The sequence below is a fragment of the Myxine glutinosa genome, chromosome 6 (genome assembly GCF_964187855.1).
Source record: "Myxine glutinosa chromosome 6, kmMyxGlut1.1, whole genome shotgun sequence".
In the NCBI taxonomy this organism is placed as follows: domain Eukaryota; kingdom Metazoa; phylum Chordata; class Myxini; order Myxiniformes; family Myxinidae; genus Myxine; species Myxine glutinosa.
Genome location: NC_136266.1, coordinates 122944810 through 123088988, shown reverse-complemented (window position 1 = coordinate 123088988; position 144179 = coordinate 122944810). Strand labels below are relative to the sequence as shown.

Here is a 144179-nt window from a genome sequence, read left to right as displayed (position 1 = left end):
GTTGTACAGATCATTTTTACACTTCTGGTGGTACCTCAGTTTTCCTTCCTTTTGAGCCTCCTTCATACGTTCCACAACAGTAACATTTTCGACAGTTTCTGCTTGTTTCAATAAAGTTGAGTATCCCTTTGGAGTTGCCTGTATGAGCCTTTCAGCTGGTGTATCCGAGCGTGCACGGCTGATGCTAATGATGCACAGGTGGAGTAACGTCTTCATCCATATTGCTAGTGATCTTCAGCTGATCAGTGAGCTGGTGATCTTCATCTTGGCTTCCGCTCGCTCTTTTGTATATTTTGTTTCACGTTTGTATCTTTCACGAGCCTCGATTCAGTATACAAAAAAAAAAGAAAAAAAAAGAAAAGACTCCATGTCCTGCAAAGTAGAAAATGAGATATATTTAGAAATTATTTTTCCACAAAGGAGTGTCTGTGGTGAAATATAAATGTTAACAATCAACTCAGAATCATGAAAAACCCTTATTTGACCCCTCATAAGTTACTTAAGGGCCGATAAAAAAAAATAAAAATTCTCGAAAATAATTTTTCGGTACCCGAATTCAACAGCTTTGTTTCTGGGTTTCCCACGGGAGTTGAACGTCAACATTTTAACACATGTTATTACACACCTTTACAAACATATTGGTGAAGAAATTTTTTGGTAACAATTTAGTTAACAGATTTTCATATGTTTCCCTTACTACCAGGGAAGAAGTGGGAGAGATGGAGGAGGAAAATGAAGAAGGTGCGGTAGTGGAGGTTGCAGGCGCACAAAATGGTGGCGCCTCACACATGGCAGCGGGAGCCCAGCCCGCTGCACCAGTGAATATGGACCTATTTATGGCGCAAATATGGGCCTATATGGTAAAGTCGGACCATAAAATGAATGAAGTGGGAAACCAAATTGGCGGATTAAAAAATGATTTGGGAAGCCAAATTGGGGGATTGAGGAAAGAGATAGGAGAAATGAGGGCCGATAGTGAGGGAATGGAAAATAGGATGGGGGAGCAATTGGGAAGTCAAATTGAAGGGTTTGGGAACAGAATGGGTGACAGTATAGAAAGAATGGGGGAGACCATTGATCGCATGTTGAGCGAGGAGGGTCGCATTTGTATGCGATGAGGTAGCGCGATTTGAGGAGCATGAGGGAAGCAAGCCAGAGCAGAGCACGGTTAAAATGACTGGTATCGAAATCGCGACCCGGGGTATGGGGAAGCCGGCGACCACCAAAGTAGAAGAGGAAATTTTATTCGCGCCAGCGGCCGTCAAGAAAAAAGAAAATGAAATAATCGTAGTTGCAATTGGAATTCAAGAGATGGTGGACATAGAAAAGCACTCGTTGAAGGAAAAGATGGAGTATGCACAAAGTCCGTGTTCGCATCATGATGCTGTACTTCTTTACCAAAATGAAAGTTTGCAGCTGGTGCATGTGGAGAAGAGGATCCCGAAGGTAAGCCGGGCTGTATATGGTGCGAAAAGGTTTGGCGTGAAAGGATTTTTCGCATGCTTGGGATCCAGACGGCACCCGGGTGTTCGTGGAAGGTCCTTTGTGTGCTGTGTAAAAGTGAGGTGTATGAAAGGAAATGGCGCGCGTGTGCGAATGGCGCCGGAGCGCGAGTATGAAACCGAGAGTGAGGGAGAATGCACAAGGGAGTGTATGTGTGAGGGTGAGAGTGATACAGAGAGTGAGATGGATGAGGAGCGTGTGCGAGGATGCACACCTGAGTTGGTTGTGGAGAGTGTGCGGGGATGCACACCAGAGCGCGTGATTGGGTGTGCAGCAGGGGATTGCACACACATGGGTAGGTGTGCGCTGAGTGGGTATGTGCAAGAGTGCACACCCACGAGTGTTACGGAGTACATAACGGGAGAGAGTGCGCCAGGGTTTGCGTGAGAGAGGTGTGTAACAGAGTGTGTGAGTGTGCCTGGGTGGTGTGCACGAGAGAGTGCAGTATTAGAGTGTGTGGAATGTATGAGAGGCGTTGGAGCGCTGTGTTTTGGAAGTGAGAAAAGGAACGCGTGGTGTGAGAAGGCGACTCGAGAATCGATGCTGACTGGGGCAGCGGTTAGGCCGACGTATAGCCGACGCGAACCCTCAGTACGTGACGGGCATGGTGTGCCACGGGAGGCGGCGGGGATCGTTGCCGCGGCGCTCTCGCAAGGAGCGCCGTGCACAATTCGCGCCAGGCCCCGCCCTGTACAGTCGGTACCGCGCTTTGTTAGGCAAAGCAATCGGCCCGGTTCGAGGGGAAGGAGAAGTGTTCGGAGCGGCGCCCCCTTTCGGTGGCGGCGCTCCGGCCGGGGAAGGCTGGGCCATCGTGCTTGGGAATGCAAAGCGTTGCGCCGAGATGGTGCCTGGAGCCTTGGCCCGACAAAACCTCCTCCCCTGAATCCGAATGCCGGACGGACCCAACCTGAAGGAGACAGACCACCCATATGCATCGCTCGGCTTTGCGAAACTGAGCAGTCAAAATGCATTGACGCACCGAAGAGGCTCATAGTGTAAAGGACGATTGGCGGTAGTGATTGGAAATGATGCCCGGTGTGGAGGGATTGTAATCCTACCATCCCTCACTTGGGCAGAGGAGCTATAGATTTATGGGGTTTGGTGGTACAAACTAGCCAGGGAGGGTTAGGATAATGTTAGGGATCTCGAGATGACCATAGGTGACTGAGACTTAAGTAGTGACTTGATACAAGTCATGGGGACGTAGTCAGATTAGTTGGTTGATAATGACGTGGGAGTGCTTAGTATAAGGGATGACGGGGAGCACTAATATTAGAAGGGAGTAGATAGCTTAAATGATGCTGTGTGTGTGTGATTGTGGGAATCACCATGTGCATGAGAATCTTTGGGGTGAGAGTGATGAAATGAGGAATTGAGAGACAATGCTTGGGAAGGATGTGTGTGTGTGTAAAAGTGAATAGATGGTGTGGAGTGAGTGGAGTGTGGAATACGTGGAGTGGAGTGTATGGTGCGAAGGAGTGAATGGGGGAAGGATGGACCCCTTCACGAGTACCCGGGGAGGGTAGTTTAAAAGTAGGTAGAGGGAGTAGGTAAATTTGGTTGGATATTGACATCTGTGGTGTGGAAAGTAGCAGAGTACTGCTTGGATGGGTGCATTAGTGTGTGGAATGGCTGGGCATGTGGCCTGTTAGTGCGTATGGTTGGTTGAGCACTCCGCCACTGGTAGTCTGTCGGCCAGGTGAGGCTGCAGGTAGGCTCTGGGAGGCAGGTAGAGTCAGTGTTCAGTTCAAGTAGAGTTCAGCGGGGCCCGAGGATCCTAAGGAAGAGGACCTGGGTAGCCCAATGCCAGAGAGGGCATCGAGGGGGTAAGTGCCAGGGAGAGCCTTCCCCAGGTTAGGGTAGTGTGAAGGAGTTAGGTAAGCTCGGGTGGCAACGTTCAGTGGCGGAGATGCGCAGGTAAGTCGGACCTGCTATGGGAGCCACACGACCCAGCCCCAGAATTGTGCGAGGGCACAGTATAGAAACATCGGGGGAGTGAGACCCCAAAATTGGGAGCGCGCCACAGTATGGTCAATGGGAATCGGTTTTTAGAACTACATAGTGTAAGATGGCCAATTGGTTTGGCAGGGCAAGACCCCGGGTAGAGTAAATGGTTATTGTCATTTAGAAGATAGTTAGGAGAAAATCTCTTCGCACCATCCGCATCCGCTCACCGAGGGTGATAAGACTCCACACCATGTTTTGCAAACATTTGGAATGAAAGACGCATCTTGACATGGGGGAGACATTGTGGTTATTCCATCTCTTCCTCCTTAGGAGGGATTGATGAAAAATATGGATTAGGGGATGGGAAAGACAAGACGTAGAGACGAATTGTAAATTGTGTAAATACGGGGTAGGGGCAAGGGTAGAGTAGGTGACATGGGGGGTGACGAACGCTAGGGACGAGCTTTCTCGGCTCGCTCTCCCGCGCCCCTCACCTTGCATTACCTTGTATTGATGTGTACCCTTGCACCCTTGCCCCTGCTGATCTGCTTTGTCTTCCTTCCCCACTCATGGACCATGTTCTTTTGTGTCCGAGGCGAGTGTGCAGGTGTCCGCAGTTGTGCGCCCGCACCCTTGCTGCCTCCTGCCTGCACTGATGCACCATATGGACCACACGTTCTGTGGCCTGGCACCACTTATGGACCACACGTTCTGTGGCCTGGCCCCTCTGTTGGGACCGACCATTGTTGCCAGCGGTATCTGGCTTGCGGACCACTGTTTTGAGTGGCATCTATGCCCAGCAGTGGACCACCTGAGTTGGCCCTGCTGGCCATATAAATAATAAAAAGCGGATGCGGTGTGTGCTCTTTTTATTAATTGAAATAACATCAAGCAAGAAGACAGCCAGAAGCATTGGCCCAGCAGAGCAAGCGCAAGAAGAAGACATCATTTATTATTTCTGAAATGTCTGCTTTTGTGCATTTTCATGGATGGTGCTTTTTGTGCATTTATGGCACTTTATGGTGCATTTTATGGGTACATATGGTATGGTGTATCGGTGCAGTGCATGGCAATGGCATTTCCCCTTCTTAAAAGCTCTTCTTTTCCCACAAAAGACAGGTCCTGGGTTGCAGTTTGTAAATAATTAGTGTCTTGTAAATAATGCTCCCCACAGGCTCTATGTTTAGTTTGAAGACCATTCCGTAATTCGGTTAATCGTGGGAATGAGTCAGTTAGGGAGGATGCAACGCAGCAGGTGGGACATATCTAGTGTTAAAACTGTCGCACTCAGGGTGAGGTTAAAAGTAGAGGGTAACCCCACCTAAGTGTCACACTAAGTTAAAAGATAGCCCTTTTGTTTCGGCCCGGGCCGAGCCTGGAAAAAGGGAGGGTGCAGTGTTGCGGTTTTGAGAACCCACACTTGTATATAAACTCTTGTAAATATCCCATTATTAAAAGGTTAAAGGTAGCACCCCTAGTTAGGCCCAAAGCAACACGTAGGCCACCATAGAACTTCAGTTATTTCATTAGTATGTGTTTTAGATAAGGCCGTGTTTCCAATAGTTGAATCTGCGTTGTGTCAATTAAATAAGGAGTAGGCTCCATTCCGTACATTTTGCGACCTCCCTCTCCAAGCGACGCCATTACACACCCCTACAGTCGGTGCCTATGTCTCTCTCAATTTGTTACGCGCCTTTGTTAGCAGCGTTCGCTGCCTTGAGCTGAAGCTCGCTCAAATGCCGCCATAAGCCATGCGGTAAGGCCCGAGAAAGGGGGGCGGAATGGCAAGAAGAAGGTGTGGCCACGTCATCCAGTCATCAAAGGCGTGGCCAGTAAGCCCTCACCAGCCAACCAGGGCTGAAGGAACATCGCTGGCAGGCGAGGCAGTTTGGCTCGCGGAGCGTTTCGCTGGTCGCGTTATATAAGCACGAACGCAAAGCCCTTTCACAGGACTCTCGCGAAGCACTCGAGTGGAAGGTTGGCATTTGATGGGACACGGACTTGGTTGAGAGAGCGCTGGTTGTAAGAGACTTGTTGAAGAAGGGCGCGCTTGTATTAGAGAACATTGGAGAGGGTGCGTTTGGCACGAGCGTGCATTTATTACGTACACCACAGGACACCAGCTTCCCCCCGCTATATGAACTGTCCGGTCGCGTTCAACCATACGGGAGCTGCCTGCCTGGTTTCGCCCGCTGGACCGGAGCCTGGCCCCATCGCCGGACCTTCCATCTACCTGTTCCATCTACAATCAGTGACAATCCCCGTGTGTGTGTATGTTTGTCTGGGGTATTAAGCATAAGACTGTTCTAAGACTGCCCTGTGTTCTGCTTCTTCTTCTTCCTATCTTGCACATTCTTTTGTTTCTTCTTCTTGTAAATTGTAATAAACCCATCTTTGTTCTTCCTACCTTCTGGTTTCCTCTCCATCCGATCGCATCCGTCCTTTCTATCATTGGGTAAACATGGCACGATTGGAAATGCTCAGGATCGGGTCTAGTCACATGGTTAACAGCCCGAGTCGCAGGTCGCTATCCGCTCGGCATTTCCACCAATAGCCGTGGTTCGGGCCGGAGTTATTTCCCTGCTTTACGGTCGGGTTAGTAATTAGGTATTTGGGACTAAATTGACCAATCACCCTCCCTAATACCTACCGGAAGGAGTGTATACCCCCAGGAATCGGGTCGGCCAGATAACAAGACAAGGTAATTAACCCCCCCTTGATAAGGGGAGCACTGACGTCCGAGATCCGTAACAATATATATAAGTTCAAAACACACTTGGTCACAAGTATGCCGCACTGACTGGGTCCTCAGTCGAGGTCCTCAGCATCATCCCGTTTCGGCCCTTCAACCTAGATACAGTCGGCTAAGGTGGGCCAGCAGGGGCACATACACATCCACATGCAGCAACTACACCTGGATGCGTACATATCCCCACCCCCAGCCAGTGCGAATGCAGACTACACCAGCAAAACTGCCTCCACTCCCAGAATCAACAGCCCCTCATCGACTCACTCACACAACAAAAAAACAACAAAATAAAACAACCGACCACCACCCTTACAATATGCACCACTCAAAAAAAACACATTCATGCAAAACCACACCCACGGATGCAACCAAGACACCCACTCTTGCAACACCCACTCCTGCAACACACACACACACACACACACACACACACACACCATTCACACATCTCCATTTCTCTTCCGTGCTCAGTCACTACCCCTTTAGACTGAAATGAACCACCCCCCACAACTTCAACCTACACCATTTGACGTGCCTCCATAAACGTCCTCCATATCCAAAATGAGCCTTTCAAGGAAACCTGGGCCACTTTGTCACACATCCTCCTTCTTTCTGTCCCACACACTCCAAGCCAAGCAAGAAATGTAGAAAAGGAATTGCCAATATACCCTCTACACCCCACCTCAAATGGCTGACAAGAAACTCGCCAACCCTTCTCCCGACACTCTGCCTCCAGCTCATTGTACTTTCCTCTCGTGCACCTCCTCCATGTTCTCTTCCCAAGGTACAGACAATTCCCCTAAGATGATCCTGTCTTGTTGCACCTGACCAGATGACAATGTCCGGCCGCAACCTTGTCACACAGATCTCCTCTGGGAATACCTATTGTGGCTTTAGGTCTGCCACCACCTGCCAATCACAAGCATCTGACAAGCCTCTTGCTTTCCACCTCTTCCTCTTTCCACCTCTTACCACTTGGCCCTCTTTGACAAACATCACCTCTCCGCCATCAGTCTCCTTCTCCACTCTTCTCTCTCTCGATCTCAGCACCTCTTGTTGCACCATCTGCACTACCACCCCCAGCCCCTGATCATGCCGCCACTTGTATTGTCCTGCTGCCAATGCAACTGAACATGCACTCAGTGCGTGCTGCACCATTCCCAAACATCCACACAAATAACATTTCTCCTCCTGCAACAACTCCCACAATCTCAAGATTACTGGTGATGGAAGCACATCATACGTTGCCCGCAACAGCAAACTCAACAATATTAGCTCCATCCTCCAAATCTCTTGCCACTTCAACATCCTCACCCGCACACCTTCCCACCTCGTCCAAGCACCTTGCTGTGCCTGACCGACTGCTTTCACATATCTCCCCTCCTCTTCCTTTCTTCTAGCCTCTCTCTCAACTATCTTCCTCCTCTCTTTCACACATGCCTTTCCCCATCGCTCATGCTTCATCCACCCCAAGCCATGCTTCCCATGCTGTACCATCCCCACAACCTCCTCCTGTTGCAACCGCTCCTCCATCTCATCCAACTCTGCTCTTGCATTCCACTTCAGACTTCCCTTCTTCTCTGGGAGAGCATTCTTTACCACTGAATTACTTGAATCCCGCAACATCATGAACTCCCGCACTCTCACCACCTTAAACTCCTCGGTTGATGATGTCAAGGGAAACTGGAGTTTTCCACCCTGACCATAAAAGGCAATGTTCGTCAAACAGCGTGGCACTCCCAACCACCTCTTCACAAACCCACTCACCACAACCTCCATCCTCTCTACCTGCCCAATCACAATATCATACATTATCAATGACCACAATACTCGTGGCATCAATACAAACTTCCAACACCATACCTTCAACCTATCTGGCAAACCACATCCATCAATTCTCTTTAAACCTCTCAAAAGCTTGTTTCTCACCTTCTCCACCCTTCCCACATAATTTAACTCCACTGTATACCATCCTCCCGAACTCCTCACAGGGGCCTCTGTCAATGATGGAACCTCCTCTGGGCCTTTCCTGCCCTACGTGTTCAGTGCGTGCCATACGGGACGAAGGATAAATCACAGGTCTCACGAACAGGTCTCTACCTGATCTCTATATCACTCTGTGGGGAAATGGATCTATATTATGGGATTTGTAACTTGTAGTAATTTCTCGTTAACTTGTAGTAACCTTTGCTAACGATAATAGTAACCACAGCTAATTCCTTTGTGTGCGCAGCGCTTTGAATTCGCGCGAGTGAATATAATTAATTATGCGCAAACTCCCTCGGGCTTCGCGCGACTTCTGACAATGCCTGGTTTCTGTCAAATTCTTGGTACAATTACTTTCTTAGGGGAGTGAACTCTCCGGGCGGCAGGAATTCTGCTGGGACGCTGATAACGTTGTACCAACACCGTAACGGGGTGGTAAATATCTCAGTAACAGACCTTATTGCCTTTGTCTTGGTTTTTCTATCGCGGGTCAGATTGTAAATGAAAGACAGATCAAACGTTGATGATTTGCTCATATCTGATCGTCGGTTGCTTATATATCCGTGCACGGCACGTTTTCATTTGGAGTTTTCATGCGAGGCGACGAGCGATTGAGTTCTGGCTCGTCATGATGATTCTCCGTGGCTGTGTTGATTGAACAATAAACCTGAACCGGAGAACTGAATTTGACTGGACTCGTCGGGAAACCGTCTTCGGGCGAGCGGGACCGGCTCTATCCAGCAACTCTACCCCAAAATTCATAATGTGTATATATATATATATATATATATATATATATATATATATATATATATATATATATATATATATATATATATATATATATATATACATATACATACATATATATATATATATATATATATACATATATATATATATATATATATACATATATATATATATATATATATATATATATATATATATACATATATATATATATATATATTGTTGCGGATATGAGGACTGTATATTTTTTTGATTGTGTGAATTATTATTATTGTTTATTCTGCGCCTCCTGCCTCCGGAGCTGTGTAAAGGTCAAAGGGCATCCCATAATTAGTCCATAAAGCATCCACACCACAGCCAATCATAGAATACCCCTGTTCAATAGTTATATCTTATTCTGTGTTTTAGGGTAAGGCTGTGTCTCCCATTAATTGAAATACTCCATTGCACCAGTGAAAGAGATAGATTCCCTTCAATTCCCATTCCCAAAACCTCCATTCCCCCTTTTCGTCGATTGGAAATTACCTCCCCTCCAATAACCGCCATTGACCACGAGGCAGGGTCGGAGAAGAAGGGCGTGTCTCCACCTCGTCATAGAGGGGAGGAGTGAGCCAGCCCCGAACAACCAACCAAGCACGAGGGTTTGGTTTGAGAGGGCGGAGGAAGAGCGATCGGGGAGGTTCGAAAAGGTTCAAGGGTGGGGCTATATATAACCCATGGGAGACGCCCCCACCTCAGATGAGTTCTGAGTGCTGCAAAGAGACGAGCTTCAGAGAGAAGTGCGCGAGGAGGGAAGAGAAGCGAGAAGGAAGCCTTGAGACAAGTGCGACAGAAGCGCGGGGGAAGCCTTTAACACAAGTGCGCGAGAGAAGCGCGGGGGAAGCCTTGAGAGAAGTGCACGACGTCACCCTGCTCGCTCCCAGCCTGATGAGGCCCGGCTTGCTGTGCACCCTGCCAAGCCTTCCAGCTTGTGTTCCGAGCTGAACCTTCCTCCCGGTCCAGCCAATCGTTCCTGCCTCCATTCCCCATTCGTGTGAGTCCGTCTTTGTTTGTTCTGTCCCAGGGTTAATTAAGACTTTAATAGATAAGCTAGCAATTTTCACTGTGTCACATTTCCTCTTCTGTATTTTATTTTCTTATCCTTCCTTCTTCCTTGGTTTCTTTCAATTGTGTAAATAGTAAATAAATTATATTTGTATTTCTTACCCTTTGTCTTTCTTTCTTCTTTACATCCTTCGTTTTAGTCTTTTCCCCATTGAATATCTGTGGCGCGATTCGGCCAACGTTCAGGAATCGGGTTAGTCGGGGTAACTGTTCGGGCGTGGCGGCCATCCGCTCGGCAAACAACATCCTCGCCGCGGTCCCGTAACAATATATATATATATATATACAGTGGTACCTCGGCTTACGAGTGCCCCAACGTACGAGTTTTTCGGGATACGAGCCGTCGCTCGGGCGGTTTGTTGCTTTGGGATACGAGCCGAGATCCGATGTACGAGCTCAAAAAATTTATTTTTTTGAATTTTCCGGTTGTGGCTTCCGGTTCCGGTCACGCGGTTATCTTGCCGTGAAAGCATCTCTGCTTGGATATAAAACACGCAATCGTCGAAATACATGAGCGAGGAATCTCCTTGCTCCAGCCGGTGACGTCATCGGCGGGGATCCCCGCCTCCAGAGTGGCTGGTCACGTGACCGCCAAAGCGTGTCGCGCGTGCGGGTATAATGAGCTACACCTGTGGATCACGTGACCACGGAAGCACGCCTCGCTTGAGAGGCATGGCTTTCGGTTTGCGTTTTGCTTTATAAGGCGCGATAAATGGGCTTTTGAGTGTTAGCGGTTCATGGCGTTGACGGTTCATGGCGGTTCATGGCGGTTGACGGTTCATGACGGTTCATGACGGTTCATGGCGTTGACGGTCAAAAACCCATTACATCAATTTTACCAGGCACTGTACAGTAAGTACAGTGGACACCAAATGCACGGTGGAAGGCTAGAAGTAGAAGATCGTCCAAGACAAGTGAGAATAAGCCATACTTTGGAGGAGATGACGTCATTCGCTGGTCCGATAACCAAAGATGTGGTATAAAAAACCAGGTGAGCTAACAATGCAGCAATGAAGGAATTCGGCCAAGGCACCGGCACACAACGACCTACCTACATCGAAAGACTCAATGCCAATGGTGACAGAAGCCAAGACGGCCGGCTTAAACACCGCCGAAAGACCACGGTGTACCAACTTACGATGCAGAACATCTTGCACTTAATATGATGACAACAGGTGCCATCCTCTGACGTACCATTACAGGTACAGGTACAGTACACGTGAGCACAGAGCAAAAGTTCACTGAAACCGAGATTAAGAAAAAAGAAAAAACACCTCGTGGTCCGTGCTCGATATCCGAGTTTCAATCTTTTCAAACACATGATGCTCTAGGTCACGGTATCTCCTGCGAGCTGCTTCTCCTTCAACCACACAAACAACAACTTCTCCATATCTTCATGGATAGAGGTCCGGAGCTTTGAAATAATCGTAACGCCCTTGGCTGGCGTTATAGCCTTTATGGACTCCTTCTGCTTCAAAATCGTACATATCGTAGAAGGAGTACGATCGTACTGCCTCGCCAAGTCGACAACACGCACACCTCACCTGGCATGCTCTTCTCCTCTGCTTAATAAAACCAGTTTATTTCTTTACATTCTCTTGTATTATGTACAGTATATACGAGGTCGTGCTTGTTTATACATTATTTGTTATTTATAAAGTACATTTTTGTTATTTAAAAGCACCTAACAAAAAAAATTGGTGTTTTTTTTTTGAGGCTGGAACGGATTAATAGCATTTCAATGCATTTGAATGGGAAAATTTGCTTTGACTTACGAGCGATTTGGCTTACGAGCTCCGTCACGGAACGGATTAAACTCGTAAGCCGAGGTACCACTGTATATATATATATATATATATATATATATATATATATTGTTGTGGATATGAGAATGTTTTTTTCTTTTTGTTGTTGTAGTGTAAATTGTTGTAAAATATCGCCCTCCCTGCTCCAGTGTTGTATAAAGGTCAAAGGGCGTTCCCGTAGTTAGTTCCATAAAGCATACATGGAGGACACCATAATACCCCTGTTCAGTTGTTTATTTCCTTATTATGTGTATTAGGGTAAGGCCTTGTCTTCCATTAAGATGACACTCCATTGCACCAAGTGAAATAAGATAGATCCCCCCTTTCATTCCTATTCCCAAAACCTCCATTTCCAACTGCGTCATTGCCAAGCCTCAATTGCCAATTACATCCCCTCCAAGCCTCAATTACCAACTGCACTGGGCAGTTTGTCAGGTTTGCTACAGCTGTGGGTTGTTGGTTTCGCCCCAAAACCGCCATTAAGCATGTGCTCCGCTCGGGGAAGAAGGGCGTGCCCACCCATCGTCATCAAGAGTGGAGTCAGAGGGCCTGTGCCCACCAATCAGGGCCGAAGCGAGCTCACCGAGGGGCGTGTCCTGAAGGCCGGCGGCTTGATCGCCTGAGGCGCTATAAAAGCGTGCGAGCAAGAGAGAAGGGTGTGGTTGGACCAAAAGGGAGACGTGCAAAGAGTGTGGTTGGACAGGGAGACATGCAAGAGTTGAGTTGAGTACGAGAAGAGTTGAGTAAGGGATCCCTAAAAGAGCAGCTCCAGCCACCGCAAGTTCAGCCACAGCCACAGCAGCTTCAGCCACAGCAGCTTGGGGGCCTTGACGGCAGTTTTGAGCAGGGCCGCGAAGGAACGGCGGCTGCTAAACGCGCCAATCGGAAGAGGAACGGCGGCTGTTAAACGCGCCGATCGAGAAGGAACGGCAGCTGCTAAACGCGCCGATCGGAAGAGGAACGGCGGCTGTTAAACGCGCCGATCGAGAAAGGGCGGCGGCTGCTAATCCCCGACCCAACCGTGCTGCGGGTCCAGCTGAACCTTCCTCCCCCTCCAGCCATCCACCTCCTGCCATTCCTATCATCATTCCCCGCGTCAGTCTGTCTTTGTTTGTTCTGTCCCTGGGTAATAATTAAGACTGTAGGTAAGCTAATAATTGCACTGTGTCTGATTCTTCTGTATATTGTTTTATTATCCTTCCTTCTCCTTGGTTACTTTGAGCGTGTAAATAGTAGGAATAAATTTAGTAGTATTTCAACCTTTTGGTCTTCTTCTTCTTCTTCTTCACCTCCGTGTCGCCTTTGTCTTTTCCCTATTGAATACCTGTGGCGCGATCCGGCCAACGTTCGGGAATCGGGTTAGTCGGGGTAACTGTTAGGGCCGCGGGGCCATCCGCTCGGCAAACCAACATCTTATCCGCTGTCCGTAACAATATATATATATATATATATATATATATATATATATATATATATATATATATATATATATATATATATATATATATATTGTAACGATTTTGAGAAGTGTAACGGGTTTTGAGAAGTGTAACGGGTTTTGAGGAGTGTAACAATTTTGGAGGAAGGGTAACGGATGTGAAGAGTATGGTTTTGGTATGGTAACATCCTGGTAATGTAAATAATGGTCGCAGCCGTCCTCCTAATTAATTTCATAGAACATACACGCAGGTCACGATATATCTTTTAAATAGGGTATTTCCTTATTCCATGTAGGCTAAGTATGTGTTTTCCACTAGATTGACTTTGCATTGTATCAAACAAAATAAGCGTAGGCCCTTCCAATTTCCCCAAAACCTCCCTTCCAATTGCCTTCCGCATTTTGGCTGGTTTTCTTCAAACCACCATTGTCCACGAGGTAAGGTTGGGGAAGAAAGGCGTGTCTCCACCTCGTCATAAGAAGCAAGGAGTGAACCAGCCCTAACAGCCAATCAACACCGCGGTGAGTGACCCGGTAGGCGCGCCCTCGGAGTCGGCGGCTTGATTTCGCTGGAGGTGATAAAAGCGACTGCAGGGGACTGCTTTACCAGTCCAGATGAGAGATGACTGGAGATGACCTGGAAGAGGAGCGCAATCCACCGCAAGCCCTACCTACCTACCTACCTACCTACCTGCCTGCCTGCAATACCCCCCTGTCGTTGGAGAGACGCGCTGAACGGAGGGAGACGGCTCCACCCCAGGAAGAGGAGCAGGTGTGCCGAGCCAGCGCGTGACGGCCGCGGATACGCGACGGAGGTTTTCCCGCCAAAACCGCGAGGGGTGCTGCGGCCTCCGACCTTGCCTTCCTCTCAAGCAATCAACCTCGAGCCATTACCTGCCTGCAATATCCATCGTGTGAGTGTGAACGTCCTGTCCTACTCGTTTGTCTTGGGGATTAAGTAAATGAAATAGAATAAGTTAACAATGCACTGTGTGACTGCTCTTTTCCATCTATTGCTGTAAATAATATTGGTCGCTCTAAAATATTGCTTGTGTGTGTATAATAAATCTGTTCTTCCTCCAAACTCTGTCTTTCTTCTCTCTTCTTCTCTTTCGGTCGCTTTAGAGGTTTCCCAATTGAATATCTGTAGCGCGATTAGTCAACGTTCGGTTGGAATCGGGTTCTAATCGGGGAGTAACTGTTCGGACGCGGTTAAATACACCACCGCTCGGTAAAATAACATCCAAAAACCGTGTCCGTAACAATTGGTGTCGAGGAGTGGGATTCGGACCCGGGACTAAATTTGTTAGGCCCAAATTTAAAAAAAAAAAAAAAAAAAAAAAATCTTGGTCAAAATTACGAGCTGCCAAAATTGTGTTGTTTTATAAAACCCGAATTTTGAGATCGCGCCATGGACAATCAAGGCGATCGGATGTCGGTGGGGGAGATAGACGGGTTAGGGGTAACCCAGGAACCAGGGGAAATGTATGTGGAAGAAAGGGAGGAGGAGAGCAATGAGGAGGCGGTTGAGGGAGTAGCAGGCGTGCAAAATGGCGTCCTCGCGCACGTGGGTGTAGCGGCACCAAATTTTGCCACGCCCGCGACAGTAGCAGCGCCGCCGTTGGATTCGGACCTTTTGTTGCTACAAATCGGTGCCCTTATGGACAAAATGAGGGACGAAGCAAGGGCTGATAGTGCGAAAATGGAAAGCAGAATGATGGGGGTAATGAGGGACGAAGCGAGGGGTACCGGTGAGGGGTTAGACAATAATTTTAAGGAGTTAGACAAGAAATTAATGGGGTTAGAAAATAGGATGGAGGACAAATTGCGGGAAATGGGGGAACAATCCGCCCGGGAAATCGAACAGATGGGGAACCAGATGGAGGAAATACGAAGAGGGATGAGTGAGGAGGTCTCGGGGCTACGCGAGGAGGTAAAGCGAGGCGAAAAGCGTATCGAGAAAGAGGTGAGAAATAATACGGTAAAGTTACAGGGGGGAATAGAAGATCTGACGAAAGGAGTAGAACAGCTGACGGTGGGACAAAAAGAACTAGCGGACCAAGTGGAAAAGAACACTGCAATCATCGGGGGTTTAAAAGCGACACAAAAGGACATTAAAAATGAATTAATAGCGACACAAAAGGAATGTCAAATGGTACATGAGGGATTGACGAAGAGGTTGGAAGAGGTGACAGAAGTAATGGAGACGAAGGACCGGGAGGTAAGGACGCACGTAGAAACGGTCACGGTAGCCTTAGAGGACGAACTTGAGGAGACGCACCGGGAAATAAAAGAGGTTAAACAAAAATTAGAGGAAGTGGGAGAAGAGGTGAGTGAAATTAAGAAGGGACGGACAGAAACTAAGAGAGAAATCCGGGAGGAGGTGATGGAATGTGTACAAGGTCTGTGTTCAAATCATGATGCGGTGCTCACTAACCAAATAAAAAGTTTGCAGGTGGCAGAGAAGGTGCGACGAGGTACGGAGGTGAGTGGCAATGTACATGATGTGAGGGGAGATTCAGTCGGCTTGGGGATTGGTTTGGATCCGGGTGTTCGTGAAAGGCCGTTGGTGAGGTGTGTGACAGGACAGGTGTGCGAAAAAAGGGGTGTGCGAGAATGTCCGACCATGGGGTGTGTGAGGAAAAAGTGCACGCCGAGGAGTGAGTGTGCCGTCAAGAGTGAATTGGTCAAAGCGCGTGTGCGAGGGAGCACAGGGAAGCGCGGTGTGGTGAGTGTTACGGAGGAAGTAACGAAAAAGTGTGCGCGGGAGGACGCGCGAGAAAGGTGTGTAACGGACGGGTGCATGGGGAAAGCGCATGCTGTCAAGAGTAAGGGAGAATGCATGCCTGTGGTGAGTGTTACGGAGGAAGTAACGAAGAAGTGTGCGCGGGAGGATGCGCGAGAAAGGTGTGTAACGGACGGGTGCATGGGGAAAGCGCATGCTGTCAAGAGTAAGGGTGAGTGCGCGACTGAGAGTGGAGGTGAGAGTAGTGAGAGTGAAACGGAGCGTGAGCTGGTTGTGATAGGTGAGCGAGGATGTACACCTGGGATGGAAGGATGCACACCTGGAATGGTAGAGCGTGAGTGGGAATGCACGCTGGAATTGGTAGTGAGACACGTGGTTGGGTGTGCGGGTGAGAGCACACCTGTGATTGTCACAAAGGAGGTGACCGAGGAGGGGGCGCGAAGCGGTGTATTGGTGAGGTGTGCGAGCAACGAATGTGTGCCAAAGTGTTCGGTGGTCAGGTGTGTGACCAAGTCGGTGAGCGGAGTGAGTGTACCGAGGTGTGAAAGAAAAGGTACGAGGAGAATGGGAACGGCTGCATGTATGAGCAAGAAAGAGGTAGCGTATGCATGTAAGCCTGCAGGTGAAGCGTCGACGGTAACCGGGTTAAAGGTTAGGTCGACTTTTAGCCGGATCGGGCCCTCGGTGCGTGCCGGGCTTCGCGTGCCGCGAGAACCAGCGGAGATCCGAGCCACGGCGGGTTCGAAAGGACCGCCGTGCGCGATCCACGCTGGGCCTCGCGTGGAGCGGCCGCGTCCGGGCTCCACAAGGCGGAGCGGGCAGCTCGATAGGAAGGGTCGTCATGGCGACCACCTTCTATTGAGACGTGCCGGCAGGTCGAGATCGGGACATTGGATGGCTCCACGCCGAAGTGGTGCATGGGATCTCGGCCCGGGTAAGCCTCCGTCCCTGCCCCGAATGCGGGACGTATCCAGCCGCTGGAAAAAAAAAAAAAAAACGACCCGCGTTCATTGCTCGGCTGTACGAAGCCGGGCTGTAGATGTGAATTGGCGCACCGAGAGGATGTAATAAGTAGACGGGTGATGTGAATTGGCGCACCGAGAGGATGTAATAAGTAGACGGGTGATGGTGATAGTGATAGTAGTGATTTGAAACGAAATTTAGAAAAGTGAATAGAATTGGCAGTAAATGGAAAATTTTTGAATTGTTGGATTTGGACGAGCGAAATTGGTAGTGAGAGACCCCCGATGTGGTGGGATGGCAAATCCACCATCCCTCACAGGTGGGGGCAAATGCGCAATAGTTTATGGGGTGGCTATGACAACCGAGCCAGGGAGGGCTTGGATAATGATAGGGATCTAGCGAAGATGACCTTAGGTAACGATAAGGTTAGTTAGTGACTGATACCTGTAGTGGGGACGCAGGTAGGTTAGTGTGGTTGATAATGACGTGGGAGCGCAATAGTTTAAAGGGACGACTGGGAAGCGCAAGTTTCAGAGGGGAGGAGTTAGCTGAGATGATGCCGTGTGTGGGAGTGATTGAACAGGTGTGATTGCACAGGTGTGCAACTGAACAGGTGTATGGAGCCATTTTAGCCGGAGTGTATATGGAGCAGTGTATGAGTGAGTGATGGTGATTGTGTATTGTGATGACCAAGTGGTCCAGGAAGAAAGGAGGGTGCAGGTGGCACCAGGTGAGATTGCACAGGTGTGCAACGACAGGTGAATGGAGGGCAGGTGTATGGAATAAATGGTATGGAGTATTGGAATGGATGGTCGTGGAGTGAGTATGGTGGAAATTGTGGAGTGGAGTGGATGGTGCGAAGGTGTGAATGGGGGAAGAGTGGACCCCCATCACGGATACCCGGGGCGGGTAGTGTAAGTGTTAGGTAGAGGGTATAGGTAAATTGTAGTTGGATATTGGCATCTGTGGTGCGGGTGACAGAATGGTATGTGGATGGGTGCGTTGGTGTTGTGGAAATGGCTGGGCGTGTAGCCTGTTAGTGTGTGTAGTTGGTTTGGGCACTCCACCACTGTAAGGATGTCGGCCAGGTGAGGCCGCAGGTGGGCTCTGGGAGCCGGTAGTAGTTGTGTGGATGGGGCCCGAGGATCCGGAGGACGGACCCGGGTAGCCCAGTGCCAGAGGGCACCAAGGGGTGACAGAGCCAGGAGAGGGGCTGTCCCCAGTTAGTTAGGTTAGGGTGAGGAGCTAGGTAAGCTCGGGTGGCAACTACAGTGGTGGAGGTGTGCAGGTGGGTAGACCTGTTGGGAGACGTACACGTCGCAGCCCAGAAATTGTGCTAGAGCACCGGGAGATGAATCGGGGGAGTGAGACCCCAAAATTGAGGAGCACCACAGTTTGGCCAATGGGAATTGGTTATTAGAACCCATAGTGTAAGTTGGCCAATGGATTGGCAGGGAAAGACCCCGGGTAGTGTAAAGTGTGTTAAAGTCATTTAGAGGATAGTTAGGATGAAGGATCTCCTCACACCATCTGCATCCACTCACCTGAGGTGACGGGTACTCCACACCATGCCATGTTTTGATTATTTTTTATGATGCAAATGTTTGGATTGTGAGACGCATCATGACGTGGGTGTGACATTGTGCTTTGATGTTCCATCTCTGCCTCCTTATGAGGATTGATGATGAATTTGATGATGGCAAATTTTGAAGTAGAGGGATTGTGGTGACGAATTTGGTATAAGGGAAATATGGGGAAGACGTGACAGTAGTGACGAATTTGTAAATGGGTAGATTTTGTAAATATGGGGTAAGAGCAAGGGTAGTGTAGGTGACAGGGGGGTGACGTACGGTAGGGACGAGCTTTCTCACTTCGCCCTCCGTACGCATTTCACCTTGCATTGCCTTGTTTGACGTGTACCCTTGTGACCTTACCCCTCGCTCAATTGTCTTTCTTTTGTCTCCCACATGACCTGTGCGCCATTGGGTGCCGAGGGGAGCGTGCGTGAGGTGGCCATTGTGCGCCCGAGATTCCCAGAACCAGCACGCATTGCGTTGATGTACCACTTTATGGACCGCTGTTCGGCGGCCAAGTACCACTTGATGGACCCCAGGTTCTGGGGCAGGGCACCTCTGTTGGAAACCGGCCATAGTGGCCAGGGAATCTTGCTTGCGGACCTCGGTAAGGTGGCACCTATGCCAAACAGGTGGACCACCCTTAGTTGGCCCTTGAGGCCCTAAATAAAAATGGACACAAGTTGTGTTTTTTTTAGTATGTCCAAATAGGCCGCATGAAGCCAGAAGACGTCAGGAAGAACATCGGCCCAGCAGAGAAGGAGAAGACCACCACCAGTTGTTTTGTTGTGTTTATTATGAACCATGGTAACCGCACCGGATGGTGTTTTTGGGTGCTTTGTGGTGTTTGGGTGCTTTTGGGTGCTTTGGTGGTATTGGTACTGGTGCATCGATGCAATGCGTGCTGTCTCCTCCCTCCCAACAGGAATTTCTTTCTCTTGTTCCCTAAAAAGAAAAAGAAAAAAACACACAGGTCCTGGGTTGCGTTGTAAATAAGAAATCACGTCATTGTAAATAATGCTCCCCACCGTAAATGTATAGTTTCAGAATAATTCCGTAATTCGGTTAGCTGTGGGCTTGAGTCTGTTAGACAGGATGCAATGCAATAGGGGGACATACTTATTTGTGTTTTAAAATTGTCACACTCAGGGTCAGGTTAATTGTAGAGGGAATTACACCTACATGTCACACTCAGTTAAGTCTAGTAGGCCCGAGGACGTGCCTGAAGAAAGGAGGGTGCAGTGTAACGATTTTGAGAAGTGTAACGGGTTTTGAGAAGTGTAACGGGTTTTGAGGAGTGTAACAATTTTGGAGGAAGGGTAACGGATGTGAAGAGTATGGTTTTGGTATGGTAACATCCTGGTAATGTAAATAATGGTCGCAGCCGTCCTCCTAATTAATTTCATAGAACATACACGCAGGTCACGATATATCTTTTAAATAGGGTATTTCCTTATTCCATGTAGGCTAAGTATGTGTTTTCCACTAGATTGACTTTGCATTGTATCAAACAAAATAAGCGTAGGCCCTTCCAATTTCCCCAAAACCTCCCTTCCAATTGCCTTCCGCATTTTGGCTGGTTTTCTTCAAACCACCATTGTCCACGAGGTAAGGTTGGGGAAGAAAGGCGTGTCTCCACCTCGTCATAAGAAGCAAGGAGTGAACCAGCCCTAACAGCCAATCAACACCGCGGTGAGTGACCCGGTAGGCGCGCCCTCGGAGTCGGCGGCTTGATTTCGCTGGAGGTGATAAAAGCGACTGCAGGGGACTGCTTTACCAGTCCAGATGAGAGATGACTGGAGATGACCTGGAAGAGGAGCGCAATCCACCGCAAGCCCTACCTACCTACCTACCTACCTGCCTGCCTGCAATACCCCCCTGTCGTTGGAGAGACGCGCTGAACGGAGGGAGACGGCTCCACCCCAGGAAGAGGAGCAGGTGTGCCGAGCCAGCGCGTGACGGCCGCGGATACGCGACGGAGGTTTTCCCGCCAAAACCGCGAGGGGTGCTGCGGCCTCCGACCTTGCCTTCCTCTCAAGCAATCAACCTCGAGCCATTACCTGCCTGCAATATCCATCGTGTGAGTGTGAACGTCCTGTCCTACTCGTTTGTCTTGGGGATTAAGTAAATGAAATAGAATAAGTTAACAATGCACTGTGTGACTGCTCTTTTCCATCTATTGCTGTAAATAATATTGGTCGCTCTAAAATATTGCTTGTGTGTGTATAATAAATCTGTTCTTCCTCCAAACTCTGTCTTTCTTCTCTCTTCTTCTCTTTCGGTCGCTTTAGAGGTTTCCCAATTGAATATCTGTAGCGCGATTAGTCAACGTTCGGTTGGAATCGGGTTCTAATCGGGGAGTAACTGTTCGGACGCGGTTAAATACACCACCGCTCGGTAAAATAACATCCAAAAACCGTGTCCGTAACAATATATATATTGTTATGAATTTTGGGGTAGACCTGTGGAGTCGACCAAACCACCTGTGGAGGTGTGGGAACGGTGCAGCATGCACTGAGTGCGTGTTCAGTAGCATTGGCAACAGGACAATACAGGTGGCGACATGATCAGGTGCTGGCGGTGGTGGTGCAGATGGTGCAACAAGAGGTGCTGAGGTCGAGAGAAAGAAGACTGGAGAAGGAGACTGATGGGGGAGAGGTGTGGTTTGTCAAAGAGGGCCAAGTGGTAAGAGGTGGAAAGAGGAGGAGGTGGAAAGCAAGAGGGCTGTCAGATGCTTGTGATTGGCAGGTGGTGGCAGACCTAAAGCCACAATTGGTATTCCCAGAGGAGATCTGTGTGACAAGGTTGCGGCCTGACATTGTCATTTGGTCAGGTGCAACAAGACAGGTCATCTTAGGGGAATTGTCGGTACCTTGGGAAGAGAACATGGAGGTGGTGCACGAGAGGAAGAGAGTAAAGTACAGTGAGCTGCAGGCAGATTGCCGGGAGAAGGGTTGGCGAGTTCCGTGTCAGCCATTTGAGGTGGGGTGTGGAGGGTATATTGGCAATTCCTTTTCTGCATTTCTTGCTAGGCTGGGATTGTGTGGGACAGAAAGAAGGAGGATGTGGGACAAGGTGGCCCAGGTTGCCTTGAAAGGCTCATTTTGGATATGGGGGAAGTTTATGGAGGCACATCGAACGATGTAGGTTGGTTGTGTGTGTTTTTTTTGTTTGTTTTTTTTTGTTACGATTATTAGACCCTACCGGTGTACACCGGAGGGGACTATAGGTTTGCACGCCGTCCCTCCGTCTGTCAGTCAGTCCGTCAGTTTGTCAGTCGGTCACGCAAAGAACAGTTTTCCGGACTTTTTTCTAAACGCTTAAAGCTAATGATTTCACACTTGGCACATGGTTTCGTTATGATAAGTTACAGATCAAGTTCGAACTTCACGACGTTTCGATCATTTTTGACAAAGTTATAGCACTTTGAACTTTGGGAATTCTGATCATTCTGATGATCCTTAACTCAGTGCCATTTTAAGTTTTAATTTCCTTTAAAAAAGATTTTCTCTGCAATAATAGGACCGATTGAGATCAAATTTTCACCGGAGGCGCGACTCGGTCTGTAGAATATTTTAATCGTAATTATGACATCACAGATCACGTGGTTCGACTGCCATATTGTGTTTCGTGAAAACACGAAAACCCTTTTTCTCTGCAACGGCTGAACAGATCGAGGCCAAACTTTGCAGGCAGAATCGCATACCCATGACGAACAAAAAGGTCAGCGATCATGACGTCATGCGTCACATGGTTTCAGAGTTATGACGTTTTTAATCATGAACCTTTTAAACTGAGCTCCTCCCTCATTTTTGATCCAATCGAGGGGAAACTTCACAGATCTGTTCAGCATGTCAGTCTACTAAAATGTCCTTTTGGAATTTGCGATAGGGCACGTGGTTTGGCAGATATCGTTAATTAAACGAAAATATTTTTAAAAAATGGATATTTCTTGTTTATTCTGGAGTTCTCCTCAAGCCGCACCACGCGCCCTCAGCCTTGTCTCACGAATGTCAAAAGTGCGACACAGCATGCGCTTCCGGGAGGGGCGGAGCCAAGCCGAGCAACATATATATACACATCGATCATTGATCGTGAACCGGAAAATATAATAAATTACTGATATTTAGCGACTCGAAAGGTTCTTTATCAACAACATATTTTGTCGTGCTTCTGCTGACCTGTCTGCAAGGTGCATAAATAGAAGTCCAGAGTGCGAATCACAGGTGAGCCCGTCCTGAGGTAATTAGCGATAGGGAACGATGCAGAAACTGTGGGTAAATAACCCTTGGCATTCGGTAATTTCCCCAACAGTTTTCTGGACAACAGACTGCCGGTAGGGGACATGTATTGCAGCCCAATACTCAGAATGCTTTTTATTTCTTATTTTGTGTATATGAGTGAGTGGGTGAGGGTGTGTGTTTTTGCATGGATTAATTTCTGCATGAGTGTGTGTTTTTGTATGTTGAGTGGTGTATGTTGTAAGGGTAGGTGGTTGGTTGGTTGGTGTTGTGTGTGTGTGTGTGTGTGTGTGTTTGTGTGTGTGTGTGTGTGTGTGTATGGGTGTGTATGTGTGTGTATGAATGATCTGGTGTGTTTTGTTGGTGAGTGGTGAAGGGTATAAAGGTGGGTGTTTGAGTTTTACACCATGTTTGTTTGGTCCTGTGGCTTCTGGATGCGGAGGTGTTGTTGTTGTTGTTGTTGTTGTACTCTGCGTTCGCACTGGCTGGGGGTGGGGGTATGTACGCATCCAGGTGTCGTTGCTGCATGTGGATGTGTATGTGCCCCTGCTGGCCCACCTTAGCTGACCGTATCGACGTTGAAGGGCCGAAACGGGATGATGCTGAGGACCTCAACTGAGGACCCGGTCAGTGCGGCACACTTGTCACCAGGTATATATATTGTTGTAGTTTTGCAATAAAGAACACCCCCTCTAGTTAATTACACGACAACATGTAGCCTGCAGTAGTCAGTTATTTCTTATTAAAGGTAAAGATTAGCTCCCTTCCCATTGTGTAGTAATTAAAGCAAATTTTCGTTGAGTTCAGGCATGATTCAAACCTTTGTATGGTGGAAGGAAGATGCTGGTTCATGTGCAAGGAGGCATGGCTGCAAGCACAGTCCACGTGATCAACCCGACTGTGGTAGGCATGGCTAAAAGAACCGCCCACGTCACCAGCAGGTAACCAATGAGAGGGTGTGGACACGTCACCGACAAGCAGCCAATGAGAGGTCGTGGATGCGTAAGCAGCCAATGAGAGATAGTGGACATCGCTCTTGTCATTGTATGGCGCAAGCGACACCATGCGGGTGCCGGAGGTACGAATACCGCACGCCTGTCCTTGGAGGACCGACGCAGCACCGACCCCTTCATGTCCCCATGGTGCACAACTTATTTGGGGCTCGCATCCACTATCGGTCCCACTGACCACTACCCCGGTCGGTGTCGATGCCACTGGACCACTTTATACAGGCCTTTCCCGACCCTGAGCTTCAGCAACAGCCGGCCATGTGGTGCCTACAAACCCTGAGCCAGGCGGCCGACGCTGCGGCCGTTGGGAAGTGGCGAGACCCCTGGCCCGGGGGGCTGGGGGCGAGCACCACTTGGTAGCAGTTAGGCAGGTTGGGCCCATACCTAGTGGCGGGTCCCTGAGAGGATCCGCCCCTGAGAGGGGCCCGGACCTGGAGGACATGGTCCAGAGGCGAGTGCACCAGCGGTTAGCGGGGTCTGGACCATGGCAGGTGGCTCTTGCGATGGCATGTGGTGGGCCACAACCAAATACCTCAACTTGGAACTATAGGGGGGGGGGGGGTAATTTGGAATTTCGTAGGCACGCACCTTACCAGGTGAGGTGTTATAACTGTGGCCGGTTGGGTCATCGTGCGTGGGACCCGGCACCCGGTTTAAAAGGTCACCCCAGCACCTGGGACCACCAACTCCACTCCACATGGATCGGATTAGCCGACCCCAAACCCCATCCCCCCCCCCCCCAGGGCCCAGCAAATTACCCCCTTAGGGAGGGGCTCATAGCTTAGAGGACTGGGGCAGAATCGCAGGTACCCCCCTGTGGGAGAGTGGTGGTGTGACCATTCCCCACGGGGGGGGGGGGGCATGAACATTAGTTTAGGGGGATAGCATTGTTGGTCCCACGGTGGGGGCCAGCAATGGTTACTTCCATGGGGGCACCAAAACTCTAGCTGAGGGAGGGCTAGGATAATGGTTAGGGATCTAGAGAGACCATCGGGACTGAGATTTAAGTAGTGACCATGAACTGTAGAGGGGACATAGAGAGTTTAGGTGATGGTTAAAAAAGGGTGTGTGCATAGTTTAAAGGGACAACGAGGGAAGCACGAGCTATAGGGGAAATCAGTTAAATAGATGATGCAGTGTGTGAGAGTATAAATTGACTTGTGTGGTGGTAAAAATAATTGTTTTGAGTGGAATACATGGTGTGGAATGGATGGTGTGAAAATAATTGGTGTGGAATGCATGGTGTGGAATGCATGATGCGACGGATTGAATGGGGGGACTGGAACCCATTCCCGGAGGCCCAGAGGGGTAGTGTAAAGTTAGATAGAGGGTGAAGGTAAATTATCATGGATATTGACACTTGTGGTGCTGATTGTGGAATGTAGTGTTTTGTGAGGTGCAGGAGGCAATAGAATGACTGGGTGTGTGGCTTGGTGGGTAGATAGTTGACTGAGGCACCCCGCCGGTCACAGAGAGCTCGTCGGCCAGGTAAGTCCATAGGTAGACTCAGGGAACCAGTTAAATTAGTGTGTGAGTGGGGTCTGAGGATCCAGGGAAAGGAATCGGGTTGCCAAATGGCAAGGTTGGCATCAGGTGGGAAGTGCCGAGGAGGGCCTTCCCCAGATAGGTTAGGGTGAGGAGTAGGCAAGCTTGGGAGCATTAGAGGGGGACGTGGGAGACAAGACGTAGAGACGAATTGTAAATACAAGGAGGAATAGGGTAGTGTCGTAGGCGGTGGGGGTACGTACGGTTAGCCGAGCTCTAGCTCACTTTGCCGGCATTCCTCTCACCCATTCCGTTACCTTTATTTTGCATGTGCCACCATGCCCTTTCCTTGTGCTCGTTACGCTTTGTCTTCCCTCCCCGATCCAGGACCATCATGAGAACTCACCTTGCGGTCGCAGCGTCTTGCTGCCATCCATCACCCATTATGGAACACTAGCTCTGTGGACACACATTTGGACCACCTGTCAAGTGGCCCTGCTCATGAAATACACTGTAAATGGCCCATGTGTGGAAATGTGAAAAATTAGATGGCCTATGATCTTGCAATGAATGGCCTGTATCCCGGTCAGGGCCAGCCGGTTTTGTGAGGAAGCCTACCAAGGCAAGAACCACAAGATTATTCCAGCAACAAGTGCCTCAATTCTTTATTCTTTGAGTCCAGGTACTGGGTCATAGTTTTTATAAAGAAATCGTGTTTAGTGTGTTAAATGTAAAAATGTTGCCCACCGGATATGTGTTTAGTTTCAAAATTCGGGCAATAAGCAAACAGTATAAGGTTGTGGGTGTGAATCTGTTCGGTAGTTTCTCAACGCATTAGGAGGGACATATTTAGTTTTAAAATGTCACACACATTGGGGTTAGAGTTTAAAATATTGAGGAATCACATCTACGTGTCACACTAATGGTAATGTTAAATGAATGCCCAGCTCCCCCAGCCGTTCCTCATGTGGACGACTCGGGAAGAGTCTGGGTGAGAGGAGGGGGGCAGTATTGTAGTTTTGCAATAAAGATAACCCCTTCTACTTAATTACACGACAACATGTAGCCTGCAGTAGTCAGTTATTTCTTATTAAATGTAAAGATTAGCTCCCTTCCCATTGTGTAATAATTAAAGCAAATATGTGTTGAGTTTAGGCAGGGTTCAAACCTTCGTATAGTGGAAGGAAGACGCTGGATCATGTGCAAGGAGGCGTGGCTACAAGCACAGTCCACGTGATCAACCCGACTGAGGTAGGCATGGCTAAAGGAACCGCCCACGTCACCAGCAGGTAACCAATGAGAGGGTGTGGGCACGTCACCAACGAGCAACCAATGAGAGGTCGTGGACGCGTAAGCAGCCAATGAGAGATAGTGGACATGCAAACAACCAATGAGAGATCGTGTATACGCAAACAACCAATGAGAGATCGTGGACACGCAAACAACCAATGAGAGATCGTGGATACGCAAACAACCAATGAAAGGTCGTGGACACGTAAAACAACCAATCAGGTCTGGACACTTATCTAACAAACTTCACTGGCAATCTACCAGTATTGCCTCGGCCAATGGGAGCCTGTGGAACATTCTAGGGAGGTTTTTCGACCAGATATAAACCACGTGTCCATCGCACGTTTCTCTCTCTGCTCGCTCTCGCTGCCCTCTCATCGTATGACCTTCGAGCTGGCTGTCCTCCGTGCTGGTTTGTCCTTCCTGCGCTCGACCTTCGTTTCTCGTGGTGTCAACCATGCTGGTTCGTCCTTCGTCCTTCCTGCGCTGAATTCATTCGTCCTGGATCGTCGTTCGTGCTGGTTTGTCCTTCCTTCGCTGAATTCATTTGTCCTGGATCATCGTTCGTGCTAACTTGAAAGTGGCGGTTCGTTCTGCGGACCTTCTTCAAGCTGCGCGTCCTGAACGGGCCGTGAGCTACATGCAGAAGCTGGCAAACCCAAGTCTGCAACTGCACGTTGCTCGGTACGAGTTTAACCTGTGTGATTCATTAAGAGTGTGTGTGTAAGGCGCCTTTTGGGATTTAGATAGATAAGAATTGATAAGCCTGCCTCTCGTCCTTTTTCTGTGAATCTATATATATAAAACACAGTTTGTTTGTGTGTTACCTATAGACTCCTAAACGGAGAGGCTGACGTGCTTGATATTTGGCATAGACATGGCCATTGAGCCTGGGAAGGACATGGCCTACCTAAAAATATTTGACGAGATCCATATTTTTTTATTCATATTTACCTCAGTGCATTTCAGCGAGGTACATCATACACGGAATTCTCAGCCTGTGCCAGAGGAGCTCGCTGATTCGCTCAGAGCGATCACGTGATGTTCCATCCTCGCCGCCAGACCACTGAACTGAAAATATATAGAATGACCATTGCCATTCACACCACACAGGTGGAGATGTAGCTACCGGGCGCCATCTTGGTTAGCACGACTCGACCGACTCGCTTCGCGGATCTCATTTGTTTTGAACGTGCCCCAGATTTTAAAAGCCAGACAACTGTTAAAATGCCATTTTGTGCGGCAATAAACTGCTCCAATCAGTTACGGAAGGGTTGTGGAAAGACGTTTCACAGCTGTTTCAATGATATTTAATTCATATCGCACAAAATCGACAAAAATCGACACAAAAACACGATCGCACAAAAGGTGAAAAAACGCAATCGCTTTTCGCTCTGAATTACGTGCAAACGCATGATGGAAATCACCATCGCCCAGCATCGATTGCTACACCTTTCACCGAGTATGAGCGTTCTATATATTTTCAATTCAGTGCGCCAGACTTGCTCACATACTTGATTTTTGGCATAGACGTGGCCATTGGGCCTGGGAAGGACATGGCCTACCTAAAAATGACCTCTGATGACGAGATCCATATTTTTTACTCATATTTTACTTAGCGCATTCCAGTGAGGAACATTACACATTGAATCTCAGCCTGAGCTGCAATGTCTTTGTTGACTGGCCCTCCCCTTCCCCCCCCCCTCCCCTTCCTCCTCCCCCCTCCCCTTCCTCCTCCCCCCTCTCCCTCCCCCTTCCCCCTCCATCCTCCCCTTCCCCCCTCCCCTTCCCCCCTTTCCCCCTCCCCTTCCCCCTCCGTCATCCCCTTCCCCTCCTCCCCTTCCTCCTTTTCCCTCCCCCCTCCCCTTCTCCCCTCCCCACCCCTTCTCCCCTCCCCTTCCCCATTCCCTTCCCCATTCCCTTCCCCCCTCCCTCCTCCCCATCCCCCCTCCCCTTCCCCTCCCCCCTCCCCTCTCCCCTCCCCTTCCCCATTCCCTTCCCCATTCCCTTCCCCCCTCCCTCCTCCCCATCCCCCCTCCCCTTCCCCTCCCCCCTCCCCTTCCCCCTCCCTTCCCCCCTCCCCTTCCCCCTCCCTCCTCTCCGTTCCCCTCCCCTTCCCCCTCCCCCTCGTTCCCCTCCCCTCCCCCGCCCGGCAATGCCGGGTACTTCTGCTAGTCATAAATAAAAGACGTGTACATTTTTGTTTCCTTTCATCCTGTTCGTGTACGTCTTTTCCTCCATTGGCCCAGCATAGGCCGAACCGAGTTGACTTTAATCAGGCCCATATATCACGCAGGATAATGCCGCGACCCACACCGTGTGATCTGCTCGGCGCACCATAAGGTGTGGGAACGCGAAGGTTCAATCACCGGTCTTCCTAACCACCCGGTCTTGAAGGTATTTGGGTAGTGACCAATAACCCTTCACCCGTGGTTGGGGGTTTGGCAATTGAAGTTGCTTCACAACCCGTCGACCGCGAGTTTAGTCACGGCGGCCTGTGGACCCGGTGTCTCTGAGGGTAACCGGGGACTCCCCCCCCCCCCCCCCCCCCTTAGTACGTCGACAGAACCGGGGTTCCGCAACAATATACATATATATATGTATATACACATACACAAATATGTGTGTGTGTGTGTGTGTGTGTGTGTGTGTGTGTGAGGGATTTCTTAGGCTCATGGGGGGAGTAGGACCCATTCCCCCCCCCCCTCAAAGCTAAGGTCAGACTGCCTCGATCTGAGAAGCAGTTATTGAACAGCCTTCATCTCAACTTTGTGATGGAATTCTTTATCTTGCCACCAGTATGTGTTGCAGGGACAGCCTGTGTGACAAAGGACATGTTTAAGTTTCCTTGTTCTTCGGTAAACGTATCTAAAGACAAATGTAGACTGAAATTCTCTTAGTTTGTCTGGTGGATGGCTTTGTAGTGTTATTTCTTGAAACAGCACTACTGGCTTATGTGCTGACATTCTTCTCATATATGAATGATCTTATCCTAATAAACCTCTAGCATTTCACTTGGTCAGAGTATTGAGATTCCTGGATGAAGGGATTCAGGAAATCCACGAGATATATATATATATACATATATACAAGGCGTTTCAAAAAAAAGGTAATCCGAATTCAAGGGGTTAATATGCAAAGGTTATTTATTTTAACAATTTACATGTGGTAAACTAATTAAGAGGAGATCCTCAGCTTTCCATTGATACCTTCCATGCATCATTGCTGTCACACATGACCGAGTACATGTTCATTGAAAATGACAAGTTCAAATCGCATTTTTACAAGTTTGGCTAATCGATGCAAGTCAGGATAATTGGTGCAAAATGAACGTCAGATGTGAACTTTTCTCAGGAATGATTGGCCTTTATGCACCCACACCTTCAACATGTCCACATCCCCTTTCAACACAAAGCTCACAGCGGTGGAGCATGCCCTGAACTGCTCGTCTCACCATAGCCGGGTCATTGCGCAAAGCATCCACTTCATGTCGAATACGGCCCTGCAATTCATATAATTTATATATACACAAAGAATTAAGTTAAGCACCCCTACACAACGAATTAAGGTAAGCACCCCCTAATATATATTCTTTGTGTATATGTATACATTGGCATATATTCTAAGGTATGTGAGATCAAATAATGATTGGTATGACATTAGCAATTATCCATTGATGAAATTGAGTGATCAAAGTGAAAAAAAGTGATTGGTTGAGTCAGTGATCCGATCACGTGGGTCCTACACACGTTATTGACGCAAAGATCGCTAGAGGTCTTCTCAGAACAATGACTGTACGTTAGAAAACATAAACGTCATCCACACTGTCCGTGATGGACCTATAGCTCCATACTTAAATTGAGGTGAAAATATGCCTAAAATTCCCAAAAAATTTCACCTTAAATTATTCAGAATAAAATATTGAAAACGGCATGATTGTTATGTTTTTATGTGACCATAATATCACTTCTCCAGAAAATATAGCAATATCATGGGTATATTACACTGTTTTGACGACAACAAACTTGTAATGTGCGAGGTTGTAAAAAAACGGGGGGGGTGCTTAACTTAATTCTTTGTGTATATATAATTTGTTGCGGTCGTGGGCGGTTGTCAAATCCCCACTTCTGGCAACAATTTGTTGTGGGAGCCGGGTTCAAGTACGACCGCCGAAGTATGAGGGACTGGGGGGGGGGGGTCCAAATTTAAGGTGCACACGTCACCGAAGACGGCAATCGAACCCTCACTTTACCACACCTTCTGGATGCCGAGCGGTTTTGCACGGTGTGGAAAGTGGCGTTACCCCCACGAGATTTATGGACCTGAGTCTAGCCAAATTCGGTCTCGGATCATGCTAGGCCAATTGGTGAAAGGACGTACCTAACAGGTTGGAAAGGAATCAAATGTACAGCCTTTTATTCAAAAGGCACAGAGAAACAGCGACGAAGATACACCTTAACAATGCTTACCTATCATAATAAAGCCCACTGGCGCCTTCACTCTCTGACACACACATTCAGGGAATAACATTGGTTAAAGGGCATACCGATGTACGTGCTGGGATTCCTCACAATTGGCCATGGGGTCTGGTGTGCGCGGCTCGCAGTTCGATGACGTCAGGTCCGCAGGACGAACCGCCGCCTCGAAGTTGGCACGGACAAACGCAGCACAGGTAGATGAACTTCAGCGCAGGTGAGTCGTGTAGAAATTGCCAACGCTTGCGGGTCAGCCGGATGGCGCAAATGAACGGCGCAGATGCGATGGGTGTCGGGCGTCGAACAAAGGCCAAACACGTACCGTGGAAGAAACGAAAAGGCAAGTGAAGTCTCAACGTGGGCATGGCAAAAAGGGCAAGAGCTCAGGTGTGTCCTCGCAAAGTCCAATAAAACAAGAGAACCCAGGTGTGTCCTCCGTGAAGTCCCGAAAGCAAGAGAACCCAGGTGTGTCCTCCATGAAGTCCCGAAAGCAAGAGAATCATGTCGTCCACGAGGCAAAGAGAGAACTGAGCAGGAGGTCGTCGACGTGGCGAAATCCCAGGCAAAAGAGAATAAAATTGCGATCCGCGTGAGCTTTTACCAGATCCGCCCATGCCCCTCAAAATGTTCCACAGCCTCCCATTGGCTGAGGCTTATCGCATCATGGCGACGGGTTCCTGGCTCACCATTGGTCCATTTGGCTACGTGGTCCATTTGGCTACGGCTTTCTGCACATCTTGTGTTATGGCTTCCCTTAACCACACAAGGGTTTGATATTCTGCCTAACTCAACGCATATTTGGTCTTTTTTTACTACTCAATGGGAAAGGGCTAATCTTTACATTCAATAAGAAATAACTGACTACTGCAGGCTACATGTCGTGCAATTGACTATAGAGAGTTTGCCTTTATGGTACAACTGCAACACTACCCCCTTCTCTCACCAAGACTTGACGCGAGTCGTCCACATGGAGCGGCTGGGGTGAGCTGGCATTCTTTTAAACATTACTTTTAGTGCGACACGTAGATGTGATTCCCCTAACATTTTAAACTCTAATCCCAGTGTGCGACTTTTTTTTTCTTTTTTTTTTTACATTTAAATGTACATTTTTAAACTAAATATGTCCCTCCTAATGCGTTGAGAAACTACCTAACAGATTCACACCCACAACCTTATACTGTTCACGTATTGCCGGAATTTTGAAAGTAAACACATAACCGGTGGGCAACATTTTTACATTTTACACTACACACAATTTATTTAACAAAAACTATGACCCAGGACCTGGACTTGAGGAATAAAACTTGGAGAATTTGATGCTGGAGTCATCTTCTTGTTTCTTTCCTTGGTAGGCGGGCTATCAAAAACGGCTGGCCCTGACCGGCATACAGGCAATTTGAAGATCAGGGCCATCTAAATCTTCACAATTGCACACATGGATCACTTTTTATTTCTTGAGCAGGGCCACTCGAATCGTGGTCCAAATGCGTGGCGTCAGTGCCACTCAACAGGTGATCCATGTGTGGAAAGATGATGAGGCAGCCAAGAGGTGCAACCATGGAGATGGGTGTGGCCACAGAGCCAGTGGTCCGTAATGAGTGAGTGATGGGATGATCGGAGTAAGTGATGGATGGCAGCAAGATGCTGCGACCGCAAGGTGAGTCCTCGTGATGGTCCTGGATTGGGGAGGAAGAGAAGACGCAACGAGCAAAAAGGAAAAGACACGGTGGCACATGCAAAACACAGGTATGACAAGCGGGTGAGAGGACCACTGGCAGAGTGAAGTCGAGCCTGGCCCTACCCGTTCATGCCTCCCCCCGTTAACTGCACAACCCTAGCCCTCCTTGTATTTACAATTCGTCTCTACGTCTCGTCTCCCCCGTCCCCTCTTTATTCCAAATTCGTCCCCAAATCCCCCCAGGTTCTCCCAGGAAGGAAAGGCGGAATAAACACAATGTTTCGTACTCACGTCGTGATGCATCTCACCAATCAAACATTGAGTCCCGTGGTGCGAAATCCATCCCCTAGTGGATGGCTGTGGATGGTGTGAAGGGGTCTTCACAAAATTCTAACGACACTAACATCATTACACATTTTAATCTCCCCGGGTCGTACCCTGCCAATCGGCCTTCTTTAAACTATGTGGTTCTAAGAACCAGAATTCCCATTGCCCACACTGTGGTGGCGTGGTTTCCTCCTGAATTTGGGTCTAAACCAACCATTTTTCAACCTGTGCCCTCAAACATTTCAGGGCTGGGTCGTGTGGCTCCACCAGCAGGTCTACCTACCTGCACCCCTCCGTTCACTGGAGCTGCCTGCTCCTCACTCTAACCTACCTGGGGAAGGCCCTCCCTGGCGCTTACCCCCTGATGCCCACCTTGCATTGGGCAACCCGGGTCCTTTCCCTGGATCCTTGGGCCCCACTCACTCTAACCTAACTGGCTCCCTGAGCCTACCTGTGGCCTTACCTGGCCGACGAGCTCCCAGTGACGGAGTGCCCCAAATAACTATTTGTAGTAATTAAGCCACACGCCCAGCCATTCCACCGCCTCCTGTACCTTCCAAAAAAAAAAAAAAAATTCCACAATCAGCACCACAGGTGTCAATATCTATGCAATTTACCTGTACCCTCTATCTAACTTTAAATGACCCACCCGGGCTTTCGTGAATGGGTTCCACTCCCCCCATTCAATCCTTCACACCATGCATTCCACACCATGCATCCCACACCATTTATTCTCACACCAAATATTTTCACACCAGAACACAATTCCATTCACACTTACACACTCAGCATCATTCTTCCAACTAATTTCCCCTATAACTCGTGCTTCCCTCGTCGTCCCTTTAAACTATGCACACCCTTTTTGTTAGCAACCACTAAACTCTCTACGTCCCCACTTCTGTTCATTGTAACTACTTAAATCTTGACCCTATTGTCTCTAGATCCCTAGTCATTATCCTAGGCCTCCCTCATCTAGTGCTTCGGTGCCCCCATGGAGCAACCATTGCTGGCCCCTCCATGGGCCTAACAATGCTATCCCCCTAAACTAATGCTAATGGGCCCCGTGCACGTGGGGAATGGTCTCTCCACCATACCCCCACATGGGGGGCACATACTTCCCCCAGTTCTCTAAACTATGATCCCCTCCCTGTGGAGGTACCTGGTCGTGGCTCGGCCTCTAAGGGCCGAGCGATCCATGCGGGTGGTTGGTTGCCTGTATGGGGTGATATCCGGCCAGCATTGATGATCCGAGGGGGGGGGGGGAAATGGTGGGCCCAGGTGCCGGGGTCCATCCCTGCACGGGGCCCTGCAGTCCCACGCACGATGACCCAACCGGCCACGGTTACAAAACCTCACCTGGTAAGGTGCTTGCCTTCGACACTTCAAATTACCCCTCAAAACCCGCCGATCGCTCTTGCCATGGTGCGGCGCCAACAATACCGTGCGGGTGCCGGAGATATGAATCCCGCACACCGGTTCTTGCGAGACCGACACCGCATTGATTCCCTCCAGTACCCACGGTGTACCACTCGTCGGGGGCTCGCGTAATCTATTCGTCCCACTAAGCACTACCCCGGTCGGCGTCAATGCCTGAGCCGCATCATTTCTCGCACTCCATTTCGTACTTGCACACTGTGGTGTGCACACTCTCTCCACACACTCCGTACCCGCACACACCGGTGCACATACTCTCTCCACACACTCCATAATCGCACACACCAGTGCGCAAACTCTCCACACACTCCGTAATTGCACACACCGGTGTGCACACACTCTCCACACACTCCGTAATCGCACACACCGGTGCGCACACTCTCTCCACACACTCTGTAATCGCACACACCGGTGCACACACTTTCTCCACACACTCCTTCTCATTCGTTTAGTCGGGCGTGACATAGGTGACATAGTCACATTTCATACATCTCATTTAGGGTGACATAGTCACTTTTTCGGTCTTCGAGGCCGGCCGATAGGCACAGTGTGACCAGAAGGGACGTGGTTCTCCTGACCGCGTGGCCCTCGACTCGGTGGGGTTTGTCCGCACAACGTGGGCGCATCAGGATGAACTTTAGCCGGGGAGCGTTTGGGTGCGTGGCGCCTTTGGGCGCCCCGGTCTGATACTGCCGCCCACGCGCAGAACAACTTGTGAGTGCACGTGGGTCCCGGCGGTCCCACTGGCCTAGCGCTACCATGTTTAGACAGCGAGATCCGTCCCCGGGCACCGGTACCTACTCCCGGAAGTCGAGAGATCAGCGGCGCCAGGCACGGTAGGACACCCGCGGAGCCCCGGTGGACCAGGGGCGCGCGAGCCTACGCGTTAGCGTGCTACGGCGGAATCAACGGCTTCGGCCACGGCCGGGCCGATACTCGGCCCGGTCGCACCGGAAATGAACTGGTTCGACGCCCACGCTAGAGGGGTCGTGGGCGACTGAGATGTGTTAACAAATTAATTAATTAATTTGAGATGTCCGATTCCTAGTGTTTGGAAATTTGGAAGAGCTTGACCCTAGCCTTTCCCTTGCGAGGGCAAGGAGGAACTTAACACTTGACACTTAAGCTTAGTTTGAAGTACACCCTGCCAGCGCTCCCGGTGGGACGGCAGGGCAACCAGAAGGGACGAGGTTCTCCTGACCACGTGGCCCTCGATCTGGGAAGCGAGAGGCGTTCCATTAGTGGACGCGCCCATCATGCCCGACTTTTGGGCGGCCCCGGCAGGCCGTTTGTTTTGACGTTCCGTGACAGGCCCCGGACCCCCACCTCAGGGCCGACCGGGCGACCGGAATGAATCCCGGTGTCCCGATCCGAACCTTCAGAGCGGGCCGGCTGCACTTTCCGTCCCTGCGGTCCCAAATACCGGAACCACCCGCATACCACTTTATTCGACAAAATGAGGTGCGGCCTACAGCCTTAGAAAACCAACCCTATATAAGTCAATACCTCCAACGAGAGGGTGGTGGGAGGGTGATGGCAGGGTGATGGCAGGGTGATGGCAGGGTGATGGGAGGGTGATGGCAGGGTGATGGCAGGGTGATGGGGGAGGGTGATGGGGCCTCCCTATAGAAGTCAGTACCTCCAACGACACAGGCGCGCATTCGTGCCGCGTGACGTGGTGACGTCATCACACTTTCACCTCAAAAGACCCATTTGATATAAGTTAATATTCTGATATAAGCTTTAGAAAACCAACCCTATATATATACTATATATATACTAGCCGAAACCCGTGGAACATCCACGGAAGGGAGGATGTGGTGTATGGATAGAGTGTACCATTATGGATGGCATAGGGGATTTGCTTGTCCGAGTAAGAGTTAGGAAGAAAGATGAGAATGAAGAGTGCGTATATGAACAACGATCGCCGACACCGGCACAAATGCATGCTCTGGATTGTCCACTCGGTGGACGGCTTGCTTTCGCCTTCGCCTGTCCAATCAGCGGACGGCTGGCTTCGCCTTCGCCCAGCAGACGCCAATACGATGGCGTCGTAAGATGGCGTCGTATCGGCAGTTAATCGGATGCTTTTGGGCCCTAACATCGGCTAATTCAGATTTTTCGAGTATGGCTGTACGTGATAAATAAAGAGCGCGGTTCGTAGATCGTAAATCCATTAGTGCCGTGGGCATCGGGTCACTGGGTGCGGCGTAAAAGGGATAACAAAGTCGAGTCCTTACGCTATTATTATTATTATTATTATTATTATTATATATATATATATATATATATATATATATATATATGTATATTAGGATATATATATATACATACATACATACATATTTTCTCGCCCCCGGGGTTAAGACCCCAAGAGGATGAATGGCTGAAAGGACCTTTGCTCCGAGGTGTATACCCAACTTGGCGGTATGAAGGTTCGAAGTCTTACCTGATCGTAAACAAATGCAGGAATTAATCCAAACTCACAAACACATAGATGTGGCAGCAAAATGCACAATACAAGAAAAGTAAGATTTGACGAATAATTATTTAATAAAATAAAAGCAAATAACAATGAAAGGTGAGGTAAAAACTAAAATTCCAAAATGAGACATCTACACTCAGACTCACATATGAACAAGGGGAAATCAAAAGTAAAAGAAAATATATAATGCTTTGGTAATCGGCCTGCACTCGTCGGGCAGACATTGGCTGGTAAGGTTGTTAAGGCTTGCTGATCGCTCATCGCCTCCAAACCACTGCGCGGGAAATGCACAAAATGGCGCAATGTCATGATCCTCAACATCCAGAGGAAACACAACGTGGACCCAGATTTGTGTCTGTAGTTGTACTGTGTCGTGTCTGTACCATGTCCGTGCTGTGTCGATGTCCCACCCCAGTGGAATGGGGAGGGAGGGGTGGTGGCCAGGTGAGAATCCGTCGCCAGCTGGTGAACTAACACAGGTGTTTGATTAACTGCTTAAAGCACTTGTGCACATGTGCTGGCAGCTGGGTACAGATGGTTTTGCAGTTTCTTCTGCTGAATCATGGGGTGGAGACCTCAATCATCCTCTCTCGATCGTGGCAGATAACCACAAGATCTAGCCATCTTATTATTCGAAAATTATTCGCCGTTTAAGTTAAATTGTACGGCGATATAACCATAGACAGTCCGGATTTGGTGGTCGACTTCATGGTATGACGTGACAGCTAATCGTGAAGAAGAAGATTTCAACTTTTAATCACAAAGTTACCCACTTTTTAAATTGGAAATAGACATATCAAATTTTGTATGGTATCTAGGTATAGATTAGCGTCGAGGTGGTCTGAGCATTTGGGTTCGCCTTTAAATAACACAACAAATTCAAGATTCCTGGTTATACCTTCATATGTAAGGACAGAGCACGTTGAAATTGAGGTGGATGTCGGGTGTCTTCAAGTTTGGTGTTCCCTTCAATGAAATTGAATGTAATGCTGAACTGGAAAGGAATATTATCAAAGTCCCTTGCACTATGGAAACTGTTACGATCATAAATTTCTTTAATCCCTGCCAACCAATTATCTATAATAACTCCAGGAGGTCCTAATTGCAAAGGGGTAATTTGGTGTGGTGACTTCAACAGCCACAATATTCTATGGGGTTCCAAATTCACTGACAAAAATTGTCAATGCATTGAAAATATAATCGATGAAACTGACCTAGTGTGGGAGCTGTGCTCGCACGATAAAGCCAGACAAAATGGACGACACAGGAACGAAGTTTCACCGAGCTATTTATTTAGCTCAAAACAAAAGAACTCAAAAGCACACTGAATCCGCCCCTCAAACGGGCGGCAATTTATATCGCAAACTGAACAAACAAAAGCCACGCCTCTCAGGCAGGGCGTGGTATGCAAAATAGGTAAGTCACGCCTCTCGATGGGGCGTGGTATGCAAGGCAAGTGTTCGCCCGAGAAGGGCAAGTCTGGACACACCCGGGCGAGTCCGGACACGTGACCGCTCGCCGGTTGCGTCATCGGCGGGTGCACGGTAATTGTGTCATGCTTCCGGTAACCGCAACACGCGCCCCCCCAGAATTAACCTGCACCGGGAGAGTCAGTTTGAGGGGGGTCCTGATGACCCAGCCAAAACGACCCCTGGTGATTCGTGTGGGGGTGGTAGGTGGCGTGGCGGTGGACGGACGGGCGGGGGGCTTGGTTGACGGGGGACGGCCGCGTCGTGGAGGAAGGGCCAACCGTGGAGGTTGGTCGAGGTCCAAATGGGCCGGCTTGAGGCGTTCCACGGAGATGCGGTCCGGCTTGCCGCCGATGTTGACGATGAATGACTTGTCGTCCCTCTGCAGGACCCGGACAGGTCCATCGTACGGCGGCCGGAGCGGTCCCCGGTGTGCGTCGTGCCGGATAAAAACGTACTCCGCAGTGCGAAGTGCTGGGGGGACGTGGGGTTGGGGGCAGCCATGGTGGAACGTGGGCACGGGGGCAAATCTCCTGGCGGCCTCCTGGAGGTCCGAGCGTTGGCGAGCCGCGGACCAGGGGCCGGTGGCGTCAAGGATGAATTCAACCGGCACGCGCAGTGGCTGGCCATAGACCATCTCGGTGGTGGAAGCCTGGAGGTCCTCTTTAGGGGCCGTTCGGAGGCCCAATATGACCCACGGGAGCCTGTCGGCCCAACCGTCGTCCTGGAGGCTGGCCCTGAGAGCGGCCTTCATCGAGAGGTGGAACCGCTCGCACAAGCCGTTGGCTTGGGGGTGGTAGGCCGTGGTGCGGTGAAGCTTGACCCCCAAGGCCTGGGCGACCGCGCCCCAAAGCTCGGAGGCGAATTGCGGGCCTCTGTCGGAGGAGATGTCCGAGGGCGTGCCGAAACGGGCAATCCAGGTGCCAATGAAGGCCTGCGCCACGTCGGCAGATGTTGTTGATGCCAGCGGGATGGCCTCTGGCCACCTGGTGGTCCTGTCCACCATCGTGAGGAGGTGGGTGAAGCCCCGCGAGGAGGGAAGGGGTCCCACCAGGTCCACATTGACGTGGTCGAAGCACCGCGCGGGCACGTCGAATGGTGCCAATGGGGCCTGGGTGTGCTGGTGGACCTTCGCGTGCTGGCAGGCGACACAGGCATTGGCCCAGTCGCGGACGTCCTTCCGGAGCCTGTGCCAGACGAACTTTGCTGCCACGATCTTCTGTGATGCTTTCCGGCCCGAGTGGGAAAGGCCGTGGAGGGCATCAAAAATGTGCCACTGCCATCTGGTGGGCACGATGGGGCGAGGTTGGCCCAGGGAAACATCGCACAGGAGAACTGTGCCTGTGTCCTCGAAGGGGACGTCGGCCAACCGCAGGCCTGTGTCCGCTGTCCGGAGGGCTTGCACCACGGGGTCGGCGGTCTGGTCGGCCGCCATGCGGGCGAAGTCCACTCCCAGGTGGACGGCTTTCACGCCGGACTGGGAGAGGCAATCGGCCACAGCATTGTCCTTGCCCGCGACATGCCGGATGTCCGTCGTAAATTCGGACACGGCGGAGAGGTGGCGCTGCTGGCGGGCCGACCACGGCTCCATAACCTTGGCCATAGCGAAGACCAGGGGTTTGTGGTCCACAAACGCCGTGAACGGGCGGCCCTCCAAAAGATGGCGGAAATGGCGAACAGCCAGGTAAAGGCCGAGAAGCTCACGGTCGAAAGCGCTATACTTGCGCTCGTTAGGGCGAAGCTGCCAGCTGAAGAAGGCCAGCGGTTGCCAAGCCCCGTTCACCCACTGTTCATGCACGGCGCCCACCGCGTAGTCGGAAGCGTCCGTGGTGAGGGCGATGGGTGCGTCGAGCGCCGGGTGCGCCAGCATGGTTCCGTTGGCGAGAGCCAGCTTAGCGCCTGTGAATGCCGCGTCCATCTCTGTGGTCCAGGCGACGTCGTGCTTGGCCGGCTTGCCCCGGAGGGCTTCAAACAGGGGGCGCATGAGTTGGGCGGCGCGAGGCACGAACCGGTGGTAGAAATTTACCATCCCCAAAAATTCCTGTAGGGCCTTGATGGAGCGGGGGCACGGGAAACTTATGACTGCCTCCACCTTGGTAGGCAGCGGGACGGCCCCGTGCTTCGTGATGCGGTGCCCCAGGAAGTCGACGGCCGTTACGCCAAACTGGCATTTCGCCGGGTTGATGATGAGGCCGTGCTGGCCGAGGCGTTCGAAAATCGTGCGCAGGTGGACGAGGTGCTCCGCACGGGAAGTGCTGGCGATGAGAATGTCATCCAGGTAGACGAACAGAAAGGTGAGATCACGCAGCACACTGTCCATCAGCCGCTGGAAGGCCTGGGCCGCGTTCTTAAGGCCGAATGGCATTCGGAGGAACTCAAAGAGGCCAAAATGTGTAATTACAGCCATCTTCGGAACGTCGGCCGGCCGGACAGGTACCTAGTGGTAGCCCCGAATAAGGTTGACCTTGGAGAAGATCACCCCGCCCTGCCAAACGGGCGGAAAAGTCCTGTATGTGTGGTATCGGGTACCGGTCGGGGATGGTGGCATCGTTGAGGCGGCGGTAATCGCCGCATGGTCGCCATCCGCCACCCGGTTTGGGCACGATGTGCAGGGGCGAGGCCCACGCGCTATTCGAGCGTCGCACAATGCCCAATCGCTCCAGCGCATCGAATTCCACCTTCGCCACGGCGTGTTTGGCCGGGTCGAGGCGGCGAGCCCTGGTGTAGCCCGGGGGACCTGTGGTCGGGATGTGGTGTTCGACGCCGTGCTTGATGGTGACGGCCGAAAACGTCGGCTGCATGAGGGCGGGAAACTCGGCGAGTAGGCGGGTGAACTCGTCCACGGCCGGGAGCGCGCAGGCTAGCTTGGTCGGAGCGGAGCCGCTCAATGAGCAAGCGAGCGAGCTGAAGGTCTCCACGTTGATGAGCCGATGCCGTTTGACGTCGACCAAAAGCCCATGCGCACAAAGAAAATCTGCACCCAGCAAGGCCATGGGCACGTTCGCCGTGATGAAGTCCCACCTGAAGCGCTGGCCCCCGAAGCAGAATGCGACGCTGCGCAAACCGAAGGTGCGGATGGAGGAACCGTTTGCGGAGACCTAAGGCGGGGCCGCATAGCGCGGCCTGTTTGTCCTGCACCGAGGCGGGTATCAAGCTCAGCTGAGTGCCGGTGTCACACAAAAAACGCCGCCCGGACTCCGTGTCCGTGATAAACAGAAGGCTGCCTGAATGGCCGACGCTCATGGCAGGCAGCGAGCGCCGGACTGGTCATTTCCCGACCTGCTGAAAGTGCACGGTGGGCGGCACGCTCTGGCCTTCTGCCCGAACCTGGCGTGGTAATAGCACATGGTCCGCTCTGGTGGAGGCGCCGGCGGTCGCGTTGGGTTCGGTCGATGGGGCGTCGCGGCGGCCGTCAGTGGCGCGGACTTGGCCGGTGGAGGCGCCGGTCGTGGCGAGGGCGTTGCCTCGGTCGGCCCAGGGTCCCAGGCGGCCGCTCCGACATGTCGCCTGGCCGAGAAAAATTTATCGGCCTCCTTGGCCAGGGCGCGAGGGTCCGTGATGGGCGAATTGGCCAAAGTTAACCGTACCTGCCCGGGTAGCCGCTGGAGGAACAGCTCGCGGAAGAGGAAGTCCGGGCTGTGGTCACCGAGAAGAGCAAGCATGTGGTCCATGCTTTCGGATGGACGGGCCTCACCCAGGTCCGGGAGGTGTAGTAGTTGTTGTGCGCGTTCAGTCTCCGTGAGTCCAAACGCACCGAGAAGTAGGACTTTGAGCGCGCCGTATTTGTCGGCGTTCGGCAGGTGCTGGAGGAAGCTCAGGACCCGGGCAGCGGAGGAGGCGGTGAGTGCAGAGACCACATGGTGGTATTGCGTCGTGTCCTCCGTAATTTTCTGCAGGGCGAATTGAGAAGCCGCTTGAGCAAACCAATCGGCCGCGTGCGACTCCCAGAAGCCCGGGAGCTTCAAAGCTGCAGCTGACTCCATCGCCGTGTTCTTAGAAAGGGGTCACCGATTGTGGGAGCTGTGCTCGCACGATAAAGCCAGACAAAATGGACGACACAGGAACTAAGTTTCACCGAGCTATTTATTTAGCTCAAAACCAAAGAACTCAAAAGCACACTGAATCCGCCCCTCGAACGGGCGGCAATTTATATCGCAAACTGAACACACAAAAGCCACGCCTCTCAGGCGGGGCATGGTATGCAAAATAGGTAAGTCACGCCTCTCGACGGGGCGTGGTATGCAAGGCAAGTGTTCACCCGAGAAGGGCAAGTCTGGACACGCCCGGGCGAGTCCAGACACGTGACCGCTCGCCGGTTGCGTCATCAGCCGGTGCACGGTAATTGTGTCATGCTTCCGGTAACCGCGACACTAGTACTTTTAAAATGATGGTATTGGGACCTTTATCAATCCATTCCCTGTACAGTCTTCCCCACTTTACCTCACCTTTGTCTCCACGTCTGCAGCAGCGAGGTGCAAATGGAGGGTTAACAATGCCAGAAGGCCTGCTCTCCAAAGAGTAAGTAAACAAGTATAGATACATTCAAAGTACACCAATCCATGCCAATATAAATAAATATCCTCCAGCGCGGTATTGCCGGGGCACCTTTGCCGCCCAGCGATAACGTCATGCAGCACATAGAGACAGTATTGGGAGGGAGACAACAACAACAACAACAACAGGCATTTTAAGGCCATTTTCCCTGCAAGAGCGGGGGTTAGCCTTGCGGTCCCCATGACAATCTTCTCCATTTTGCCCTATTTTCTGCATCTCCCCCTGTTAACCCCCTTGCCCGCATTTCTTCTTCGACCATCTTTAGCCAAGTCTTTCTCGGTCTTCCCCGTCCTCTACTTCCTTCTACATTCATTTCCATCACTCTTCTCAACCAGTCACTTTCATCCTTCTTCAACACGTCACCAAACCATCTCAAACTGTTTCTCTTCACAGCATCCATCACAGGCTCTATTCCCATCATATTTCGTAAATCATTTTTTGTCTTCCTTTCTCTCAACGATACTCCACACATCCACCGAACCATTCGCATTTCCACCCTTTCCAGCCTTCGTTGTTGCTCTATGTTCATTACCCATGTCTCGCTCCCATAAATCATAACACTTCTCACACATGCAGCATACACCTTTCCCTTCAGCTTCAACGACACTCCCCTCCTCGTCAGCACGCCACTCAGTTCCCGAAACTTCTTCCATGCACATCTCACTCCAGCAACCGTTGCCGAGTCTGATCCGCCTTCTCCATTCAGCATGTCTCCTAGGTAACAAAATGTTTTCACACCTTCCAGCTTCATGTCTCCAAGATCCAACTGAACATTTCCTCCATCTGCAGCTCCCTCTGTGCACACCTTACACTTGAATGTAGCTGCCACACTGGTTAATGCCCCTCTCCAACCACTAAATTTTTGATGAACCCACTCAGCGCACATTGTACATTGAATGGAATTCACTCAGACACCCTTCCTGCACACAGTACACGGCCACTTCCCAGTTCTTTCCACCTCACCACATGCTTTACCACTTGCCAGCACCTTAGTTTTTCCGATATTCACCTTCAGACCTTTTGTCTCCATACATTCCTTCCACTTGTTCATCTTCTCCTTCAGTCCATCCATACTTTCTGCAATCAACACCAGATCATCTGCATACAACAACTCCAACGGTAAACCCTCCTTTACGTTCCGAGCCAGCACATCCATCACAGCTACAAATAGTAGCGGACTTAGTACCGACCCCTGATGCACTCCCACCTTCACCTCAAACTCACCACTGTTCCCGTCCTTCGGCCTTACAGCTGTGCGTGCTCTTTTGTACATTGCCATCACTACTCTGATCAACCATTCCTCCACTCCTCACTTCCTCAATGCCCATGTCACTACTTCACGTGGAACCCTATCGAATGCTTTCTCCAGATCAATAAACCCAAGAAACAACTTCTTCCTCTTCTCCATGTACTGCCTTCTCCTGCTACTGCCTAACAATAAAAAGCACGTCTGTCGTTCCTCTTCCTGGCATAAATCCAAACTGCATTTGGTCAATCTTCACTTTCTTCCTTATCCTCCTCTCCAACACCCTTTCCAATACCTTCATTCCATGCTCCAATAACTTTATCACTCGATACGAGCCGCAGTCCAGAGGGTCACCTTTCCCCTTGTATAGAGGGACGAGTGTACTCAGTTCCCAAACCACTGGAATGCGGCCTTCTTTCACCACCAGATTGCAGATCTCTGTCATTCTCTTCACACCCCAATTTCTCGCTGCCTTCAACATATCTCCCACAACTCCCGTTGGCCCTCCCGCTTTTCTACTCTTCATTGCTTTTATCGCTTCCTCAACTTCCTTCTCGGTTATCTTCTCTGCCATTCCTAAAACTGTGTTACTCTCTATGTTGCCATCCCATTCATTCTCTGCATTCAACAGTATTTCCATATATCTCTTCCATCTTCCTTTAATTCCAGCTCTGTACACAATGATTTGTCCCACTTCATCCTTCAAGCAACTCACCCCCATCACATCACACCTCTCTTTCACTATCTGCTTTGCAATCCTGAATACCGCTCTCTGACCCTATTCCAAATCCAAGCGTTCTCCGAACATTTTCTCTACAACCTCTTTCTTTGCAGCCTTCTTGGCTGCCTTATAACTTTCATGCTCTGCCTTTTCTTCTCCCATACCCTTCGCCTTCTGCCACTCCTTGAACTTCTTCCTCTTCTCGTCAATCTTCTTTCCAACTTCATCATCCCACCACCATGTTTCCGAGTGCCTCGGTGGTCCTTTTGTCCATCCACATACCTCACCAACGGCTCCCAACAGACTATCTTTCATTGACATCCAACCACTTTCAAGCTCAACCACATCATCCTCTACCATACTCAGCCTCTTTTAATGCCTCCCTCACCGTCACCTCTTTCAACCTCCAGACCTTCATTCTCGGTTGGTACTTCACCCGCCAGTATTGGGAGGGAGAGGTGTACAATAATTGATTGATTCATTGCATAATTAAAATCAACAATAAATGATGATAAAATAATTTCTTAATCAATTGGCTAATAGCATACCTAAACCACCAGTGTTTCATCCGAAGCTGTAACTTTTTGAAAATTAATTAAATCGGTCATTTATTGGAAAAAAATAATTAATTAATCAATAAATAATAAATCGATTAATTGATTTATCAAAAAACAAAAAATACAGTTTTTGCCAAAGCACTTGTTCACTATTGTGCCAAAATTTCAGCCTCCTGGCTCAAAGGATGCCTAAGATATCACCCGGAAAAACAAACAAACAAGAAGACATCAAGCAGAGCATGATACTTGCAAAATCCACCCCCACTCCCACATAAAGGTTGCCATTGATACACAAATTGTCCATTTCATCAAGTTTAAAATTGATGATCTTGATCAAAGCTCGGGTCCATAGGATGAAAAGTGACGATTTTTCAGATGAAAATTGATGATTTTAGAAATGTGACCTAAAGTTGACCTTTTGACCTCAAAAATAGTTGGTTTCCCAATTCAGTAAGGGACTATGCAAATGCTGTTAAAGTTTCAAGTAAATCGGATGAAAATTGATGATTTTTACAGATGAAAATTGATGATTTTGTAAGTTTGACCTTGAGTTGACCTTCGACCTTTTGAACTAAAAAATATTTTGTTCCCCAATGTAATGACTCAATATACAAATGCTGTTCAAATTTCAAGTCAATCGGATGAAAAATGGAGATTTTAGAAATTTGATCTCCATATGACCTTTGACCTCAAAATCAACAGGCTTCTCAATTGTGACGACCTCTACAACTTGGTGAAGTTTTGTGATGATCGGTTTAGAATTGTGACCTGTAGACAAGTGACAAACAAACAACAAGACGTCATGCAGAGCACGATACTTGCAAAATCCACCCCATCCCCCCCCACCACCCACGCCAAAAAAGATTGCCATTGATCCATTAAATTGTCCATTTAATCAAGATTAAAATTGACGATCTTGATCAAAGCTCTGATTAATAGGATGAAAAGTGACGATATTTCAGATGAATATTGATGATTTTAGAAGTTTCACCTTCAGTTGACGTTTGACCTCAAAAATAGTTTGTTTCCCAATTCAGTGAGGCACTATGCAAAAGCTGTTATATTTTCAAGTCAATCAGATGAAAATTGATGATTTTGGAAGTATGACCTTGAGTTGACCTTTGACCTTTTGACCTCAAAAATAGTTGGTTTCCCCATTTAGTTCCTCAATGCGCAAATGCTGTTCAATTTTCAAGTCAATCGATGAAAATTGACGGTTTTTCAGATGAAAATTTATGATTTTGGAAGTTTGACCTTGAGTTCACCTTTGACCTCTTGACCTCAAAAATAGTTGCAAAATCATCAATTCAAAAACCGTCAAGACTTTTTTAACTAAACTAAAGTTTAAACCTAAACTAAACTAAAGTAAAAACTAAACTAAACGAAATGGGGGTAACTCAACATGCAAATGCTGTTCCATTATCAAGTCAATCAGATGAAAATAGATGGTTTTTCAGATGATAATTGATGATTTTGGAAGTTTGACCTTGAGTTGACCTTTGATCTTTTGACCTCAAAAGTAGTTGGTTTTCCTATTTAGTGACTCAATGTGCAAATGCTGTTCAATTTTCAAGTCAATCGGATGAAAAATGGCGATTTCAAAAATGTGACCTCCAGATGACCTTTGACCTTTGACCTCAATCAATAGGCTTCTCAATTGTGACCACCTCTGCAACCTGGTGATGTTTCGCGCCGATCGGTTTAGAATGGTGACCTGTAGGCCGGTGACAAACAAACAGACAAACAGATGAAAAATCGGTCAGAGCCCGAGGAGTTGCCAGAATTAAAAATATGGCGGCCGAACCATGTGACCGATGACGTCATCATTATTTGTTTTCTAAACTAATTTATTCCGAGATTATGCTTAAGAAATTTCATCTTGATCGGATGAAGTTTTGTACTTGTCGAATTATGATGTCATAATGGAGGCACCTATGACATCATCAGTAACATATTTTATTGCCCATGGAGAGTTCTTTACAATGAGCCATGTCTCAATTTTTTCTATTCATCACTTTCGGAGATATAGTGGTGCAAATTTTTTAGGTTTTTCCAAGATGGCGGCCGAACCACGTGACCGATGACGTCATCATTATTTTTTTTCTGCACCAGTTTATGCCGATATGGTGCTCAAGAAATTGCATCTTGATTGGATGAAATTTTGTATTTGTCGAATTATCAAATTATGATGTCATAATGGAGGCCTTGGGCCTATAAAGTTAAAAATTCGGCACAGTCTATTCCACAGCAACGAGATTATGCTGAAGAAATTTCATCTTGATCGGATGAAGTTTTGTACTTGTCGAATTATGACATCATAATTGAGGCACCTATGACATCATCATTGACATATTTTATTCCCCATGGAGAGTTCTTTACAATGAGCCATGTCTCAATTTTTTCTATTCAGCACTTTCAGAGATATAGAGGTGCAAAGTTTTTCGGTTTTTCCAAGATCATATATACAGAGAAAATCATATTTCTTCTGTGAGGGAAAAGAGACAGACAGATGAAAAATCACTCATAGAGTGACACTTGGCAAAACAGCACAAAGTAGCATGGCACTCAGTAGAGCATCCTTTCAACCTCAAAAATAATTCGTGGTTGAATTCAGTGACCTGATATGCAAATCGTCTTCAAAGTTTAAGTTAATCGGATGAAAATTGACAATTTTAGAAATTTGGCCTATGCTGATCTCAAAAATTGTTAGTGGTTGAATTCAGTGAGCTGATATGAAAATCACATTCAAATTCCAAGTCAATCGGATGAAAATTGAGGATTTTAGAAATTTGAAATTGTTGTTGACCTTTGGCCTATGTTGACCTTTTTGCCTATGCTGATCTCAAAAATAGTTAGTGGTTGAATTCAGTTCGCCGATATGTTAATCCTCTTCAAATCTCAAGCCAATCGGATGAAAATTGAGGATTTTAGAAATTGGAAAAGAATGGTTGACCTTTGGCCTATGTTGACCTTTTGGCCTACGCTGATCTCAAAAGTAGTTAGTGGTTGAATTCAGTTAGCCGATATGAAAATCACATTCAAATTCCCAGTCAATCGGATGAAAATTGAGGATTTTAGAAATTTAAAAAAAATGGTTGACCTTTGGCCTATGTTGACCTTTTGGCCTACGCTGATCTCAAAAATAGTTAGTGGTTGAATTCAGTTAGCCGATATGAAAATCACATTCAAATTCCAAGTCAATCGGATGAAAATTGAGGATTTTAGAAATTGAAAAAAAAAAAAAATAAGTTGACCTTTGGCCTATGTTGACCTTTTGACATTTTGACCTCAAAAATATATAGGATTTTGTCGGACCACGAACTCTACCATTTGGTGAAGTTTCGTGAAGATCGGTTTCAAATTGTGACCTGTAGGCAAGTATAAGTGAGCGGACAGCCAAACACACAAACACACACAAACAGAAACACACACAAACACACACAAACCGGAGTGATCAACATATTTGCAAAAAAATGTTTGTTTTTTTTTGCCAAGTAACAAACGAACGAAGTAACGAACCCCGAACAAGAACGAACAAGTGAGAACAAGTTACCCTAAGTAAGTTTGAGGCAATACAATACCCTCTCCTCTGGCGGGGGTAACAAGCTGGATAATGTCTGGTCTCAATTTGGATTTTAGACTGCTTGTCCTTAGCGCATGCGCAGTTAAAAGTATCGCAAAAGTGCATACTCCGACCTTCCCGGAAGCTGATACCTGATTGCTCATTGGCCAATTGGTGCAATGTGAACAACTGAAGCCACATGGCGGCCATGATACCATTCCCATTCATAAAACGTGAGGGCAGGGAATGTGTAAGGAGCTGGCTGGAGTATTTTTCATCAAGGAAGTTTTGTTGTCATGAAAGTATGAAAAACTGCATCGAAGATCGCTGCAACTTTCGTTTCGCTTCGACATATGTAACTAATACGGTAAAGCCGAAGTAGATTTATTTCAGAATTTTCAACAGGTAAAATATATCGTTTTGCTTTGAAAGTGTCAGGAATATTTTTGACCCAATTCAAGACAAACATTGTTTGAAAATTTCACACCGTGTTCCCGCCGAAGAGGTCACATCCGTTTTGAGCGTGTATGGGAGTGGTAAAATGGTGGACGTGCGGCGTCAAGCCGTAAAGCGGAAGAGCTATCCAGATATTACAGTAGAGATCAGTGGTTTCAACATGTAATACTATATGTCATTGCCATGCAATTGGCATACATTTCATAAACATTGTGAGCGTAGTTACACAATATTACAGAAACGGAAGTCGTCAACCAACGAACTCCGAAGACGGAAGTGTGATTGATAAACAACAACAACAAGAACCTCTTGGCGATCTAGCCATCGAGACTTTATTTTTATGAGGTGAGCATTTCGGGGCTTTCGGCCCAAGTTAAACGCATTGCATTCGTGATAAGACGAGACCATACAGTATTAGTTCTCTAACTTCTTAATAACAACGTTGTTCGGGGAAAGTTGACGTGCCTTGTGCAACATCGAGTATCATTCCTAGAATACTTCGTAAATGGCAGTGGTTGAGGCTGAGCCTGGGGCATTACTGAAGGGATCCCGTGCAAACTGAAGCCATATTTGTTTGTTGAAATGTTGGGCTTCATGGAAATTGTAATGTTTGTTATGCTTATTGCTTGATATATTTGGAACAGTTGTGTGGCAGGAATAACAACAGGACCTTTTGATATTGCTAGATGCAGTTTGGAGCTCGGCATGGTTGTGATGGCGGATGGCGTGTGGTTGAACCACAAGATGAATGGCATGGTAACAAAGTGCAGGTACGTGTTGTTGATTTTTCGAGAGGGTTCGGTTAATCCTGTTGGTTGTTGTCTCATTTAACGAGTGTTGGAAGGTGAACACTGAACAGCTAGATACTCCTCCTCCTCCTCCTCCTCCTCCTCCTCCTCCTCCTCCTCCCTCCTCCTCCCTCCTCCTCCCTCCTGATCTTTCAATCTGTGCATAGGCATCGGCGCTGCGGTTTGCCGCTGTGCAGCATGCACAACACCATTGGCTGCCAGGTATATTTTGATTTGATAGACCCCAGATAGGATACCTAAAGTATCAATGATATCGGCAAAGTCTCATAGCTCTGGGGTGACCGATTCACCATCCGCTGACTGGACTCCACCAGAGAACTCAGCCGAACTGATGGATAATGGTTTCTTCAGCTGTGTTTAGCAAACCATCCACCTTGTTTTGTCATAACACGTCTACAACGTTTTGAAATATTGTGCTATATATTTTTTGGGGCCCCGAAAGGGAGGTTGCAGCGAAACCCTTAGTGTTGCCGCGTACAAAAACATGGGTACACGACAAGAACACGGGTACTCCATGTTCAATGAACCTAACGCCTCATCTCAGATCACCAATTTGAATTCAGACCAGGTCACTCCACCTTGCACTTGCTGTTTCTACTTACCCAACAATTTCATGGAGGCCCTCGATGTCAAACGCGAGATTGGTGGCATCTCTCTGGACATATCTCGTGTTGTTGATTTATTTCATGGCATCCTGCCTTGCTCGCCAAACTGTTTGCCTATGACATCCAAGGCCAACTTCACACATGGCTTAATGACTTCCTCTACTCTCATAACCAACTTGTGGCCCGCAATGGAATCCTTTCATCTCCTCTCCCTGTCAAGGCTATCGTACTCCTAGGCAGTGTTCTGGGCCCAGTCCTATTCCTGATCTTCAACGATGATCTCTCTTTACTTTCTGAGAAATCCTCTATATATTTGCTGATGACTCCACCCTCTGCCATGACATCTCTCATCCTTCAGACAGTCAGGCTAAAGCCTCCTCCCTCTCTTCAGTCCTTGAAAAAATCACCATCTGGTCAAACACTTGGAATATGTCCTTCAATCCTGACAAATCTCACACTCTCACTATCTCTCTCCAAAAGGTCCGTCTGGCAAACCCTCCCATCTACTTTTTTAACAATCCAGATGATGAAGTTCAGTCATTCAAACTCCTGGGTCTCACTTACTAGCAGCCATGATCTTTCTTGGGCAAAGCACATTTCAACGTTTGTCTCCAAAGCCAGTCGTGGACTGGACATCCTCCATCGTACAAAGTCCTTCCTTGGCACACCTGAACTTTCATCCATCTACAAGGCCTTGATCTACAGCTTCATGGAGTACTGCTCTCCCCTCTGGGCTGGCTCCCCTGCCTCGCACCTTGCTCAGCTTGATGCCATGGAAACCAAGGCCTTCAAGATCATTGGAATCTCCCACGATTAGGGGGAGTCTATGGGCCTATCACTTCATCATCGCCGACAGGTAGTTGGTCTCTCTGCCTTCTACCGCCTCCTTTCTGGTCTTGCACACTTTGGTCTTTTCATGCTTTCTCCCTCTTACGCCTCCCCTTAGGTTTCTGTAGGACACACATGGTTCACCATCAACCCCCTTCTGGTGCAACTACCTAAATCCAGGACACTGCTCACCTCCATTCATTCGTTTCTCTCTTTTCCCACCTTGTGGACCCAACTTCCACATTCTCTTCATTCTCATTCTTTCCTCCATGTCTTCAAGACAGCTGGTCACCACTATCTCAGGTCATCCCCAATCCAAAACCATGATCCTTCCTACCCTCATTGACCTCACCCCACCCCAATCCCTCCTCAATCCAAATTTCCAGCTTTCCTTCCTTGGAGTTTCCTTCTGTATCTATCTTCTCCACCACATGCATCATCTTATCTAATATCCAGCCATGCATTCTCTCCTGCCCCGCATTCCTCCCCACACCCATTGTTTATCCAAGTCTCTGTATATATTGGCCTCACACTCTGCTGTTAGTGTTTCCCCTCTTTCTCCTCTTTTCCTTTTGCATCCTGATCCAATCAGTGTTCACTAGTTCAGTTCACTAGCTCTTCCATGAGCCTCGACTATGTACACATAAAAGGTAGAAACTAGAATGGCACTCCGTGAAGCGCAAACCTCCGCTTGGCCGAAAAGTTTGTTTTGCATCCCACTGATAGACCGGATCTGGATCCAGACCTGAACCAAAATCTAATCGGCTTGTTCTTGTCACCTATCCAACTCACCCACCTTGTTTTGTCATAACTCGGCCACAACTTTTTGAGATATCGTGCTCTATATATTGTTTGGGACCCATTTCTCAATGGCGAAGGAATCGCTTAAAAAATGATAGTATCTAGATCCGTATCCAGATTTTCATCCAATTCTAATCAATTCTTCCCTGTCACACACCCAACCTGCTCAACACATTTCATCCGAATCTGTCCACAACTTTTTGAGACATCCTTCACACAAACAAATAGGCAGGGGTGAAAACATAACTTCCGTCCATCACAGATGGGTGGAGGTCATTATTACTGGTACTCTGAACAAGTTTCATATTCCTTTGCTAACCCACAGTGGTCACTGCATTAGCAGTACAGCCATCACCCCCAGCAGTGATGCATGCACATGCCATTGGTTTGGGCCTCCATGACTTTACTAGAGGCTGGGATGTGGATGTTTTTGCCAATATGTCAGTGCATTTCCCTCTGGTGCACATTGTTATGCACTTGTGTGGACAATTGTTCTGGCATGTTTTTACCCTGCGTGAGCGAAGCGAAAGGCATTGTTAAGAAATTGGTATAACCTCCCCAAACCCCGGTTACGGTGCACCTCAGAGTCTGGAGCAGGAACACGGCAGAACTATTTGTTATCTTGCGGTTTCTAATAAACCATGGTAAAACCACACCAATGCAATTGCAGAACAAAACAAGTAATTGTATTAAGAACTCTCACATACTCAATTAAAAAAAAAAAAAACCACCGTTTAGAGGCCATTTTTCCCCGCAAAGCGGGGGTTGGCCTTTTTGGGGACCGTGGTTGTTGTTGTTTTTTTTGGTCCCCTTTTTGAAGCAATGTTTTACGGCCGGATGCCCTTCCTGACGCCAACCCTTTTTGTCACCTTTTTACGACAAGCAGGGAATTACCAGTGAACTGGTACTCAAATTTGCCGACCTCGGAAGGATGACAGGCTGAGTCAACCCCCCTGGCGTTAATTCAGCGATCGACCGGGATTCGAACCCAGGATCCTTGGATCCTAAGCTGGCACCCTAGCCGCTAGCCCAACACCAGGGCTGCTCAATAATACTCAATACTCAACTCAATAAACACATACTCAATAATAACTCTATTTAAGAAAGTACAATGAAAATGTCATTTGCATCAAATTAACAATACATATGATGGTACCATCATTCCCCAATGCTCTCAAAGCAATAAACTCGCGATACGCCCAACGTGAGTGGAATGTAACCTTCCCCAAAGTCCGTGCACGGATCTCCACGCTGGTTGAAGCCGTGCAGAATGACGAGAACAGGCAGGTATCGGCACGACGGCGAACGAGGAGTTGCAAGGTGAGAGGTCGCGGAATTGAGCCGATATGTAAACCAACGGCGCTCCAGAGGTTGATATGGAAATCCCAACGACACGACAAGATGCACCAAGTGGACAGCCTCTTCTTCTTTGAGCAAAATGGCGTATAGGCCTGTAACGGAGGCGCTTGATTTCTCCAACGACAACTCACACTTAGTGATAAACCCTGAGACGCAGGTTTCATTGCACTCGCAATATAGGACGATGTCGTGGGCAATCCCTCCCCTGGGAAGCCTCAACTCATTCGCGACCAATATCAAAAAAGTCCGCTCGCAGCCTTGACGCGATTCACGGCTGTATTTCTGTCATCGCCGTTCTCCTCCTCCTCCTCCTCCACCTTCCGGTTCTTTGCCGCATTTTTCTTTTTCCTCCACAAACATTTCTTTTTACCTTTTACTGAAGTCATCTTTATTTCACACAAAAATCTAAACAACAATATTACCTGAAACTAAAAATCCTACAAGTATATAATAACAACAAAGGCGGAAGTGACGGATCCGTAACACTCCCCACCTTCAAGGAAGAAATTTTGAACATGGTGAAAACTTTCTTTCCATACAAAAAGTATCTTTAACACCCAAAAGTAATACCCACACCCAATAGTGGGGCAGCTTAGCAAAACCATTGTGCAAATTGTGATAAAAGCACCAAAATTGGTACACATGTAGACTGACATATTACAAACAGATATAGATATTGGGCCATCTCAAATTTGGGCCTAGGCACCAATGGTTGCCAATTTCCAAAATGGCGCTTATGCTAATTAATCAGAACTAAATTCGGAAATTCTGTGTGTGCAGACCTGCCAATATCAGAGGAACTAGCTGACAACAATTGAGTATATTTGGCATTCTAAGCTTTTGCATTATTGTGCAAAGTGATTGTCAAGTAATTAGGGGCACTTACATGATTGTTATAATAGTTATTGGATAAAATAACAACAAACAATCTGTAGAAGATGTCTCATTATTATGCATCTATTTTATGATTTCTGAGGTTACAAGCAATATTGTTTTAGTTCAACATTGTCATTGTTATAAATGAAATATCAGTCATTAGAATTACAATTTATTCAAAATTGTTAAAATTGAAAGGATCATACATAAACATAAACATAGCCATGACATACTAGTAACTAAAGCAATTGCATGTTGAGGAACAAACTGATGGATATTTGTAACATTTATCAGATGAAACGTTTCTGTCAAAGTCTGTTTCTTCTACAGATATACCGCCAAAGTTGCTGTCGCAATTCCCAGGAACTCAATTTTGTGAGCACTCCCCTTCACACAAACACAGAGCAATGCATTCAAGTGCAGCCTTTTTGCATTTGCATCGGCTCACACAACCTTTCTTGCACTTGCATGAGATTAGCTTATAACAGGTGTTGACCGCCTCAGGTAGTTTTGTCCAATATGGCTCGTACATCCCACCCTCAGTCTTGACTCAGCCCCAGCTGGTCGGTGGAGGTAGGTCTGGTGCTGATACCAGTGTCTGGCCCCATACATGACCTCCCTGGTAGGCAGCTCTCTTGACATGCTCCTCCAGCGCTACCTTGGTTGGTGGAATCAGATGAACTTTGTTCTTCTTTGCAAAGAGTTTATTTCTTGCCTTGTCAATGTCAATGCATGTACTGGTTCTGTCGTAGAGCAGGATAACAAACCTTTCGATGGTGCACATGACATCTTCTGATATATCACTTGGCGCAGAAGATAGCTTTAGTAGTGCAGCTGTGAGTTCTGGTAACACGCTCCAGATTGCCCAGGCACTTTTCTTACCATGCCCTGCGAAACTCGACACTGTATCGCATCCAGTCAGGGCATGGAACATTGGCAATGCCTGTGATTTCTCTGGTCCTAGTACAGCTGCTATTTCGTGGGCTGCCAGGTACCGAAAAGACTTGGCAGTTCCGAATGCTAACCACAGTTCATCTTCTGATGCAAACCCCTGGGCTACTGAGAAGGCCAACACCACAACGTCGGTGTCTACTGTCCGAATCACTATTTTATGGTGGCCGTGCCTGACTGCATGGGCTGCATGCAACATCATGCGACTATCTGCTTCTTCGTGGTTGCATGGGGTGAGTGATGCTACATCTGATAGCGCTGGCTTGCTGAAAATGGCTTCCCCATTAGTAATGACCAGTTGTTTGTTGTCGTTATCAAACCACTTATACAGAACTTCAGAGAGAAAATTGAACAGATCTACCTTGTTGCTATCTACTCTGAGAAAGTTCTGCCAGTTTCTCGGTATGGTTGTTCCAGCCATCACACGTCTTCGCACTCCTGTCCCACGCTTTGCTCTTGCACTTGCTTTCAGAGAATTTGCATGGTAGCTGTCCCACACCAAGTCCAGGCAAGATGCAGTTTGAAGCTTTGTAGACATATATGGAATGAATATCTGTTGAGCATATTCATCGAAGTTCTTGGCTGCAGCTGGCTTCAGCATCTGAACGATGACAGCTCCATCAAGAACTATGCTCGTGGCAGCAGGACGGTCAGACTGGACATCAGAGATGGCTTCCAAGCATGTGAGTAGATCACTTTTCGTACCAAGGTGGAGACTTCCTCCATCAGAGAGTGACGGAGGACATGCCTGATTCTCATGTCGAAATAATTCATCAAGGTTTCCGTCTCTCGTCTGACAGCTTATGTACAGCCGAGAGAAAAGTTGTAAGTCATTCTTGAGTGAGACTACCTGCTGTTTCCCCTTGCTGACACTTCTGGGAGCCGACTTACTGAACACCTTCAGGTTGTTTCGATGAATGGTGTCATAAATAGGCTTGGTTCTTTCCACCAGACATTCTTTGGTAAAAGCCTGGAACTGCTCTTGGCCAATCCTCTTAACATTCTGAACTGCCTGAACTGCAACGGGGGCTGCGATGTCCTTTGTATCAAGGACAACCAGATCCATACTTTCTTCCTCAAAGGGGTGCCAAGCTCTTCCATGATGCTGACAAGAGATTGGACATCTTTGGTGAATGCAGTCTGCACGCTTGGTGTCTGGTCATGATGACGAGTGTCCACTAGCCTCCTCCAGTTCTCATTCTCAAGTTGGAATTCTTCTATGATCCGGGCAACTTCTGGCCCCACAATCATCCACCGGCGCAGGGCACTGGGGTCATCAGTGAAGCCAACTGCTCCACCATCTCCTTTGATGCAGGCATTATTTTGTTCATGTGCCTGGTCAATTGCGATGGTAGAAAACACTTTCTTCGTCTTCTGCACAGTGAAACTACCTTCCTGGAATTTCCTGGCTACATGTGGGTGCTTTGTTGGAAGTTCAGCCATGTCCCTCAGGTGAACAGGGATCTACCTGGCATAATTAGTGTGGTCTAAAGCATGAAACCAGGAGGCCAATTCTGTCAGGGCATCAAGATACATCGCGAATGATGCTTGTCGCAGAGAACGCACAAAGACCAGAACCAAAACCTCCAGTTCCAGTACAGTTGCCCAGTACTTAAACTGTGGAATGTCTTCTTTCTGACGGCACCAATCATCGAAGTTCAGGATATCTTGTGCATCGTCTGCTTTTCTCGTACAGTAATGGTCATATGCACGATGTTGCAAGATGTATAATGCTGCTGCGGTGATTTGGTGAACTCTCCTTGTTCGAGCGACGTGCACTGCTCGCAGGAATGAGTCAGCTGTCCCCTGGCGTTGTAATCTCAGCTTGCACAAGAGCATTCGCCCAGCCACTCCCTTGCAGCCAGTCCCCCAATGTCTTCAGAGCTGCCATCTCGATGTGGAGTCCCCCAAACATCACTACCAACTTATCTTCGCCATAGTCCTCCGGCCACGTCCACTGAATTTGCTTGGCTAAGGCAAATAACGGCTGATCAAAGGCAACAACTGGTATCTGCCCAGGATTCAGATGCTGCACGGCTTTCGTCACAACATCCATTGAATGCCGGATCATTGCAACTGTGTGAGCACTGTCCAGAAACAATGGTAGCAGAGCATTGTGGCAGACGACTCGAGCTTCTGGTGGCTGGCGACTGGCATGAAATGCAGCCCAAGATGTGTTATCGTGTGTCTCATTCTCGTCTTCCAGGACTTGTTTTGTATTGTGTAGCCACACATTTTCATCTTCTGTATGTTTCCGCAACTGGCTGGAGTCACTTCAGTTCAGTGATGTTAATCTAGCAGCTGGGACAGAGGACATCTTAACATTGCTGGTGACAGGGGGAACATCGGTGTAGTACTGTGGCAAGTGGCCGATTGTCTTGGAGCTTGCATTTACCAATCCTTCATTGATGACAACACTTCGATCCACACCTTCACCAGTATAAGAGGGGTGCTGAAAAATGGATATGGAAGTACCATGGAATGACCATGTAGAAATAGGTAGCAAACCTATTTATACTAACTAATTCAATTGTAGTTATCTATTGTGGTACCAAATGAAATAATAGGCACTCCCTAAACAGTCTTGGACTTTTAAAAGCACATTAGCATCCACGGTCGACCCACTGTCTTCCCCAGTACATCATATATAGAAAAGAAAAGTGACTGCTGGTGGCCATTTTGGAAAATGGCTGCTATAGCCACCATGGGCAAAATGTGAGGTGGCCCAATATCCAAATCTGTTCATATTATAAGTGTCTTTATGTGTGGCAAGTGTGTTGCTTTTATCACAAAATGCACAATCCTTATAAATATCTAAGTTAAGCTGCTCCACTACAACAACTACAAATCAAAACTATGGGTGATCAAATCCCGTAAGCCAAAAATATTCCAAACAACGCACAGGAATACTCATGGTTGATTCACTCTGGATAAAGCATCGGCGACTACATTGTCTCTGTCCTTTACATGCCTAATTTCCAAGTTGAACTCTTGCAAAGACAAGCTCCATCTCATCAACCTCTGATTTTTATTTTTCAATTTTTGAATGAAGGTTAAGGGGTTGTGATCAGTGAAAACCTTTTTGGAAAGGTAGTAGTTCCCAGATACACCTCATAATGCTGTAGAGCTAGTAGGAGAGCGAGGGTCTCTTTTTCCACAGTGGCATAATTTTTCTGATGTTTGTCAAACATCCTCGAATAGTAACACACCGGGTGATCCACTCCATCCTCATCTTCCTGTAATAGAACTGCCCCAGCCCCCACATCACTTGCATCAATGGCCAACTTGAAAGGTACTTGAAAATCCGGCGATGCAAGGACAGGAGAGCTCATCAATATCGCTTTGACGTGGGCAAAGGCAGCCTGGCATTTGTCATCCCAAACAAACTTGCTTCCTTTCCTCAGCAAATTCGTTAAAGGGGCTGCCACATCAGAAAAATTCTTGCAGAACCGCCGGTACCAACCGGCCATACCCAATAATCTTATAAGCTCCTTTTTCCCTTTTGGAATTTGGAAGTGGTCAATGGCTTAAATCTTGGCTGTCATTGGTTGCACTTGACCCTGACCAGACTACATGGCCGAGGAACACCACCTGTGCTTTTACAATCTCACTCTTGGCCAAGTTGATGGTCAACCTTGCCTCGGTCAATTTCTTGAAGAATGCATGAATTTGTTTAAGATGATCTTCCATTGTCATGGTGTGGATGATGACATCATCCAGATAAGCCTCCACCCCCTCAAGTTCTGCAATAAGCTTATTTATTAGTTGTTGAAACATAGCAGGACCATTTTTCAACCCAAAGGGAAGAACCTTGTACTGATACAACCCATTTGGTGTGACAATGGCCGAAATTTCCATTGCCCGATCGGTAAGAGGAATCTGCCAATACCCCTTCAGCAAGTCAAATTTGCTTACAAATTTAGCTGGGCCTATTCTATCAATACAGTCATCAATCCTCGGGATGGGATACGAATCTGTCTTTGTTACTGCATTAACCCGTTTTATATCCGTACATCAGCGAAAACTGCGATCGGGTTTTGGAACCAACACACATGGTGAGCTCCATTCACTGCTGCTTGGTTCGATTATGTCATTCTCCAACATATACTGAACCTCCTTCTGTTAGATAATCCATCTTAACAGGGTTCATCCGGTAGGGGTGTTGTTTCACGGGAGTGGCCTCCTCCACATCAATATCATGACATACCAGATCGGTATGACCAGGTACATCTGTGAACAAATGTGCAAACTCAGAAATTAGGTTGGATAATTGTCCTTGTTGTGCCCTCGTCAAATGACCTAATTTCTGGTCTAGGTTCCTTAACACTTCAGTGTTCGTCAATCTGGGGCAAGCCTGTTCATCAATCCTATTGAACTTCACACTGGCCTCAAACTCTGGATTAGCTTACACCCCGACTACAGGTGAGACAGGAGCCGTGTTTTTTTCCACAGGCCTCCTCTCATAATATTTCTTCAGTTGGTTAACGCGACACAGCTGCTGCTTTTTCCGTCAGTCGGGAGTTGTCACCACATAATCCGTTTCATTGACCCTCCTTTCAATGGCATAGGGACCAAAATACCTAGCCTGTAGCAGATGACCTGGAGCTGGAAGCAACACCAGCACTCCATCCTCAGGACTGAAATTTCTTATTTGAGAAGTCTTATCATGTCTCACTTTCATTTTGTCCTGTGCTGCTTTCAAGTTTCCTCTCGCTACTTCACAAGCCTTAGCCAATCTGTGCCTAACAGTTGTCACATACTCTGACACAGTTGATTGCGACTCCTCTTGTAGCCACTGTTCCTTCACCAGTTTCAAAGGTCCTTGAATCGTGTGTCAAAACACGAGTTCAAAAGGACTGAATCCCAATGACTCCTGAACAGATTCCCTCGTAGCAAACAAGAATAAGGGTATTCCCTCGTCCCAATCCTTGTCACATTCAAAGCAGTAAGTTCTGATCATATTGTTTAATGTCTGGTGAAACCTTTCCAAGGCCCCTTGGCTCTCGGGATGGTAAGTACTCGACCTCACTTGCTTCACTCCCAACAGGTGTACCACTTGCTGAAAAAGCTTTGACATGAAGTTGGAACCCTGATCAGACTGGATGGCCTTAGGTAGGCCAACCAGGGTAAAAAATTTCATCAAGGCCTTCGCAATAACTGTCGCAGTAATTTTCCAAAGAGGCACCACTTCTGGGAACCTAGTAGAAGCACACATGATGGTCAGCATATACTGATGACCAGCTTTAGTTTTAGGTAAAGGACCTACACAGTCATTAATGACCCGGCTGAATGGTTCTTCGAAAGCTGGACTCGGTTTTAATGGCGCTGAAGGGGTTTTCTGATTAGGTTTGCCCACCAGCTGAAAAGAATGACAAGATTTACAGAATTCCGCCACATCATGTCAATTTTAGGGAATTATATCCCGGATGAGCCCCCAATTTCTGTTACGTATTACTTCCCCAAACCACGGTTACGGTGCACCTCAGAGTCTGGAGCGGGAACACGGCAGAAAGATTTGTTATTTTGCGTTTTCTAATAAACCATGGTAAAACCACACCAATGCAATTGTTGAACAAAACAAGTAATTGTACTAAGAACTCTCACATACACAATAATAACACTAATAAAGAAAGTACAATGAAAATGTCACTTGCATCAAATGAACAATACATATGATGGTACCATCATTCCCCAATGCTCTCAAAGCAATAAACTCATGATACGCCCAACATCAGTGGAATGTAACCTTCCCGAAAGTCCGTGCACAGATCTTCACGCTGGTTGAAGCCGTGCAGAACGACGAGAACAGGCAGGTATCGGCATAACGGCGAACGAGGAGTTGCGAAGTGAGAGGTCGATATGGGAATTGAGCCGATATGTAAACCAATGGCGCTCTACACGGTGAGGTTTATATGGAAATCCCAACGACACGAAAAGATACACCAAGTGGACAGCCTCTTCTTCTTCGAGCAAAATTGTGTATAGGCCCGTAATGGAGGCGCTTGATTTCTCCAATGATGACTCGCACTTAGTGATAAACCCTGAGACGCAGGTTTCATTGCACTCGCAATATAGGACGATGTCGTGGGCAATCCCTCCCCTGGGAAACCTCAACTCATTTGCGACCAATATCAAAAAAGTCCGCTCGCAGTCTTGACGCGATTCACGGCTGTATCTCTATCATCGCCGTTCTTCTTCTCCTCCTCCTCCTCCTCCTCCTCCACCCCCTCCTTCTCCTCCTCCTCCTCCTTCTCCTCCTCCTCCACCTTCCAGTTCTTTGCCGCATTTTCTTTTTCCTCCACAAACATTTCTTTTTACCTTTTACTAAATCATCTCCATTTCACACAAAAATCTTAACAACAATATTACCTGAAATAAAAACCCTACAAATATACAGTATAATAACAACAAAGGCGGAAGTGACGGATCCCTACCATTCACTTTGTCTGTCTATCTGTCTATATGTGCGTCCACTAACATCAATTCATAATCGAGGAACAAGTTGATGTAAATTGAATGTTATATTTACCTATGCCACTAAAGGTTGGATGGAGGTTATGTTTTCACCGTTTGTCTGTTTGTTTGTTTGTTTGGGAACAATATATCTCAAAAAGTTGTGGACAGATTCGGATGAAATTTGGCAGAGAGGTAGCATACAGTCACGTGAAAAAGTAAGTACACCCCATGTAAAGTTTTGACTTTTTCAACATATTTCAACATACAGCTATTTGATCTTCATTTCAACAATATTGATAGATAAAGGTGATATAATATAACAAATATCATGAAACATTTACATTTTGTAGTCTATTGTATAATTTAAATAAACATAAATGCAAATTTCGCATGTGGAAAAAGTAAGTACACCCCTACATTTATCACTACTTCAAATACCTGAAATTAGAATCAGCTGCACCAGCTCAGGTGAAAATGATTAGAACATCGTTAGAGAGGATCTTGGAGGAACCTGTCGTATTTAAACCTCAGACATTTAGTTTGGTTTGCTCTTTGTTGTTGAAGTGTGCGGCGTCACCATGCCTAGATCAAAAGAGCGCTCTGAGGCCTTCAGAAAGAAGGTTATAGATGCCTACGAGTCTGGGAAGGGATTTAAAAAGATCTCCAAACAATTTGAAATCAATCATTCGACTATCCGGAAGATCATCTACAAGTGGAGAATATTCCAAACAACTGCCAACTTGTTCATGCTAGGCCGCTCCAGCAAGTTCAGTCCGAGAGCAGACCGCAAGATGCTGAAAAAAGTCTCTAAGAACCCCAGAATGCCATCACGGGACCTAAGGGTAGCTCTTGCCACTGTTGATGTCAAAGTGCACGAGTCTACCATTAGAAAGAGGCTGCACAAATTTGATCTACATGGGAGGTGTGCCAGGAGGAAACCTTTGCTATCCAGAAAGAACATCAGGGCAAGACTAAAGTTTGCCAATGAACATCTAGGCAAAGACCAGCACTTCTGGAACAATATGCTCTGGACAGATGAGTCAAAGGTGGAGATATTTGGCCACAGTACCAGAAGACATGTTTGGCGAAAACCAAAGACAGCATTTGACCACAAGAACCTGATACCAACTGCAAAGCATGGTGGTGGAAATATTATGGTTTGGGGCAGCTTTGCTGCTTCAGGGCCTAGGCAGCTCACCATCATATAACCCACTATGAATTCTTCATTCTACCAGAGGGTGCTTGAGGATAATGTGAGGCCATCTGTCGGAAAGTTGAAGCTCAACCGAAGATGGACCTTGCAACATGACAATGACCCTAAACATGCCAGTAAATCCACCAAGGAATGGCTGAAAAGAACAGTCGATGTCAGAGACTGGTACACAGTTATAAGAAACGCCTACTTGAGGTTGTTTCTGCCAAAGGGGGCAATACCACCTTAGAGCCAAGGGTGTACTTACTTTTTCCACATGCGAAATTTGCATTTTTGTTTATTTAAATTATACAATGGACTACAAAATGTAAATGTTTCATGATATTTGTTATATTATATCACCTTTGTCTGTCAATATTGTTGAAATGAAGATCAAATAGCTGTATGTTGAAATATGTTGAAAAAGTCAAAACTTTACATGGGGTGTACTTACTTTTTCACGTGACTGTATGTGACAAGGAAGAATCTATTAGATTTTGATGAAGATCCGGATTCGGATCTGGCTAATATAATTTTTTAAGTGATTCTTCACCATTTTGAGATCGGGCCAAAAACGATACATGGCAGAATATCTCAAAAAGTTGTGGACAGATTTGGACGAAACCTGGTGGACTGGTTGGTTGTGTGACAACGACTAATTGATTCGATTTTGGTGAAGATCTGAATATGGATTCGGATATGAGAATTATTTAAAATTTTGAAGTGATTCTTCACCATTGAGAGATAGGGCAAAAACCAACATATATTAGGATATCTCAAAACGTTATGGATGGATTTGGACGAAACTTGGTGGAGAGGTTGTGTGTGACAAGGAAGAATCCATTCAATTTCGGTGAAGATCCAGATCCAGATCCGGTTATATAATTTTTTAAGTGATTCTTCACCATTGGGAGATAGGGCCAAAAACGATATTTAAAAAAAAGCATCCTCCTGTAATTCACCAAATGTCCGTCCGTCTGTCTGTCCGTTCAAAGGTACCGCAAAAACGGCTGAACCGGTCGCAACGATATTTTGGGTGGGTAATCCTAGGACCCCCTGGAGTAAAATAGGCTATATTGTTTTTACAAGTTTTCTAATTTTCCAGTTTCTCCAAACACGATGGAATAATATATACCGATATGAACAGTGATGTGGCTTTTGTTGAAATTATACGTACCAGGAGAGAGTAGATCAACTCCTGACGAACTCTTCCTATATAAACGTGCGGCTCCGAAGTAACACGGCAGCGTGTACAAAGCGACTGAGAAACAGGTGTAGCGGCCGCTTCCGTGTTAAAGATTCGGCGCGCACTCTTCACACATAAATGTGTGATTGAGAAAGACGTGTAGCGGCTGCTTCCGTTTTGCAGAATTCAATCTTTTTTCAAAATGGGCGGCATGTACTGTTTAGATTTTGATGATTTGCGTGTGACATGATTCAACGGATGTTTATATGAATCATTTAAAATATAAAAAGCCTTCAATTTCTGATGTTTTGCCTTTTCATTTGGGCTTCCCAATTGAAGCTCCCGCCCATAGGGCAGGTACCGTTGCTAGTATATATAATAGATAGGGATATATAGCAGGATATCTCAAAAAGTTGTGGACGGATGATTTTGTTTAAATGTGATTCTGTATTGTTATTTTCTGGTATATCCTGGGATACAAAACGTAAACTGTTCACCTGGTGGAGGTATGCTCTCTATTGAGTGCCGTTCTAGTTTGAACATGAATCGGAAGACAAACATGTTTTCAGGCTAACTAGAAAAAGAAAAAAAAAAAGCAGTACTTTGGCTCTGAATTTGCACTGATAATATTTTTTTACTCTGTTTGCCTGTCTGGTTGTATGGGGTACTACATCAGCAGCACAGCTGTTCTCCCAGCAACGACACACCCAGCAGCCATAGGCTGCACACAAAATAATAATCATTGTAATGTTTAGCATTATCTCTAAGTTGTTTATTTTTCTTTTGTATACCTTTATTTTAGTTGAAGTTCAGTATTGATGCTCCTTCGGCGACCACATCCACATTCCTTCCTCCAAAGCCCATCATCATTGAAAAGTTGGGGACATGCAGGAGGACCAACATGATGGCTTCCAGCACGAGTCCAAGGCCCTGTCTAAGTGGCTTCTCGGTGTTGTCGATGGAGCACCTTGAGGAGGCCGCTCTCCTCGCTCAGCGCGACCTTCGGCACCAGCGACTTGAAGCACATTGTAACAAATATAGATCTGACCTGAAGGCTGAAACAATAAATATTTCCTTCGATGAACCTCAAGCAAACCAAAAGGTTCACCTTGATGAAAAACAGGTTAGATGCCTTCTGCACTTCGCGACGATGTCAATTTGTTTATCTGTGTGATGAAAACAGTGCTTAGTACAAAAAAAAACTTTTCAATTTAGAAGAGTAATTATTTGTTTTTGAAGCAGACCTGTTGGTTTTAAATATCTTATTTCTATAACAGGTTGTGACAAGAAGTGCAGGTTTTCAGGTGAATCGTAAATTGATTGGTCTGATACACTCAGCATCACTCCCATCGCTGGATCCTGGTTCAGGAAAATCTTCAGTTGAGAGCAACACAGTACTTGAGATGCGTCGACTGCAGATGGTATTGCTGGAGTATGTGCAGCAAGTGGAAGAGCTAGTGCATTGTGGTGAGGCAACATTCCATCTGAGGATTGTGATATTGCCCTGGACCAATTTACACTCATTATTAATGTTTTTTTGTAATACTGACCTGATGCTTATTGAGGAGGTTATGTATATATATATTGTTGCGGATCTCAAACGTCGGCCTTTCCCCTTACCAAGGGGGGATTAATCCCCTTGTCTTTTATCTAGCCGACGCGATCCGGAGTTATTGCGTTCCTTCCGGTCAGCGCTGAATAGGGTGGTATGCCGAATTAGTCCTATTACGTAATTACCAGCGCCTCCCGGGAAGCAAGGAAAGAACCCCACCCGAACCACGGTTTTAGTGGACACGCCGAGTGATAGCGAGCCGCGATTCGGGCCGTTAACAGGAACTAACCCGATTTGAGCGGTTCCTAATCGTGCCATGTTTACCCAATGGAGAAATCACTAAAAGGGTCGAATCAAGAGGAAAAAAGGAAGAACAATTGATTTATTAATTATTTCCACAGGAAGAAGGAGAAGTACAGAATACACAGGGCAGCCTTAATAACAGTCTTAACTTATCCCAGGACAAACGGGCCCGCACACACACACACACACTCACACGGCACGGGGATATAGATGGTTAGGGTTGATGGTCCAGGGAAGATGCCCACAGCTCGCTCCGGTCCCCGACTCACCCCGCGAAGAAGATGGTAGGACGAAGAGGGTAGAGCAGCCGGCGGCGTTCCTCGCGTGTCGTCGACGCGGAGCGGACAATTATGTGGGGGGATCGGTAAGCTGGGCTGGCGGTTACGGTGCGGCTCATGGCCACGTACGTAATAGAAATACCAGCGCTTTATATGCGCTTCCAGCATGCCCAAAGCCAAATCCTCAACGAGTTCTTGCAATCAAAGTTCCCCCAGCGAGTCCTTCCACCAATGCCAAACGTGACAATCCTTATGCAAAGTGCAAATACTCTCAAGTCCTGGACAGTCCTCTTCATGCGAGCGAGCTCAATCCTCTCACAAACCCCCTCGCTCATCAGTCCCTCTTGAAGGCCTTTGCATGCGCGATTATATAGCGCCGCCCAGCGAACCCTCTCGAATGTCCCAGCCACGTTCTCACCACGCCCCTTAGGCCATGCCCACGGAGCCCTGGTTGGTTGTTGGGGTCTTACTGGCTCCGCCCTTGATGTCTGCTTGACGTGGCCACACCCCCAACCTCGCGCTCTGCCCCTTTTCCAGGCCTTACCTCGTGGCATTTGGCTGGTTTGAGCATCCTAATGCGAGGGGGAATGGGGCGCAGACTGGATGGGCGCAATGGGGAATGGGGCGCAGACTGGATGGTGCCCAACGAGGTCGATTGGAGGGTGAGCTGCAAAATGAACGGGGCCTACTCTTATTTATTTATTTTACACAACGCAGGTATCACTATTGGAAATGTCCTTATCTCACATATACTATGAAATAACTAACGTTCTAAGGTGGCCTACGTGTTGCATGTGGACTAACTATGCGGGCAAAACCTATAACCTTTATTAATCAAATATGTACACTTTCTCAGAACCGCAATATATATATATATATATATATATATATATATATATATATATATATATATATATATATATATTGTTACGGATTCGGAGCGGCACTCCCGTTACCAAGGGGGGGTTATTCCCCTTGTCCTATAAGCTGGCCGTCTCCGTTCCTGGAAACTATAACGCTCCTTTGCGGGGGGTTGAGATTGGCCAGGGTGATTGGTCAATGGGTTCCCAAATACCTTTGCCAATCCCTCCGCAAAGCAGGGATATAATTCCCTGCTCGGACCCGGACAAGATGGAGTTTGCCGAGCGGTTAGCAGTCCGAAATCCGAGCCGTTAGCAAACACTAACCCGATCCTGAGCGTTGGCCAAATCGTGCCACGTATATTCAATTGAAGGAAACAGACTAAGGCGATCGAATGGAGAAGGAACCAAAGTGAAAGGAAGAACACAGAATTTATTATACAATACTAGAAGAGGAAATGAAAGGTAATGTACAGTTGAAGAGGAAGAAGCAGTAACACAGGGCAGCCTTATACAGTCTTATATAACACTCCCAAGACAATACCCTAACCTGAACCCTAACCCTAACAGACTTACACGAAAGGGAAAAGGTGGAAAGGAAGAGAAGGTTCATGCAGATGGCAGGGAAGGAAGGATGGCACAGGCATCGAGGTCCCGCTCCAGGTGCATGCTCCACTCTGGTCCACGTTTTGGTTCGCGGCGAAACCCGGCAAGCAGCGTGATTATTATCGTCGTGGTAGCGGACCGACCCTCTCTCTCTCTCTCTTTGCTCTTGCTCATCTGCTCTTACCATCCACTGGGCTCATCTGGCTCTCTCGTTCTCCCGGGCACATCCCCTGGAAGTAGTCCGCGGCGGTGCTTATATCGGGCTTTTACGTATCAAGCCGCTGCTTTTAGGACACACCCACCCGTGAGCTCGCCTCGGCCCTGATTGGTCGCGAGGGCTCCCAGACTCCGCCCCTTGATGGTGCGTTGATGGACCACGCCTTCGTTCCTGGCGCTCCTCCCCCTTCTTCTCCAACTCGGCCGCGTGGCTTATGGCTGCTTGCGGGATAGAAAACCACTCGCACCGCTTTTGAAAGGAACTTTGGGGCCTACTCTTATTTAATTAATACAACGCAGATTCAACTATTGGGAACAGATCCTTACCTGAAACACATACTAATGAGATAACTGAAGAAGGTCCTATGGTGTCCTACGTGTTGCTTGTGGACTAACTATGGGTGCTCCAATTACCTTTACAAAGGGAATATTTACAAGTTATTATTTTACAAAGTGAAGGTTCTAAAAACCTTAACAATATATATATATATATATATATATATATATATATATATATATATATGTATGTATGTATGTATGTATGTATGTATGTATGTATGTATGTATGTATGTATGTATGTATGTATGTATGTATGTATATATATATATATATATATATATATATATATACTGACACACTTTGAAAACGCAAAACGGACTTTGGATGCAATAATATGACAAACAACCAGTGGATCTGAAAGGCGTTTACTATGGAAGGAAAACAGGTTAATCAGTCGACAAACCACAAAAGAATATTGTCCTGACAGCAATCCCATAAGATGTCACACGTCAACAAACAGTCCCACCCTCCACCTCAAAGTCAGTATCTGTTGTGTCCACCATTTGCACTTGCACAAGTCTGATAGTGGCATCAGGGATGTTCCTCCACTCATTCTGTAATTCCTGACCCAACGCAGCAACGTTGTGTGGTGGCGGCTGACGTCGGCGTACACGTCGCCCAAACTCATCCCAAAGGTGCTCGATAGGGTTTACGTCTGGGAACAAAGCTGGCCAATTGTTAGGGTTAGTTGTTAGGGTTAGGGTTTGGGTTATACAAAGTTGCGGTTTCAAAGTGTGTCAGGTTGCGTTTTCAAATTGTGTCAGTATATATATATATATATATATATATATATATATATATATATATATATATATATATATATATATATATATATTGGCTCAGCTCGCTGCGCTTGCCTCATCAAGCGTCGTTACTGAGGAACAGGCTCATTTTAGCTGAGGATAATGACTGTACCTGAGTTGCTGTGTTGTCATGATTTACACCAATCATAATACAAACAATTATTTTGCACAAATGTATTTGTTGTGTTTGTGATATGACATTTTTATAGGCAATTTAGGTTGAAGATTTAGGTTGAATGTTTTTTTTTCAACAAAGAACCCCTCAGCACATACATAGGGGAGGGGTAGGTGCAGACTGGAAAGTTGGGACGATTACACCTCACCACAAAGTAATTTAAAACACCTCACCACCAAGTAATTTAAAACACCTGACAGCCATAAAACAGGAAATAAAAACACCTCACCACCACAAAATTAAAAACACCTCACTGCCATAAAACACGTAATAAAACACCTCACGGCCATGAAATTAAAAACACCTCACAGCCATAAACACATAATAAAAACACCTCACAGCCACAAAATTGAAAACACCTCACAGCCATAAAACACATAATAAAAACACCTCACAGCCATAAAACACATAATAAAAACACCTCACCACCACAAAATTAAAAACACCTCACAGCCATAAAACACGTAATAAAAACACCTCACCACCACAAAATTAAAAACACCTCACCACCACGAAATTAAAAACACCTCACCACCACGAAATTCAAAAGACCTCACAGCCATAAAACACGTAATAAAAACACCTCACCACCACAAAATTAAAAACACCTCACAGCCATAAAACACGTAATAAAAACACCTCACCACCACAAAATTAAAAACACCTCACAGCCATAAAACACGTAATAAAAACACCTCACCACCACAAAATTAAAAACACCTCACCACCACGAAATTAAAAACACCTCACCACCACGAAATTCAAAACACCTCACAGCCATAAAACACGTAATAAAAACACCTCACCACCACAAAATTAAAAACACCTCACAGCCATAAAACACGTAATAAAAACACCTCACCACCACAAAATTAAAAACACCTCACAGCCGTAAAAACACGGAATAAAAACACCTCACAACCACGAAATTAAAAACACCTCACCACCACGAAATTAAAAACACACCACCACAAAATTAAAAACACCTCACAGCCATAAAATACGTAATAAAAACACCTCACAGCCGTAAAACACGTAATAAAAACACCTCACAGCCAAAAAATGAAAAACACCTCACCACCACGAAATTAAAAACACTTCACAGCCACAAAATTTAAAACCCCTCACAGCCAAGAAACACAAAATTAAAAACACCTCACAGCCACGAAATTAAAAACACCTCACCACCACGTCATTTAAAAACACTTCACCACCACGTCATTTAAAAACGCCTCACCACCACGTAATTCAAAACACCTCATCACCAACTAATTCAAAACACCTCACCACCACATAATTAAAAACACCTCACCACCACGTAATTATAAATACCTCACCAACACGTGATTTAAAAACACCTCACCACCACGTAATTATAAATACCTCACCACCACGTGATTCAAAACCACCACCACGTTATTAAAAACACTTCACAACCACCGAAACAAAAGTTTGAGGCAGTCATTAAGTGACAACACAGACACTGCCCAGATGTGTAGAATGTAGATATATAATATAGATAAATGACTGTACCCGAGTTGCCGTTTTGTCATGGTTTGCACCAATCATAATTCAAACAATTATAATGCACAAATGTATTTGTAATATACGTGATATTACCTTTTATAAACAATTGAAGTTGAAAAAAAAAAAATTCCAAAAAAAAAAAACAATTGGAAATTTTTTCAAAGGAAATACCCTTAGGATATACCGACGGGAGATATATGTGCATACCAGAAGTTTGGCACGATTTCACAAAAGTTTGAGGGAGTAGTTCAGTGACAAAACACAGACACTGCACAGATATATATATATATATATATATATATATATATATATATATATATATATATATATATATATATATATATATATATATATATATATATATGTACTAGCTTCCCCAGCGTCGTTACTGGGGAACGGGCTTATTTTATCTGAGGATAATGACTGTACCTGAGTTGCTGTTTTTCATGATTTACATCAATCATAATACAAACAATTATTTTGCACAAATTTATTTGTAGTAAGCAATTTAGGTGTTTTTTTTTTTTTGTTTGTTTTTTGTATACTGAATCGAGGCTCGTGAAAGAGCTGACATTTACTTCACAAACAAATCAACCAGACAAACAAAATATATAAAAAGAGGGAGCGGAAGACAAGAGAATGGGAAGCACACAAACACTTGAGAGCACACAACATTTAAGAGCAGGGAGATGTGTGGGAGGGAGAGGGCTTGGGGGGAGGAGGCGTGGGAAGGGGGGGGGGGGTGGGAGAACTATAAAACACAAGGACACCAAGGACTTCCAGGACAGAAGTTGGTATTTCAAAAAGTGGAATTGGGGTGAAATTATCGGGGATAGAAAAGATCAAGGTTTTGGATGGGGGAAGATAAGAGATGGTGGTGAACAGCTGTTTTAAAGACCTGGAGGGTGGAGTGGGATTGAAGAGAGTGAGGGAGTTTGTTCCAGAGGTGGGAGAAAAGAGGAATGAAGGAGTGAAGGTGAGCAGAGAGTCTTGATTTTGGCAGTTTAACCATAAGAGGGTTGCAGGCAGATCTTGTGCGACCTGTAGGAATATTTGCGGGACAGAGCCCAGAGAGAGCTGGTGGGGCAAGGCCAGAGAGGAGTCGGTAGAAGACGGAAAGACCACCAACCTGCCTGCGGTGAGCGAGTGAGAGGCCCTTGGAGTTAGCTTCATCGCGGGAGATTCCAATGATTCCGAATGAATGATTCTTCCAGGTTGAAAATATATTGTTGCGGTTTTTAGAACCTTCACTTTTTAAAATAATAAGCCTTGTAAATAATTCCCTGTAAATATCCCCATCTTCCAAAGGTCAAAGGTAGCACCCTAGTTAGTCCATATTGCAACACGTAGGACACCATAGGAACCTTTCAGTTATTGTCCCCCGTCGCACAGCGTAGCGAAAGGGGGACTATGGCTTTCCCCTCAGTTCGTGTGTCCGTTGCTTGCGTGTTTGCGTGCGTGCGTGCGTAAGCGAAGGACCGCATTCGAATTTGGTGTGTGGGTGCAACCCACGTCAAAATCCAAGATGGCCGCCGCCATGTATGTCTGATGCCATGTATGTCTTAACCTTGTTAGATGAATATCTTGAAAAATAAGCGAAGTACCAACTTCTAATCTGGTGTGTGGGTGTATCTAGGCATAAGGAAGAACGCTATTGAAAATTGGGTCGCCACGTCAAAATCCAAGATGGCCGCCGCCATGTATGTCTGAACCTTGTGAGATGAATATCTTGAAAAATAAGCGAAGTACCAACTTCTAATTTGGTGTGTGGGTGTATCTCAGCATAAGGAAGGACGCTATTGAAAATTGGGTCGCCACGTCAAAATCAAAGATGGCCGCCGCCATGTATGTCTGAACCTTGTGAGATGAATATCTTGAAAAATAAGTGAAGTACCAACTTCTAATTTGGTGTGTGGGTGTATCTCGGCAAAAGGAAGAACGCTATTGAAAGTGGGGTGCCACGTCAAAATCCAAGATGGCCGCCACCATATATATGTCTGAACCTTGTGAGCGAAATATCTTGAAAAATAAGCGAAGTACCAACTTCTAATCTGGTGTGTGGGTGTATCTAGGCACAAGCAACAACGCTGTTCAAAATTGGGTCGCCACGTCAAAATCCAAGATGGCCGCCACCATGTATATGTCTGAAACTTGTGAGCGTAATATCTTGAAAAATAAGAAAAGTACCAACTTCTAATCTGGTTTTTGGGTGTATCTAGGCACAAGGACGTACGCTATTGAAAATTGGGTCGCCACGTCAAAATCCAAGATGGCCGCCACCATATATATGTCTGAACCTTGTGAGCGAAATATCTTGAAAAATAAGCGAAGTACCAACTTCTAATCTGGTGTGTGGGTGTATCTTGGCATAAGGAAGAACACTATTGTAAATTGGGTCGCCACGTCAAAATCCAAGATAGCCGCCACCATATATATGTCTGAACCTTGTGAGCGAAATATCTTGAAAAATAAGCGAAGTACCAACTTCTAATCTGGTGTGTGGGTGTATCTAGGCATAAGGAAGAACGCTATTGAAAATTGGGTGGCCACGTCAAAATCCAAGATGGCCGCCTCCATGTATGTCTGAACCTTGTGAGCGAAATATCATATCATAGCATGTTTTCTGCGTCTTCCACTTTGTCAACTCACATCACTTCACCGACGGGGGACCTAGGCGTAACGCTTGTTTCATTAGTATGTGTTTCAGGTAAGGCTCTGTTTCCAATAGTTTGACTCTGCGTTGCATTAATCAAATAATATAAGCCCCTTGTTCAATCCCTTTCATTTTGCGGCTTGCCTCCCTCCAAATTGTGTTCCTTTGCTTGCCAGTAGCGTTCGCTGCCTGGCTCAAGGCGCCATTAACCATGCGGTCAGAGCGGAGCAAAAGGGGGAGGAGTTATCAGAGCGAGGCGTAGCCCTGTTAAGGGCGGAGTCGGTGAGCCCTCGCGACCAACCAGGGCCGAGGCGAGCTTATCGGTGGGTGTGTCCTAAAAGCCCGCGGCTTGATACGCGAGCGCCTGATATAAGCGCTCGCATGGGACTACTTACAGAGATGAGACGGGAGCGAGAGAGAGCTGGCGTGAGAGCTGCGTGCACGAACAACTTCTAGCTGGGACTTCTGCCGAACATCAGCGCGTCAGGAATGTTCAAAGCCTCCCTCCCCGATTTATGAACCCCAATAACTAAGGTCCGCTCGCGTTCAACAATCAATGAACAACGCTGCCTGCCGGGTTTCGCCGCGGAGTGGAGCGTGGACCGGAGTGGAGCGTGAACCGGGGCCGGAGCGGAGCGTGAACCGGGGCCGAAGCCAACGCTGGCCCATCTGCTTGGACCTTCCTTCCTGCTATTCCCCTTTCGTGTAAGTCTGTTTGTGTTGTCCTGGGCGTGTTAATTAAGACTGTGTAAGCTTGCCCTGTGTCCTTTTGCTCTTCTTCTTGTACATGCCCTTCTTTCATTTCCTCTTTTATTAGTATAGTAATAAACCATATTTGTTCTTCCTTACTTTGGTTTCTTCTGTCCGATCGTCTTCGTGTTTTCTCCATTGAGTACCTGTGGCACGATTAGAACCGCTCAGAATCGGGTTAGTCTTTTTGCTAACGGCTTGAATCGCGAATTGCTAAACCGCTCGGCAATTTCCACCTGTCCGTGGTTCGAGCAGGAGTTATTTCCCTGCTTCGTGGAGGGATTGGCATGCAGGTATTTGGGACTCCATCTTGACCAATCACCCTGGCCAGTCTCGCCGGCGGGGAGCGTTATAGTTTTCCATGGTCGAGGGATGGCCAGCTTAAAAGACAAGGGGATTAACCCCCCCTTGGCAAGGGGAGCGCCGACCCCCGAATCCGCAACAATATTTATATAATTCAAAAAAGAACACCTCAGCACATACATACGGGAGGGGTAGGTGCAGACTGGAAGTTTGGGACGACTACACCTCACCACCACGTAATTCAAAACACCTCACCACCACCTAATTTAAAACACCGCACCACCAAGTAATTCAAAACGCCTCATCACCAAGTAATTCAAAACACCTCACCACCACATAATTAAAAACACCTCACCACCAAGTAATTCAAAACACCTCACCATCACGTAATTCAAAACCACCACCACGTTATTAAAAACACTTCACAACCACAGAAACAAAAGTTTCAGGGAGTAGTTCAGTGACAAAAGACACTGCCCAGATATGTAGCTATGTAGATAAATGACTGTACCTGAGTTGCTGTTTTGTCATGGTTTACACCAATCATAATTCAAACAATCATAATCCATAAATGTTTTTGTAATATACGTGATATTACATTTTATAAACAATTGAAGTTGAAAACTTAAGTTGAAAAAAAATAATTCCCCCCCAAAAAAAAAAAATCGGAAAGTTTTTCAAAGAAAATACCCTTAGGACATACCGATGGGAGAGATAGGTGCATACCAGAAGTTTGGTACAATTTCACAAAAGTTTGAGGGAGTAGTTCAGTGACAACACGGGACAGGACAACACAGACACTGCACAGATATATATATTGTTACGGTTCTCCGCCGCCCTTCTTCCCCTTACCATGGGGGGATTAATCCCCTTGTTCTTTCTGGGCTTGGCGGAACCGAGACTTGAAACGTCCCTTCCGGGCAAACGCAAAGTAAGGTTTCGGGACCAAATGTTACGCTCGTACCTAAATCCCTGCGCCGCCACGGAAGTGAGGAAGCAAGCCTCGCACGAGCCACGTGTGGTTTGCGTACGCCGAGCGGATTGAGTACCACGTGGTCCGTGCAGTTTAGTAGTGGAACCCGATTCGAGCGGTCCGATTCGTACCACGCTTAGCCAATGAAGAAACCACAGGAACGATCGAATGGAAGAAAGGAAGAACACAGGTTTAATTATTCCCACACGTATATACAGTGATCGGGATGCAGAGACACAGGGCAGCACTTAATCAGTCTTATCTTATCCCCCGGATTCGGGCCCGTCTCACTCACACAGGGAATTGCAGATGGGTAGATGTTCAGCCAAACGCGTTGACGTGGTCGTCCAGGAACGGCCCCGTCCAGCCCTCCACAGCCCCAGCACGTCCCGCGAAGATGGCAGCAGGCGATGGAAGGAACCTCGTAGCGCGTCTCCCGAACAAAGGCAGCCGATGAGGTGGAACGGCAAATGCGGGACTCTCAGCGTGGCTGGCGATTACATAGCCGTTCTCACTCGCGCGACTTAATGCACTGTATATCGATCAGCCTCCAACTCAACCGAGCGTCACTTATAAAAGCGCGTATTTCGGTTCATGCACGTCTTGCTTCGTCCGCATATCTTTCACAGTTCTCTGACGCTCACAACTCCTCTTCCACGATTCCTCCAAGTTGGTTAGTGCATGCGAGTTCTTCCTGGGCAGTCCTATCGAGTCCCTTCAGGCAGCAGTCCTTTGTTCAACGAGTCCTTTGCTCATCAGTCCTTTGCTCATCAGTCCTTTGCTCATCAGTCCTTTGCTCATCAGTCCTTTGGTGCAAGTCCTCCCGGGGGCTTTGTGCAATGGGTTATATAGCTACACCCCCGAACCTTCTGGAACCTTCTCGAACCTTCTTACCACGCCCTGTGACGCAGCGCCGCCACTACCACCTCTGAGCCCTGATTGGTGGCTCGTGCTTACCGTCAGCGCTTCTGCCGCCCCTCCTTCGGCTCCGCCCCGATCCTCCTAGCCTGCCTCGTGTTAATTCGCTCAAAATGAACCAAAGTTAGCACAAAGGGGCATGAGGCTAGGGAAGCTGGAAAGTCGGTAGAAGTAGGGCCTATTCTCCTGACTACTCAACGCAGAACTAACATAGGAAAAGGACTAAGCTCACAAATACTAAGACATAACTACACTATCGCGAGGCTACATGTCGCTTGTGTGACTAACTATGAGGGGGAAATTTTAACCTTTACTATACTCGCTGTACAAACTCAAAACCGCAACAATATATATATATATATATATATATATATATATATATATATATATATATATATATATATATATACAGTGGAACCTTGACTTACGAGTGCCCCAACTTACGAGTTTTTCGAGATACGAGCCGTCGCTCGGGCGGTTTATTGCTTTGAGATGCGAGCCGAGATCCGAGTTACGAGCTTTCGCCACCCGGTCACGTGGTTATCTTGCCGTGCAAGTACAGTATCTCTGTCGTATAGCGCTGCATTTTTGTTTTCGCATTTTGGTTATTTCGAGTTTACGCCGCCAGGTGGGTTCTGGTCACGTGGTTATCTTGCCGTGCAAGTACAGTACGTATCTCTGTCGTATAGCGCTGCATTTTTGTTTTCGCATTTTGGTTATTTCGAGTTTACGCCGACAGGTGGGTTCTGGTCACGTGGTTATCTTGCCGTGCAAGTACAGTACGTATCTCTGTCGTATAGCGCTGCATTTTTGTTTTCGCATTTTGGTTATTTCGGAAAATTTCTTAGTTTTAACCATGGGGCCTAAGAAAGTGAGTGGCAAGTGCAGTGCTGAGAAGAAGAAGAGGATGATGTGCTTGGATATAAAACACGCAATCGTCGAAAAACATGAGCGAGGTGTCGAGGAGGACGTATATAACGGCAGAGGAGAAGAGCATGCCAGGCCACAACTTGTGGATATAAAACACGCAATCGTCGTGTTTTATATAAAACTTGTGCTTGGAAATAAAACACGCAATCGTCGAAAAACATGAGCGAGGTGCCGAGGAGGACGTATATAACGGCAGAGGAGAAGAGCATGCCAGGCCACAACTTGTTCAGAGTGCCGGCGATAGCTCGCCTTCTCTTTGTGGAAAACACGGTGAGATCCTTAACATCCAACAACTAATGGGACGCAAACGGGGCGCCCAGTTTAGCGGTACACCCATTGATGAATCACCCTGCCTGTGATTCACCCATGACAGGTTATAGCTGGGTCGGGATTCAAACCCAGGCTGGACAGTTTAGACTTTAGAGTCAAGTGTGCGTACCTCCAGTCCAGGCCATCCTGCCAACTTGTATGCTGCATACAGGTGAAATATAAAGCGCGAGATATTTTTATATATACTGTATATTTAAAAAAAAAATTGGTGTGGTTTTTGGCGGGCTGGAACGGATTAATAGCATTTCAATGCATTTCAATGGGGAAATTTGATTTGAGATACGAGCAATTTGAGTTACGAGCTCGGTCACGGAACGAATTAAACTCGTAAGTCAAGGTTCCACTGTATATATATATGTATATATATATATATATATCACTTGTAATACAAGCATATTACGAGAGATAATTGTACTTTTACATCAAATACAAGGATATTGGGAGCCAATGGACTTTATGAACACAGTATCTGGAATTGGAACCTGGGATCCCAGCATCACTGAGTACTTGGATGATAATGTTGAAGAGGTGCAACAAAAGGTTTCCTCTTGTCCTGTATTTGAGTCAGACATGACAAAGGACAGTTCGCTCGACCCCCGGGAGGTGCAGCGGAGATGTGTGCAGAAACGGGAGGCAGCAGCACGAGGAGCGCGCGTGTTGTATATGCTGCAGCAGCAGGTGAATGACTTCCGCCAGCAATAATTTGTGAACCGCCATACCTGTAGCCGCTAGTGTGATTTTACCAACAAAACTTCCGTTGCTTTTTAGATAAGGGAAATTCAGGAGGAAATCAACAATTTGGGGCCTCAAGCAATCAAGCCTACGAAGAAGGTGTGGTGATATTTTATTTTAGTGTACTGGCTATGATGATTGTGTTTAAACCAGAACAAAATTAATCAAACTCACATTCAAAACGCAATGACACGTTGTAAATGAAATCCGGTCATCACCATAGGACCTCCAATCGCCAGACGTCTTCTTCTGGACCATAGTTAAAGGCAAGGACCAGTTGCTGCTTGAAGGTCGAATGATACCCAGCTTGAGCATATGGGCAAACTCTGCTGTTGCAATTGCATAACGATCCGGAGCTAGTCATGGTCGAGCTGTGACTGGAGGGCCACGCGTGTCAATGTAGGGAGTAGTGGAGTGTTTGACCGCCACTTCATTATAGGTTTGCCGAGTTATTTCTGGGTATTGTTAAAGGATGGCGTCATAACTGGCCATATGGTCAGACTTAATAAACATTGGATTGACAGAAGGCGAGATATTGACGCGCGAGGTGATACCTTTAACACACAGATTTGTGGTGTATGTAAATGCAGCTGGTTTACGTTTGTCCATAACCGCTGGGGGTAAAACGATAACCTCAGCTCCAGTGTCAACTAAAAACTGGGTGCCGGTGTTCCTGCCACTGATGAAAACTAAGCGACTAGGTTGTTGGTCGCCAAACTGACTAGTCACTGCTACTCGCTGTTTGTGACGTTTCCTGACTGCAAAACAGGGCGGGCTGTGAAAACTGGAAGACTGAACACGCATGTGTGAATTCTCCCCAAATTGCCAATGATACCACCAAGCACACCCTGCATGTTGCTGTGCTCCGGGACTACGGCATTGTTGTGCGTCAGTCTCCTGCATGTTGCTATGGGTCGGTCTACGACCATTCTCCTACTTAATATGACATATAAGAGTCTGCACGTGTCCATTTCGGTTTCAAGTTGTTGCATGTCGAATGTAGCTGGTGCAGCCACTGCACTCGCTAACTAGGATGTGACGGCACTGATGGAGGATGTGGATGGCGTAGCGACTTTGATGACCTTATCAGCTATATCCGCGAGTTGCTTGGTATTCACTGAATCATTGGTTGAAACAATGATACACTGAACATTGATTGGCAATCGTTGGACAAACAGCTGCTTGAGTATGTTATGCTCTCGAGTATTCTCGCCCACCAATTGTCGCATCCTTCGTAGCAATTGAGAAGGCTTACGTTCCCCCAGCTCAGAAGTTATACTTCTATTTCATAACATAGATATTAGGAAAATGAAAGAAAAAAAGAAAGTCACTCCAAAGGTTTGAACAGGAGTGTAGACATGGACTTAACGGTGTTTGTTTTGTTAAAACGTGTCTCTGCGTTAACATAAACCATTTTTGTTGTTTGACTTTTGACCTTTCAGTAATTAAAGTTTTTATTCGGTGCATTAAATATGCTTGATGAACAACAGCTATAATTAAGTGATGAATGTGGACCTTTTGTTTAAGTTTTTTTTTTTTTTTTTTGGTATTTATTCATAAGCTTGTATGCCGTATTTAGTGGATCTTTGAATCCTCAAGCAAAATAAATGAAACAATTGACACTCGTATGTTTTGTCTCTAGAGCCGTGCAAAGATACGACTTTCAGCAGTTCACCGTGGGGCTGTCAGAGCCTTGCGAATGTTTTCTAGGCAAGTGTCCGATGGAGGTGTAAGGACCGGCTTCCCTCCACAGAGCCGAGAACTGGGGGAGCTGATTAGACAGCTATCAATGTGCTCAGCCCGGCTGGAACCCGACCAGCATGTTGTGGCTTCTATCATGGCAGAGATTGAGGTGAGATTACAGGTTGAACAATGCTGTAGAAAAATATGTATGCTCCATATGACAATTCTGACCATGAATAAATCCTATTTATGCACCATTTGAATTAATCATTTTGATGTAATTTGATAGGAGCTCAGTAAGGTGTTGGAGCAGCTGGATGAAGTTCTGAAACAAAAGACGTTTTCCCTTTCACGTAAAGATCTTAGGAAGAGGCAGCAGAAGACACCTACCACACATAGGGTGACAACCTCGAGGCTCAGGGAGACGCCCGCGAGTGGTTAGTGCCTGCAGAGACCCACTGCTTCGCACACTCATCACTGCAGTGGTGTGTCACATTGCAAGGCCTATTTTTTGGGAAAGAGGAAGCGACGGCTGCAATGGCCACTGGAATCGTCACTAGGTGGAATAATTGATAGGTGGAATAGTGGAGCGTAACAAAATATTCCCTTATGCATACTTAATTATGCATGTTTATGAATTGACAAGGAAAGTTTAGCTATTTTACCCGGGTACTTCCGGGTTCCGTTGCGAGAGGACGCTGGCGTTGCATATTCGCCGCTTCTCCGACTGGATGGATGTACAGGGTCTGCTTCTACCTTTCTGACCTGACATCTCACACCTGTCCTGCCTTTTCACACCCGCACGTGCCGCGTGTTCTCCGGCTGGATAACGGAATCTGCTTTTGATGGTACGGAATACGGAATTCGAAAGGCCCGCTCCCGTTGATTGTGGCCGTGGCCTTGTTTGCCGGTGGCCTTGTGGCCTTGTTTGCCGCTGTGGTCTTGATTAGCGGCTGCAGTCGTTTGCCGCTGCGTTTGCCGCTTTGCCTCCTCGACCTTGGCCTCGTACTCGTCCCTTCGCTCCTGCCTGGCATGGCTCTGAAGTACTCCGCCGCAAGGCTTCTTCTGCTCAATACCCGCTCCACCCCATCATGCATCTCTGCCATCAAATCAAATGGACTCCTCCGACGACCCAGGTACATTCACCGTGGCTCCGGTCGCAAGTTTGTTTATTTGCAATCAGGTCACTCCATCCCCGTCCTCTGGTCGGCTCAGCGCACTCTCACTCTTCGTCCCAGCGCACCTGGTCACAGCAACCCACACGATCGCACCTCTTGCCTACGAACCCTGGCTAAATCACCTGAATTCATCCCTGCTGTTCAAAACAACATCAAGCTCACCCTGTTCAACACCCGGTCCCTCAACAATAAATGCCTCATCCTGAACGAATACATCCTGGATAACAAACTGGACTTTCTCTGTCTCACCGAAACCTGGCAACAACCTCTGGACTACTACACACTCAACCTCACCACACCCAATGGATATTCCTACGTCAATAAACCACGCTCGGAGGGCCGAGGTGGTGGAATTGCCGTTATCCACCGTCAAGACATCAAGACCAACCTCATCTCCATCTCATCTGCTCCATCATTTGAACACCTGGCTTTAAAACTCTCTGGTCACACGCAGTCAGTCATGGCTGTCGTCTATCGCCCTCCCAAACCACACCCATCATTCCTGTCTGACTTCTCCTACTTTCTGACCCAGCTATGTTCCCTCTCCCCCTCAATCCTCCTCCTTGGTGATTTCAATATCCACATGGACTCCACTGACTCCACAATAACCACTGACTTCACTGATTTACTCACCTGCTTTAACCTCACTCAACATGTCGACTTTCCTACCCATATCCGTGGTCACATTTTGGACCTTGTCTGCTCCACTGGATTAAATTTGCACCATCTCTATGGCTCCGACCTCACCCTCTCTGACCACTTAGCCATCACTCTGACCATCAACATCCCCGCCCCAACACCAAGGCATTATCGCACAATCAACTTCCGTAAGCTAAACGCTCTTTCACCTACCTCATTCTCATCCACCCTCTCTGAAAAAATGTCCACTTCTCCCTTCATTGACCTCCACACCCCTTCCGACCTCACTGACTACTACAACCACACTCTCTCCTCCTGCCTTGACCAGCTTGCGCCTGTAAAAACCAAAACAGTTTCTTTCACCCATTCTGCTCCCTGGTTTACCCCTGAACTCCACCTGATGAAAACTCGTGCTCGCCAACTTGAAAGACTCCGCAATAAAACGGGTCTCACAGTTCACTCCCAAGCCTACAAGGACCACATACAACACTACAAAGATGCCCTCTCCCGCGCCCGCTCTGCCTACTACTCTCAAATTATCCACTCTGGCTCCGGAAACCCAAAAGCACTCTTCTCGACAATAAACAAACTCCTCCGCCCCCTGAACACCACCACCCAGTCATTCACAGTAGACAACTGCATCTCCTTCCTCTCTTTCTTCCAACGCAAAATTGACAACATCTACAACAGCTTGACCACCGCCGCACCCGCTCCCCCTCCAACCACCTGCCCCCCCTTGTCCTGCCATCCCCTGTCTCGGTTCTCCCCAATCTCTCCTACTGACCTCTCTGAACTCCTCATAGGAATGAAAACTGCCACCTGCACTCTTGACCCCATCCCCTCCAGCTTTGTCAAAGCCTCCCTCCCTGCTCTCTCTCCACTTATCATTGCAACAATAAACTCCTCCCTGTCTACAGGCATCGTCCCACCTTCCCTCAAAATTGCTGCTGTTACCCCCATTCTAAAAAAACCTGGTCTAAACCCTGACACCCTAAACAACTTCAGACCCATCTCCAACCTACCCTTTCTGTCAAAAGTTTTGGAACGCGCTGTAGCCACTCAACTCAAACATCATCTCTCTGCCAATAACTTGTATGAAACATTCCAATCCGGATTCCGCTCCAACCACAGTACTGAAACTGCTCTCCTCAAAATCACCAACGACCTTCTCCTCTCCTCTGACGCTGGCAACCTCAACATTCTCGTCCTCCTCGACCTCAGCGCTGCCTTTGACACCATCGATCACACTATCCTCCTCACCCGACTTGAATCCACCTTTAACGTCACCGGCACTGCCCTCTCTTGGATTAAATCATACCTCTCTGACAGATGCCAGTTCATCTCCATCAATAACTGCAAATCCCCCACTGCTCCCCTCCCCCAAGGTGTCCCCCAAGGTTCAGTTCTTGGCCCCCTCCTCTTCATCCTTTACCTGTCCCCGCTCGGTCACTTAATCCGCCGTCATGGTCTCCAATTCCACTGCTTCGCCGATGACATCCAGCTTTTCATCTCCACCAAGTCCGTCTCCACCGACACCCACTCTATCCTGACAAACTGCATCACTGAAATAAAATCCTGGCTTCAAATCAACTTCCTCAAGCTTAACTGTGATAAATCTGAAATAATCATCATTGGCCCAAAAACGCTCACAAAATCCACCCATAACTTTGCCCTCAACATCGACGGTATCCCAGTATCCACCTCCCCTCACATCCGGAATCTTGGCGTCATCTTTGACCAAACCCTTTCCTTCGACAAATACACTAAACAGATCACAAAGTCAGCCTTCTTTCACCTGAAAAACATTGCCCGTCTCCGCTCATCCCTCTCCTCCACGGCTGCAGAAACCCTCATCCACGCCTTCATCACCTCCCGTCTGGACTACTGCAATAGCCTCCTCTATGGTTCACCCTCAAAAATCACCAATAAACTCCAATACATTCAGAACTCCGCTGCCCGTCTACTCACTCATTCCCGGACCCGTGACCACATCACCCCCGTCCTTTACAAGCTTCACTGGCTCCCCATCCCCCAGAGAATCCAGTACAAAATCCTCCTCTTGACATACAAAGCCCTCCATAACCTGGCCCCATCCTACCTGGCTGACCTCCTCTCCAGACACACTCCCACCCGCAACCTCCGCTCTGCTGGTACCAACCTCCTGACCCCCTCCATCCGGACCAAATTCAGATCCTGGGGGGACAGGGCCTTCTCCATCGCTGCTCCCACCCTCTGGAACTCACTACCTCACACCATCAGAGACTCCTCCTCACTCACCACATTCAAAACATCACTAAAGACCCACCTGTTCAACGCTGCATTCAACATTCAACCCACAGCATTTAACCCCTGACTATCTCTTCTCCTTCTCCCTCCTTTTGCTTTAAATATTTCCCTATTGATTCTTGTCTTGTCTTTTTGATTCTTGTCTTATATATATGCCGTATATCGCTGCTGTTTGTTTTCTTGATTCTTGTCTTTTTGCAATTGTTGTTTTCATGTATTGTTATGCATTATGTTTTCCACTCTGTCAAAGTGCCTTTGGGCTTCTGGAAAAGCGCTATACAAAATAAATGAATTATTATTATTATTATTACCATTTAAAGTCCTTGTAACTTCTTAAATTTGAAATACATTTTGGATTAAAAAACAAAACAAGACCGATAGTCCAATAACGGCATAGCCGGGCTTGTGATACCTTAGTTGAAGAGGATAGTATGACCTGGGTGGGGATACCAGTTAGCAAATAATGTAAGTATTAATTTTTTGGACTTCAAATATAGACAGCCGGTTCGTGAACAACTTGGGTAAAAAAAAAATGAAAGTCAAATGGCAAATGATGAACCAATAAATTCCACATTCCTGTGCCACGTTCAGTCGAATGTCAGGCATTGGCAGAACGTTGTCTATATTCTCATTCCAAACAGCGTCATTCATCATTTCAATCTCAAATTAATACTATGGTATCAGTATATTAAAATATAATGTTAAATATCGATTGTATTGAGATATCAAACCAGCAAAATGTCGTCATCCGTTCACTTCCGGATTCGGGAGCAAGGTCCGTGTCGATCACATTTCAAAATCATAATTGTATGGACGAATTTCTGAAACCTCCTACCCACCTTACGACAACCACTGGGATCCCAAAACATTCCACACAATGTTTTTATATTTTCTTTTCGTAAAATATGCAACTGTAATGGTTACTAAACACTGTTGCACTATCACATTGTCATGTGACCAGATCCTTAGCTCTGATTGCTGTACGTTTGTGGGGACATACGGACAGAAAAACGCTGTCCAAGATGCCATTGCCCTCCAGGCTACGCCGTAATAATTTTTTTGGACGAAATCCACCTTAATCTCCACTTTGCAATTTATGCATGGAATTGATCAAAAGCGACTTATAGCAGATAAAAGAATGTATGGAAACCCATCAATGATTTGAGTCACCAATCACAGCCGGCTCTGGTATAAGATGCCTCCACATGTTGGAGAGATTGGTTTGGGACCATCAATGAATGCATCTCTTGGTCTGTGTTGCTCTGGTCCTCTGGAAGGACATTTAGGATCTGAGCTCATGTGGCTTTGTTGAATCCTGATCTCCTTGATGAAGACCAAACCTCGTGTTCCTTGTGGTTTTGTGTTTTCTGCTTTGTGTTTTGTAGTTGTTGCTTCCTTTTAAACAGCAATTGGGGCTTTGTGGTTAAAACAATTGCTTTCACGATTTTGATTTTTAACTCAACTGGATTACTGTCCAGTTGAGTTCATCACATACTGAACCCTCCGGCGTCCGTCGTCTGTCGTCGTCGTCGTCTGTCGTCGTCGTCGTCGTCGTCATCTGTTGTCCGTTAACTTTTCGACGTTAACACTCCAGCGTCCACAAATATCAACCGATTCTGATCAAACTTGACATGCAGCATCCTTACCCCAAGGACCAGGTTGTTATTACATTTCAGCCCGATCCGTTGAAAAATGGCGGACTTAGGCGACCATTTTGTTTTTGGTCATGAAAACGACGTTAACACTCTAGCGTCCACAAATATTAACAGATTTTAATCAAACTTAGAATGTTTAACCCTCACCACACAAGGTAGGTTGCTATTGCATTCCAACCCGATCCGTCACAAAATGGCCGTCACAGGCCGCCATATTGTTTTCAGCTCCGAAACGACGTTAAGATGTTTCCTTTTATCTACACAACTATATTTCTGCAACATTGTTGCAAAGTGTAACATTGTATCAATTGTAAAACAAGGACAAGTATAAGGACACAAGGACCTTAAAATTATTACACAAGGTTGTTGGCTTTTCATTTAAGTCAAATCTAGTACACACAACTGACCTACTTTAAAGTTGTCCAGTCAGTTCAGTTGAGTTCTGCTTCCCTGGAAGCTCTAGTTTATTGTCCCCCGTCGCAGCGCAGAGTGAAAGGGGGCTATGGTTTTCCCCTCCGTCCGTGTGTGCATGCGTAAGCGAAGGACCGAATTCTAATTTGGTGTGTGGGTGCAACTAGGCATATGGAAGAACCCTATTGAAAATTAGGGCGCTACGTCAAAATTCAAAGATGGCTGTCACCATATCTAAACCTTGTGAGCGCGATATCTTGAAAAGTAAATGTCAACCTTGTGAGCGGAATATCTTGAAAAATAAATGAACTACTAACTTCTAATCCGGTGTGTGGGTGTATCGAGGCATAAGGAAGAACGCTATTGAAAATTGGGTCGCCACGTCAAAATCCAAGATGGCCGCCACCATATATATGTCTGAACCTTGTGAGCGAAAAATATCTTGAAAAATAACCGAAGTACCAACTTCTAATCTGGTGTGTGGGTGTATCTACGCATATGGAAGAACGCTATTGAAAATTGGGTCGCCATGTCAAAATCCAAGATGGCCGCCGCCATTTATGTCTGAACCTGTGTTCCTGGATGTCTTTTTGTTGAATGTGTTTTAATGAATGTTTCCCCCTGTACTGTCTTTCCCTCGCGGTCCCCCTGTACTGTCTTTCCCTCGCGGTCCCCCTGTGCTGTGTTCCTGGATGTCTTTTTGGTGAATGTGTTTTAATGAATGTTTCCCCCTGTACTGTCTTTCCCTTGCGGTCCCCCTGTACTGTCTTTCCCTCGCGGTCCCCCTGTGCTGTGTTCCTGGATGTCTTTTTGTTGAATGTGTTTTAATGAATGTTTCCCCCTGTACTGTCTTTCCCTCGCGGTCCCCCTGTGCTGTGTTCCTGGATGTCTTTTTGTTGAATGTGTTTTAATGAATGTTTCCCCCTGTACTGTCTTTCCCTCGCGGTCCCCCTGTACTGTGTTCCTGGATGTTTTTTTGTTGAATGTGTTTTAAGGAATGTTTCCCCCTGTACTGTCTTTCCCTCGCGGTCCCCCTGTGCTGTGTTCCTGGATGTCTTTTTGTTGAATGTGTTTTAATGAATGTTTCCCCCTGTACTGTCTTTCCCTCACGGTCCCCCTGTGCTGTGTTCCTGGATGTCTTTTAGTTGAATGTGTTTTAATGAATGTTTCCCCCTGTACTGTCTTTCCCTCGCGGTCCCCCTGTGCTGTGTTCCTGGATGTCTTTTAGTTGAATGTGTTTTAATGAATGTTTCCCCCTGTACTGTCTTTCCCTCACGGTCCCCCTGTGCTGTGTTCCTGGATGTCTGTTTGTTGAATGTGTTTTAATAAATGTTTCCCCCTGTACTGTCTTTCCCTCGCGATCCCCCTTTGCTGCGTTCCTGGATGTCTTTTTGTTGAATGTGTTTTAATGAATGTTTCCCCCTGTACTGTCTTTCCCTCACGGTCCCCCTGTACTGTGTTCCTGGATGTCTTTTTGTTGAATGTGTTTTAATGAATGTTTCCCCCTGTACTGTCTTTCCCTCGCGGTCCCCCTGTTGTACTGTGTTCCTGGATGTCTTTTTGTTGAATGTGTTTTAATGAATGTTTCCCCCTGTACTGTCTTTCCCTCGTGGTCCCCCTGTGCTGTGTTCCTGGATGTCTTTTTGTTGAATGTGTTTTAATGAATGTTTCCCCCTGTACTGTCTTTCCCTCGTGGTCCCCCTGTGCTGTGTTCCTGGATGTCTTTTTGTTGAATGTGTTTTAATGAATGTTTCCCCCTGTACTGTCTTTCCCTCGCGGTCCCCCTGTGCTGTGTTCCTGGATGTTTTTTTGTTGAATGTGTTTTAATGAATGTTTCCCCCTGTACTGTCTTTCCCTCGCGGTCCCCTTGTGCTGTGTTCCTGGATGTCTTTTTGTTGAATGTGTTTTAATGAATGTTTCCCCCTGTACTGTCTTTCCCTCGTGGTCCCCCTGTACTGTGTTCCTCGATGTCTTTTTGGGGAATGTGTTTTAATGAATGTTTCCCCCTGTACTGTCTTTCCCTCGTGGTCCCCCTGTGCTGTCTTTCCCTCGTGGTTGTCAGCTCTTTCACGAGCCTCGATTCAGTATTTAAAAAAAACAAACAAAAAAAAAACCTTGTGAGCGGAATATCTTGAAATACAAGCATTCTGAGTATTGCGCTGCAATACATGTCCCCTACCGGCAGTCTGTCGTCCGGAAAACTGTTGGGGAAATTACCAAGGGTTATTTATCCACAGGTTCTGAATCGTTCCCAATCGCTAATTACCTCAGGACAGGCTCACCTGTGATTCACACTCGGGACTTCGATTTATACACCTTGCAGACAGGTCAGCAGAAGCACGAGAAAATAAGTTGTTGATAAAGAACCTTTCGAGTCGCTAAATATCAGTAATTTATTATATTTTCCGGTTCACGATCAATTATCGATGTGTATATATATGTTGCTCGGCTTGGCTCCGCCCTTCCGGAAAGCGTGCGCTGTGTCGCGCTGTTGACGTTCGCGAGACGAGGCTGAGGGCGCGCGGTGCGGCTTGAGGAGAACTCTAGAATAAACAAGAGATATCCATTTATTTTCGTTTAATTAACGATATCTGCCAAACCACGTGCCCTATCGCAAATTCCAAAAGGACATTTTAGTAGATTGACATGCTGAACAGATCTGTGAAGTTTCCCCTCGATTGGATCAAAAATGAGGGAGCGGCTCGGTTTTAAAGGTTCATGCTTAAAAACGTCATAACTCTGAAACCATGTGACGCATGACGTCATGCTGACTTTTTTGTTTGTCATGGGTATGCGATTCTGCCTGCAAAGTTTGGCCTTAATCTGTTCAGCCGTTGCAGAGAAAAAGGGGTTTTCGTGTTTTCACGAAAAACAATATGGCGGCCGAGCCACGTGACCCGTGACGTCATAATTACCATTAAAATATTCTGCAGACCGAGTCCCTCCTATGGTGAAAATTTGATCTCAATCGGTCCTATTATTCCAGAGAAAATCTTTTTTAAAGGAAATTAAAACTTAAAATGGCACTGAGTTAAGGATCATCAGAATTCCCAAAGTTCAAAGTGCCATAACTTTGTTAAAAATGATCGAAACGTCGTGAAGTTCGAACTTGATCTGTAACTTATCATGAGGAAACCATGTGCCAAGTTTGAAATCATTAGCATGAAGAGTTTTGAAAAAGAAGTCCGGAAAACTGTTCTTTGCGTGACGGACTGACGGACGGAGGGACGGCGTGCAAACCTATAGTCCACTCCGGTGTACACCGGTAGGGGACTAATAAGCGAAGTACCAACTTCTAATCTGGTGTGTGGGTGTATCTAGGCATAAGGAAGAACGCTATTGAAAATTGGGTCGCCACGTCAAAATACAAGATGGCCGCCACCATATATATGTCTGAACCTTGTGAGCGAAATATCTTGAAAAATAAACGAACTACTAACTTCTAATCTGGTGTGTGGGTGTATCTACGCATAAGGAAGAACGCTATTGAAAATTGGGTCGCCATGTCAAAATCCAACATGGCCGCCTTGCGTCTTCCACTTTGTCAACTCACATCACTTCACCGACGGGGGACCTAGGCGTAACGCTTGTTATTATTATTACTACCTAAAATAATTGTTTCCCTAATAATATCATATATGACAACTGGATGTATTATTCTTTATGTTACAACTAAGTTATAGATAACCCATCCAACTTCCAGCAGTCAATAACCGTAATGCTCTTTTTGGATGCCATTAATACAGGCGCTGACCACGTCATTACAGATCACGATATTCCTCACCGACTGGGATCAAATCTTGAAAAGGATGTTGTTTCTCTTGAAGCCACGGAGCTTCAGTGTGGCACCTTCCAGAGTGATTCGCGGACACTTATTAAACGGGCAGTCCGATTCCAACCTTTGGCCACAGGCACGGTGACACGACCAGCACCTGAGGTAAGAGTGTTTAATTCACATTTTACACCTTCATGCTCTATACTCTCTACTTTATTTATCTACTAGTACGAATATAAAAGGCCATAAAAAATGAGGGGTTAGAGTTATTTTATTTGACGGTACAGCCTCGTGAGCGTGCCAAAGTCTGAAGCCTCGGCCTAGCGTTAGTTGTGCTTATATCTTCTTTATTTGACACACTACAGATGTAAATGAACACTAATTGTTAAACTCTGTGTGTTGCACAAAGCTTACAGTGGATTTTACCTCCCCGTGCCTTGTATTTATTGGTATTTTTTTTTTTAAACACTTCTGTAGACCCACCCTTGAGGCTCGGTTTGCAAGTCACTGTCTACAATTCCAATAGAAGAAACATAATTACTCTTTTATAGAGAATGTTTTTCGAATTTTTTTAATCCTCAAAAATAGACCGTAGTGAACACACATTTCTGTTAAAAGATTGACCGTTAAAACCATACTCAAATCGTCTTTATGAAGGAGACAGACAAATACACACTGTTTTTTTAGATAAGGGTATCTTATCTATCTACTACTGAGATTGTATTATAATGTATCGCCGGCTTCGCTGGTCCATTTTTGTCATACTCCCAGCAATCTTTTCAATTTGTGTAGTGATTCATTTTTGTGGTTTTTCCATCAACCCATGATTTTTTTCCAATCACCAATATTAGCCATTTGCTTGGCAATGTGATTCATTATATTGTTTAATGACCAGACACGATGGCATAATGGTTAGATCATCCGTTTTGAGTCTGGGTGTGTCCGATTCGATTATAACTTTAAAAATAGGGGCTATACACCTGGGCGCTCACCTGTAGAATAAAGCAGTATACTTAGACTGTAGGGCAAGCCCATTTAAGATGTTATTTCATAGTCCCCTCATTGGCAGAGGCCAAAAACCTCTGTCAAATGTATGAAAAAATATAATAATCGCAAAATCGTTTTGTTCTCTCAATAAACATCCCTTCCCTTCTTGAAAATCAATAAAATAAAAGCTTTATTTGGTCTCGGAATATCTGTTAAAATCGGCTATAAATAACCCTGCATCGACGAAATGAACCAATCACAAAGCAGTTATAGCATCCTCGTTCGCGACTGAAGAATACTTGACAACAACAGGGCGGACGACGCCACTTCCGCGAAAGCCGTGGTAGCTGATAAAAACAGATGTTTCATTCATTTTTCTTCAGTAAATGAAGTCGTTCTGAAACCATTTACCGATACAACTTGGTCCAGAGCATTGGAATGTGCTCAGGTTTGGAAGAGTTCTGACGGAGAAAAGGCCAAAATCGCCACCAATTTCATAAGTTCCATCGGCAGTAGCTCGGACTGTGTGCAATTAGATCTAACCAGTACGACAGCTACGACTACGAGTACGAGTGATCCGAAGCTTCATAATGCTCGATTCCATCGGCGATGCCGGTGTTCCCTGTGATCAAACAATCGAACAAACTGTGAACAAGGACTCAAAAACGCACGGTGGCATTAGAGGGTTCACGGTGAACAAAGGAGCTGTCAATAGATGGACAACTGGCCACCATGAACGTACCGCCATAACAAGACAATGTGAGGAAATGGCCGGCAAAAGTCAACGAGCAGTTATGAGAAAGGATCTGACAGTGAGTCGCATGACGCGAGATGAGGAAGATGTGAACCGCATCATCGAGACAACTTCAAATCTAACTAACCCATTTGAAGAGTCGGAAATGGCATCAAGTGAAGTAGTACATCTCACGTCCGGTGTTGTGTCATCATCTGAAGTGTCAAATGATCTCCTGACGACCGAAGAAAAGGGAGATGCTGCCTTTCTTCATTATTGCCAAGAAAGGCTCCAGAACGAGGAGAAATCTATCCAAGACACTCTCCCAAAAGCAAAGCTCAAAACGTTCACTGAGATGTCAAAGACAGTGGTCTCAAGTGTGAGAGGGAAAGAGGTTGCCTTGAAGAGTGACAGGGACCTTTTTGCCAGACTTGTGATCATTGGCAAGGTGAGGTGTGTGAACCTCCAGAACATGATGACCTACTCACTTGGGCCTTTGCCTCTTCCAATAGCAAAAAGTGATGGTTGCTTGGTCAAAACCAACAAGGCAAAGCTCCTTCATATGTTAGAAGAGGTAAAAGTGCCAGAAACTGGTGAGATACCACTGGGGCCTCAAAAATGTGGTGTTTGGATTGTGGATGGCATGGCGCTTCTTCAACAACTAAACCAGAAGAATATGCCACAGACCTTTGGGCAGCTTGCTGTTAAAATACTGAAGCACCTGGTCAACATCAGCTTCTTGAACAAATCTCAGTGTATGCACTTTGTAACTGACACCTACCCTGAAGTCAGCATTAAAAATGCAGAGCACAAAAGAAGAGCTCTGCCAGTGGATCACAAAAAATAAAGATCGCAAAACCAGAACAAAAAATTCCTAGGCAATGGAAAAAATTCCTCGCAAACGGCCACAACAAGCATCAGCTGGTGAAATTCCTTGTGGCAGAATGGAAGAGATGCAAGGCAGACCAGCTCAAAGGAATTCACTTGGTTGTAGCCCATGAAGACAAATGTCATTCAATTTGTACAGACACAGACGGAACTGTCAAGTTTGAAGCAATAGAAGAATTATCCTGTGATCACGAGGAAGCAGATACTCGCATGCTATTACACGCCAAGTACATAGCTGCTACAAGTAACAGCCCACCAGTTATCATCAGGAGCCCAGATACAGATGTATTTGTGATCGCCTTGGGACTTACTAATCAAATCAGTTCACCGCTGTACTTTTATACTGGTAGAGAGGACAAAGTGCGCACAATTGATGTCAGTGCTGTTCAGCAGGAGTTAGGAGATGAACTGACGGAAGCTCTCATCGGATTCCACTGTTTCACCGGTTGTGATTCGGTCAGTTCCTTTTATGGAAAGGGGAAACAAAGAGCATTTAAACTACTGCAGAAGAATCCCACCCTTATAGAGTCATTCAAGGAACTTGGTACATCTTATGACATATCTGAAGAGATGGTCAGTCGTCTGGAAGAGTTTGTATGCCTACTGTATGGGCAGAAGGAAATTACTTCAGTAAATGAAGTGAGATATCTCATGTTGAAGACAGCAACCAGAACTGAAAGTGTCATGCCCCCAAACCAGGACTCCCTCAAAAAGCACATCCAGAGAGCTAACTATCAAGCCAGCATCTACAAGAAAAGCCTGGTGCAACACCAGGATCTGCCATCTCCTCCAGGCAATGGTTGGAAGATGGATGGCAATGAGCTCACAATTGACTGGATGGACCTAGCTCCAGCTCCTGAAAGTGTTCTAGAACTTGCATTCTGCAGATGTAGGGGATCAAAGTGTAAACCTCCAAATGCTGATGAGTCATGCTGTATCTCTCTTGGACTGAGATGTACAGATCTGTGCCAGTGCAAGAAATGTGAGAACATTCAGCTCCCAACAGACATTGAAGAGACAGAAGACCCTGACAATGGTGAAGGTGATGATGAGGAATATGGAGAGGACCTGTAAGTTCGCAAGTAAGGTGCTCAAGTATAAAAGAATATAATACAAACATAAAGTGTATGCTACTCTATATATGACAAGGCAATTTCACCTAGTATATTTTACTAAATAAATTGGTAATAACATGATCAGACAAGTTATGTCGCTTTTTTGTGCAGATTTTTGATTGGGTTTAATGATCTGAATGCGTTTTCATGAACTGTCCATTACAAAATTATAATAATCTTTGGTTAGGTTAATCCATCCAGGACGAACCCCATGTATTAGTGGTTTGGTGAAATAACTGTTACAGTCATAAACATCATACATACATGAGCAGAAAGAGCAAAAAAAAATACAAACTTTGAGCCCATTTTTGTCACAGTGCGAGATATAGTTCATTCACAGCTATATTTCTTAATGTGAATAGCACTAAATCATCAAATTGGCAACAATGGAACATTCAAAATCACTATTTTTCTATTCAAATTGGCAATTTTATAATTAAATTTATGTTTATATTTTCATTTCTAATAACCTACATCCCTTTGTAAATACTTTAATAGTGCAAGAAAAAATATATATTGCCAATTTGACTAATTAATAGATTATATAATTAATGTGCACTAAAAAAATAGGGAACAATGCATTTTCTTCCTTGCTAACTATTGACAATTCAATTTATAAAGTTTATTTCCAATGCCAATGAGGAGACTACGAAAATATTTATCCAAGACATTAATAAGCCATCGCCCCACTGTCTAACTACACTGACTAAAGGTATTTTAAACAGTATCGCAGTATTTTAAACCATTTCCAAATGGTTGCTCGGAGACAGTGCAGCATGGAGAATCATGCTAACATAATCATAAGACTTCAGACAACCAAAAACACCCATCTATTTTGGGGCAATCACTGACCCCAACCTTCCTCACCCCTCCTCCCCCCCCCCCCCCCCCCCCCCGCTCCTCTCGCCGTAGACACCCTTGGACCCAGATTTTTCTAATACTGTTAACACACTTTGATACATCACGTGTGATGAAGGTTGTGATCAAGTTTCATTGAAATTGGGTGTGTAGTTTTGGAGAGGACAGCAAATACCTACTTTGGGGGTCACACCTGGGCCCACTTTGACCCCCGGTGGACCTCCTTACACTCCGATTTGATTTCTCTATGCCATGAATAAACTTGAGTTGCAACATACCATTACGTTTATGGGGGTACGTGAAAGAATCCCATAGGAAAGGTAGGACTGTATAATTATAGCGTGGACTTTGGACGCATAGCAGAAATCTCGATGTACTTAAGTAGGGAAGCTGTAGCTTAATATTGTTTAGATGTCTTCACACGAGGAGTGAAGCAGTGAGAATTAGTATAGGGATTAAGGTTAGTTTTCCCCATTGTGTGATTTCCCCCTGTGATCAATCCCTAACATTTTGTAGCAGCGCCGCCCTTAAATTACAACCAGTTACGGCTCTTAAATTACAACCTGAACACTCGCGGCAAGTAAGCCCGCCCACATGAACACTTACGGCAAAAGGCCACGCCCCTGGAGTGACGAGGGCAGGGGGTGACGTCAGCGAGAAGCTTCGAGACCTGAGAGAGCAGAGCTGGATGAGCAGGACACTGGCGATTCTTTTGAGGGAGATTGATTGTGTGCTCTTTTGAGGAGAACTGTTCTCTTATGGTGATCGCGGAGCGTTGACTGTTGGCTCATAAGGGGGCTGGAGGCCATGCTGCCCTCCATAATAGATGGTGGAGAATGCCAAGGAGGCCGTCCTGTCTGCTAGCCTCACGCCGGTGGTGACTTCAAACTCAGCGCTGCCGCCATTTTGAGCGCTTCCCGCACGGGTGGCTCAAGGCTCCAATAGCCATTGGCATGGAAAAGGGCCCATTTGAGGCCAACTATAAGTACCGGACAGCCAAAAGGGATTTTATTTTATCATTCCCCTTGTCTGTTTTTGAGTCTGTGTGTGGAGGTACCTCAGTTAGGAATTAGTTTACCTCAGAATTCATTTTATTCTTCGGGGTTATTTTCATTAAATTAATATTTGTTGAATTTACTGTCGTGTTTGTGTGTTTTCTGGTTTTGGAATAAACCCGTGTGTTCCGTTCAGGTAAACGCCTCGCATCCTTCCATCTCGCACGCGCAATAACCACCATTTTTGGCTGTTGCCTCGGGAGTAAGACTGATTAGGCTATCCGTCATCCAGCAGTCTTAATCGCTGGTGATAGAACAATACCAAATATAATTTGTGCCAAGTTTGGTCACAATCCGATCAGCAGTTTCAGAGAAGAAGTTGTAAGTGCTTACAGACGGACGGACGGATGAGCGCCATCCCATAAGCTTCCCGGAACTACGTTCCAGGTGAGCTAAAATGGGACATGCTGCTTTCGTGGTGAGAGGAAAGCAACGTTACAATGATGGCATCCATAGTGCCGATGCAAATTTCATCACTTCCCCCAAGCTCAGCACTGCTGAGTCAGCAGATGTTATTCTGTAATCAAGTCCGGTGTTGTCTCCTGTATTTGTCTGTATCTGTGCGTTTGATCAATATTGCAGCCTCTCCACAAGCCTTAGACCACATAGAAATGTGTATTTTTTTAAACCGAAAACTCACATTGACAGTCTTGTGCTGATAAATCGATCATAAAGAGGACGGCACAGGGGCAAATAATTTATATCATTGTCCTATTTTGAAAGTGAAAAGTTGAAATGAAGGATGAAGTTTTGTGATCATTTTCCCTCATTAAGTGGTTTCTCATTGTTTGTGGCAATTCAAAGCTACATTTTTAGTACTTTTTAAGTTGAAAATTTTAAATCTCCTCAACCGTTTCATTAAATAGAGGTTACGTTTTGGAGAAGCTGTCCACGCTATCAAAGTTAAGTAATTTTTCCCGTTTGTATTTTTGTCAAAACTGTATTTTATTTGACGGTGTGTGTACCTACTTTGGAACCGGTTTGTACCCCGGTTTAGAATAGGTACACCATATCCCTGTGTGTCGTAAGAGGCAACTAAAAGGGTTGGCATCAGGGAGGGCATCCAGCCATAAAAACATTGCCTCAAAAAGGGAACCATGACAATTACAACTACATATGGGCAGGGTACAGCCCAAAGTACCCCGTGGGAGACCGCACTCCCTCTCGTCAAAAGTCAAGGTGGGGAACCCGATGGAAGCAAGGTTGGAAATCACCCCATTTATGACGACGTCTGATGCCCGACGTGGAGATCGGTTTCTGAGGTTTGGGACATGGAATGTAGGGTCAATGACAGGGAGATCAGGAGAAGTGGTGGAAGTATTGGTCAGAAGAAGAGTGGACATATGTTGTGTGCAGGCGACGAGATGGAAGGGAAGTGGTGTGAAAATGGTGAAGGGTAGACGGGGACAGAAATACAAGTTTGTGTGGCAAGGGTGCCCAGAAGGCATGCATGGTGTTGGTGTCCTGTTTTCTGAGGAGTTTGTAGACAGTGTGGTGAGTGTGGTGTGACGAGCGTGAGTGAAAGGTTGATGATGGTTAAAATGACGATTGGAAAGCTCTTGGTGAATGTCATCTCGGGATATGCTCCGCAGGTCGGTCGGAGCGATGAAGAGAAGGACAAGTTCTGGTGTGCAAGAGAGAAGCTGATGGAAAACGCGAAAGATGAGGAAGTTGTTGTGGTAGGAGGAGACCTAAATGGACATGTGCGATGGAGTATGGACGGTTTTGAGGGAGTTCATGGGGGTTACGGCTTTGGTGTGAGGGATGGAGACGGTGAAAGGACTTTGGAGTTTGCTGATGGAGCTGATTTGTTGATTTGTAAACCTCAGTTCCAGAAAGAGGATAATAAGCTTGTCACATACACGTCAGGTGGGTCGACGACAACCATTGACGACCTGATGGTGCGTAGGTGAGATAGGGGGCACCTCCGGGACACAAAGGTGATCCCGGGGCAGGAGGCTGTTTCACAGCACCACTTGGTGTCTGCGACATAAGGGTGAAAGGTGCGAGGAGAGCTTGGCGGGTGAAGTACCAGCCGAGAATGAAGGTGTGGAGGTTGAAAGAGGTGACAGTGAGGGAGGCATTAAAAGAGAGGCTGAGTATGGTAGAGGATGGTGTGGTTGAGCTTGAAAGTAGTTGGATGTCAATGAAACATAGTCTATTGGGAGCCGTTAGTGAGGTATGTGGATGGACAAACGGACCACCGAGGCACTTGGAAACATGGTGGTGGGATGATGAGGTTGGAAAGAGGATTGACGAGAAGAGGAAGAAGTTCAAGGAGTGGCAGAAGCCGAAGGGTACGGGGGCAGAAAAGGCAGAGCATGAAAGTTATAAGGCAGCCAAGAAGGCTGCAAAGAAAGAGGTAGCAAAGGCGCAGGAGGCATTCAGGAAAATGTTCGGAGAATGCTTGGATTGGGAAGAGGGTCAGAGAGCGGTATTCAGGAGAGGTGAAAGCAGATAGCGAAAGAGAGGTGTGATGTGATGGGGGTGAGTTGCTTGAAGGATGAAGTGGGACAAATCGTTGTGGATCAAGATGGAATTAAAGGAAGATGGAAGAGATATATGGAAATGCTGTTGAATGCAGAGAATGAATGGGATGGCGACATAGAGTGTAACCCAGTTTTAGGACCGGCAGAGAAGATAACTGAGAAGGAAGTTGAGGAAACGATAAAAGCAATGAAGAGTAGAAAAGCGGGAGGGCCGACGGGAGTTGTGGGAGGTATGTTGAAGGCAGCAGGAAGTTGGGGTGTGAAGAGAATGACAGAGATCTGCAATCTGGTGGTGAAAAAAGGCCGCATTCCAGTGGATTGGGAACTGAGTACCCTCGTCCCTCTATACAAGGGGAAAGGTGACCCTCTGGACTGTGGCTCGTATTGAGCGATAAAGTTATTGGAGCATGGAATGAAGGTATTGGAAAGGATGTTGGAGAGGAGGATAAGTAAGAAAGTGAAGATTGAGGAAATGCAGTTTGGATTTATGCCAGGAAGAGGAATGACAGATGCACTTTTTATTGTAAGGCAGTTGCAGGAGAAGTAGATGGAGAAGAGGAAGAAGTTGTTTCTTGGGTTTGTTGATCTGGAGAAAGCATTCGATAGGGTTCCACGCGAAGTAGTGACATGGCCATTGAGGAAGTTAGGAGTGGAGGAATGGTTGATCAGAGTAGTAATGGCAATGTACGAAAGAGCGTGCACAGCTGTAAGAACGAAGGACGGGAACAGTGGTGAGTTTGAGGTAAAGGTGGGAGTGCATCAGGGGTCGGTACTAAGTCCACTACTATTTGTAGCTGTGATGGAGGTGCTGGCTTGGAACGTAAAGGAGGGTTTGCCGTGGGAGTTGTTGTATCTGGTGTTGATTGCAGAAAGTATGGATGGACTGAAGGAGAAGATGAACAAGTGGAAGGGATGTATGGAAACAAAAGGTTTGAAGGTGAATATCGGAAAGACGAAGGTGGTGGCAAGTGGTAAAGCATGTGGTAAGGTGGAAAGAACTGGGAGGTGGCCGTGTGATGTGTGCAGGAACGGTGTCGGAGTGAACTCCATTCAATGTACAATGTGCACTGAGTTAACTCCATTCAATGTACAATGTGCGCTGAGTGGGTTCATCAAAAATGTAGTGGTTTGAGAGGGTCATTAACCAGTGTGGCAGCTACATTCAAGTGTAAGTTGTGCACAGAGGGAGCTGCAGATGGAGGAAATGTTGAGTTGGATCTTGGAGATGGCGTGAAGCTGGAAGGTGTGAAAACATTTTGCTACCTCAGAGACATGCTGAATGGAGTAGGTGTATCAGACTTGGCAACGGTTGCTCGAGTTAGATGTGCATGGAAGAAGTTTTGGGAACTGGTTGGCGTGCTGACGAGGAGGGGAGTGTCGTTGAAGCTGAAGGGAAAGGTGTATCCTGCATGTGTGAGAAGTGTTATGATTTATGGGAGCGAGACATGGGTCATGAACAAAGAGCAGCAACGAAGGCTGAAAGCGTGGAAATGCGATTGGTTCGGTGGATGTGTGGAGTATCGTTGAGAGAGAGGAAGACAAATGATGAATTGCGAAAGATGATGGGAATATAGCCTGTGATGGATGCTGTGAAGATAAACAGGTTGAGATGGTTTGGTCATGTGTTGAGGAAGGATGAACGTGACTGGTTGAGAAGAGTGATGGAAATGAATGTAGAAGGAAGTAGAGGACGGGGAAGACCGAGTGAGACTTGGCTGAAGATGGTGGAAGAAGAAATGTGGGCAAGGGGGTTAACAAGGGGAGATGCAGAAAATAGGGCAAAATGGAGAAGAGTTTCATGGGGACCGCAAGGCTAACCCCTGCTCTAGCAGGGAAAATGGCCTTAAAATACCTGTTGTTTGTTTGTTGTACCTACTTTGGAAGATTCTCAGTGTAAATCATTCATACCTGTATAAAATCATCGGTTATTTTGTGCCGCGATTTTTGTGGCCTGGTACTTTAAGTTTCCTACCTTGATGCTCTGTTTTCTCTCAGCGGTCGATTGTTGTTCATTTACTTTCGTTCTCTCAGTTTTTCCCAGTCTTTACACCCCATACTTCCTTGTTTAAAATCTTAACTCAAAAAAAAAAATCCTTCTTTGCTCTTGTTCGTTCGTTCGTTCATTCTTCGACCACGTGTTTCACCCCCCATTTCCACAGATAGTTTTGACGGTTTAGTTTTAAAATGTTTAAACTTTCCCCTGAAGTGCTGTATTCTGTCGTATATTATAACAAATTTTTCTTCTTCTTCTTCTTTAAAAGGTTGCTTTCAACTTGCTCACCAAATCTCTTCATTTCAAATAAAAATTCCATCTCTTACAATTCTTCCTTCCTACATTCCCTAAACTCACCTGAATTCCACCCCTCCTCCAACGTTTGCAAACGGATCTCTGACTCCAAAATCACAAGAAACTCATTTTGCAATAAATGTTCGCTTCCCATTAATCGTACAACACTTTCTAAAATCCAAAACTCACCCCTCCCCTCCTAATCTTCCCCATCACCCATCCCTTTCGAATCTCCCCCCCCCCCCTTGCCCCTTTGCTCCTAAACTCCCCCCTCACCCCTCCCCTCATAAACTCCCCCTTCACCCCCCCCCCCTCCTAATCTCCCCCATCAACCTTCCCTTTCAAATCTCCCCCCATGCCCCTTCCCTCCTAAACTCCCCCCTTGCCCCTCCACTCCCAAACTCCCCCCTTGCACCTCCCCTCCTGATCTCCCCCATCACCAATCCCTTTCAAATCTACCCCCATGCCCCTTCCCTCCTAAACTCCCCCCTCACCTCTCCCCTCCTAAACTCCCCCCTTACCCCTCCCCTCGAAAACTTCCCCCTCACTCCTCCCCTTCAAATCTCCCCACCCTCCTTTTTTTCTCCAATTCTCCCCTCTCACCCCTCCTCCTCAAAGCGTCCTCCCCACTTCCTCTCCCTTACAACTCTCACCTCCATCTCCCCCAACCTTCTTCCTTGCTCTGCCCCCCACCCACCTCAAACAACACCTCACTGTGCCTCACCCAATCACCATCAAACCTTTTGTCCACCTCATCCTTCCCTTTCTCCTAGCTATTCTGAAATCTCTGACACACTATCAACAGCTCTCCCTACCTTTTCCTCCTCTTCCAAATCTTACCCTACCCCTCCCCCCCCCCTGTTCTGTATCCAATGCTCCCCCTTCCTCTTCATTAACGGGTTGGACCTCAAACATCCGGGGCCTTCGCTCAAACTTGACTGATCTCTCCATGCAGGTTGCTTCTGACAAACCAGATGTGATCTGCTTAACAGAAGCTTTCCTCCTTCATGATGTCTCTGATTCCTTAATATCTCTCCCGGGTTACTCCCTCCTCCGGTATGATAGACCTGAGCCTCGTCCTAGAGGTGGGGTTGCTATATTTATCAAAAACTCTCTTCCTCACTCTCCCTGCACTGCCCTCTCTCCACCTCACCTCCCCATGAGTGGAGTACCTCTGGCTATGGCTTCCCCTTCGCTCCCACCTTTTGTTCATATGTGTGTTGTACTGTCCACCAAACAGTGATGACTCCATCTACATCTCGCTGTCTGATAATAGGGACCAACTTCTATCTACTCATCCCAACTCTCTCTTCCTCATATGTGGTGATTTCAATTGTCATCATGCCAATTGGCTGGGTGTGGGTACGTCTCTCACCAGCCACGGCTCCTCAGCAAAGGACTTCTGTGACTCATTGGGACTTTTTTTTTTTTTTTTTTTTTTTTAATGAAACGAGGCTCGTGAAAGAGCTAACATTTATTTCACAAACAAATCAACCAGACAAACAAAATGTATAAAAAGAGGGAGCGGAAGACATGATGGGGAGAGAAGGGGAAGCACACAAACACAACATTTGAGAGCAGGGAAAAGTGTGGGAGGGAGAGGGCTTGGGGGGAGGAGGCGTGGGAAGGGGGGGGGGGGGGGGGGGAGAGGTATAAAACACAAGGGGACCGAAATTAGCGGGGGTAGAAAAGATCAAGGTTTTGGATGGGGGAGGATAAGAGATGGTGGTGAACAGCTGTTTTAAAGACCTGGAGGGTGGAGTGGGATTGAAGAGAGTGAGGGAGTTTGTTCCAGAAGCGGGAGAAAAGAGGAATGAAGGAGTGAAGGTGAGCAGAAAGTCTTGATTTTGGCAGTTTAACCATAAGAGGGTTGCAGGCAGATCTTGTGCGACCTGTAGGAATATTTGGGGGACAGAGCCCAGAGAGGGCTGGGGGGGCAAGGCCAGAGAGGAGTCGGTAGAAGACGGAAAGACCACCAACCTGCCTGCGGTGAGTGAGTGAAAGGCCCTTGGAGTTAGCTTCATCGCGAGAGATTCCAATGATTCTGAACGCTTTGGTTTCAACAGCGTGAAGACGGGCTAGGTGTGAGGCAGGAGCACCAGACCAGAGGGGAGAGCAGTATTCCATAGAGCTGCGGATGAAAGCCTTGTATGTGGTGAGGAGAGCTCAGGTGTGCCAAGGAAGGACTTCGCACGACGGAGGATGCCCAGTCGGCGACTGGCTTTGGAGGCCAGATTTGAAATGTGGTTTTCCCAGGAAAGATCATGGCAAATAGTGAGACCCAAAAGCTTGAGTGACAGAACTTCTTGGAGAGGATTATTCAGAAAGTGGATGGGAGGGTTTTCCAGTCGGTCTTTTCGGAGAGACATCGTAAGAGTGTGAGATTTTTCAGGATTGAAAGACATGTTCCATTTGTTTGCCCAGTCTGTGATTTTGTCCAGGTCTGCAGAGAGTGAGGAGGCTGCAGACTGCCGATCTGAGGGATGAGGAATGGAGCGACAGAGAGTAGAGTCGTCAGCAAAGAGATAGAGAGGATTTTCAAGAGAGTCAGAGAGATCATTGATGAAGACCAGAAAAAGCACAGGGCCCAGAACACTACCTTGGGGAACTCCAGCCTGAACAGGAAGAGGAGATGAGAGAAACCCATTTAGGGCCACACGTTGACTACGACCAGAGAGGAAGTCCGCCAGCCATGCGTGGAGATTTCCATGGATACCAAAGGAGGAGAGTTTGGTGAGCAGAGCAAGCAGGGTGCCAGACCGTATCGAAGGCACGTGAAATGTCAAGGGAGACAGCTCTAATTTCCTGTTTGGCGTTGAGGACCTCTATCCATTGTTGAGAAAGCAGAAGCAGCATGTCCAGAGTCGAGTGACCAGGTCTGAAACCAAATTGATGATCAGAGATCAAGCCATTGGAGAAGAGGAAAGATTTCATATCTGAAGCCATGATGGATTCCATGACTTTGCTGATAATTGGGAGAAGGCTGATTGGTCTGTAGTTGCTGGGATCTGTTTTTGCACCTTTTTTGTGCAAAGCGGTGATGTTAGCTGATTTCCAAGCAGAGACTGACACAATCTGTCAATTTCCGGACGCGGATCTCAGTCAACGGAGCATCTTCTCTTATAGACTTGGTAATGACTAACTTCCCTGCAAATGTCTGCTGCTCTTCTTCTGCTCCAATTGGCCCATCTGATCATATGCCTGTTAAAGTGGACATCTCTCTGGCCATTCTCAGAGAGCTTCCTCAGCGTCGACGAGTCTGGCATTTCACTCAGGCCATTTGGCACGGTCTTCAAGCAGCCATCAATCATCTGGACTGGTCTCCCACCTCTACCGCCTCTGACATCAACTCATCCTGGGAATTCTTCCAAAGTAAATTGCTCTCTCATGCACAGATTTATCCCATCTCGTTTTCAGTTGTCATACCCTTCCTCCCATCCATGGTACATGGAATCTTGTGGTGAGGCAGTTGCCCTGAAACAACTTGCCTTCGCCTCCTGGAAGGCAAATCCAAAGAAAGGAAATGTCATTTCCTTTCACAAAGCCTGAAACAAGTGTGTGTCCACCCTAAGGAGAGCCAGGAAACAATATCTCTCCACTCCCATGACTGAACTCTCAAACCATCTCCCTCTTCGAAATCCTGGTGGCGTCTGGTCAAATGTGTTTCTGGTGTTTGTTCCTCCTCCATCCCCTCCCTTACCTCAAACAGCTAGACAGCTGACTCCGCACGTGATAAAGCTGAATGCCTCAACTCTGTGTTTGCCTCAAAAACTTGTGTCCCAAACCCATCCCTCTCTGTACCCACCGTACCCAGTCGTACCCAGCTACTCCTGCACTATGTGTCCTTTTCTCCTGACAAGATGGAGAAGTTTCTGTCAATCCTCGACTCTGATTCTGCAACTGGACCAGATGGCATCAGCCCACGGGTCCTAAAATCCTGCTCTGCCGTTCTTTCACTCCCTCTCTCTGTTCTCTTCACCCTCTCTTTTGCTCAAGGTCATCTGCCATCAGCTTGGAAATCAGCCAACATCACCGCGTTAGACAAAAAAGGTGCAAAAACAGATCCTTGCAACGACAGACCACTCAGCCTTCTCCCAATTATCAGCAAAGTCATGGAATCCATCATTGCTTCGGATATCAAATCTTTCCTCTTCTCCAATGGCTTGATCTCTGATCATCAATTTGGTTTCAGACCAGGTCATTCTACTCTGTACATGCTGCTTCTGCTGTCTCAACAATGGATGGAGGTCCTCAATGTCAAACAGGAAATTAGAGCTGTCTCACTTGACATATCGTGTGCCTTCGATACGGTCTGCCACCTCGCTCTGCTCACCAAACTCTCATGGTATCCATGGAAATCTCCACGCATGGCTTGCAGACTTCCTCTCTAGTCGTAGTCAACGTGTGGCCCTGAATGGGTTTCTCTCATCTCCCCTTCCTGTTCAGGCTGGAGTTCCCCAAGGCAGTGTTCTGGGCCCTGTGCTTTTTCTGGTCTTCATCAGTGATCTCTCTGACTCTCTTGAAAATCCTCTATATCTCTTTTCTGATGACTCCACTCTCTGCCACTCCATTCCTCATGCCTCAGATCGGCAGTCTGCAGCTTCCTCACTCTCTGCAGATCTGGACAAAATCACAGACTGGTCAAACAAGTGGAACATGTCTTTCAATCCTGACAATTCTCACACTCTTACTATGTCTCTCCGAAAAGACCGACTGGACAACCCTCCCATCTACTTTCTCAACAATCCTCTCCAAGAAGTTGTGTTACTCAAGCTCTTGCATCTCACTATCTGCCATGATCTTTCCTGGGAAAACCACATTTCCAATCTAGCCTCCAAAGCCAGTCGCCGACTGGTCATCCTCCGTTGTGCGAAGTCCTGCCTTGGCACACCTGAGCTCCGCACCACATACAAGGCTTTCATCCGCAGCTCAATGGAACACTGTTCTCCCTTTTCGGCTGGTGCTCTTGCCTCATACCTAGCTCGTCTTCACGCTGGTGAAACCAAAGCTTTCAGAATTATTGGAATCTCCCGCGATGTAGCTAACTCCGAGGGCCTTTCACTCACTCACCGCAGGCAGGTAAGTGCTTTTTCTGTCTCCTACCGACTCCTATCTGGCCTAGCTCCCTCAGCTCTATCTGTGCGCTGTCCCCCAAATATTCCTACAGGTCGCACAAGATCTGCCAGTAACCATCTTCTGGTGAAATTGCCAAAATCAAGACTCTCTGCTCACCTTCACTCCTTCATTCCTCTTTACTCCCGCCTCTGGAACAAACTCCCTCACTGTCCTCAATCCCACTCCTCCCTCCAGTTCTTTAAAGCAGCTGTTCACCACCATCTCTTGTCTTCCCCCATCCAAAACCTTGATCTCTTCTACCCCCGTTAATTCACCCCAGATCCACTTTTTTTTTTGGAAATCCCGACTTCTTTCTTTCCTGGAAGTTCTGGCAGTGTCCATGTGTTTTATACCATTGACATTTCGTTTTATATTTTTCTTTCTTTCTTTTTTTTGCTATTGTTGGGGCTGTACTCATTGTTGTTTTGGTTTCTTGTGTTGAGTGGCATCTTTGATTACTCCCACCAGGGAGTAATGCATTCATTCGTATCCGTGTGTGTGTGTGTTCGTGTGTTTGTGAACAAGATATCTGGAAAAGTTCTGAACGGATTTGGATGAAAGTTGGTGGGATGATTGCCCTTGGGATAAGGAAGACTTGATTAGTTTTTGGTGAAGCTCAGGATATTATTCCCGATCCAGGAATTTTTTGAGGGTTTTTTTTTGCCATTGGAAGTTAGGGCTCTTTTTTTAAACATTATCTTCTATATATTCTATATTTAACATTGTGATATGAAAATCGTTTTCATATTTGTTGTAAATGTAGTTTAAACTCGTGGTTATGCGTTGGAGCGGTGTATTTTTTTAGCAGCGTCGTCTTCAATGTTCATTTTTTCTTTTTCTAATAAAGACATATTCTGTCATTTTCAAACCACCAAAGTGTGTATTAGGTTTCCCCGTTTAATAAAATGTATCGTTTGATACGTATAATGCTTTAAAACTGTTATTTTTTTATTTATTTTTTTTACCTCAGAAGAGATGTCAAAATTTATCTCAGCGAATGTCATTCTCTCTCTCTGTACCCAATATTTGATGAACTTATAAAGACTTAGTTCCAGATTTGTCAATGGCTGAGGTATATTAACAAACGAATAAAACAGATTTGGCAAAATTCCAACTTTTTTTTGAAAGATCGCATATTCACCCAGGGTTGTGAGAGGCTGAAGAAGAAGAAACCTCGCATGGGCTTCCCAGACCAAATAAATAAATCTGGTTCTGGCTCTGCGATTTTCAGGCTTATTACTCCCGCCAGGGAGTAACGCATTCGATCGTTTCCGTGTGTGTGTGTTTGTGAGCAAGATATCTGGAAAAGATATCTGGCAAGATATCTGAAACGGATTTGGATGAAAGTTGGTGGGATGATTGCCCTTGGGATAAGGAAGAATTGATTAGTTTTTGGTGAAGCTCAGGATATTATTCCGGATCCAGGAATTTTTTGGGGAAATTTTTTTGGGAAAGATTTTTTCTGTTTTACTGCATTAAAGCTTTTATTCTTATTCTTAAATGATGTTTTTCTCCTCTAATTCCGAGATATATCAAAATAAATTCTCTGACAGTTCGGGCTTACTTTCTTTTTCATTTATTGTGTTGGGGAGAGGGGATGTTAAACAAAACGTATTATTCCAACTAAACCCACGGTGGGAGTATGCGCTCCACTGAGTGGCTTTCTATTTCACACCTGTCTTTGGAAAATATTGCTAGCTGGGTTACGGATACCCTCTCTGGTTTGTTTTCTTCATGTTTGCTTACAAATTGGATTTGGTCATCTGTTGCAGTTTTTACATTTTCGGCCAATCCTACAGTTATCATTCTGTGCACTTGGTTGAGCTCCATCGGGCCACTGCCTCCTCCTTGTCTCGGCAGGTACATTCTTGAGATGCATTGATTTTTGTCAAACATATTTTCGATGGGGAAGAGTTTCCTTGTTTTGATATCCAGTTTATTGATTTCTAATTGTGGCCAGTTTATTGTCCCCCGTCGCACCACGGAGCGAAAGGGGGACTATGGTTTTCCCCTCCGTCCGTGTGTCCGTGTGTCCGTCCGTCCGTCCGTGCGTGCAGGCGTGCGTGCGGCTGTGCATGAGTGCATGCATAAGCGAAGGACCGCATTCAAATTTGGTGTGTGGGTGCAACCCACGTCAAAATCCAAGATGGCCACCGCCATGTATGTCTGATGCCATGTATGTCTGAACCTTGTGAGCTGAATATCTTGAAAAATAAGCGAAGTACCAACTTCTAATCTGGTGTGTGGGTATATCTAGGCACAAGGAAGAAAGCTCTTGAAAATTGGGTCGCCACGTCAAAATCCAAGATGGCCACCGCCATGTATGTCTGAACCTTGTGAGATGAATATCTTGAAAAATAAGCGAAGTACCAACTTCTAATTTGGTGGTGGGTGTATCTCGGCATAAGGAAGAACTCTATTGAAAATTGGGTCGCCACGTCAAAATCCAAGATGGCCGCCACCATATATATGTCTGAACCTTGTGAGCGAAATATCTTGAAAAATAAGCGAAGTACCAACTTCTAATTTGGTGTCTGGGTGTATCTCGGCATAAGGAAGAACGCTATTGAAAATTGGGTGGCCACGTCAAAATCCAAGATGGCCGCCACCATATATATGTCTGAACATTGTGAGCGAAATATCTTGAAAAATAAGCGAAGTACCAACTTATAATCTGGTGTGTGAGTGTATCTCGGCATAAGGAAGAACGCCATTGAAAATTGGGTCGCCACGTCAAAATCCAAGATGGCCGCCACCATATATATGTCTGAACATTGTGAGCGAAATATCTTGAAAAATAAGCGAAGTACCAACTTATAATCTGGTGTGTGGGTGTATTTAGGCACAAGGAAGAACCCTATTGAAAATTGGGTCGCCACGTCAAAATCCAAGATGGCCGCCGCCATGTATGTCTGAACCTTGTGAGCGGAATATCTTGAAAAATAAGCGAAGTACCAACTTATAATCTGGTGTGTGGGTGTATTTAGGCACAAGGAAGAACCCTATTGAAAATTGGGTCGCCACGTCAAAATCCAAGATGGCCGCCTTGCGTCTTCCACTTTGTCAACTCGCATCACTTCACCGACGGGGGACCTCGGCGTAACGCATGTTATTTCACAGCTGTACTGGAATACTGGTATTACGAGTTGGTTTATGGCTTTGATCTTGTTCCTTGGAGAAGGGTATGTTTTCAGGATCAGCCTCATTCTACACAGGTATTCTTTGGTAATTGTTTTGTGCATTTGTTTGTGACATATTTGACGACCCTCTTCTACTCCGAGGTATTTGCTTTGTTTTTCTACCTCCTGTATTGTTGTATTTGTGTCAATATTTATGTGTTGTCCGTTTTTGTTGGTCTACCTCATATTAATGTGCACTTGTCACACTTATCCAGGCAAAATTCCATATAAATATCTTCAGAGTACTGTTTCACTAATTTGAGTTCTGCCAATTTCTGTCGTTTGGTGCAAAGAGTTTGAAATCATCCATGTATAGTAGATGCGTCACCTTTTTGTCTCTTTGGGCATTCTCTTATTTGATGCCAGGGTGTTTCCATGTCCTTGCTCATTAATGAGATTGCTCAGTGGGTCCAGGGGCAGGCAAAACAGGAGGGATGAAAATCTGTCTCCCTGGAAGATTCTTTGATATATCTTCACTCCTGGTATTTCAATTTTTCCTTCCAAATGCTCTCACATTAATGTGGTATTCCAAAGCTCCATTACTTTCTCTATCAGTTTTGTTATTTGGGGGTTGATCTTGTACAATTGCATACATTGTATCATCTATGAATAAAAAAACCACCTTTAGAGGCCATTTTTCCCCGCAAAGCGGGGGTTGGCCTTTTTCGGGAACCGTGGTTGTTGTTGTTTTTCGGTCCCCTTTTTGAAGCGATGTTTTACGGCCGGATGCCCTTCCTGACGCCAACCCTTTTTGCCGCCTTTAACGACAAACAGGGAATTACCAGTGAACTGGTACTCAATTAGCCGACCTCGGAAGGATGACAGGCTGAGTCAACCCCCCTGGCGTTAATTCAGCAATCGACCGGGATTCGAACCCAGGATCCATTGGATCCTAAGCCGGCACCCTAGCCGCTAGCCCAACACCAGGGTTCATCTATCTATGAATCATCTATCATCATCATCTATGTATCATCTATGAATGTGGGACACTATTTTGTGGATTATTTTGTTCTTCTTGTATTGCAATTTTGTGAGTTTGGCTTTGTTAGGAGGTGGTCCATTGATCCATAGCATTCTCTTTACATCTCTTCTGTTCTGCTTCTAGACCTCCTTCTGTTATGTAATGGTATATCATTTCTGTGATTATTCCCTTCAGGAATTTGTATGCTGTTGGCAGTCAGGTTATTCGTCAATACTTGTGAGCTAATTGGTTCTCTTCAGACTTTGGGATGAGGAAGGTGTTATCTACTGTGAGGAACTCTTCCAAGATCTCCTCCCTTTAGATAAGTTTGTTGAACGCTCGAGTGTAGTGATTGTGGAGAGCAACTTGTTGCTTTAAAGCAGAAGTTTGGAATTCCATCCGGGTCTGGGCTTTTAAAGTTTGGCATTTTTTCTAGTTGTTGTTTAATTTTTTCTTCATTAAATATTACTGGAGGCATTTTCTTTATATGGTTTTGTTTGTTTTCTTCCAAGTTTTGAATCCAATACGCCTCTTTGTTGTGTTATTTTGGGTCCTCATAGATTCCTTTCCAGAAATTTTCAAGTTTATCTTTCTCAGGGGGGGATTTGACACGTTTTGCTACTGTTTTCCTAGTTTGCAGTATAATTTTTCCAGGTTATTTTCAAACATGCGGTTTTGTTCTCTCGTTTTGTTGACTTCGCCATAGTTTATTTATTTATTTTACTCTTTTTTTTGCGATCATCACTAATTTGAGTTTGCTTTCAGCAGCCTTTAACTCTCTGTCTTTATTTCCAATTTTGTATGTGTTTTTTAAAATATTTTTTAGATTTTCTCATTTGCTTTAGGCTTTGATTTCCCCTTATAACTCGCTGTATTTGTCCCGTTTCTTTTCCCAGTTGCTCCCTTTGTGCTTCTAGCCTCTGTTTCCGTGGTGGTGATTGCTCTCTGTCTGTATGGGCTGGTTTGCTCTTCTTGCGATGTTGTTTTCTTCTTACTTTTATTGTATAAGCAGTGCTACTGCAAAGCTCATGATGTTGAGTTCCTTAATAGGGATGATTCTGGGACCAATCTTCTGAGTGCTTTGTTGATTCTCCCAAACAGCATTTTTTCCATCAGTTGTTTTCTCTCTCGTTATCGTTGAGAGAGAGGAAGACAAATGATGAATTGCGAAAGATGATGGGAATAGAGCCTGTGATTGATGCTGTGAAGAGGAACAGGTTGAGATGGTTTGGTCATGTGTTGAGGAAGGATGAAAGTGACTGGTTGAGAAGAGTGATGGAAATGAATGTAGAAGGAAGTAGAGGACGGGGAAGACCGAGAAAGACTTGGCTAAAGATGGTGGAAGAAGAAATGCGGGCAAGGGGGTTAACAAGGAGAGATGCAGAAAATAGGGCAAAATGGAGAAGATTGTCATGGGGACCGCAAGGCTAACCCCCACTCTAGCAGGGAAAATGGCCTTAAAATGCATGTTGTTGTTGTAGTTGTTTTCTCTCTTGTATAGTTGTGGTCTTTCCCTGAATGGTGTCACACTCATCTCCACTATTTTGTGTGCCAGCTCTTCTTCCAGCCTTTTCTGGTCCTCGTCATCCTGATCATCCTGCTCTCCTTCACCGATATGTTCCCCTCTGTCCTTCTGCCTGTTGTCATCTGCCATCCTCGTTTTCATCTCCTCCAAATGTGTGGATGTTTTCACTCGGTCCACGACTGTAAATCGGGTCTGTTCCCTCTCCCCCCTCTGTCTCACCTCATCTTCACTGCTGGGTCCCCAGTGATTGTTTTTTTTTCGCGTTCCAAACACTTGTTTCATTGCACCAAAACCATACACTGCCCTTCCTGCGATCCATTGCTGCAATCCATTGTGTCCTCTTTTCCACCATCTCTCTGTCCACTCCCTGGTGAGTGCTTGGCTCCCATCCTTCTCATATCTTCTTCTGCTTGTGTTCTGGTCTTCACTGCTATCTCTTTTTTTCCATTTCGAAATTTATGTGCTATTGAAACAAATCTTTCAAATTTGTTGGATGGCACCATCTCTGCCCTGGTGGTGTATCTGGTCTTCATCAGGTGGTCCATGAATCTGGCTCCCCTACTGGTCATCTCCCACTGTTCATGTCATGAATAGACTTTACAGTAGTAAGTGGCCGCCTTCTCTTCTATGCTCCAACGTTCATTTTTTTAGGTTTCTTTTGTTGAGCTTCATTTTTGAGACAGGTAGCACCTCCACAGCCTCTAGGCTTGGTGCAAATCCCTGTCCCCTTGTGAGTTGGCCTTTCTTCTCACTAGAGGAGGTGCATGCTTCATTCTTTGCAGCAAGCATTCCTCCTGCTCGGTGCCGCCCCACAGCTTGAGTATAAGGGGTCTGTGTCCCATAATTTGTTTTACTTTTCTTTACTTCCAACACAAATTCATTTGAAAAAGACTTTTTTCCTTCCCCCAGCCCTTTCCCACCCCCTCCCAGGCACAACGGTAACAATTTTTCACCCGCCCGGTTTCATTGAAGACTTTTCCCCTCCTACTGCCTTCCTTCTTCCCCCGCCCTACCTCGGTTCATCGGTAGAGTTTTCCAATCTCTGTAGATATGATCGTTCAAGGCTGCACATAACATGTCCGATACAGGCTGTTCCCCCACCCCTCGGGTGTGTGTGTCTGTGTGTGTGCGTGCGTGCATGTGTGTTTCTGAGCTCGCAAACCAGGACCATCATCTAGAGTGGTGGTTGTCTCAAAGCTCTTTTGTTGTTCATCTATAACCTGCAAATTATTTAAAAGGATTGATGCAGCAAGATGCTGTCCTTTATATTCCATGATCATTGGTTAGCCAAAGAGATGATAAGGCTGTGTAGCCGGTGATGTTGCCGAAAAATAAAAAGCTATGATGAGGGATCTCGAGAGACAGTTCTGCATGTAATGACCGTGTGTTTTGAATATTTATTTTAAATGTATTGGGGATTGAGCGCTCCACAGACAGCACCTCCATTTGCTCTTTCACACCTCAAAAGGTGTATTTGGCTTCATATAGTAGTTCACATGTCAACATGACGACTGTATGATTTTTCAGGATGAAATTGTGGGTGGCATAAGGTGGAACTGTTCAACCAATGGGTGGATGGGAATTTACACACAGACATACAGACAGACAGACGGACAGGCGGGCATACAAGTGTATTATATAGACTAGTGGTTACCTGCGGAAAATCTGAGCAATGTAAAATGTGACTTCAAATCCTCAAGTCCCCTTTCTCCCCCACTATTTTCATTCTAATGATGAATCATGACTATTTTCGTTGTAATGACAACGTGCATTGTTCAGTTTTCAACGTGTTGATTTATTTTTAAAATACACATAAACTCAAAGGTGATAAGTGTACAAAAGTGGATGTGTACATTTCATATAACTTGGTGTACGTGTACATTTCAAAATGTATGTATACAAAACATCTTTGAGGTGTACTTGCACATAATATCTTCTAAAAAGAAGAACTTAAAAAAAATCTCGGGAATTTCCCTGGCTTCTCGATAAATTTATTATGTATGCAGGCATTTCACTACTAACCCGCTTTTCGTCACATCTTTGTTATTTTTAGGTGTTTATACAAATTTGTAACTTTTCTATTTATTTGCTGTTTGTACTATTAAACTTACGACTTATGTGATGCGATGTTTATTGCCATTTCGCCCCTGAAGTTAAATATGCGTTGCAGTTTGCCAATCAGTGAGAGTCCAAATGTCTATCGGTCAAAGTTTACGATCGTTAGCTCATTGTGCTTTCTGTTGACAGGAGGGAAGTAAGTATTTTAACGCCAGTTCCAGAAAGCAGGCCATCTGTGTTGAACGTGCACCACCTGTATGCAATGCATCATATGACTCCACCAAGTCAAATAACATCGCAGAGAGGTAAACAACAACAACATGCATTTTAAGGCCATTTTCCCTGCTAGAGCAGGGGTTAGCCTTGCGGTCCCCATGACACTCTTCTCCATTTTGCCCTATTTTCTGCATCTCCCCTTGTTAACCCCCTTGCCCGCATTTCTTCTTCCACCATCTTTAGCCAAGTCTTTCTCGGTCTTCCCCGTCCTCTACTTCCTTCTACATTCATTTCCATCACTCTTCTCAACCAGTCACTTTCATCCTTCCTCAACACATGACCAAACCATCTCAACCTGTGCCTCTTCACAGCATCAATCACAGGCTCTATTCCCATCATCTTTCGCAATTCATCATTTGTCTTCCTCTCTCTCAACAATACTCCGCACATCCACCGAACCATTCGCATTTCCACCCTTTCCAGCCTTCGTTGCTGCTCTACATTCATGACCCATGTCTCGCTCCCATAAATCATAACACTTCTCACACATGCAGCATACACCTTTCCCTTCAGCTTCAACGACACTCCCCTCCTCATCAGCATGCCACTCAGTTCCCGAAACTTCTTCCATGCACATCTCACTCGAGCAACCGTTGCCGAGTCTGATCCACCTTCTCCATTCAGCATGTCTCCGAGGTAGCAAAATGTTTTCACACCTTCCAGCTTCATGCCGTCTCCAAGATCCAACTCAACATTTCCTCCATCTGCAGCTCCCTCTGTGCACACCTTACATTTGAATGTAGCTGCCACACTGGTTAATGACCCTCTCAGACCACTACATTTTTGATGAACCCACTCAGCGCACATTGTACATTGAATGATGAATTCAATTTGATGATGCCGAGAGGTAAACACACCATATAAATTGTACTCCATTGTATACATTGGAAATTTTGGATGGAGTGTCCAGCCTGGATTCTTGATCTTTGTCAGATTTATCTTCTAATGTTCACTTAAGGCTGTGTGTAGTGAGTAGTTAGTTCAAAATCAGCTCACCTCAGTGCAGCAAGCGAGGCTGCTCTTGGCCGACCCCTTGTCCCACTCTGAACAAAGTACGACTAGGTCAGTCCCCCCTAACCGCCACAACACCTACAAGCCCAAGCTGCTCATTCTCTACCCACCAACAATGCCACCATGTCACTCACTCTCTCGGAAGCCTTTTCCAGACTTCAACATGGGCAGAGATCTTTAAGAGGCGTTTCAGAAGCTTTAGAATAGGCGCCACGGCATCAATGCTGTGGGCCGACTTCCATCGCTGCTGGTAATGCCCCAAGGATTTGGGGCCGGAAATGGATTTTTGGAGCCAAGGATTTTGCCGGAAATGCCCCAAAGTGTTCATTTGCCTTTTCAATTGATTTTCTTGATGCTCTGTTCTAAAAATTTCTTGCAAGACCCTTTGTCACAAATAAATTTGCTTTACTTCACTCGCATTAATTCATTTCACAAAGAAATTGTTCAAATGAGAAATATTGTTCCATTAAATACTCTAAAAGTCTAAATTGAATTAAGTTGTGGTTCTTATTGACATTTCTTCGGTTTCAAAAAATTGCTATGATCCCCACTAGGCCATGACATGTCAGGTCAAATGCCAGTTGGGCCACACAGCGAACAAAGTTGGGAAACACTGAACTAGAGCAAGGGAGGACACAGGTGTTAAATAAGCTTAATACAGATGCTAACTCTCAATCACCGAAATAGAAGGGAGAATTGAGGAAGAAGCAGAAATGGAACAAAAATAAAAAAGACAAGTATAGATATATTCAAAGTACGTACACCAACCCCATGCCAAATAAATAAATATCCTCCAGCGTGGTATTGCTGGGCCACTTTGGTGCCCGGCGATACTGCCATGCAGCACATGGAGATGGTATTGGGAGGGGGAGGTGTACAATAATTATTGATTGATTAATTGCGCAATTAAAATCAATTAATAGTAATTGTAAAATAATTTCTTAATCAATTGGCTAATAGCATACCTCAATTACCAGTGTTTCATCTGAAGCTGTAACTTTTTGAAAATAAATTACATTGGTTAATCAAAATTTAAATAATTCATTGATTAATCAATAAATCAAAAATATCCTTTATAGCCACATCATTTGGTCATTGTCATGTCCAAATATCAGCTTCCTAACTCAAAAGGTGCCTGAGATATTGCCCAGATGAGAAAGAAAATAAACAAGTACTTAATAAATCGGTAATTAACGAATCAGTTAATTGCTTAATCAAAAAGCAATAAATACCATTTTTGCCAAAACACATGCTCACTATTGTGCCAAAATTTCAGCTTCCTAGTTCAAAGGATGCCTGAGATATCGCCCGGACAAACAAGAAAACAAGAAAGAAAGAAAACGAGAAAAAAACTGGAGTGAAAACTGAGTACTCCCTTTCAGCGCACGTCATCGCTGGGCCCCCTTCAGTGCCCGGCAATGACGTGATGCAGCGCCTGGAGATGGAATAGGAAAGGAGCGGTGTACAATCAAACAATCAAAACAAAGAGAGTGAGGAGGGAGTTTCTGGAAACCCGATAACGTGTAAACCCAGAAAGAGATTGGCTTATGGAGAGTTAATGACGATAGAAAAGATTGTATGGATGGGGGATGACTTGAGGAGGATGTCAACAGTAATATTGAAGCCCGAGAGCCGTGGTTCCTAACCTGGGGGCCATGGCCCCCTGGGGGGCGGGGGGCATGGTGTATTTCTCAGGGGGCCATGGGGTAATTTGAACCACACTAAAAATTAAATATTGTTTTGTTTATGCTGTCCATAGTGTTGCTACTGATAATATTAAAATCTCATATCAAACATGCATCATTCGAGCGACGTTGCTTTGTTTGCTTCTTCCAAAAACGATGTAGTTGGGAGCCAGTAAGGAACAGAAAAAAACGTTGTTTTTTTATCATTATTATTATTTATTTTTTTTGTTTTGTTTTGTATACAAGATTGAGGCTCGTGAAAGAGCTAACATTAATCACACAAAAAGTCAAACCGACACACAAAACACAAAATAAGGGAAGTGGTAGACAAGATGGGGAGAGATGTGGAAGGACACAAACACAACATTTAAGAGCAAGGACATCGAGAGAACTGTGGGAGGGAGAGGGCCTGGGGGGGAGGTGGGAGAGGTATAAAACATATGGACACTGCAAGGACTTCCAGGAAAGAAGTTGTAATTTCAAAAAAGTGTATCTGGGGTAAAAATTAGCGGGGGTAGAAAAGATCAAGGTTTTGGATGGGGGAAGATAAGAGATGGTGGTGAACAGCTGTTTTAAAGACCTGGAGGGAGGGGTGGGATTGAAGGGAGTGGGGGAGTTTGTTCCAGAGGCGGGAGAAAACGGGAATGAAAGAGTGAAGGTGAGCAGAAAGTCTTGATTTTGGCAGTTTAACCAGAAGAGGGTTGCTGGCAGATCTTGTGCGACCTGTAGGAATATTTGGGGGACAGAGCACAGAGAGAGCTGGGGGGCAAGGCCGGAGAGGAGTCGGTAGAAAACAGAAAGACCACCAACCTGCCTGCGGTGAGTGAGTGAAAGGCCCTTGGAGTTAGCTTCATTCCCAGGAGATTCCAATGATTCTGAAAGCTTTGGTTTCAACAGCGTGAAGCGGAGCTAGGTGTGAGGCAGGAGCACCGGCACAGAGGGGGGAACAGTATTCCATTGAGCTGCGGATGAAAGCCTTGCATGTGGTGAGGAGCTCAGGTGTGCCAAGGATGCGCCAAACCAACACACACATGCGCCAAACCAACACACACACATGCGCCAAACCAACACACAAACATGCGCAAACCAACACACACACACACACACATGTGTGAAACCAACACACACATGCGCCAAACCAACACACGTGCGCCAAACCAACACACACATGCGCCATAACCAACACAGACATGCGCCAAACCAGCACACACATGCGCCAAACCAACACACACATGCGCCAAACCAACACACACACATGCGCCAAACCAACACACACACATGCGCCAAGCCAACACACACATGCGCCAAGCCAACACACACATGCGCCAAGCCAACACACACATGCGCCAAACCAACACATGCGCCAAACCAACACACATGCGCCAAACCAACACACACATGCGCCAAACCAACACATACATGCGCCAAACCAACACACATGCGCCAAACCAACACACACACATGCGCCAAACCAACACACACATGTGCCAAACCAACACACACATGCGCCAAACCAACACACATGTGCCAAACCAACACACATGCGCCAAACCAACACACACATGCGCCAAACCAACACACACATGCGCCAAACCAACACACACACATGCGCCAAACCAACACCGACATGCGCTACACCAACACACACATGCGCCAAACCAACACACTCATGCGCCAAACCAACACAGACATGCTCCAAACCAACACACACATGCGCCAAACCAACACACACATGCGCCAAACCAACACACATGCGCCAAACCAACACACACATGCGCCAAACCAACACATACATGCGCCAAACCAACACACACATGCGCCAAACCAACACACACACATGCGCCAAACCAACACACATGCGCCAAACCAACACACACATGTGCCAAACCAACACACACATGCGCCAAACCAACACACATGCGCCACACCAACACACACATGCGCCAAACCAACACACACATGCGCCAAACCAACACAGACATGCGCCAAACCAACACACACATGCGCCAAACCAACACAGACATGCTCCAAACCAACAAACACATGCGCCAAACCAACACACACATGCGCCAAACCAACACACACATGCGCCAAACCAACACACACATGCGCCAAACCAACACACACACGCGCCAAACCAACACACACATGCGTCAAACCAACACACACATGCGTCAAACCAACACACACATGCGCCAAACCAACACACTCATGCGCCAAACGAACACACACATGCGCCAAACGAACACACACATGCGCCAAACGAACACACACATGCGCCAAACCAACACACACATGCGCCAAACAACACACACATGCGCCAAACAACACACACATGCGCCAAACCAACACACATATGCGCCAAACCAACACACACACATGTGCCAAACCAACACACACACATGTGCCAAACCAATACACACATGCGCCAAACCAACACACACATGTGCCAAACCAACACACACATGCGCCAAACCAACACACATGCGCGAAACCAACACACACATGCGCCAAACCAACACACACATGCACCAAACCAACACACACATGTGCCAAACCAACACACACACATGCGCCAAACCAACACCGACATGCGCCACACCAACACACACATGCGCCAAACCAACACAGACATGCGCCAAACCAACACAGACATGCGCCAAACCAACACAGACATGCGCCAAACTAACACAGACATGCGCCAAACCAACACACACATGCGCCAAACCAACACACACATGCGCCAAACCAACACACATGCGCCAAACCAACACACACATGCGCCAAACCAACACACACATGCGCCAAACCAACACACACATGCGCCAAACCAACACACATGCGCCAAACCAACACACACATGCGCCAAACCTACACACACATGCGCCAAACCTACACACACATGCGCCAAACCTACACACACATGCTATGGAACTAAATGTTCATTTTGGCTACTTGGAATTCCTCATTTTCTGTGTAATAATTTACCAATTCTTATACAAACAAAATACCCAATTAAAGGAAAAAACACCTCTCAGAATGCACCACAGAGCATCTCGCAATCAAAATTTTTTTGTGGGGCATGAACCCAGACCCCTCTAGCCTGCTTACACACGCTCCGCCGCTCGACCCTCGCGAAAGGAAGGGGGGTGCCGGGGATATGCTCTGGGAGCCAAGGGGGCTATAACACAAACACACAAACCAACACATACATGTGCCAAACCAACACACATGCGACAAACCAACACACACATGCGCCAAACCAACACACACACGCGCCAAACCAACACACACATGCGCCAAACCAACACACACATGCGCCAAACCAACACACACACGCGCCAAACCAACACACACATGCGCCAAACCAACACACACATGCGCCAAACCAACACACTCATGCGCCAAACCAACACACACATGCGCCAAACCAACACCGACATGCGCCACACCAACACACACATGCGCCAAACCAACACACACATGCGCCAAACCAACACAGACATGCTCCAAACCAACACACACATGCGCCAAACCAACACACACATGCGCCAAACCAACACACATGCGCCAAACCAACACACACATGCGCCAAACCAACACATACATGCGCCAAACCAACACACACATGCGCCAAACCAACACACACACATGCGCCAAACCAACACACATGCGCCAAACCAACACACACATGTGCCAAACCAACACACACATGCGCCAAACCAACACACATGCGCCACACCAACACACACATGCGCCAAACCAACACAGACATGCGCCAAACCAACACACACATGCGCCAAACCAACACAGACATGCTCCAAACCAACACACACATGCGCCAAACCAACACACACATGCGCCAAACCAACACACATGCGCCAAACCAACACACACATGCGCCAAACCAACACACACATGCGCCAAACAACACACACATGCGCCAAACAACACACACATGCGCCAAACCAACACACATATGCGCCAAACCAACACACACACATGTGCCAAACCAACACACACACATGTGCCAAACCAACACACACATGCGCCAAACCAACACACACATGTGCCAAACCAACACACACATGCGCCAAACCAACACACATGCGCGAAACCAACACACACATGCGCGAAACCAACACACACATGCGCCAAACCAACACACACATGCACCAAACCAACACACACATGCGCCAAACCAACACACACACATGCGCCAAACCAACACCGACATGCGCCACACCAACACACACATGCGCCAAACCAACACAGACATGCGCCAAACCAACACAGACATGCGCCAAACCAACACAGACATGCGCCAAACTAACACAGACATGCGCCAAACCAACACACACATGCGCCAAACCAACACACACATGCGCCAAACCAACACACACATGCGCCAAACCAACACACACATGCGCCAAACCAACACACACATGCGCCAAACCAACACACACATGCGCCAAACCAACACACATGCGCCAAACCAACACACACATGCGCCAAACCTACACACACATGCGCCAAACCTACACACACATGCGCCAAACCTACACACACATGCTATGGAACTAAATGTTCATTTTGGCTACTTGGAATTCCTCATTTTCTGTGTAATAATTTACCAATTCTTATACAAACAAAATACCCAATTAAAGGAAAAAACACCTCTCAGAATGCACCACAGAGCATCTCGCAATCAAAATTTTTTTGTGGGGCATGAACCCAGACCCCTCTAGCCTGCTTACACACGCTCCGCCGCTCGACCCTCGCGAAAGGAAGGGGGGTGCCGGGGATATGCTCTGGGAGCCAAGGGGGCTATAACACAAACACACAAACCAACACATACATGTGCCAAACCAACACACATGCGACAAACCAACACACACATGCGCCAAACCAACACACACATGCGCCAAACCAACACGCACATGCGCCAAACCAACACACACATGCGCCAAACCAACACACATGTGCAAAACCAACACACACATGCGCCAAAGCAACACACACATGCGCCAAACCAACACACATGCGCCAAACCAACACACACATGCGCCAAACCAACACACACATGCGCCAAACCAACACACACATGCGCCAAACCAACACACACATGCGCCAAACCAACACACACATGCGCCAAACCAACACACACATGCGCCAAACCAACACACACATGCGCCAAACCAACACACACATGCGCCAAACCTACACACACATGCTATTTTTTTATTTTTTTTATTTTTTGTATACTGAATCGAGGCTCGTGAAAGAGCTAACATTTACTTCACAAACAAATCAACCAGACAAACAAAATACCCAAAAAGAGGGAGCGGAAGACAAGATGGGGAGAGAAGGGGAAGCACACAAACACAACATCCGAGAGCAGGAAGGTGTGGAAGGGAGAGGGCCTGGGGGGAGGAGGCATGGGAAGGGGGGGCGGCGGGAGGGAGAAGTATAAAACACAAGGACACCAAGGACTTCCTGGACAGAAGTTGGTATTTCAAAAAAGTGGAATTGGGGTGAAATTAGCGGGGGTAGAAAAGATCAAGGTTTTGGATGGGGGAAGATAAGAGATGGTGGTGAACAGCTGTTTTAAAGACTTGGAGGGTGGAGTGGGATTGAAGAGAATGAGGGAGTTTGTTCCAGAGGCAGGAGAAAAGAGGAATGAAGGAGTGAAGGTGAGCAGAGAGTCTTGATTTTGGCAGTTTAACCATAAGAGGGTTGCAGGCAGATCTTGTGCGACCTGTAGGAATATTTGCGGGACAGAGCCCAGAGAGAGCTGGGGGGGCAAGGCCAGAGAGGAGTCGGTAGAAGACGGAAAGACCACCAACCTGCCTGCGGTGAGTGAGTGAGAGGCCCTTGGAGTTAGCTTCATCGCGGGAGATTCCAATGATTCTGAATGCTTTGGTTTCAACAGCGTGAAGGCGAGCAAGGTGTGAGGCAGGAGCACCAGCCCAGAGGGGAGAGCAGTATTCCATTGAGCTGCGGATGAAAGCCTTGTATGTGGTGAGGAGCTCAGGTGTGCCAAGGAAGGACTTCGCACGACGGAGGATGCCCAGTCGGCGACTGGCTTTGGAGGCCAGATTTGAAATGTGGTTTTCCCAGGAAAGATCATGGCAGATAGTAAATTGGAACTAAATGTTCATTTTGGCTACTTGGAATTCCTTTTTCTGTGTAATAATTTACCAATTCTCATACAAACAAAATACCCAATTGAAGGAAAAAACACCTTTCAGAATGCACCACACAGCATCTAGAAATCAAAATTTTTCTGGGGGACATGCCCCCAGACCCCCCTGGCCTGCTTACACGCGCTCCGTGGCTCGACCCTCGCGAAAGGGAGGGGGTGCTGGGGATGTGCTCTGGGAGCCAAGGGGCATGGAAAGATAGCATGGAAAGAGCTGACCTTCCCAAAACTGATCCATATTTTGTTTTTTTCTGAGACAACCTTTTTTTTTTTTGGGATACAGGATCGAGGCTCGTGAAAGAGCTAACATTTATCACACAAAAAAAATCAAACAGACACAAAACATATAATAAGGGTAGCGGTAGACAAGATGGGGAGAGAATGGGCAGCACAAACACAACATTTGAGAGCAGGGACATCGGGAGATCTGTGGGAGGGAGAGGGCTTAGGGGGAAGTGGGAGAGGTATACAACATATGGACACTGCAAGGACTTCCAGGAAAGAAGTTGGTATTTCAAAAAAGTGCATCTGGGGTGAAATTAGCGGGGGTAGAAAAGATCAAGGTTTTGGATGGGGGAAGATAAGAGATGGTGGTGAACAGCTGTTTTAAAGACCTGGAGGGAGGAGTGGGATTGAAGAGAGTGAGGGAGTTTGTTCCAGAGGCGGGAGAAAAGAGGATTGAGGGAGTGAAGGTGAGCAGAGAGTCTTGATTTTGGCAGTTTAACCATAAGAGGGTTGCAGGCAGATCTTGTGTGACCTGTAGGAATATTTGGGGGACAGCCCAGAGAGAGCTGGGGGAGCAATGCCAGAGAGGAGTCGGTAGAAGACAGAAAGACCACCAACCTGCCTGCGGTGAGTAATTGAAAGGCCCTCGGAGTTAGCTTCATCGCGGGAGATTTCAATGATTCTGAAAGCTTTGGTTTCAACAGCGTGAAGCCGAGCTAGGTGTGAGGCAGGAGCACCGGCCCAGAGGGGAGAACAGTATTCCATTGAGCTGCGGATGAAAGCCTTGTATGTGGTGAGGAGCTCATGTGTGCCAAGGAAGGACTTCGCATGACGGAGGATGCCCAGTCGGCGACTGGCTTTGGAGGCCAGATTGGAAATGTGGTTTTCCCATGAAAGATCATGGCAGATAGTGAGACCCAAAAGCTTGAGTGACAGAACTTGGAGAGGATTGTTCAGAAAGTAGATGGGAGGGTTGTCCAGTCGGTCTTTTCGGAGAGACATGGTAAGAGTGTGAGATTTATCAGGATTGAAAGACATGTTCCACTTGTTTGACCAGTCTGTGATTTTGTTCAGGTCTGCAGAGAGTGAGGAGGCTGCAGACTGTGCCGATCTGAGGGATGAGGAATGGAGCGACAGAGAGTGGAGTCATCAGCAAAGAGGTAGAGGGAATTTTCAAGAGAGTCAGAGAGATCATTGATGAAGACCAGAAAAAGCACAGGGCCAAGAACACTGCCTTGGGGATCTCCAGCCTGAACAGGAATGGGAGATGAGACAAACCCAGTCAGGGCCACACGTTGACTACGACTAGAGTGGAAGTCCGCAAGCCATGCGTGGAGATTTCCATGAGAAATAGGAGGAGATAGGAGAGTTTGGTGAGCAGAGCGGGGTGCCAGACCGTATCGAAGGCACATGATTTGTCAAGGGAGACAGCTCTGATTTCCTGTTTGGCATTGAGGACCTCCATCCATTGTTGAGACAGCAGAAGCAGCATGTCCAGAGGAGAGTGACCTGGTCTGAAACCGAATTGATCGTCAGAGATCAAGCCATTGGAGAAGAGGAAAGATTTGAAACTTCTCACAGGTGGTTGGTTTGAGCTAAATTTGTTTGTGTAGCACCTCGTGTGGAGCAGTTGTACATACAATATCACATCTTATTTTTCATTTTGTCCTCTATGCAGGTCGGAAAGCGGTCCTCCCGCCAAGTGGATGGAATTTGCCGACACTGTCTTCCAAACACGGCTGGAACCATTTCTGCAGAAAGCACAGGTCTGGCCTGCTCACCTGATGCATCTTAACAACCATATCAGTGTGTATCTCAGAACTCATTAATTTTGTTTAAAATGGATTTGGAGAATTAGTGGACTTTCAGCTTCTTGTATAAAGAATAAAGAGGCAATGGCAATATTTGTCACACATTTTGCCACTTCTAAAAAACATGATGAACACTGCACTGAATATTGTGTCTGTAGCCGATGACGTCATTGGTGTCTACAACTCGGAAGAATTAAACAGTAAACTTGCGGCACCGTTCAGCATTATGTTTTGAAGATTTTTGTGCAACAAGCTTCGTTTAATCTAACGGGTTTTCATGCTACATTGCACATGTTTTTTCTCTTTTTCTTGGCAATCCAGGAACTAAAGAGATCATTTGCATCTCAGACTTTATAGGAGATCATGGTGGAAGCATAATGCTAATTTGCTCGGCATATTAAAATGTGTGTTAGTTAAGTTTGAGATAGTATTGGTTTTGTGTTGATTCAGTCTAAAGATGGGCACGTTTGTCTGCTGACAGCAAATTGCAGAGACGCTCGATGCAGTTTGCAAACGGCAAGAGAGTTCTTCCAGACCGTCGTCATCAAGCGAAATAGACCTAAAGGTAATAAATAACAGCATTGCATCACGACGAGTAATGTTATGCTTCAGTTGTGTTTCTGAGGTGAAATGTGTTTTTGCCATTCTGTGTAATTACCCCGCGCACGCGAAGCGAGGTTACGCAATTGGTTCATGTCCATCCATCTGTCTGTCTCGTCAGTTTATGATTGGGGAACAACTTCTTTAAATTGAAAGTTATATTTTGAACATGAATCAGAACTTTTTTTTACAGTACCTTGGCGTTTTACAGTACCTTGGCTCTGAATTTGTCCCAATCGCACATGTGCAGAGGAGGGAGATAATATTTTTATGATGTCTGCCTGCCTGGCAGTCAAACACAATTGAAAATCATTTCAAACAGTTCAGTTGTGTTTTGGCAAACTCCAGTCGGGCTTTCTCAGCAATGGGGTCCTCCTGGGTCCTCCTGGGTCTCCTACCATGTAATCCCCTTTCATTGAGTTGGCAACGGATGGTGAGTTGACCTAAAGACTTGAGTCATTTTCAAAAACTGGGTTTTCAAACATACACAACATACATAAGTTTAATGGGGAAAAAAAGCTTACTGTTTTTAAGGACGTCATAAATGACACAAACAACGAGTACGAAGAGCTAATGTAACGTGTTAGATAGGTGGTGTAATAGACACTGGGTAAAACGGTGGTAAAACCCAGAATTGATTTATTCATACTTCTTTAAATCTCTTTAAGCCTTCACTTAAATTAAATCATGTAGTTGAATACTGTGGAACACAAATAACGGTCATAATACTTCCAAGAACGATGATATTTATCGATTATATACCATGAGATTGCGTGGCATTTGAGAGGGTCGGGGTGAATAAGATGCCGATTGACACTGCGTTCGATCAATAAGACCTCCATCTCCTAAACTGCGACTCAACGTCTTCTTATTACAGTGCAGAAGGGTGATATTTTTTGTATGCATAGTCGAGGCTTGCGGAAGAGATGGTACTAGTATTCTGAACAGAGCAGGACAAAACAGTACAAAAGGAACAGTTGAGGGAGGAGGAAACACCACCAGCAGAGTTGAAGGCCAAGATAGATGCGAGACTTGGACAAGCAATATTTTTGTGGAGATAATGGAAAATTGTGAGCATAAGTACACAGTATCACCATTACCGCCATGCCAACCGACCTGTTGCAGGTGAAATGGAGTTTGGAGTTGCTTGTTGAAGTTGTTCTGGAGGACCTACTCACAGAAGCCATTGAGGATGAGTTGAGATTGCGAACGGAGATGTTTGGTTTTGAAACACCGCTTCCTCAGCAGAGGCTTTCCCTGGATGAGATGCTTCAGCGACTGAACGACATGGAGGTAGGCCGTTCAATCTTAGTGTGGACCACCTGTTATTGTGCATGAAGTCTTGCAGTCTACAGGGTGGCCTGAAAGTCTCTTTCGCCCTCCCCAGTACAGCATTGTGTTGGACAAAACTAGAAGTGGAAAATTTAGTGATTTATCCACATTTGCTGATCTTTATCTTTTCATTCAATGCATCTGCCCCACATTGGCAGTTGTTCATCGACGATCTGGAGTTTGTTTCCAACCTCGCTTGGAATACCTGTTGGGAGATGAGATGCATATCGGTATTTGTCCCTTTTTTGTAGTTGTGATGTTTTTTTCCCCAGCGGGAGCAAAATGATATCAGGAGGAAATGGGCTGAGGTAAAATACGCTGATGTGGTTTCACCCATTGGGCACTCGTTGACAGGTAAGATCATTGTTAAACCAGCACCTGTTTAACGATTAAGCATTGCAGCAGTGCAGCGGTTGTTCTCGGAGTGAAATAATTAACATGGGAATTTTTGTTTCGGTGCTTGCAATGCTCATGGTAGATGCTTTAACGTTTTACCCGACAACACGAGTCGAGTTTCACAGACAATGTATGGGGATACAAGGGAAAAGTCTTTCGCTCTTGTCACACACATTTGAACCAATTTGAGCTTTCATTGCAGAAGAATTTGTTACTGTGTCAAGCAAGCAAGTGACCACATCACCTCAACCTCTATTAATCACCAGCAACCATGAGTTGCCCCTTGCTATACCTCCATCCATTCCCCATTCAAGGTATGCCAACACTTCCTCTAAACCCTAATGATTCCATTATTTTTCTTCTTTCTGCCTTCTTGTTCCTATCTGTTTTCTTTCTTTCTGTTCTTCTTCTTTGTCTATCTGTCTTCTTCTTCTTCTCTGTCTTCTTCTTCTCTGTCTTCTTCTTCTTTATCTTCTTCTTCTTCTCTGTTTTCTTCTTCTTCTTTCTGTCTTCTGTCTTCTTCTCTCTGTGTTATTTTCCTTCAACAAAATCCAATTCCCCATAAGTTGTTTACATTCTCACACTATTCAATTATTTTAGTTATTTTTAACCAAGGAGTTTGCCTTTCTGCAGTCATCTTTGCATTGGAATTTCTGCATTAAGTTGGAATAATGTACAGCAAGATTAGCAGAGATGGATTGCACATCTAAAAAGTATATATATATATAGAGTGTGTCAAATACAGATTTAACTGGTGTATGTTAAACTGAATGCTCAGAGCCGAACTTGAAGATGGAATTACTTTCGAGCCATCCAACCCTGCGTACATCAGCCGGAACACTGATGGGTTTAGCAATTTGGTGATACTCTCGGTTCCTCCAACTGAACTTCAAAACATGAGGAACTACCGGCAGAGGTTTATGCATCACTTGAGGCAAATCAACCATGATGCGGTTGGGGACTTTGATCCCTGGAACATTGCAGAGAGGTGCGTTGTTTTGAATGTCATCCATTTTGTAAGTCTTAGGTCTATCCTTTGGCAGAATCATTGTGTGGATTAGAAAAATAGTGCACAGAGAGTTTTCATTGAGCATTGGAACTTAAGGAGTACAAACATGTTCTCGTCCAAAATGCGATATCATTCCATAAAAATGATCATGAGGAATCACTTCTCCTGAAAGAGGGCACTCACCCTTGGTGTATGAAGGCATTTCAGTGGCTCTGCGTTCACCTTTTATCGGAGAATATGATCACCTAGCTGTCCTCAAAACAATCATTCGCCATACATCATGCTGGCAAAAAAGTGGCTGGGAACTAATAACCTCCAGACCATGAGGGAAGAATTAATTCTGGGTACCGGCACGCAATTGCCTGTTCTTTTCGTAAGGCACCATGAGATCTTCAGAGTGCGAGCAGATTTGAAAGCTCTGTTGCGACGTGCTATGGAGTATTGACCAAATGACTTGAAACTATCGTCTGGTGCAATTTGCACATAATGGGTAATTTAGTAAAATTAATTTATTGTATCAAATGAGACGATCGCCCTTAAATGGGAACTAAAACACCTGTACCGTAAATTATTCTTTGATGTCACAAAAATTTTAATGATTTCCAAAAAAAAAAAAATGTTCTTTTCAAATTGAAAGTTAAACTTTTTCGCTTCAACCTCACCCTGTCTCTCCGAACGGACCGTCTGGCAAACCCTCCCATCTGCTTCCTAAACAAACCACTTTTAAGAAGTTACCGTGCCTTCAGAAAGTATTCACACTCCTTGACTTTCTCACATTTTGTTGTTTTACAGCCTGAATTTAAAATGGATTAAATTGGGATATTTTTTCAGTGATCTGCACAAAATAACCCATAATGTCAAAGTGGAAATTTGTTTTTAGAAATTTTGACAAAAATAATTAAAAACGAAATACAGAAATATCTAATTGACATAAGTATTCAACCGTCGCAGTCAATAATTCGTAGAAGCGCCTTTGGCAGCGATTACAGCTTTGAGTCTTCTTGGGTATATACTCGTATGTATCATCTTTGCACATCTGGATTTGGGGAGTTTCTCCCATTCTTCCTTGCAGATTTGATCAAGCTCTCTCAAGTTAGATGGGGAGCGTCAGTGAACAGCAATCTTCATGTCTTTCCCACAGATTCTCAATGGGATTCAAGACTGGGCTTTGGCTGGGCCACTGAAGGACTTTCACATTCTTGTTCTGAATCCAATCCATTGTTGCTTTGGCTTTATGATTGGGATCATTGTCTTGTTGTAACATTAATCTTCGCTGCAGTCTAAAGTCTTTTGCACTCTGAAGCAGGTTTTCCTTGATTTGCCTGTATTTGGCTCTATTCATTGTACCCTCTATCCTTACAAGTCTCCCAGTCCCTGCTGCTGAAAAGCATCCCCATAGCATGATGCTGCCACCACCATGCTTCGTGATAGGGATGGTGTTAGATGGGTGATAAGCTGTGCTCGGTTTCCACCAGACGTAGCACTTTGAATTCAGGCCAAAGAGTTCATTTTTCATCTCATCAGACCGCAGGATCTTTTGCCTCATGCTCTGAGTCTTTCACGTTGATTTAATGACGGGTTCACCCCAACCCCCCTCTCACCACCCATTTGTTGGGGGTGAGGGTTCGTGGGAGAGGGGTTTTTGGGAAACGCCAGTGTCTCCATATTTTGATTAAACCCTAACAGCGAAGCGACGAGCAGGATTGGAATCAAAATGAGAAATATGTTACAACCTGCATGGAGCAACAGGTTGACTAGTTAGACCACAGTAATGAAGTAGTAAATAATTTGGTGGGTAAAGTAAACCTAAACTATAAGACAGTCAGTTGAGGCTATGAAGCAGCCAAACTCGAAGGCTAAGCCGTAGCAGCACCTTCGTGGGCCACTCTGCAGGATCTGGTGCTTGTTGCCTTGCTGCGTGCCAATTTGTACAGAACAATAACATTTATATGGAAGACTGCAAGGTGCAGGCTTCATGGTAGCAACAACCCATCATCTAAGATGTGAGGGCTCTCGCTCACTCTTGGGATTTGGAGATTGGGCGGCCATCTTACAAGAATGCCCACCGACCAATTTTAGACCTGAGGGCACTTCAATAGATGATGAAATAGTCGCATATGCTGATCGAGTTTATCATGATGAACGGACTCAATACAGATGCAGTGAACCAATATAGGAATTATCAGCAAACAACCCTAAGTGGTTCGTCAGCAAAGCAACAGGTAGGCTCTGCTAGCATTCTAGTAATATATTTAACTACTTGAGGACTAGCTCTGAGCTTGGGTCACTTGGGCCTGGCTTTGGTATGGCATCAAATCAACATGCAACTCTCTAGGCCTAGCTTAGGCGTGCCTTCAAATCTATACATAACCCTCGCCCTGTAAGTGTTGGTACGGGATCGTGTTTCAGCAATTTCCGAGGCTTGTTTCCCAGGTGGTGATCGCCTGTTGATCAAATACGAACGCTGACGTCTCAAAGTGGTCTTCGCAAACACCACGATATTTAAAATGAACATACGTTTTGATGTTTAATTTGTTCATTCATAAGTTTGTCAACCACAAAGCAGATGATCATGAACGATCTTTTTGTGGGTCACGGATGCAAAAAACGATTTCTGAGTTGTGTGGGCAAATTTGTCGACGATTGGAACAGTTAATATCTTGGCACATCGGCATCTTGAACGCTAGAATAATTTATGATGAAACGCAGGCGTGCACATCCGTCAGAGTTGTGCAACTTTCACGTCACACAAATAGAGGGAAGTACCTCTTTTGCATAACGGAAGTGAAAATAGTCCGATTTTAAAATACGTTTTTCCAGCTTATTATTCTCCCATAAAAAATTATTTTGGGGCTAATGGGTCAGGGAGGTCATCCATTAAAACATCTCTTCAAAAAATTTCATGATTTTTCCCTTTAACAGAAGCAATTGATTTCACCAGATATTTTATTTGACTCATTAAAATATTGGAATCTGTAGCAAATTGTGATGCTTTGTATTGCATTTTCTTTCCAGCCTATCGGAAGACCTTTTGACCGAAGCCGTGGAGGCCGTAGCCCAAGAAGTGTCCAAAGTTTGTGAGGATTGTGCTGAAAACATGTTCCTTGGCGAGTTTGCGCAGCACAAGCACCAGTCATGAAAGTGCCATTTTCTCTTGGTCATGCAATTTGCAAAACTCAGTTTAATTTCACCTTAAATTATAGTTTTGATAAATATCTTCTCTTCAAGATGCAGTATTTCCCTTCCCTTTCATGTGTCTAAATAAAATGTTTGTTTTTTTAATGAACATTTCTACGATTGGAGTGAGGAAATTACTCAATGTTCTGCTGATCATCCAATAATAAACGATTATTTTTTGTATTATCCAATAAATACAATTTGTCAAATGTCTGTCTGTTCGTGTTATTTGCAAAGACTGCTGGGCCGACGACCACCAAATTTGGCATGCAGACCAAGTCTGATCCAGGGATTGTCCTAAGAGTATTTTCAACCACCACCTCAGCCTTTAAAGAACCCAAAGACCCCTAACACTCCACGTGCATGCTTTTTACATGGCGGAGAGATTAGATTACATACTTGAGATAAGACATTTTACACGCTTGAGAGATTAGATCCCTAAAGACCCTTGAAGACCCCAAACACCCATAACATCCCTAAGACCTTTGAAGATCCCTTTTACCTTTAAGACCCACTAGCATCACCTCAACTCACCATTTTATATAAACCCAAACCGGCATCGCCTCGACTCGGCATTTTATATAAACCCAAACCGGCATCGCCTCGACTCGGCATTTTATGTAAACCCAAACCGGCATCACCTCAACTCACCATTTTAAATAAACACAAACCGGCATCCCCTGAACTCACCATTTAACAAATAAAATTTGTTGGATATCTGTCTGTCTGTTTGTTTGTTCACGATTTTCCAGCATCACCTGAACTCACCATTTAACAAATAAAATTTGTTGGATGTCTGTTTGTTCACGATTTTTGCAAACACCAAGTCCGATCTGGGTCTGTCCTAAAGTATTGTCATCAACCACCTCAGCTTTTAAAGACCCGAAGAACCTTCTTTACATGCTTTTTACCTGCTTGAGAGATTAAATTACATGCTCTTCAGCCCTCCCCTTCAAATATCCCTCCTCAGCCCTCCCCATTCAAATCTCCCTCCTGACCACTCTCCTTCAAATCTCCCTCCTCACCCCTCCCCTTCAAATCTCTCCTCACCCTCCCCTTCAACTCTCCCCCCTACCCCTCCCCGTCAAATCTGCCCACTCACCCCTCCCCTTCAAACCTCCCTCCTCACCCCTCCCCTTCAAACCTCCCTCCTCACCCCTCCCCTTCAAACCTCCCCCCTCACCCCTCCCCTTCAAACCTCCCCCCTCACCCCTCCCCTTCAAATCTCCCCTCATCCCTCCCCTTCAAACCTCCCTCCTCACCCCTCCCCTTCAAACCTCACCCCTCACCCCTCCCCTTCAAATCTCCCCCTCACCCCTCCCCTTCAAACCTCTCTCCTCACCTTCAAATCTCCCCCCCAACCCCTCCCCTTCAAAACTTCACATTTATCTTTTTGTTCCTTAGCCACTCCAGTTTAGCTTTGGCTGTGTTCTTCGGGTCGTTGTCATGCTGAAAGGTGAACTTCTGTTCCAATTTCAGCTATCCTGCAGAGGGCAGCTGGTTTTCCTCTAGAATTTTTCTGTATTTTACTCCATCCATTTTCCCTTTTATCCTGACAAGTGCCCCAGTCCCTGCTGATGAGAAACATTGTGATTGGTAAAAAATATATAATCCAAAAATTTTCTTCCCTTCAAATTAGACCGTGATTAATGATTTTCAATGGTTTTCAGAAAATAAATTTTTGCTTTTGGGTTTCCCTTCAACCTCGGCTTCTTGTGATGAAAAATATATCTTGTTTGGGTGTAAGATCACTGATAAACTTAACACATTCAAACTCATGGGCAGCTAACCTTTTTGCATTCCATTGGATAACTATCATTATTCCATGAAGGAGTCCTGAGACTTTCGGATCCATGACACTGATTTTATTATTTGACTTGCTGAATATTTTATAAATCTCCAGGGAAGAAATTCCCCCCCCAACCCAGGTATTTAATCTAATGGCTGCAGAGGAAATTATGTTTATTTTTTCTGATCTTCTTTATGCTTGGTCAGCACAATTTACTACTTTTGTGATAAAACTGATGAATCCCATTCCGATAATCTTCATGTCTAGATTGACTATTGCACTCTTGGTCTGGCATTCTTGATCTTTAATCTCTGCCTGAACTCTCACCCTTTTTGTCAATATATTGACCTCGCCATAGGATTTGGTCTTGGTGTTGGCTTTGCTTTGTTTATTGGGTTCTTAATTTTGTAAACCTTGAGAACAGCCTCAGCATCGGACAGCTTTCCTTCACGAGTTTTAACATGTTGGATCTGGGCAGCTCTTTGGAATTCAGGGCATCCTCTAATGGCTGCACTGTGATCCCCACCACAGTTGGCACAAGAAAAATTTGTACCGCTTCCATGTTCCTCAAGGATTTGCCTGTATTTGGCTCCATTCATTGGTTCCTCTATCCTTGCAAATCTCCCAGTCCCTGCCACTGAAAAGAATCCCCATAGCATGATGCTGCCACGATCATGCTTCACGGTAGGGATGGTGTTGGATGAGTGATGAACTGTGCTCGGATTCCACCAGACATACACTTTGCATTCAGGCCAAATAGTTCAATTTTAATATCTTTAGACCACAGAATATTTTGCCTCATGCTCTCAGTCTTTCATGTGCTTTTTGCAAACTCCAGGCATGCTGTCATGTTCGTTTTTCTCAGGAGTGGCTTCCATCTGGCTACTGTCACATAAAGCCTAGATTTGTGAAAGGCTGCAGAGACTGTTGTCCTTCTGGCAGGTTGTCCCATCTCAGCCAAGGAACTCTGTAGTTATGTTGGAGTAGTCATTAGGTTCTTGGTCACCTCCCTGGCAAAGGTCCTTCTTGCTCAGTTGCTCAGTTTGGTCAGACGGCCAGCTCTAGTCAGAAGAGTCTGGGTAGTTCCACATTCTTTTTATTTTCTCATGATTGAGCTCACTGTGCTCTTGGGAACTTTCAACACTGGAATTTGTTTTATACCCTTCCTCAGATCTCTGCCTCCTCAATTAACCAATTTTAAATTCTAACTGCAACACAACAAAGTGTGAAAAAGCCAAGGGGTGTGAATACTTTTCTGAAAGCACTGTACATTCAATAAATAGATCATCTGATCTGAACTTTTTGGGATTGCAGATGTCTGAATTCCTTTTCAATCAGTTTCCATTTGGATAGTGTTGTCAAAACTCAAAAGTTTAGAGCCATCAGAGGCTGAAACTATGACCCAGAGTTTGCCATGATGGCGTTCTGGCCAAGTGAGTGCTTTACCTTCTTTGGGTGAATACAACTCATCGCTATTCTCCCATCGAGGTGTACACCTCTTCTTCTTAGCTCAATGAACCATCAATGGACTCATCGTCGTCTTCACCAAACAAATTTGTCATGATCACTCACCTCTTCCTAATACCCAAGAGTATGAAATCTGGCCCGACATGTGAGAGATCGAACGTGTAAAGAAAGCGGAGAGATGTGAAAAGGAATACTGGAAGACAGCCAAACCATCCCTGACGCTCAAAATCGTCGTGAGAATTCTCCAGTGGATTGTAGTTTTGCTTTTTTAAAGACTGCTACAAAAGAGGATCAGCATTGTAGTTGTTGCATGTTCTTGTTTCGTAAAACGATTCAATGCATTTCCAAGAGATGTAACCATTTATTATTCAATATTTCAGTAAATATGAGTAATAACTAATAACATACACTACATGGCCAAAAGTATGCGGACACCCCTTCTAATTACTGGATTCGGCTGTTTCAGCCACACCCATAGCTGACAGGTATATATAATCAAGCACACAGCCATGCAATCTCCATAGACAAACATTGGCATGAGAATGGGCCGTACTGAAGAGCTCAGTGACTTTCAACGTGGCACCGTCATATGATGCCACCTTTCCAACAAGTCAGTTCGTCAAATTTCTGCCCTGCTAGAGCTGCCCTGGTCAACTGTAAGTGGTGTTATTGTGAAGTGGAAACGTCTAGAAGCAACAACAGCTCAGCCACGAAGTGGTAGGCCACACAAGCTCACAGAACCGGACCGCCGAGTGCTGGGGCACGTAGTGCGTAAAAATCGTCTGTTCTCGGTTGCAACATTCACGACCAAACTGCCTCTGGAAGCAACGTCGGCACAACAACTGTTCGTCGGGAGCTTCAGGAAATGGGTTTCCATGGCCGAGCAGCCGCACACAAGCCTAAGATCACCATGTGCAATGCCAAGCATTGGCTGGAGTGGTGTAAAGCTCGCCGCTATTGGACTCTGGATCAGTGGAAACGCATTCTCTGGAGTGATGAATAATGCTTCACCATCTGTCAGTCTGATGGACGAATCTGCTTTTGGCGGATGCCAGGGAACACTACCTGCCTGAATGCATAGTGCCAACTGTAAAGTTTGGTGGTGGAAGAATAATCGTCTGGGGCTGTTTTTCATGGTTCGGGCTCGGCCCCTTAGTTCCAGTGAAGGGAAATCTTAACGCTACAGCATACAATGACATTCTCGACGAGTGAGTGCTTCAAACTTTGTGGCAACAGTTTGGGGAAGGCCCTTTCCTGTTTCAGGATAACAATGCCCCCGTGCACAAAGTGAAGTCCATACAGAAATGGTTTGTCGAGATCGGTGTGGAAGAACTTGACTGGTCTGCACAGAGCCCTGACCTCAACCCCATCGAACACCTTTGAGATGAATTGGAACGCGGACTGCGAGCATGGCCTAATCGCCCAACATCAGTGCCTGACCTCACCAATGTTCTTGTGGCTGAATGGAAGCAAATCCTTGAAGCAATGTTCCAACATCTAGTGGAAATCCTTCCCAGAAGAGTGGAGGCTGTTATAGCAGCAAAGGCGGGTCCAACTCCATATTAATGCCCATGATTTTGGAATGAGATGTTCGACGAGTACATACGGGTGTGATGTTTGGGTGTCCACGTACTTTTGGCCATGTCGTGTATCTAAAAGTATTTTTTCTAAATGACTATCTTGGTGAGTATCTCATCTGTAGACCTTTTTGAATGTCCCATTAAGGGTGTTGTGTGGTGTCGATGGTAAAGGCACTGGGTCCAGAACTAATGGAATCCTAACACGTGCAGCTAGACCGTCACTGGGGTAAACAGGAAAACCATAGGCTGCAGTTTCCAGAAAAAGAGAAACTAAAACAGTCGCTGATAATAAAAAATAAAATCAACAGGTGCAGCACAAAAGCGACTAAATGTTTGGTGAACGGTGAGGAATGAACTTGGAAGCAATATAAATATAACACTACTTTGTGCTATTAGTTATTTACTATCCATATGACAATTCCAACAAGTATGTTTTTCTGCTCTTCGAGTTGTTGTGTTATTCCTTGTTATTACTTATCCTTCATTGGTTTGTATCTGGATCAAATAATGTTTTGAACTAATTCTTCACAATTGAGAGATGGGGCAAAAAATAATATATAGCACGATATCTCAAAAAGTTGTGGACAGATTTGAACAAAATTTGGTGGAGAGGTTGGGTGTGTGACTCGGACGAAATGATTAGGTTTTGGTGAAGATCTAGATCCAGATCTGGATCAGAGATTTTTTTAAGTGATTCTTCACCATTGAGTGATAGAGCCAAAAAGATACAGAAAAGTACAAAAAGATAGAGCCAAAAAAAAGTAAATACACCCCATGTAAGGTTTTGACATTTTCAACATATTTCAACATACAGCTATTTGATCTTCATTACAACAATATTGATAGATAAAGGTGATATAATATAACAAATATCATGAAACATTTACATTTTGTAAGTCCATTGTATAATTTAAATAAAAATAAATGCAAATTTCGCATGTGGAAAAAGTAAGTAAACCCCAACATTTAGCACTACTTCAAATACCTAAAATTAGAATCAGGTGAACCAGCTGAGGTGCAAATGATTAGAACATTGTTAGAGAGGATCTTGGAGGAACCTGTCTTATTTAAACTTCAGACATTTAGTTTGGTTTGCTCTTTGTTGTTGAAGTGTGCGGCGTCACCATGTCCAGATCAAAAGAGCTCTCTGAGGCCTTCAGAAAGAAGGTTCGAGTCCAATAGATGCCTACGAGTCTGGGAAGGGATTTAAAAAGATCTGCAAACAATTTGAAATCAATCATTGGACTGTCTGGAAGATCATCTACAAGTGGAGAAGATTCCAAACAACTGCCAACTTGTTCAGGCCAGGCCGCCCCAGCAAGTTCAGCCCGAGAGCAGACCGCAAGATGCTGAAATAAGTTTCTAAGAACCCCAGAATGTCATCACAGGACCTACAGGTAGCTCTTGCCACTGTTGATGTCAAAGTGCACGAGTCTACCATTACATTAGAAAGAGGCTGCACAAATTTGATCTACATGGGAGCTGTGCCAGGAGGAAACCTTTGCTGTCCAGAAAGAACATCAGGGCAAGAATAAAGTTTGCCAATGAACACCAGGCAAAGACCAGCACTTCTGGAACAATGTGCTCTGGACAGATGAGTCAAAGGTAGAGCTATTTGGCCACAGTACCAGAAGATATGTTTGGTGAAAAGCAAAGACAGCATTTGACCACAAGAACCTGATACCAACTGTAAAGCATGGTGGTGGAAATATTATGGTTTGGGGCAGCTTTGCTGCATCAGGGCCTGGGCAGCTCACCATCATAGAGTCCACTATGAATTCTTCATTGTACCAGAGGGTGCTTGAGGATAATGTGAGGCCATCTGTCGGAAAGTTGAAGCTCAACCGAAGGTGGACCTTGCAACATGACAATGACCCTAAACATACCAGTAAATCCACCAAGGAATGGCTGAAAAGAAAGAAATGGAGGGTTCTGGAATGGCCAAGTCAAAGCCCGGATCGAGATGTTGTGGGGGGATTTGAAACGAGCTGTGCATGCAAGAAACCCCTCAAGCATCGCACAGCTGAAAGAATTCTGCATGGAGGAGTGGGAAAAAATTTCTCCCAGTCGATGTCAGAGACTGGTACACAGTTATAAGAAACGCCTACTTGAGGTTGTTTCTGCCAAAGGGGGCAATACCACCTATTAGAGCCAAGGGTGTACTTACTTTTTCCACATGCGAAATTTGCATTTATGTTTATTTAAATTACACAATGGACTACAAAATGTAAATGGTTCATGATATTTGTTATATTATATCACCTTTATCTATCAATATTGTTGAAATGAAGATCAAATAGCTGTATGTTGAAATATGTTGAAAAAGTCAAAACTTTACATGGGGTGTACTTGCTGTTTCATGTGACTGTATACTGTATACCATTTTATTTCAAAACGATGTGTAAGACTTATGACAAAACTAGGTGGCTGCGTTGGATAACTGATAAGAACAAGCCGATTGGGTTCAGTTCTGAATCCAGATCTGACCTGTCAGTGGGATATAAAATGTAATCTGTTCAGTCTGGTGGAGGTTTGTGCTCTCCCGAGTGGCATATTCTATTTCAGTATCTTCTATGCCTTGGCAGCTTGAAGTCCAGAAACAGTAGGTTTTTGGTGTGTCTGTTCGTCCATTATTGGGTTGTTTTTTTTACCCCAACAACTTGCGAATCACAGAAGAGATCTCAACCAAAGTTGACACGTATGGACCATAATACAAAGATTAACCGATTCTACTTGAGCTCACCAGGTTGAAGGTCATGTGCTCTTTGAAAATCATTTTGCAGACTAAAACTCAAGTTATAGAAACCTTTTGATGTTGTCTGTCTTCTACATGTTTGTTTTCTCTCTTTTGTGATATGTAATTTTTCATGTGACCTTTAACTGAGATCAAACGTGACAGTAGGTTGACATCCACTGTAGTTATATCCATCAGCACATTCGCATCAAATTATACTTTATTGTTAGACCGTCTGGCGTGCAGTCGGAGACAGTTTTGTAATCACGTGTGTGTGTGTGTGTGTGTGTGTGTGTGTGTGTGTATGTATGTATGTGTGTATGTATGTATGTGTGTGTGTGCGTGTGTCTGTGTGTGTGTGCGTGTGTCTATGTGTGTGCGTGTGTCTGTGTGTGCATGTGTCTGTGTGTGCATGTGTCTGTGTGTGCATGTGTCTGTGTCTGTGTGTGCGTGTGTCTGTGCGTGTGTCTGTGTGTGTGTGTGTGTGTGTGTGTGTGTGTGTGTGTGTGTGTGTGTGTGCGTCTGTGTGTGTGTCTGTGTGTGTGTGCGTGTGTCTGTGTGTGCATATATATGTGTGTGTGCGTGTGTGTGTGTGCATGTGTCTCTGTGTGTGTGTGTGTGTCTGTCTGTCTGTCTGTGCATATGTCTGTGTGTGTGTGTGCATGTGTCTGTGTGTGTGTGTGTGTGTTACGGATTAGTCACATCCGTTGTGGTGGTTTTCATCCACTGTAAACATTTTTGATTCCATGTACTATTATTGTTGTCGTTTAAGGGAGATAGAGATTACTATTTTCAAAAGGTAAAAAAGTGAATGTTTTAAATGAAACCGGAACCGGACGTCGACGAAGAGGAAGAGAAGGTGGAGCGAGTGAGTCGGACAAGAAGCCTAGCTGCTTTGAGGTCTGGAGCGAACATTGGCGAACGAGAGTCACGAGTGAACTTTTGGTTTCCCAGGAAAGGGATACCTGCGACAGAGTTGAAATCGCTGTGACAGATCAACCTGCGTGTCAGGTTTTGCGGTTGATTCCGAGGAGAATCATCATAGTGCCGTTACGCCACGAGAACGGGCCGTCGGCCATCTTGACTCGCGCGCTTTGCGCATCGCTCAAGGTTTTTCACTTCGCTTCAACCATTCTCACCGCATCCAGACGTTAATTTGGTTTGTGTGTGTAACGTGGCTTTTGAGTGGGAAATCTGCGGTTCGCCGATTGAGAGCCGTCAAACGTCCACACCTGAAGGTGTGATTTCCCCGTCGCTTCTCGAGGACACCTTCGCCCATCTTTGGCAGTGTAACTGCCAACCCAACAGGATTCTGGTCTCGATACGACATCATACGGACGATCACTGGAGTGGATCGACTTTGGCTTGAAGCCGGAATCAACTTTGGCTTGAAGCTGGGAAAGAGACATTGGGGATGTTCTTTTCGCTCACTTGGAGCACAGTGAGTTATATATTACGAAACTGATGGTACCATCATAGGAATGATATATATTGATTGTACTTTTGATTAATATTGTTACTGTACCGTTATTCTTGTGTGACCTTAATACAATACTTGTTTGTTGGTAACAATTGGTGTGGTCCTTGGTAACAGACCATTGATCCTTGGCATACAGAATAACACATCTTTCTGCCGTGACTCCTCTCGGGGCTCGGAGGTACACCGTGACTGTGACCGGGGTTTGGGGAGGAGCATGTAACAGAAATTGGGGGCTCGTCTTTGTTGATTAAATTCCCTAAAACTCGTCTGGGATTAAATTCCCTAACATCCTCGTCCGGGATAAAATTCCCTAACATTCCCAAAATTCCCAGATTTGGAATTTTTCTAACATTCCCAAATTTTTCAAAAAAAAATTGAAATTTTTTGTGTAAAGGTTAACAGGTGTTAACTGATAGTCACCATGGTGTTTGATGCAGAAATGTTTGCGGCGTCCCCTAATGAGGCACAGTTCCAAGCGTTAAAAAGATCGGAACTCTTGATATTGGCCAAAAATTGATATTGGCCAAATATTTTAACTTGGAGGTCCGAGTTAATATGAAGAAAGCAGAGATGCAGACAATGGTGGTAGAATCTCTGGTGGGACAAGGAACATGGAAAGAGGTAGCCTTGGATTGGTTACCCGAGGAAAAAGAAAATGTGGAGCTCCGGAAAATGGAGATGCAACTGCAGAGCCAGGAAAGGTTAAAAGCAGAGGAAAGGAGAGCTGAAAAAGAACTCGAGGAGAGAAGAGCAGAGGAAAGGAGAGCTGAAAAGGAACTCGAGGAAAGAAGAGCAGAATAAAGGAGAGCTGAATAAGAAAGAAGAGCAGAGGAAAGGAGAGCTGAAAGGGAGTTAAAGGAACGTGACATGGAGTATCAGAAGGAACTTAAACTCAATGAGCTGGAATTAATGGGAGAACGGAGAGAAGACGGAGGAAGGCATGTGAGGCTGGTTCCACCCTTCACTGAAAAGGAGGTAGCCAAGTTTTTTTTACACTTTGAGAAAGTGGCTAAAATGGCCTGTGGGGTCCTGGACTATGTTAGTGCAAAGTGTTCTGGTGGGTAAAGCTCAAGATATCTATCGGCTTTACCGATTGACCAATGTGCAGATTATGAGATAGTGAAGAAAACCATTCTCAAAGCCTATGAATTGGTCCCTGAAGCTTACCGGCAAAAATTCAGGAATGCCAGGAAGAGGGAGAGTTAGACGCATGTGGAGTTTGCCAGAATGAAGGAAACCATGTTTGATCGGGGGTGTGACTCGAAGGGGATTGGGAAAGACTTCAACCTGTTGCGACAATTGATCTTGGTGGAGGAATTCAAACAGTGTGTCCACGCGGACATTAAAGTACATCTGGATGAAAAGAAAATACCAGATTTGTATGAGGCAGCCACCGTGGCAGATGACTAGGCCTTGACACACAGGATGGGGTTCCACAAACCTAACTTCTCGCCTCGAGTTAGCCAGGGGAGTTATGGTAAATCAGGTGCGGGAATAAATATTCATGGAGGCGGCCCAGAGATGACTATGGGGACAAATCTGATACCGCGACTTTTAGGGATCAGAAGACTACAGTTCCAAGACAGACTTATCTTCCGGGGGGCCCGGGGCAGACCTCGAGTTTTTCCTCCGGGCCTACTTGCGCTTTTTGCAAGAAACCTGGCCATTTGATGTCCCAATGTTACGCCCTGAAAAGGAAAAATCAGGAGCGTTGTCAGACTAGTCCAACTCCGAATGCATTGGCAAATGCGAGAAATCGTCCTTGGAGGACAGTTCCTTGTGAAAGTTCCCATGCCAAAGTTACGGCATCACAGAACGACCTTGTTCAAGAGGGTTACAAACCTTTTATTTCAGGGGGGTTTGTGTCACTGGATGGAGAATTAACGAACCAGAGACCTGTTAGGGTATTGAGGGACACAAGAGCACATCAATCTTTGATGCTTGAGGGCATTTTGCCATTGTCAGAGAAGACGGCAACTGATGGTCGTGTTCTTTTACAGGGGGTTGGTAGCTATGTTAAAGCTCCACTTCATGTCATCCATTTGAAGTCTGATTTGGTGTCAGGACCGGTCACCGTAGGTTTACAAGCCACTCTTCCTGTAAAGGGAATCTCTTTTGTTATCGGGAATGATATGGCCGGTGGTCGAGTTTCTGGTAATCCGATGTTTGTTGAAAAGCCTAGTATGGAAAATAACACTGCACAGTTAGAGCAGAAGATTCCGGGTATCTTTCCATCCTGTGCCACGACTCGTGCTATGGGTAGGAAGCGCTCTGAAGAGAAGGAGAAGGTACTGACGTCACGCTTTGCACAGGCACTTCTTGTCGAGTACCCTGAAACTATGTATCAGCACACACAAGTCATGGATGGAGGCAATGTTGGCAAGCTCTTTGTAGGTGGACTGAACTTTGACACAAGTTAAGATGTTCTGGACTCTATCTTTGGCAAATATGGACCACTCTTGGAAGTGCTGTTGATAAAAGACCGGGAGACGCAAAAGTCGAAAGGGTTTGGCTTTGTCACGTTTGAAAACACAAAGGACGCCAAAGATGCAGAAAAGGATTTGAATGGCAAGGATTTGGATGGTCGGACCATAACAGTAGAGAAGGCAGGCCATGGGCGTCGAGGGGGCTACAGAGGAGGAAAACGTGGAGGTAGTTTCAGGGGTGGCTATGGCTCCCGGGGTGGGAGTAGTAGTTTTGGTGGTGGCCGCAGTCGTGATTACTACGGAAGCTCCCAGCAGCAGCAGCGCAGTTTTGGCAACTCTCGACGGGTTGACTATTTCGGTGGTAGCCGAGATGGGGACCGCTACTCACGTGACTACAACACCCGACTCTACAACTGTGATTATGACTTTTATGATCAAGAGAAGAGTTGGAAGCACTGAGTGCTCAGGAGCAGCCGAGCCAAGATTCCTACATGGATTAACCCGTGAACTCCACGTTCCTAAATGCGTCCATGCAGTGAATACATCCAGGCCTCACCACCCAACCACCATGAAACCTGGCTCTCAGCTCGGCCTCCTTCAAAAAGTGCTATAGATTTGCTTTGCTTTGGATTACTGATCACAACCCCCTAACCTTCATTCAAAAAATGAAAAATAAAAACCAGAGGTTGATGAGATGGAGTTTGGCTTTGCAGGAGTTCAACTTGGAAATTGAGCATGTAAAGGGCAGGGACAATGTCGTTGCTGATGCTTTGTCCAGAGTGAACTAACTTTGGAAATTTCTGTAGGTTGTTTGGAAGTTTTGTTGCTTTATTTTCGGGAATATTAATTATGGTTGTTCACGTGAATTGACCATTTGGGTGTGAGTTTCTTTTGTTTGTTAAAAGAGTTTTTGCATGCAAAGAAAGTTTTCACTGTGTTCCAACTTTCTTTCTTGAGGGGGGGAAGTGTTACGGATTCATCACTTCCGTTGTGGTGGTTTTCATCCACTGTAAACATTTTTAATTCCATGTACTATTATTGTTGTCGTTTCAGGGAGATCGAGATTACTATTTTCAAAAGGTAAAAAAGTGAATGTTTTAAATGTAACTTTTTTTAAATGTACATTTTTTAAAATGTTTTAAATGTGGAAGTGTAACTCAGTGTAACTCATTGGTTGGAACTGGTAACGAACCAAGGTACGAGCAGGTGGTCGTAAGAATGTCAGGAATGCA

The 144179-nt window shown here is 46.0% G+C and overlaps 1 protein-coding gene across 6 annotated transcripts; it reads left to right on the top strand.

Annotated features, from left to right (window-relative positions):
* The first annotated feature begins 49771 nt into the window (after window positions 1-49771).
* Window positions 49772-131680, top strand: KIAA0753 (KIAA0753 ortholog). 6 transcript variants are annotated; one of them, XM_068120990.2, is made up of 17 exons: window positions 49772-49903; window positions 50245-50328; window positions 65424-65744; window positions 65899-66088; window positions 78707-78816; window positions 78907-78969; window positions 80513-80722; window positions 80843-80990; window positions 90490-90659; window positions 113937-114052; window positions 124825-124912; window positions 125439-125522; window positions 126683-126850; window positions 127162-127243; window positions 127488-127599; window positions 128064-128273; window positions 131310-131680. In XM_068120990.2, the coding sequence occupies exons 2-17, from the start codon at window positions 50245-50247 to the stop codon at window positions 131431-131433; spliced, it is 2280 nt and encodes a 759-aa protein (XP_067977091.2). In that variant the 5' UTR covers window positions 49772-49903; the 3' UTR covers window positions 131434-131680. The 6 variants fall into 6 exon arrangements, with proteins under 6 accessions (XP_067977091.2, XP_067977090.2, XP_067977092.2 ...); XM_068120989.2 differs by having other exon boundaries at window positions 90469-90659; XM_068120991.2 differs by lacking the exon at window positions 78907-78969 and having other exon boundaries at window positions 90469-90659.
* The last annotated feature ends 12499 nt before the right edge of the window (window positions 131681-144179 follow it).

What these genes read in the sequence shown, in the direction of transcription:
- KIAA0753 (XM_068120989.2), top strand. Translation starts at nt 50,245, where the DNA reads ATGCAGTTTGGAGCTCGGCATGGTTGTGATGGCGGATGGCGTGTGGTT. An exon ending in CAAGCGAAATAGACCTAAAG is followed by an intron (nt 125,523 to 126,682) that starts GTAATAAATAAC and finishes GACCTGTTGCAG; the next exon opens with GTGAAATGGAGTTTGGAGTT. An exon ending in CATTGGGCACTCGTTGACAG is followed by an intron (nt 127,244 to 127,487) that starts GTAAGATCATTG and finishes CTTTCATTGCAG; the next exon opens with AAGAATTTGTTACTGTGTCA.